Source organism: Littorina saxatilis, linkage group LG1 (genome assembly GCF_037325665.1).
Source record: "Littorina saxatilis isolate snail1 linkage group LG1, US_GU_Lsax_2.0, whole genome shotgun sequence".
Lineage (NCBI taxonomy): Eukaryota > Metazoa > Mollusca > Gastropoda > Littorinimorpha > Littorinidae > Littorina > Littorina saxatilis.
Window position 1 is genome coordinate 48,081,085 of NC_090245.1, and position 111,684 is coordinate 48,192,768.

At 42.8% G+C, this 111,684-nt stretch overlaps 5 protein-coding genes and 2 long non-coding RNA genes across 19 annotated transcripts; 5 read left to right on the plus strand and 2 right to left on the minus strand.

Annotated features, from left to right (window-relative positions):
* Window positions 1-632: 632 nt before the first annotated feature.
* Window positions 633-9,689, plus strand: LOC138972019 (uncharacterized). 2 transcript variants are annotated; one of them, XR_011457433.1, is made up of 7 exons: window positions 633-1,105; window positions 1,787-1,852; window positions 2,324-2,404; window positions 3,395-3,486; window positions 4,146-4,231; window positions 4,819-4,949; window positions 8,278-9,689. It is a non-coding gene; the product is annotated as an uncharacterized lncRNA (long non-coding RNA). The 2 variants fall into 2 exon arrangements; XR_011457434.1 differs by lacking the exon at window positions 633-1,105 and adding an exon at window positions 1,292-1,346.
* A 6,933-nt stretch (window positions 9,690-16,622) lies between these two features.
* LOC138972050 (uncharacterized) lies at window positions 16,623-50,776 on the plus strand. Of its 4 annotated transcripts, none has more exons than XM_070344898.1 (3): window positions 16,623-17,054; window positions 48,584-49,288; window positions 49,870-50,776. In XM_070344898.1, the coding sequence occupies exons 1-3, from the start codon at window positions 16,995-16,997 to the stop codon at window positions 50,272-50,274; spliced, it is 1,170 nt and encodes a 389-aa protein (XP_070200999.1). In that variant the 5' UTR covers window positions 16,623-16,994; the 3' UTR covers window positions 50,275-50,776. The 4 variants fall into 4 exon arrangements, with proteins under 4 accessions (XP_070200999.1, XP_070201007.1, XP_070201004.1 ...); XM_070344906.1 differs by having other exon boundaries at window positions 16,623-17,040; XM_070344903.1 differs by lacking the exon at window positions 16,623-17,054 and adding an exon at window positions 18,446-18,522.
* LOC138972029 (uncharacterized) lies at window positions 28,501-43,667 on the minus strand. 7 transcript variants are annotated; one of them, XR_011457439.1, is made up of 9 exons: window positions 43,110-43,667; window positions 42,052-42,203; window positions 41,652-41,722; window positions 40,243-40,319; window positions 37,768-37,870; window positions 33,296-33,419; window positions 32,369-32,480; window positions 31,146-31,259; window positions 28,501-30,616 (listed from the first exon to the last, which is right to left on the minus strand). It is a non-coding gene; the product is annotated as an uncharacterized lncRNA (long non-coding RNA). The 7 variants fall into 7 exon arrangements; XR_011457436.1 differs by having other exon boundaries at window positions 40,215-40,319; XR_011457438.1 differs by lacking the exon at window positions 41,652-41,722 and having other exon boundaries at window positions 40,190-40,319; window positions 43,110-43,664.
* A 3,712-nt stretch (window positions 50,777-54,488) lies between the features above and the next one.
* On the minus strand, window positions 54,489-55,010 carry LOC138976926 (uncharacterized). Its single transcript, XM_070349856.1, has one exon. The coding sequence runs from the start codon at window positions 55,008-55,010 to the stop codon at window positions 54,489-54,491; it is 522 nt and encodes a 173-aa protein (XP_070205957.1).
* Window positions 55,011-64,381: 9,371 nt separating this feature from the next.
* Window positions 64,382-86,722, plus strand: LOC138972159 (uncharacterized). The gene is made up of 9 exons (XM_070344919.1): window positions 64,382-64,447; window positions 65,288-65,421; window positions 65,762-65,835; window positions 66,737-67,329; window positions 71,249-71,360; window positions 71,734-71,805; window positions 72,138-72,192; window positions 73,786-73,937; window positions 82,627-86,722. The coding sequence occupies exons 1-9, from the start codon at window positions 64,386-64,388 to the stop codon at window positions 83,518-83,520; spliced, it is 2,148 nt and encodes a 715-aa protein (XP_070201020.1). The 5' UTR covers window positions 64,382-64,385; the 3' UTR covers window positions 83,521-86,722.
* Window positions 84,889-86,558, plus strand: LOC138977026 (uncharacterized). The gene is made up of 2 exons (XM_070349956.1): window positions 84,889-84,893; window positions 85,181-86,558. Exons 1-2 carry the CDS (start codon window positions 84,889-84,891, stop codon window positions 86,556-86,558), a joined length of 1,383 nt encoding a protein of 460 aa, XP_070206057.1.
* A 1,939-nt stretch (window positions 86,723-88,661) lies between the features above and the next one.
* LOC138972082 (uncharacterized) lies at window positions 88,662-107,738 on the plus strand. 3 transcript variants are annotated; one of them, XM_070344908.1, is made up of 6 exons: window positions 88,662-88,958; window positions 98,430-98,583; window positions 102,340-102,483; window positions 103,390-103,588; window positions 104,647-104,901; window positions 106,154-107,738. In XM_070344908.1, the coding sequence occupies exons 2-6, from the start codon at window positions 98,437-98,439 to the stop codon at window positions 106,267-106,269; spliced, it is 861 nt and encodes a 286-aa protein (XP_070201009.1). In that variant the 5' UTR covers window positions 88,662-88,958; window positions 98,430-98,436; the 3' UTR covers window positions 106,270-107,738. The 3 variants fall into 3 exon arrangements, with proteins under 3 accessions (XP_070201009.1, XP_070201008.1, XP_070201010.1); XM_070344907.1 differs by lacking the exons at window positions 88,662-88,958; window positions 98,430-98,583 and adding an exon at window positions 99,228-99,473; XM_070344909.1 differs by lacking the exons at window positions 88,662-88,958; window positions 98,430-98,583 and adding an exon at window positions 99,975-100,234.
* The last annotated feature ends 3,946 nt before the right edge of the window (window positions 107,739-111,684 follow it).

A 111,684-nucleotide genomic window follows, 5' to 3' on the forward strand; every position in this document is an offset into this window, starting at 1 on the left:
CACGATGAAGACCGAGAAGTTATTAATGTTATTGTAATTCAATCTGACGACGATCTCTTTCCTGCTTTCATGCGATGGTAAACAGACAGAATTGGTTCTGTTCTGTTCACACACTACTTTCAGTCCACCTACCTGCAAGGGTCAAGTCCCAAGAAATATGTATCTGTATTCCTATCGTATCACTCTCCTCCTGTTTTGTTTTCTTTCACATACATTTTCCCTCCTTTTTTGACGGGTTTCTGGACAGCAAACTCAAAACAATTTATTTTCATCACAAAAGCGATCTTTGGAATTGACGTAGTCCGAAAGAATTCATGCATCAACTTACGTCACGTATCCGACGTCATCACTTCCGCATACCTTATGGTCTCGGTATTTCGTTGGTACTTCATATTTCCTACTTGTAAAATGACCCTCAAAGCTAACCGAGACTAGTTGAGGCTGTATCAATGCGCCTCTGCCAGCAGGTTGTTTTAATGGAATTTTTAGCGAGTGACTATCGACAATTAGTGACCTGTAATTTTTAATGAGTTGGGGCATTCTGACCAATCACAGGATCTGTTTCATTAAAGCGCAAACTCGATTGAATTACAATCTTAAAGATACTGGACTTGTCAAATCCAGGTGCACTGAGCCCCTGGGGCTTTTAGTCATACCTCAGGCATCTATTCCTTTGAATAAATACCAAGTTTCATTGACTTCCATCCAAGGAGTCAAGAACTTCAATTTTTTTACGAATTAATTTTTAACTCGGACCCGCCGGTCCTTGGCCTATTTCTTAATTATTTTTAGATCTGCATCATCTTGAGGATCACATAGAATGACACGTCACAAGCAAACTAGGTCACACATAATTGATGAGCTTGTAGGAAAAAATGGAGGCTCATTCAGTCGTATCGAACCAGGGTGATAAGAAAAGAACAAAACGCAAGGGTCCCCGGCCGACTGTACCGGATTCAACCAAGAAGAAACGAAAACGCACTCGTGCACGTAACTATGACACGTCGCGCGTGTATATCGGTGAGGAGCTTGCGCGTTGGAACGAAGTGAAGAATTAATTTGGATTCATCACCAATCCGCAGTTTGCTCGTCACCTGCTGAACAAGTGGGTATTTTTTCATGCATTTCATGAGATGTTTAGGATGCTATTTATGTTATGTGATGGAAGTGTATATTGGACTTGTTTGTGAAAAGTAAATTGACCAAAGAATTACTGAATTAGGGTGGGAGGGATTTGTTGTGGAGCAGAAATGTATCACCGTGAGTCAGTAAAAGTAAGTGCCCGTTGCCCTGACAAACTGTCGATACTTTGCGTTCGGCGTTTGCTTTGATTACTGGGAACTTGCGTAAGCTGCTGTCTTGTTTAGTGTCGTTTAGTCATCATTGCTTGTGGTGTTGGGATTCCCAATTTATAACCTGTAAAAAGGAAAATGTATGCACGAGGTGTTTGACGATTTATTTCGGATAAGCGAACCGTTTCTTTCTGCGGCTATTTGCGTCTGTTATGATACTATTTATAGAACTATGCAAATGAAATATTACAAAACATAGATCGGCGCATTGTGCGATTTCTGCTCTACACTGTGTAATTTGTGTGTGTGTGTGTGTGTGCCCCTGTGTTCTATGTGCCCTCGTGTGTGTGTGTGTGTGCCCCTGTGTGAATGTGTGTGTGTGTGTATGTGGCCATGTCTGTGTATCCCTGTGGTTGTGGCTTGTGTTTTTCATGAGTCTTGAACATTATTTATTTATAGGACATTTACTTAATTTTTCTTATTTTGTGAATCAGCATTGAGGCTACAGCAACAATGCCAAGCAGAACACAGGCAGGCGGTACTTCTTTTGATCTCAGCAGGTAGTTGTATGTTTTAAATTATCAATAAAATAAATAGTAAAAGCCAAACAGTTAGTTGATACTAAATAACAGTGATTTGTAAACGATAACAATTAAGCTCAGGCTGCTGGGCCATACAATATCATGCCTCACGCCTAACATATATCACGTATACATCATGTCTTTTTTTGGTAGGACGTTGTGGCAGTTGTAGATTAACAAGCATTGAAATGATGATGGTGACCAGGATGTTCTGAGAAGAGGGTGAGCTTGCTTGTTACATAATTCATATTTTGTATTTTTCCATGTTTGAAAATATGTGTCACTATCTGTGTCTAGATCATCAGAAAGTAATGAAGAAAGCTGCGTGAAATAACAAATATTCTGAGAAATGGTTTCACTTAGACTAGAGTTAAAGTATAGCCTAGTGGTATTGTAGTTGAATTTGCAGGAGAGAACTGTTGATTAGTTAACATTATATGCTGCTTTCAGCGACAAGAAGTTTCATGGATCAAGAGCTGGCAGGACTGTGAAGCAGAAAGAGCTATCTCAGTCTTTCATTGACCCACTAGAGTGAGTTGTTTTTCTTTGATAAATATTGTGTGGGTGTGTTCAAAACACATGCTGTTTGTTGTATACGTATTAAAACAATATTTATAAAATAAAGTTGATTAATGTGAATACTGCAAATTTCTGTGTATGATAAAATCCTTTTATGGTTACAAATGGGTATTGGGATTTGTTTCATTTATGATTGATCAGAACAAATATATTCCTTTTCTATTTTCTTGAACTCTGTGTGTCGATACTGCTTGGCCAAAACTATCTCATTCTCATTGAGTGAATGATAAATTCTTCAAATAAGTTTTTCTGTCAGGAACTGGTTAATTCTGCAGATTCCAATAAGCAATAAATTGTGCATTGTGTAATTATCTTTCAGGTCATTATTGGAATGTTCAGAAACTGCTTTGACTATTGTAGGTATAGGGGCTCTTTGTGACACATGTACGTACCCATTCATTAATCTTACTTAATTATCTTAGTTTTCCCTCAATCATTAGCTTTCAGCATTTAATTGTTATGGGTAGCAGCTCAAGACAGCTACACTAATGGTAGTACTAATTGAAAAGTGTAGTGGATCTAAGACTAAGAGTTGATAACATATGTTTCCCATGGCTTTACACAATTTGTACTACCTAAAGCAAGTGAGTGCATGTTAGTTTTAAAACACATAGAGAATACCACATGGTTTGCTGTGCTGTACCAGATTGACAGGAGCTGGTTTTTTTTCACATATTGAACTGCGAGCGAAAGTGAGGTGTACAGGTGCTATGGTCGCATGCTTTGCGGAGACTGCAGGCTTGACCCATCTCAGTCTTTGGGGATGGTTACCCGAGACTATTTAAATGTAGTCTCAGCAATGACTCATGGTTTGTCATGTTGATCTTTTAGTTTGGTAACGACTGACTAAATGTTTTATATTGCTTCACGCACCTTATTTTTTTGTTTTTAGAGCCCTAATAGCTTGTGTAATTTTAACTGATATTGTTTTTCTTTGGTTAGCCTCACAATTGAAGTTACAGTTGAGTCTGGAGAGGATCAGGAGGACTAGATGATCCTGATTATGATCCCAACATCACATTGACAGCGATTCTGTAAGAGATTTGTTATTCTGGTGTTACCTGTGATGGTTGGCCCCTGCGATGAGAGGACACCTCCCTTCAAAGGACACCTAATATTGTCCTTTTTCTATTATCTCTACCAGATTATACCTGTTATGACAGGCCCCCTGCATTGCAGGTACATTTTTGTCCTTTCACCGCAGGTATCACTGTACTTTTTTTCTACTCCCTTTGGAATATTATGGTGTTAAAATACACAGTCTATAACAGTGTATTATCACAGAAGGGATGTCGTTTGGGTCGGCCCATCTGCCAATCGCCGATTTATTTTTACTTTATTCGAAACTTTCATGTCCCTATCGGCCAAATGTCCAAAGAGTATTCGCCTAAATCGGCCAAAGTTTGTCAATTTTTTTGTATTGGTCAGGCTTAATGCCCCTCGGACCATGCACCCATACATACATGCGTGTGTACCTGTGTGTGCATGTGTACACTGTACATGTGTGTGTGTGTGTGCCCTTGGTGTTTGTGGCTCTGTCTGTTAGGCCCTGTGGGTGTTGGTTGTGTTTTCATGAGGTTTTTAAATGATTATTTTATTGGACATAATAATAATATATGCATTGTGTTTTTGAAAGTATTGTACATTTTTTTTAATTGCTCATTTTATTTATGTTTTACATTTTGTGAATCAGCATTGAGGCTACGTTCATACTGCAACTGTGCCAAGCAGAACACAGGCAGGTGGTGCTTCTTCTCTTGATCTAACTTCTATAAGCAGGTAGTTGTATGTGTATATCCAGCAGTTAATAGTACACACAGAATAAAAATCCCCATGCATGGTCTCACATCCACACACAAAATCAGGAATGCATGCAATTTGTTATACATGAAGTGTATTTATTATTTATGAAAAAGCCAAACAAAGTAATAGGTCAGTCAGTTGATAGTTTATATGATCTGTAAACGATGAAAAAAAGACAGTTGCAATCCATCTTATTGTGCAATTGAAGATTGATCGATTCCAAAACAGGTTTATGGGGAAAACGTTGATTGTGAAGTTTCTTTGTTTTCTCGATACAATCTGTATGCTGTTTGTTACTTTATGAATATAATCTTGCCTTAAACACAATAATACTTGTTGCCTGTATACTTGTTTCATAACTATGATAAGTTAGTACAGGTGGAGCAAATTAATGCTGAATTAATTTCATTATCAGACTCAGTGATATTCTCAATGACATTGTACGACTTCTTTCCTAATTTGTATGTACCTTGGATCTATTATGTACATGTACTGTCTGTCAGTGTTATTTTAGGTTCAGTGTACTTAACGATCTAAAAATGATTGACCTGAATAATTTTTAGCCACGGTGGTCAGCCTATATACCTGGGACTTCTGGTATGACAACATCAACACCTGGTGCATTTGCTTATGGACTAAAGGTGCATCCATCTACTCCTGGAGTATGAGACATATCAGCCGCAGAGCCTGAGAGGTACTTGGTTTAAAGATTTTGCCTTTTTAAAGTTCTCAGAATTCACTTGTGTAGAACTTTATCCCATGGTCAAAAGATGTTATGACAAAATTGCTGTCTCAGTGTGACTGAAACTAAAGAATGCACTTCACTTAATTGAATGCAATATGCAATTATGATAAGAATAAAGAAAGAAATATAAAATATAAAATATCTGTTGCAAAAAAATCACACCTACAGATTTGCCACTTTGTGGACAGGCCTTGCATAAGCTGAAATTGATGTAAACCAAATATGAAGTAATTCGGCGGAAGGCTGTATCAGTAATTAGCATTTTTGTGGGTTGCATTTTGCGGTGTCAACCTGTGCAATACATGCTTTCTTATTTCATATCAGATAAGAACCCCACATTTCTACTTTTCTGTTTTTGAAACGTATACACTACTCGTCATAAGAAAAACTACACAGATGCGTTTGAGGTCAGATCTTTCTGATCTTTCTTTCTTTCTTTATTTGGTGTTTAACGTCGTTTTCAACCACGAAGGTTATATCGCGACGAGATCTTTCTGATGAGGCTGTTGATTGTAAAACCAAATATATCACTGAAAAGTTAATTAATTCCCATACCTTGTTCACAAAACAGATTGAGTTTACATGAGGTAGTGTCAATACAGTGGAACCTACAACACAGACACATCCCAAAATCGAATTCGCAAAATCAAGGTTCCCGCGATCAAAAAATCTAAAAAATCAGAACTAAATCGAAACATGTTTAGCATGTCCTTAGACAGTACAATCAAATCTGCATCCAAATCAGTCAGTGTTGTTCACATATCTTGTCTAACAAGGACGCTATGGCATGCTGAGCGGTGTAGGCGTCAATCCTCTCGGCAGGCATAAAAGGCAGTTTTTGAAGCCGTTTTAGCGGGTAATGAGACAAAAAAATGGTACATTTGAGTAACTCGCAAAGCATTGCCTTCAAACTTACGAATACGGGGATTTGTGCAAACACATGTCGTAAACTACACACGAAATACCAAGTCATTAGAGATATTAGTTCTGCTGTTAGGGGCGGGGATATAGCTCAGTTGGTAGCGCGCTGGATTTGTATTCAGTTGGCCGCTGTCAGCGCGAGTTCGATCCCAGGTTCGGCGGAAATTTATTTCACAGAGTCAACTTTGTGTGCAGACTCTCTTCGGTGTCCGAACCACCCCCTGTGTATACTACATTGGGTGTGCACGTTAAAGATCCCACGATTGACAAAAGGGTCTTTCCTGGCAAAATTGCTTAGGCACAGTTAATAATTGTCTACCATACCCGTGTGACTTGGAATAAGGCCGTGAAAGGTAAATATGCGCCGACATTGCTGCAATCTACTGGCCGTATAAAATTTCATCTCACACGGCATCACTGCAGAGCGCCTAGAACTGTACCCACGGAATATGCGCGATATAAGCCTCATTGATTGATTGATTGATGTTATGCGACATACCAGAAAGAATTTTGATAATAAAGAGGTACCCAGTCCGATTGAACAGAAACAAATTAAAATTAGCATGCATTTAGAAAAATGAAACCTTCAATTTACCTTTAAATTGAAAACAGTTTTAACATTGGCTGTTTACAGCGCACTTGTTTAAACGCACACACAAATTCTTGAAAAATGCTTTTTCAAGAGCCATTGATCAGTTAAGTGTGTCGGCAGTGAGCTTTGCTAGGCGTAGGCCGACATTTGCGCTCAGCGCTCGGAATGAGTCAACTTCTTAAAAAGTACTTTCGCGTTGAAATCCTCATACCACCCATGTCTGATAAAATATGTACGTGAAATGTGAGTATGTGGCGCATCTGTCATTGTTTTTGAAGATTTCAACAAATCATTTTTTTCGATGAGTCAGCAAAAACCTACCGTCAATTTAATTTGTTTCTGACATGACAAATAACAGCAGACCTATTAAATGTCTCAAAAAAACTTGAAACTCAGTATGCACTTTACGACATGTGTTAGCACAAACATCCGAAAGTTTGAAGGCAATGCCAGGGGTGGGATTTCTTCCCTCGGAGACGGATTCCCAGGAAGAATTTGGCAACTTTTTTTTTATACCTTTTTTTTGTTAATCTCTGGCAGCTGTTGTTTACACTGGGTTCATGTGAGATGTAGTTGTGCCAGGTCAGCCACCTTTCACCATGTCAGAGTGACTAACAGGGGGCAGCAATGTCATGTCATGTCATCCAGGGGAATGTGGCATCATAGTTGCTATTTGTAAACTCGGCTCACCCACATCTTTATATTCTCCTATTGCAGGGATTCACAAACCTTCAGTGCTGTGGAACAGAAAACTTGCATTCCTGATCTATAAACCAGCGGTATTTAGCTTCTGATGCATTGAGCCCTTTAGAAAGTTAGCAAGTGAAACAGACTTAAAATTAAATAAAACATATTTCTCTTTTAATTGAAGCTATGATTCAATAATCATTTTTAAATATAACTCCTGAAATGAATTGAAAAGCAGCATCAGAAGACTGTGTATGGCATTAGCAAGGGATATAACTCTGGTGGTTTCTGTTTTTGTCCAAACCTTCTTCTTTTTTAACCTGAGCAGTTAGCCCTTTTAAGGTGTTCAATTGAAGCAGACTGACTTTAAACTTGTTTCTCATTTGGTTCAAGCTATGGTTAAACAATTATTTGAGAATATACCACCTGTAATGATAAAATCATAAGCTACATGTAAAAATTTGAAATACAAGGGAGGTGACTGTTATTTTCTGTGTTTGTCTAATTTCCAAATGGGTCGTCTTCAAAACCCCACCGTCAATTAAAGCTTTGTGCCAAGGATAGAACTGTTTTCACGAGAAGGAATGTGCCTTTAATCTCTTTTGCAGCACAGAGCTAATATTCCTCAGCACACAGCCTCTTGGTTTTCCAACCTTTTCTTTGTATTTGTGTCCTTTGTTGCCACACACGTTTTGGGTCTTGAACCTTCTCTGAAGATGTGTTGACATCAGCAGCCGATGGCCCAAATTCGGGTGATCCGCCTAGTATAGGGTCGTCATCCAAAACTGGTTCTTGGTTAAGGTTGTTCAGGGTCGTGTTGGGAAGGGCCCAGAGGCTCCGTGCCCCCCCCCCCCCCCCCCCCCCCCCCCCCCCGCCCCCCTTTTTTGTTTTCATGGTCGTTGTGCAGGTAATCCAGATCAACCTTGAGAACTTATCTTTTTTGTTGTCAAATGTGTCATCCTGAAACATACATAGAGGAACATGTTTAAACGATTTCAAAAACAATGTAAACATGCAAATAAACTTGTCTGTGTGTGTGTGTGTGTGTGTGTGTGTGTGTGTGTGTGTGTTTTGCAGGTGCTTCACACACACAGGCCGAAGTGGAAGTCATTACAGAAGACTTGTGGCTGTTTCCTAACTGCGTGTGTGTCATAGACGAGACGACCCGTGACACTTTGAGCTTCAAGAACAGTTGATCAAATTTGTGTTTGTTTTGTTTTTTTAACATGTTTTTACTTCTGTTACTTTCATATATATATATATAGTATTACAATAACATCAAACACAAAAGACTGTGTTGAATGTATCTTTAAAAAAAAAATAGAATAAAGAAAAAAAAGAAAGCACAGTAAACAGTCACACAGCCCATTTCAAATTTAGGCCTAAAAAAAAAAAATAGGTGTGGTTACGGTAGCCCGACCTACCCTAATTTTAGGGGCCGATCCTATAACCTTTTATTACATTTGTCAAAAAAACAAAAAAACAAAAAAACAAAAACGAGTGCAAAAAACGCAGTGAAAGCGAAAGCGCCCGAGTCGCACACTTATTTCCCTGTCAAGTAGGTTTAATTTGTACACATTAGAAAAAAAAGTTAAAAAAAAAAAAAGTGATTGCCTACCTACCTACCCTATTTTTTTGGGTTATGTTACCGTAACCACACCTATTTTTTTTTGGCCTTATATAAAAAGAATACTATACATCTCTTTTCTTATTAATTATGTAATATTATATTTCTAAAGTCTATTTGCTTTTTTATTCCGCTATTTTTCTTGCCATCATTGACGCTCATTATCTTTGTGTGATGTTTGACATGGATGTGAATTTAAGGAACAGTGATACAAACGTTCAACATTCACACCTAATAAATCAAAATACACTGAACATTCCCCCTGCCAGATATCTTCCAGACTTGCACAATGCAACTGTTCATGTGGTTGTTGGTAATGAGTTTTTTCCCCACAACCAAGTGATCGAGTGAGTGTGATTGCATTATGCCTAATGGGTGGCGATGCCCACCTGGTCACAATGGTACAAACGGAACACATGGTTCAAACCACAGCTCCAGACGGAATGATGATGGACTGAAAAGGTTTTACACATACCTTGTTTACATGGTGTACAGTAAGCTCACTTGATTTTAAATGTCTGGTATATGTATCATACCTCCCCCCCCCCCCCCCAACACACACACCCAAGGCCAAAGCATACATCAATCTCCACTCCCACCAATATTGATCTATTTTTATTGTTAGATCTGTAAATTGAACAGGTTTTTGAAGCAACAGCATACAGGCTGGTGTCAAGCTTACCCGATTTGTGGCTGAAGGTTGTTTCTTGATGACACTGACAGGCAGAAGAATTAAATGCTCTTGCAAGTACTTTCACTTTGGAGTGTAGATGTCATCTGTCCCTGTCAAGTCCCTTATTACGAAGGATTGTTGTTTGTCTTGATGGCATTAACTGGAGGAAATAAAAGCAGCAAAGCAAAATTAGTATTTCATTTGTCATCTCTCTCCCTCTTTCTCTGTGCATGCGTATGGCTGTGTGTGTGTGTGTGTGTGTGTGACGGTATGTGCGTGTGTGTGTCTCACAGTATGCATGTGCGGGTCACAGTGTGTGTGCGTGTGCGGTTTTTTTGGTTGGCAATGAGTGCGTGTGTGTGTTATTGTTTGGTAATTTCAAGGCAAGAGAGCCTTCTTATGCGAATACCCCAGTGACTGAGTCAGCCACTATTTGCTTTGTGTTCGTGACTAAGCTAAATTTGATTTAAACCAAGAGCATAAAGATGACTGAATGCTACAGTCATGAAAAATGATCGTTGCTGCTGCGTTTTGTTTTTCTCTATCATTTCTAATCAACACATCACTAGACTCTGAAACTGACAGCATTTTCCCAAACAGATGACACATTGATTACAGTATGATAGAAGTTGTCAGATAATTTTACACTGTAAAACTAAAAGAGGCAATGTGCCAAGAGGTAGATACATGTTTTGAACGTAGAACTAGAGTTCGGCTAAGGCAGATTTGAGACAGGAACAGGAGAGAAATGTAGATCTACATACTTGCCTTCAAGACAAAAGCGTACAGCAAGGAAAGCATAGAGACAGAGACAGACAAACCATCTTTGATACAGACCTTACAATACATGAATGCAAACAAATCTAGATCCAGACGCTTACCTTTCATTTCACCCCACGTCTGCTGCATGGACAGTAGGAACAGGTCCCGATGTTGCTGGTTTGTGTAGTTTTTACTTCCATGGTTCCATAGATTCCAACTCCTCGCCAAGATTCAGGTTGATGAAATATTTCGGTTCCGAATCGGCAAGTTTTGATGCTGAACTGACCGCCATTTGATGATTTGTAAAGTGGGTGTCGACTGAAGTGCGCTCAGGGGCTGGAACTGGAAGTTCCTTGCGATCCGTTCGGAATAGATCCTGCTGTATTTCAAACGGATGGGCCGAGACGGGTGCTATCAAGCTTGTGAGACGTACGGTTCGCATGCTACACGGTCGGTTTGTGGTCAGTTTCGGGCGGTCCGTCTCAAACGTACTGGCGAATCTGATCGTGTATCTTGGCATCAATGATCAAAGCAGACGACGCTTACGTCACGAATCTGTGCGTACACCACGTAATAACTAGGTTAATTTATGCACTCGCGTGAACAAGAAACTGTCGAGCTTCACAGATGTCGTCGTTGGGTAGTTTTGGGTTTGTTTTACTACCATAGGTGGATTTTTGAACTGTAAATGCACTCAGCTGCAACGAAAACGCAAAACGAAGGCTGTGAGCTGCACTGTGCCTTTAATTAGCAGTGTATAATTTCAGCTGTTTGATTTTTAAAATAACAAGACGGGGGAATTACAGGGTCATCTCGAAGCAAAAACCATTGAAAATTCCCATTAGAACTTGTTTGTTTTATATTGCCAGGAAGTTCATTCCACATTAAAGAGTTGAGGAAGGAAAAATGTGTTAAAACTTGACTAAATGTAAAAATGATTGCTTATATAGGCTAACTCAGTTCTCCAACGAGAAGTTTGCCTATTAAATGGTTTGTTTCGGTGATAAGGATTTACGCACTGATCATATCGTCTGGCAATATATCTATAACAACAACAACAACAACAACAACAACAACAACAACAACAACAACAACAGAATGGTTGATCGGGAAACTGCAAAGAAAAACAAAACAAGTCAGAAAACAATTTTAAATAAACGGTACAATGCGTTCGTTAAGATATGCAGCGGAGGGAAAACTGTGCTTTTACAGTTTGACATTTTGGTTTCAAACTAGAGATAAGCAAAACCAAGAGTGGCCTTATCAATCAATCAATCAATCAATATGAAGCTTATATAGCGCGTATTCCGTGGGTACAGTTCTAAGCGCTTGTCGAAGAGTTGTCAACACGGCAGAACTAACAAAGAAACTAACATCTACAGACGGACACGAACCCTATCACACACTAGCAAACCCTGATAAACATACAACAAACAACTGTTTAACAACAATGTACACATCAATAGCTAGGTCCAAACACAATAATATTAAACACAAAGAAAACACCTCTCACAGAGCACAGCACAGGAATGTCTTTTGGGGCACAACACATCACGTCGAACATGAAAGTCGCAGCCAGCTACGGGAAGAACTGAGTCTTCAACCTACTCTTGAACGCGTCAAGAGAGGGGCTCTGGCGAAGCTCAAGCGGTAGGGAGTTCCAGACGAAGGGGCCCGCAGAGGGGAATGCACGCTGACCAGCAGATGCGAGTTTTCGAGCGAGGGATGTGAAGGCGGAGTGGGTCAGCAGCAGAACGAAGGGGACGGTCGGAGGGCTGGGAAACAATAGGATTCCTGAGTTGTGACATTGCTGAATAATAGTAATTGAGCGGCACATACTGCATATGTTAAAGTAGTTTGTCTAAAAGGTCAGCCTAAGCTAATTTGATAGCAGTTTTCTTCATCGTTTAGGGTGGGAATGAAACAGCAAACTCATCAAGCAAACCGCTTAATTTCGTCCCGACATTAGCCGGAACTTTTATCCCCTACGCTAATACTAGGGTCCAGCAGACTTTAATTGTCTGTGTGTGTCTCGACTTAACAGCTTATTGCTGGGAAACTACTGGGCGCAGCTCGTTCAAAAGTTGATACACTAACTTGATAATAGGTCCGATTGATCGTATTAAAACTTCATAATGTTACCTGGGACCTAAATGCGAAATAAACCACAAAAAAACGACTTGGCGGTGGGAGGAATTCGCGGTGCAACAGCCAGCCAGGCAGTCTGATGGAACGGTGCAAGGTCTCGGCCAACCAAGACTATGGCATACTCGTAGCAAAGCCGCCGAATGGTACCGTAAACCAAGAATAGTGACGTAATTACGTCACGGTCGAAAGTCTTTGACGTCAATGCCTCCCTGTAGTCTTTTTCTCTCGCGCGGTGTGTGTGTGTGTGTGTGTTCATTTTGTGCACATGTGTTAGTGTTACTATTTGTGTGTGTGTGTGTGTGTGTGTGTTTCGTTGTGTGTGTGTGTGTGTGCGTGCACGAGTCTGTACTCGTGTGTGTGTGTGTGTGTGTGTGTGTGTGTGTGTGTGTGTAAGAAAGAAAGAAAGAGAGAGACTGAGGGAGGGAGTGAGGGAGAGAGAGTGTGTGTGTGTGTGTGTGTGTGTGTGTGTGTGTGTGTGTGTGTGTGTGAATGTCTGAAGAGTACTCGGGTCCAGCGCGAGCGTTTTTTATTCAAGTACCTGCTTTACCTTTCCGCTTCAGTTTATCGAACACTTGACACACTGACACCGCTTCACAGCTGGCAAACGGGAGAGCATGATAAACTCAAGCTCCAAAGTTAAGCAACCTTTTATTTAAAACAAAACATTGTGTATCTTTGTTCAGTAAATGAGCTTTATCAATGGTATCCAAAGCATGTATATCTGGCTTTCCTTGAGTGCATATTCACGATCTTCACGTGTTAAACGTGACGTGTGTACAGCGCAGTTTTCCGAAGATGGTCACTGTTGCAAAGTGCACGCTTTGGTCAGTAACTTTTGTCACTTGCTAAACAAGTCAGAAATGGCCAAAACTGATTCACTGAGGTGGCAGATGGTTGGAACTGTACTCGATCTGCTTAGGACTTTGTACTTGAGGCGATGACGTAAAGAATGGTCACACAGGAATCGTTTTGTGCAATAACGGCTAGACAAACAGTCTCGTCATGGACGAGTGAGCAGACCGATATCTAAATCTGGTTGTTATCAAACACCGTGCACCGGGATGATTCCTGAGTACCTACGGTGTGTGACAACTAGTTCCAAACAGACCAGTCACGCTCTCTATGGCTGTTCCAGATTTAAGAATAGGACCGGTTTTTAGAGAAAAAGCTCGAACGGCTAGAGTGCAGCCTTCGAAATCAATAAAGTGATAGTGTTCCAGTCGGGGGAAATAACAACTCACTGCTGACAGTAAGCAAAGCACTTGGGGAGACACACTGTACATACAAATGAAAGAGAGATGACAATTTGTCATGCTTACCAAAAAGTTATTGGTAGTGCCTTGCCGTTTGGGGAGGGTATCATCACGATCACGGGAAGGGAAATTTTAGCTTTCACGATCACAGTTACCTTGATTTTTGTTTTCACGATCACAAACACCTTGACGAATAGAGGATCATAGAGTGATACAGCTGTGAAAAATGTACGTTGAAAATAAAATGCTTTGCAATAATGCCCATCACGATCACGAAAACAAATGAAGATCACGATCACGAGACTTGATTTTTTTTTGTCATCACGGATCACGGGCAAAGTCCTATCACGATCACAGAGATGGACATTTCGCCAATCACGGTCACAGAAAGGTAAAAAAACGCCAATCACGATCACGATTTTAAACCCTTTGGGGCCCTCTTTGGGCTTTGTGTCCCTTTTATTACACCCCCGGTATAGGGGTGTGTATAGGTTTCGCTCGATGTGTTTGTTTGTTTGTTTGTTTGTGTTCGCATATAGATCTCAAGAATGAACGGACCGATCGTCACCAAACTTGGTGAACAGGTTCTATACATTCCTGAGACGGTCCTTACAAAAAATTGGGACCAGTCAAACACACGGTTAGGGAGTTATTGGTGGATTAAGATTCTACAAGGACTTATAGAGGGACATATTAATGGTCAAAGGGAAATAACCACACTTGTTAGCAGTGCCTGCTCAGTTGGTGGCAGTGACAATGCTAAGGACGGGGGTGTTTTTCCTACCTCGGAGGAATTTCTTGTTTTCAACGTTTTTTCTCAAACCTGAATGTCTTCATTTTCTTAAGTGTAAATAAACACTTCGTTGTAAGAAGTCCTCAAACAAAGTTGGGTGAGTAACATGCATACATGCATATATAAGCAAAATTGATTCAGGATATAGCGATAAATAGTATACATAAACACAATATTTATCTCCTGAAAATGGTTGGCAGTAAGAGACATGGTAAGATGGAGGTGTTGCCCTACAGGACGCTGATTTATCGATACAATACAACTAAATTCAATTCAATTCAATACAATACGATACAATACAATACAATACTACTTTATTTCAAAATGAGAAATTACATTGTGGTTGGCCGTGAACACACAACAACATCAAAATACATCAATATAAGCAACACACACACACACACACTCACACGCCCGCACGCACACACACACACACACACACACACAAACACACACACACAGATATTGCAATACAATACAATACAATACAATACAATACAATACAATACTACTTTATTTTAAAATGAGAAATTACATTGTGGTTGGCCGTGAACACACAACAACATCAATATAAGCAACTATAACACACACACACACACACACTCACACGCCCGCACGCACGCACGTAAGCACGAATATACGCACACATTCTTACTCTTCACGTTCAGACCTTCATAACAGCAAACAAGTCGCGTAAGGCGAAATTACTACATTTAGTCAAGCTGTCGAACTCACGGAATGAAACTGAACGCACTGTATTTTTTCACCAAGACAGTACAGCTTCGTCAATCCCCGCGAGAAGGAAATCGCTCACCTCCCACGTGCAAAACGAAGTGAAATTAACACGCCAGAATAGCGCGGTAGCGTATTGTGCTAAGCAGGAAAGCGCGCTTTTCTGTATTCTTGTTAACTTTCTGAGCTTGTTTTGAATACAACCTATCATATCTATATGTTTTTGGAATCAGGAAATGATAAAGAATAAGATGAAATCATTTTTGGATCGATTTCTTAAATTTTAATCGTAAGACTAATTAATCGATTTTCGTTAATTGTGATCACATTTTAAGAGTAAACATGACATATGTATATATTTTTAGATTCAGAATGTGATGAAGAATACGATGCAATCAATTTTAAATCTGTTTGCAAAAAATCGATTTTAATGACAACTTTAATGAGCAAACTCATTAATTAATTTTTAAGCCTCCAAGCTGAAATGCAATATAAAAAGTCCGGGCTTTGTCAAAGATTACTTGACCAAAATTTCAACCAATTTGGTTGAAAAATGAGAGCGTGACAGTACCGCCTCAACTTTCACAAAAAGCCGGATATGACGTCATCAAAGACATTTATCCAAAAAATTTAAAAAAAAGTCTGGAGATACCATACTCAGGATCTCTCATGTCAAGTTTCATGAAGATCGGTCCAGTAGTTTTCTCTGAATCGCTCTACACACACACACACACACACACACACACACACACACACACACACACACACACACACACATACACCACGACCCTCGTCTCGATTACCCCCTCTACGTTAAAACATGTAGTCAAAACTTGACTAAATGTAATAAAAGAGGTTAAAACTGATTGTAACGTCGATAAAACATTTGTAAACTATTTGGCTTTGTGTTGACATTCAAACACTTTAATTTTTGCATACAGTTACTCTGCATTAACACTTCTTGTTAATAACTCCTGTGTCATGATTTTCAAATGTCGGTTTATTATCAAGCACGGTTCCAAGATACTTACAATCACTCGCCCGTTCCACTCTAATACCACCCCAAAAATAATTTTGGTATAAGACTAGGTTTTCTCCTAAAATCAATTACTTTTTTTGGCATATTTGTCATATTTAGATCAAGATAATTTTCTCTACACCATAAATGAAACTGTTCAACTTCTTTCAAATAAGTAACATCACACTTTGAAAGATCTTGTATAGAAGTGCATTCATTGGTGTAAAAAAGGTAAGGAGAAATATTTCATCCAACACGTGTGTCACGAAGCCAAGTTTAATGCCTTTAACGGCATAGAAGGTTGACACGGGCATAATTTGTCCCTTGGGGGTGCGAAAAATATCGCAAAGATTATTTTGCCCAGTTTGGATGGCATACATCAGAATGCAGCCACACTCACAACATGCAGTGCGACGACAAAGGACGGTTTGTTTCGCTTCAGTCGTGCGTTCAAAACGCGGAGATGAAATCGGTCAGAACGGGATAAGTGTCTCGATCATGTCAGTAGACTTGCCCATTCCATGAAAGAGTTGGTTCGAACTTGCTACCGCCGGCACAATTAAAGCGTGATGTAAATGCGCCTTTTGCGGTGCAACAACATTCAACTGTGCATCCTGTAAACATATTTAGTGCACGACCCGCCGAAATTCGTGGGTGGATTTTTTGTGTGTGAAAAAAAAAAGAATTGTAGAGGATAAAAGAAGACTGGTGCGATCTGTTTTCATGTCTGTGAGATATTTGAGCCTAGACAAAGTATTGGATGTAACTGAAATGTTCGGGTGGTCTACATGCGTGTCACATTGACGTTTACGAATGTTGTCACAGCGATCGAAGGTGAGTGCTATTTGGTGAGTTGTATCGCTTTCTGTTTCACATATGTTTTACTAGATGAATACCCGGCTTCGCCGGGAAGAAGTAGAGCCGACTTGGCCGGGTGAGTGGTACGCGATTGACGCCACACGAAGGAAGGGAGATAAACGCGCAAAACACTGGAGAAGATAAGGAAGAGTTACTGGGAATGGATGTACAGAAAAACCATAAAAACCAAAATCGGTTCAGCGCTGCGCGCTGAGAGCACGTATTGAAAATTTTCATCGACCAGATTGTGTCCGGGGTCTACCTGAATATGCCCACCAAATGTGAAGCAGATCCATCGAGAACTTTGGCCGTGCATCGCGAAGTGACAGACAGACACACACAAGCCGTATATAGATATAGATTCGTGTCGACACCACAATCATGTTATCGACGGATTTTGCAGGTGAATTGTAGCGTAACATGTTGAACGTATTACTGGAACAGTGTCAACGCGTGTGAACAAGGGACATATTGGATTGTTTTGTAAAAAAAAGAAAAGAAAAAAAAAGAAGTGTTTAAGCTACTTAACTAGAACAAATGATGCTTAGTAATATGCACCCCCCCCCCACACACACACACACAACCATTCTATCTTTCATATGGCTTCAGAAATTTCACGCTTCTGCACGCACAAGGGCCCAGCACCCGGTTTGCTGAGAATTCCACCCAGACTGAAGGTCCGGGATTTACAGAAATTACGCATAGGGGCACAGAGAAAAGCAAATAATCTGTTCAGTGTTTTGTTATTTCACAAGACCCTTTAGTACAACGATTCGACAAGCAGTGTCCTACCCCCCCCCCCCCCAAAAAAAAAAAAAAAACCCATCTACGTGTGTGTGTGTGTGTATGTGCGTGTGTGCGTGCGTGTGTATGTGATCAAACGAATGTGTACGAACGGATACGCTTTTGGTACGAACGGAAACGTGATTTTGTACGAACTGAATCATGGCGTATAAACGGAATCAGCATGTTTTCAAAAGACAAGTGATTGTACAAAAGCCACGAGTTTCTATAAACTTCTCTTCAAGCGAAATGTCGTAACAGGCAATGGTTTTGGTTATCATGTGCAAATCAGGGGACAGATTTGATAACAGAGCGAGAAAAACAAGAAATGTTTTACTTGCACCTTGGTACTTATCGCCCAACCAATTAGCTACCTAATTTGTGCAATATCACAAAAGTGCGCAGCCAACACGACTTACTGCCACGTTTTTCCCCCAAGCAAGTGCCGGAAATGAGGCTGTATGAACAGAAACATCCTGCGTACGAACTGAAACATCCGGTGTATGAACGGAATCAGTTGACACACGTGTCATAGCAAACCCTGAAAAATTGCATCGCCTGCTGAGGAAAAGTTCCTTACCGTGATTTTCATTTGAATAAACAAGCGTGTTGCAATAGTTTCCGCGGTGATCCAGTCAGGAGATGTATTCACGGAGGATAACCGGCTATAAACTGGTAAGCTGGTGAACAGTGGTAAACACTCGATTCCGCCTTCATTTTCCCGTTTTAACGCAAAGTTGTTGATTTCTGTCAGGATTAAAGGTGAGCTACTGCTTCTGCGATGACTAACTTTGTTTCAAAATATGTTGAAGAAGGATTTGCGTTTTCCCGTATTTAAATGTTAAAGCCAGAAATCGTGACGACGGAGCCCCGGAAATGGCTGCTCGGTGGGTTTTGAAGGTAGAAATGTGCTTGTTTTCAGCTTAGGTACGGCAGTCTTAGTGACAAAGGAGTCATACCTGATGCAAAGGAGTGCTATTGTGGGGTTGGAATAATTTATTATAGCGTGCAGGCGAGAGGCGGTCGAATATATGCAAGATGATCGTACACCGGGTTGTCTACCGTCGCGAATGGGGCAGCAGAAGCATAATCCGGTTTGATGCATACTTTTTTGTTACACTAGACATTCGAACACTCTCTCTCTCTCTCTCCCTTCCTCTTTCTTTTTCTCTCTGTCTGTCTGTCTCTCGCTCGCTCTCTCTCTCTGAGACTCTGTCTCTCTCTCAGCAGTCTCTCTCTGTTCCGTCACTGAATAGTTGATCGTTGCTTAAAGCACCCCCCGACTAACCTTCAATATAATGTTGAATTGGAGTGGCTGTCATCCGTTAGCCAGCCACTGAGCATAGAACAATACTTTGAGGTGGAAAGAAGGCACACGGTTAGAAGATAGTCGCTGTTGACGGATGCCGTCAGTTTGATGTCTGCTGTCCTTGGTGCCACGGCCGCGGCCGGGGGTTGGGAAGCGGGCGAAGGGCCCGGCAGGGGGCAGAAGCAAAGAAAAATTGCATAATATAACGGGCCCGTGCCACTGAAATGTATCCACCGAAAGCCAAAACACCGGCAGGCTCAACTGAAGAGGAGAGTCTCACCGCAGCATTGTTCTTGTGATTTTTGTATGTCATTGTTGTCATTAAGTCGGCCTTTAATGGATTGTCCGAGCGAGCTGTTAAATATATACTACTTCACTGTGTGTGTGTGTCACGGTGGGTGTGTGTGTCACGGTGTGTGTGTGTGTGTGTGTGTGTGTGTGTGTGCGTGTGTGTGTGAGTGTGTGTGTGTTGGCCCGGGGGGGGGGGGGGGGGGTAGACTTGTGTTGGGGATGTGGATTTAACATGTTGTTAAAACATGAGTAAAATGATGTAATGGAAGTACCCGGTATGGGTTATTTGGACAGTCGTGTATCGCTCAACTAGATTGACAGACCAAAAAGGAAGTGCAAGTGCCTTTTCCAGTGTAAATGAGACCACTCGGCTTTTCTTTTGGAAAATGTCTATATATTCAGGCAGTGGGATACCCAGGTGGCGCAAGAAGCTAACAGGTTTGGTCTTGTGTGAGAACCCTTTCTGTTAAGCCTGAGTTAAACATTTCTCTCAATGGACAAACAAATAACATGGCTTATCCCATTACCTGCCTCTTTGTCTCTGTTAGCTGAGGAGGTGATTATTCTGGACTTATCCATCACAACCGAGTCTCGATCTCACCTGTCATTGGTCATTGTCTTTGATCTCAGAGTAGGGGTCCTGATTTGGCCTATATGGTCCGCTGGACCCAAAAAGCAACAGCTATCAAATAAAATCTCAGAGTACAATTGAATAATTTATAGAGGTCATCGGCATATTTATCGTTAACTCGGACACTACTTTCTTTAGCAAAACGATTGAAATATTCTGCGGTATAAAAGTCTAACTCACGTTTAGCTAACGATCTACATACATTTTAACATTGAAGAAATAAAGAAAACAACAAAGAATACACATCATCTGCTGGGGTGAAAAGTGCTGAGTGAAGATTATGAGTTGGCCGAAGCGGTGAGAACTCGAACTCGAACTCGAACTCGAACTCGAAAACTTTATTACCGAGGGATGATAGCATTAGGTCCATATGGTCCTTTCTTACAGCTAGTCCCTACTATAATACACACAAGAAACAAAGAACAAATATGAAGAATTTATAAAAAAAAAACAATAATAAAATAAAAAAACAATGGGGAAAGGTATAACAAAATAAAAATTAAAAATTCAAAAGTGTGCTTGTTAATGGAAGCATACTATACACTTTCTCTTTTACACATCCTCACACACATTCGCACAAAGTGTACACCGACTTAGTCGTTAGAGAGGTGCTTTCGGAGCTGTCTTTTAAAAGAAGATAATGACAGACATGACTTGATATTTACAGGTAGTGAATTCCAAAGGAACGCACCAGAATAAGAAAAACTAGTTTTAAACAGAGAGAGAGAGAGAGAGAGCGATAAAGACAGACAGTGATTCAAGGCGCACAACTCTAGTACTCTTCATCGGCAACCGCTTAGATCAATCCCGACAACAAAATCCTGATTCAAAATCCTGAGCGACGAAATAAGAATTAAACTAAAACAGTATGCTTACAGTTTTGTTCATTTGCTATCGCTTTTAGGGCATTGATTGCTAAATCTGTTTCAACAAAACAAGGCTGTCCCATCTGTCGTCTGCTGCAGATCTGTCTACAGAAATACAGGCTAAGCTTACTGATCAAGTTGACCAGCAACATGGAAATTGCCACTTACAAAGTTGGAGATACGGTTAAAATAAAAGGTGGCGAAGAAGGTCGGACCTTGCGTGTGTTATTTTTCAATTTTAAAGTAAACAACGGTGTGTAGGTTCAGGTCATGCAGGCAGATAGATTTACAAGTTTTGACCTACATTGAATAGACCAGCAGAACAAAACTAAGCTTACCGCAGTACAGTACAGACAAGGAACTTAGTCGATAAATATCGACAGGGGGCCGACAAATGGTTTAAATGTGAAATGTGTGTATATGGGTGTGGGTCTGAAACAAACAAACAAACAAACAAACCATGTGAACCCCCCCGGGCCGCTGGCCTTCGATGTAGTGATTGAAATGGTTCAATTCTCATTTGGTCTGATTCTCAAATGGTACCGGTATACTTCGCCCCCCCTGGCCGCAGGCCTAGGATAAAAAAAAAATTAAAAAAAAAAATTATTTATCTATTTTAAACATTAAAAAAATTAGTTAGAGTAAAACAAAACATTAAAACGTTCATAATAAATAATAATAATAAACAAGAATTTAACACACACACACACAAAAATAGATAATCCGCCCAAGCTGGGAATCGAACCCGGACCACTTTCGCCGTAGCCGGACGTCTTACCGGACGTCTTACCACCCAGCCACAAACTCTTCATTGTTTTTTTTGTTTTTTTTGTTTTTTTAACATAACAATGTTTAATGTCACTGTATGTTTGAAAGACCATGGTCACATTTGTAAAACAAATGTTAAATTAGAAAATAAATAACATTTTGGTTCATGATTTTTTCCAACACCTGTGCTGAAAATAAGAAATAAAAATGTCGGTATATAAGTCACTCAGATGCAGTTCAGTATGAGTGGTTTGAGTTTGTTGCGGTTGACCCTGCACAGTTCGACCTATGATGTTTTTGTTGAACAATTTTGCCTTCACCCCTCCCATAGGGTGACGTATTTCACAACTTCCTGTGTTACACAAACTCAGTGATGACCAATTTTGCCTTCACACCTCCCATAGGGTGACGGATTTCACAACTTTCTACTGATGAACAATGTTGCCTTTACCCCTCCCATAGGGTGACGGATGTCACAACTTCCTGTGTACACGAACTGATGACGTATTTCACAACAAAATGGCGCTGCCCATGGCCCCCATCAAAACTATCCGTATAAATGGGGGCCTCCTGGCTCGGTAATACCTGAAAATCGACCCTAGGGAAAATATGCACGATATTTAGAACTCGGAGTGTGTAACCTATATTTATCCTTACCACAAGCATCAGAGTGGCAGAAAGTTTATGAATTTTCAATTTTTCATCAGGTTACCATGTATCAGGACAATGTCTTGTACAGTGGAACCCCCCTTTTAAGACACGCCCCCCCCCCTATTTTTTGAGACTCGCTCCCTTTTAATTTTAAGGCCCTGTTTTTACAGATTTTTTGTTCATAACCTCTGAAAATGTACCCCCATTTTAAGACTCCCTCCCTTTTTAAGACCTGATTGTCTCAGATTTTTAAAAGATCTTGCAAGGGAGGTTCAACTGTTTGTTTGTTTTTTCTACCATAAAACCAACTGGTTGAAGTACTAATGATGATGATGATGATGATGATGATGATGATGATGTGAATGGTGGTGACAGAATATACACACCTTTGCACATGCATGTATGAATGTATGTATCTATTTTTAAGGGGATTACATACATCGCCTGTGTATGTTGGCACACCTGTGAGACGGAAATATTTTTAAAAACCATTTCCATATTTTGTTTTGTGACATTGCAGGAACCATAGGATTTTGCATATGTTTGTGTGGGCAAGTACCTTGAATGTTTATTTGCGTTACCTGTGTGTTTTGAGTGTGTAAGTTATTACTTGATTCAAAGGGGAAACATGATGTGCGTGAGTTGTTCACTATTACAATTGAAAATGATGCATTGAAACAATTGTCTGCACAGTTGTACGCTTTTCTGGCGTTTCGGGCTTTTCGAACACTATGATGAGACTGCTGCCCTATTCGCGACGGTCGGAAACGATCATCTTGCATGTTTGACCATCTCTCGCCTGCACGTTCTAACAAATAATTCTGACCCCGCAATGAGCTCTGATGCGATGACGTCACACAGTCGTGTGCAGAGTTGTCCGGCCTTGCCTCAGGCACTTCCGGCGGAACTCGCGAGAAGCGGCAACACGCGAAATCTGCAAAAAGTCAAATTTAAGGGGCTTACTGTCCGTCAGGTCTAAGTGTCTATGTTGGACATGAGCTTGTTTATACGATTTGTTTGTTTGTTTGCTTAACGCCCAGCCGACCACGAAGGGCCATATCAGGGCGGTGCTGCTTTGACATATAACGTGCGCCACACACAAGACAGAAGTCGCAGCACAGGCTTCATGTCTCACCACAGGCAAAGGTATCGTTCACTGGACCACTACTTTCATAGAAAGACTACAAGGTTTGTCACTCAGCTTCGAGTCGTGCTCCACTAACTTGAGAAAAAAAATTATGCAAACAATAATTGCCAATGTCAAGAATCTTTGTAACTTTACAAATGCCGTGATAAATGAATGTTCTAACTATCTGTACCTTTTATATTTAGCTGCCTGTCCGCTGCATGTTTTTAAACCGTATTTTGTGCGACCAAACGTGTCTGTCAACGGCATACCACTTAGATCCTGTGCGAATGATTATCGTCGTATGTCCGAGGAGATAGTAGTCCGATGCGATCATTGGTTATATAATAACCGGATATTCGATGATTATTTTCATTGGTCGACTGAAATCGTCTGCATCGCTTCCGTTCACGGTTACTGTTATTCCGTTGTTATGCCAAAAACCTAAACTGAAACTCCCGTGGGTAGCTTCCCTTTGCTGCAATATTTACATATGTTTTAGACCAGTGAGCACAGGTATGCATATTCGGTGCGGGATGCATGATTTCTTACCAACTACAGGATAGCGGTTCGCAAACGAACATTCGTCCAAATGATGGTTAAAAGCAACCTGCAGCGGACGGCAGCTGAAAATTAAAGGTACATACAGTTAAAACAATCATTCAACTGTATTTATTTGACCTCACACAGACTGTATAAAGAGGCAAACCGTCTTGAACAAAAAAATTGTCCGCAGGAAGCGACTCCAAGAACACAGACGACTCGGAAGCTGAGTGACAAACCTTGTAGTCTTTCTATGAAAGTAGTGGTCCAGTGAACGATACCTTCCGCCTGTGGTCTCACCCAGTCACATTATTCTGACACCGGACCAACCAGTCCTAGCACTAACCCCATAATGCCAGACGCCAGGCGGAGCAGCCACTAGATTGCCAATTTTAAAGTCTTAGGTATGACCCGGCCGGGGTTCGAACCCACGACCTCCCGATCACGGGGCGGACGCCTTACCACTATCAATCAATCAATCAATCAATATGAAGCTTATATAGCGCGTATTCCGTGGGTACAGTTCTAAGCGCTTGTCAAAGAGTTGTCAACACAGGACTAACAAAGAAACTAACATCTACAGACGGACACGAACCCTATCACACACTAGCAAACCCTGATAACCATACAACAAACAACTGTTTAACAACAATGTACACATCAATAGCTAGGTCCAAACAAAATAATATTAAACACAAAGAAAACACCTCTCACAGAGCACAGCACAAGAATGTCTTTTGGGGCACAACACATCACGTCGAGCATGAAAGTCGCAGCCAGCTACGGGAAGAACTGAGTCTTCAACCTACTCTTGAACGCGTCAAGAGAGGGGCTCTGGCGAAGCTTAAGCGGCAGGGAGTTTCAGACGGAGGGGCCCGCGGAGGGAAATGCACGCTGACCAGCAGATGCGAGTTTCGAGCGAGGGATGTGAAGGCGGAGTGGGTCAGCAGCAGAACGAAGGGGATGGTCGGAGGGCAGGGTGTACAGGTCCAGGGAGGATTGGAGGTACTCGGGAGCAGAGTCGTTGAGACACTTGTAGACCAGAGTGGACAGTTTGTAGGAGATTCGGGTGTTGACAGGGAGCCAGTGCAAGGAGCGAAGTAGGGGGGTGATGTGGTCTCGCTTCGTCTTCCTCAACGTCAGCCTGGCAGCAGCGTTCTGGACTCGTTGTAGGCCATGAATGGATGAGGCGGGGAGGCCAGCCAGAAGGGAGTTGCAGTAGTCCAGACGACTGAAGATGAGGGAGACAACCAGCTTGACACAGGCGTCGTGGGTGAGGTAGCGACGGATGGAGGCGATGCGTCGTAGGTGGAAAAAGCAGGTCTTGATGATGAAGGAGATGTGTGTCTGCATGGAGAGAGTGGAGTCGAGAAAGACGCCAAGGCTCTTGACAGCAGGGGAGAATGGAACAGTCGCGTCATCCAGCTGGAGGTCGGTCACAGTGAGGGAAGCAATCTTCTGTCGTGTTCTCACTGTTCAGCTTCAACTTGTTCTCAGTCATCCAGTTCTTGATGTCAGTGAAACAACTGGAGATGGATCCCAGGAGATGGTCAACGTCCTCGGGCTTGGCGCTAGGCCAACCGTGCCGGTTCCAGTGTTGATGCTAGTGCACTCACCTGGTCAAACTACAAGCACACCAATACAATTAAATACCTAATATCAATTACACCTCAAGGCCATATTTCTAAAGCGTGGGGTGGGCGAACAAGTGACAAGCACATCACTGCAAATAGTGGGTATCTAGACAATATTGTACAAAATGATGTGATTTTGGCTGACAGGGGATTTGACATTAATGAACTAGTGGCTATGAGAGGTGCACAAGTGAAAATCCCTGCCTTTACAAGAGGGAAGAGTCGGCTTACAGCTTATGAGATAGAGTCAACACGCAAACTAACTAATCTGAGAATTCATGCTGAGCGAGTTATCGGTATTCTTTGTGGAAAGTACAAAATTCTGAACTCTGATATTCCGACTGATCTTTTGTTTGCAAAGGAAGGGGAAGAAGAGTTAACACTGGACAAAATAGTCACTGTATTATCTGGGCTTGTCAATGTTTGCACTGGTATCATGTGATTTTTGCTGTGACGCTGCATAAACACAGCATAGTGAACTGAAGGCATTGTTTAGAGAATATGTTAATTAAACTGTGGTGTATTGTATCTGATTCTGATTCAGGTGTCTCACATGAGCAGTAGCAACAGTTTTTCTTGAATTTGAATATGTGTATATGATCTGACCTGCTGCTATTTCCTTCCAATTCAAGAGCAGATTTTACTCTTTATATCTCACACACACACACACACACACACACACACACACACACACACACACACACACACACACACACACACACACACACACACCACACATTAACATACAGATTACACTTTGAAATCATTTTGCATAAATGTGACATGTATTGACACAACTGACAAATGTTGAATTATGCTGATTAACCTCAAAATAGCTCTACACAGGAAACAAGATAAGAAGCATTGCAAAATTAAATGGCATATACTTGAAATGCGAGCACACATTTAAACTACACCAATAACATGCAACTGCAAGCAACACTGAACATACCACTACCAGTATTGCAGGTATGAAGCCAAAGTGAAGAGAAGAACACTTTCACTAAATGTTCAAAATTGAAATAACATATACTGTGGGCATGTGCGTCATTAACTATTCATTATGATAAATAGACCTGTGCGCGTTTTTGCAGAAATAAGTGTTTCAATTTTGTTGTCATTAAAACAGAACTAGTTGATAAAAGAAACTAACTTTCAGTTCCACTGCCAATTGAAACACTGTATTACTTGACTGTACTGATGCTGAACTACGCTGGACCACACACTCTTATTTGTTCCCTAAATCAAGCAGTCAATCCGTGTCACTGGAAACATTGAACAAGGAGAATGAACCTGGCTGAATAAGTTGATAATCAAACTGCTCATGAATCTTTGTTATTCACAGAAGTGGATGTAAAACAACCACAAAATAAGGTCCTGTATGCATTATAATTTATACTTGTAGCACTTGATTTTGTATTGTGGTCGGTGATCTGAAAAAAATCAAAATATATGCCAACATCTGTGCATGATTACTTTAAGAATAAAACAAGAGGCGAAGCCTTCAAGGCTCCCGTAAGAAATCGACAAACAGTAACACAAACTCAATCACTCCGTCACACACACACACACACACACACACACACACACACACACACACACACACACACCCACCCACACACACACACACACACACACACACACACACACACACACAGAGTTAAACTGAACTAACGCATCATATCTACTCCATGTATAATTTTCAAAAGAAGGCAAACAGATAAAATGACTGTGAATTTGTTGTTGGTGTAGTTGTCCCTGAAGGAGATCTTGTGCAATCCTCACACACACACACACACACACACACACACACACACACACACACACACACACACACACGCACACTCGGACACACTATTAAACTGCATCAGCATAATTATCATGGCCAAGCTTATCTACAATCATTAACCTACCCTAGAGCTTGCGTATCAAGATAATATATTCTTGGAATTGTAATACGACTGAGAGTTAAAGATATGGGCGTCACGATGGTCACACTCAGACAGGTTCACATGAGGTTATTTTCCCTGGTCCTCGCACTCCGAAGTCTATGCCCAAGTAAAAAAGTACCACACTTTGTACTATAGTATACTATAGTAAAAGTACTATGAAATACTATAGTTTACTGCAGTAAAAGTACTATGGTACATTGAATTGTACTACAGTATACTATAGTTTACTATAGTACAAGTACTATGGTACATTGAATTGTACTATGGTAAACTACAGTTTACTATAGTACAAGTACTATAGTATACTATAGTACAAATAGTACTATAGTATAGTACATTACTGTGTACTATAGTACTTTGTGGTAAATGTACTATAGTATACTATAGTAAACTGTAGTACAATTAAATGTACTATAGGATTTTGCACGCTTTTGTACCACACTGTACTATAGTTTACTATAGTAAACTATAGTTTACTACAGTACATGTACCACAGTTTACTGCAGTTTACTATAGTAAACTGCAGTACAGCGTGGTATTTTCGTAGCAGTACAATTGTACTATAGTACTTTTACTATAGTTTACTACAGTACAGCGTGGTATTTTCGCCGCGGTACATTTGTACTATAGTACTTTTACTATAGTTTACTATAGTACAGCGTGGTATTTTCGTAGCTGTAAAATTTGTACTATAGTACTTTTACTATAGTTTACTATAGTATACTGCAGTACTTTCTTGTAAAAGTACCATAACCTTCCAAATTTAACGGGACGTACTTGTGACCCTAATTTTTGCTGAATCAATTGTTTTGTGTGAATTGAATGTGTGCGTGCATGATCAGGCCAGTGGCTGCAGTCACTCTGTCACATTTGGCAAGAAAGTAAAGGTTCATCACATGTTTATTTTAATTTTTCGGCCGAGCATTAATAATCAAAATTATGTAACAACATTTCTAAATATCCACTCACATGTAAAAGACACAATTTGTCAATTAAATAATAATTTTAAAAAAGGTGTCTATCTTGCACAGTGAGTTACCAAGCTGTTGATTTTTGGTAAATGTCCCAAAGCAGAGACAGTTTTAATTCAATTTTGTTATAACCCTGTTAACCAGAACAAGTAACAATAAAATGCACAAAAGAGATTTAATTATTATAGCACTCTTCTTTGTGGGAATTCATCTTTAGCACAACACATATTTTATCAAAATTATCTCCCCTTCAGCCAAGTTAATTTCTATGATTAGCTTTGAAAGTGACCATGCCTACATGATAACATCAGTACATGAAAAAAACCTGTAACCTGCATCTGGACGTGACAAGAACCTAACTCTGAACAATCAAGTGAGACAATAATTGTCACTATTATTGACCAGAACTCTACCCCAATCTGACCTTGAAATTGATTAATGCAATATATCAAGCTGACTTGATGTCATCCAACCCTGTATGTGTGTGACTTTACATAGAAAAAGTTATTTAGTTACAAAGATCTTGCTTCAAACACATTGAAAATAATACTATTTCTCTGTTATTATTTTTTTTTTTAAAGAACTCAACCCCTCTGTGAACTTAAAAGTTTATGAGGGTCAACTTGACATGGGTCACATCTAGAGGTCATCCAACTTCAATAGCCTGTGAAGTATCAAAGATCTAGCTTTAAAAACATTTCAGAAAAATATGAACACATGCTTTTGCAACACATCCTCGATATTTGTCAAAAATGTGGTTTTGAAAAAATGCCACATGTGGTCATGTTTGAAATTGATCAAACCATAGCAGTGTGTTAACTTTGTAAATTCTACCTTGAAAACCATCCAAGCAAACAACAATGTTCAATTCTGTCTACCCATTGTAAGTCAGCCTGATTAGTCACCAGGGCCGGAATGTATGTGTCCAGGTCTATCTTAACCCGGGATAAAAGCTTAGCTCGGTCTATCTATCCCCAGGATATCATCGATACTTTAGCGCAATGCATGAGTCGAGACTACAGAAAAGATAACTAACCCAAGCATTCCCCTCAATCTATTTTTGGCATGGGGATTTCCGAATCTCTGCGCATGATAGAATGTCAAGGTTGTTCTAAATTCAGGAATCCGCGTTCGAAAGGTGACGTCGCTCTGTTCTAAATGATCAATGTTGACGTCATGAAAAGCGTGACGAAATGTTTTTTTGAACTGGGTTCCGGTCTTGTTCTCGTGCCATTGTTTTCTTCGCGTTGTTGTTTTCTTGTGCAAATTCACATTAGGTAAGGCAAAATGCGGTCCAACAAGGACATTTGTTCTAGGATTCAAGTGAAGTAAGTTGGAGGGAAAGGGAGGGGCTGGGTGGATCGCCATTTCGACTTGAAGTTCAAATTCGTTTTTAACACCGGCAGTGGTCACACAAATCAGCGCGGCAAAACCGAAAAGTTTTTAACAGTTCATATACATCAAACAGGTTATTCCTGTGTGTGAAAACACGGTTTCTTTGCACTTGAAGTGCGACTGCCGCCATGTTGTTTTTGAACTAACCCCGGGATAAGAGACTTATCAGTTCTCTATCCTCGACACATACATTCTGGCCCAGGTGAGTCAAAACTCACTGAATGTTCAATGGAGAGTATTCAGCATGCAACCAGAAAGTATATAGTGTGGCTTATGTCCCTTTTTTCCAAACAGGGTTACAATCATATATGGCAATAATCAAATACAATGTTCTCTGTCCTCCACATCTGTTTGATTTGTGATTGGTGTCCAGATTATTTGCTACAGGCATCTGATTAAGTTTATAGTAGCTGATGTCCGGTTCCCTTAGCCAGTGACATATGCTTTCCTGTTCTGTAACTTGTATTCATGTTCGCCGATGGCACCCGCTGAACAGTTCTGGTTGTTCTCTAATGGTATCTGCTTTGACGTCTGTAAGTGGTATCAAGGTCCTTCACCATGCACATATCTGCCGGGAAGTCAACAGGAGGCTCTCTTGCATATGACACCCACACCAGAGCATGGAATGGAACCTGCAATGACAGCAGTATGACTATGAGAAAGCATGCTAACTGAAGCAAATAGGGCGATACTTTAACACTTTCTACCCCACCTATGTTGACCAAGTTATCTTTAGCCGAGACCAGCTGTGCTGCAGCAGGTCACTCAGAATTGTGGTAACTGTGTAGGAACTGTGCTGGAATGCAGGCGTTAGATCGACATTACAGGCAGTGACTGTGTGTACAAATATATCTGTACCAGGTCAGATTGAGCCATATGAGTGGGTACGGATATATCCGTACCTGGGAGACAATGAGTTAAGAGAATGATAATGAAAGCTAACTTAAAAGTGCTGTGGCTTTCAGTGCATATCTAACTTATAAAACTAAGGGCTCCGAAACAGCTGCACCGACTGAGACGGTGGTGGTGGTGGGCGTTTGAAACGTGCTGGTGCGTGTGTTTGTGCTTGCATGTGTGCAGGCGTGAATGTGTTTATCAGTATATCTGTGTGTGTGTGTGACAATTTATTAATACAATAAATGTATATACATCTATACACACCCAAGAAGATAAGGTGCTCAGCAGGTCTGCACTCATGTACGTTGATCCATTATGTCGGAAACAGGCAGAACTGGATCCTCCACCCGACAGTCACTGCTGCAGTGCTGCTCTCAGCTATAAGCAAGAGAAAGCAGCTTGAGTGTTTCATCGCATATAATTCAAGTGTTTGCATACTCCATAGCACCCCCCGCGGGTTAGGGGGAGTCCCATATTGGTTGGGACGAGAAACAATTTACCCGATGCTTGCCAGCATGTTGTAAGAGGCGACTAACGGTTCTGTTTCTCCTTTTACCCTTGTTAAGTGTTTCTTGTAAAGAATATAGTCCATGTTTGTAAAGATTTTAGTCAAGCAGTTTTTAAGAAATGTTAAGTCCTTTGTACTGGAAACTTGCAATCTCCCAGTAAGGTCATAATATTGTACTACGTTGCAAGCCGGCCCCTGGAGCAATTTTTTGATTAGTGCTTTTGTGAACAAGAAACAATTAACAAGTGGCTCTATCCCATCTCCCCCCTTTCCCCTATCCCATCTCCCCCCTTTCCCCGTCGCGATATAACCTTGAATGGTTGAAAACGACGTTAAACACCAAATAAAGAAAGAAAGAATACTCCATAGCGATTAGCTGAAACTAAGTTTTCTATTTAGCTAAAACTATTAGAGGAATACCAAAGGGGTGGCATATATGTCATCCAAAATGTAAGGCAATTTAAAGTGTGATTGACGGACAGAAGCGTTTCAATGATACAAATAGAGAACACTACATGGCCTACTGTGTGTTACCAGGTTTACAAAAGTAAAAGTGAATATTTCAACATTTGAAAAGCAATAAGTGTAAATCTGGTGCCACACAGCAAGCCATGTAGTATTCTGTTTTCATCCTATGTACCGGAGAGATAACCCATGTAATAACCAAACCATACACCCACATGTGGGAATATCATTGAGGTCATGTCAAGCTAGTCTGGCAGGGACCTCATATTCCACTGCTCATGATTACAAAGTCACAGATGCTAAGTCATTCTTGCAACACTTTTGGGCTTGCCATGAGAATGAAGTTTGTCTCGGAGATTTTGCATAAGCAGTGGAAAATGACATCCCTGTCAGGCATGTTGTTTAAACCAACCTCATTTACATGATAGACACGCCTGTGAAGAGATGGTTCATTTATCACATGGGTGGTATCTCTCAGGTAGGCAGAACAATATATCTAATTGCACCAATTTACCTCAAGTACTCAGCAGGTCTGCACACATGTTGATCCATTAGGTCAAAAAACCACCAGAACTCGATATGTTGCCCAAAAGTCACAGATACCGTGGAACCCCCAACTAAGGATCCTGAAAAAATAATTAAAAATGAAGAGCCAACACTTGTACAAATGATCTGTCTTTGTACATACAAGCACATGCACAAATAAATCTGCTTGCACTATGCTGGCTTATAATAGGCATGTGTAATAAAAATGATTTTGGGGGAGCTTCTCGATTCAACGGGAACTTTTGTTGTTGTCAAAAGCAATTTATGCCTCACACATTCTCTCACTCTAAGACTGAACTATGCATTCAAAATAACAAAGGCTAGTTTGTGAAAAGACACTGATTTAAAACGAAAATTTAAAATCAATTATTATATAATCTGTTCTGGGGCTTTTTTCCAGGTCTTTTAATTAAAAAAAAAAATTTCACAAACGATAACGGACACATTTTTCAATCCAATGAATCTTTGCAGCACTGTTGGCCGGACAGAAATGACAGTATGTTGACAAAGCCGTGATAAAAACATAGCCAGTCCTACCTTGGCGCAAAGAAGTATGAATGGTCTCTGTGTACTCTACAGTCTCTGAATGTGGCCCTATGTAAAGCACTTGCATGCTTTTCGCTAAGGCGATTCTTGACAGATTCTTCTGGATTTTAGCTTACTGATTTGCCGTAAATGTGTCTAAATTTATGCCAAAATGCAAACAAATCAGCAAAGAGGCATAAGCGAAAGAAAGCAGTTTGAGCTTCATGGCTTAAACTTAAACTTAAACCAGAGTTAGTATTGCGTTCTAGTTTAAACAATCCTTGGAGGGTATAGGAACTGCATGTGTCATACAAACTTTCAGGCGATCAAAGTGGGCCTTTTAATAATATAGATACAAATATGTACACACCCAGGAAGCTCAGGCGATCAGCAGAATCTGCATACATGTTGATCATCCATGAGGTCAGAAAATGAGCTGAAGTTGATCCTTCACCCAACAGTCACTGCTACAGTGTAGCCAACCATTTAGAACTCTGAAAAATATTTAAAGTAAATCTATTAAAAAGAAGAGCAAATATTTGTACAAAATATCTGCTATTGCATAATAATGAGGTTGTTCTTTGCTACTGGTGACAAGTGGGGGTCATGCTGCTCACACAAACATGCACATATTTCAATACAGTCCAGGGGAGAAACTGGTCACAAAGCACCCAGTACATAAAAGAGAGATAGTAAAATCACCACAATCAAAGAAAATACTACGATCATTCAATACATGCGAGTTGTTCTTCAGTACTACTGACAGAAAGGGGGAAAAGTGGTCAAAATTCAAATCTTTAGTTTTGTTTTTGAAATATAGCTTTTCAGAAAGCAGAAATACTGCAGAAGCAGAAGTATCTGATGTACATAAGAAAAAATCACTGGTTCACATGGTTCTTAAATAATCTAACTTTTAAAGCTGGTTCTTGTGTGTCTGTGTGTATGTTTGTATGATGACGATAGGACCCGAAACGGCTGCACGGACTGAGACAGGAATTGCAGAGAATGTTCTTTGCCACTCGAGTCGTGTCATAAGGTAGATCTACTTTTGGAATAGTAAATTTGAAAGGATTCTTTAAAAAAACAGCGGAAAACATTATATACCCTGTGAGCTATCGAGGATCCTCCCCGTCTGGGCTGTCGAAACATGGTCTTGTTAAAAGACGTTTTCAAATGGTTAACGGGGAGATACACTCGAAGCACATGTAGCGAAGTTATGTTGCCAAATCATGACAGATCAACATTTCACTACACGGATCGATGCACACAGTCGAAATAGATGTGACTTTCAGACGACCGAAGACTACTTACTAGCAGACGACAAGATCTAAATATTTAGATCAGTGAGAGCAATCCGTTGAAGAACAGTTACTCCGCTTATTCGTCTTCAGTTAAGCTTATTTCCCCTGCCATAAGTTTCCTTGCAGATCTGCAGTCGCGTAGTGAAATGAACTAGTGTCATCGGAAGATTCTTCTCAGTCAATGATCAAAGCACAGTAAGTTCTATGCTGACAAAAGTCACTTTTGAAAAACACGACCATTGACTTCATTTATGAGCCCAAAGGTAACAATATCGACAAGAATGTACGCATTTGACATTAAATGAAACATTCATAGACAGTTTCCAACTCACCAGATATGCCAAAGAGCCTTCATTCGTGAAAAACAATGATTTTAATCCGACAGGTACATGTATCGGAAACAATCTCTTGGTAACCAGCTGCGTTTCTCCTTCGGAAGCGACGTGACGGCGCCACATTTGTTTGTTTATGGCTGTTTATCGTGAAACAACACAGTTGAAAATTGTGTGTAAAATATCATAAATGTGTGGCGTGTAATCTCCGAATCAGTTCATTATCCGCGTTTCGATGGTAATTCAGTTAGCGTGGAGTTACTTTGAATCGAAGGCGAAGGTAACCTGCATTGCATGTGGGACCGCGTGAGCAAATTTAATTGCAATATTTTATACAGGAAGTAAATTTCAATGATTCTGGTTCAGTCTTGTAGATCTGTTATGCAGTGTTTTGGAAGTGTATCTGCTTTTCTACTATGAAGCACATTTGGAGTGAAACGCTGATCGAAGTGGGGTACCCTATGTGGGACATCAGCCGTATGCAGATTACGCCTCAGAACACTCTCGCATTTCACAAAGACAACAATAATTTGCAACATTTCTAGGACTGCATCCGTTTTATAAGATACTATTTAAACAAAAACAGCACAAACACGACTATTATCAACAACACAGAACGGGAGGTAAGTCTTCAAAGACGCACCAAGTGTGCGTTCCCGTTTTTGGACGCCATTTTTGCTAGCATTTTCACAGTAAATCTTAATATTTCCATATTTATTGAATGAATTTGGTATTTTCTTGATTGTGCCGATTCTCCTATCTCTCTGTCATGTACTGGGTGCTTTGTGACCAGTTTCTCCCCTAGAATGTATTGAAAAATGTGTCCGTGTGAGCTGACCCCCACTTGTGACCAGTAGCAAAGAACAACTCATATGGTAATATTAAAATTTATTGTGAAAATGGTAGCAAATGTGGCGACCCAAAATGGAAAAGAACACTAGGAGTGTCTTTGCCGACTTACCTCACGTTTTATGTTGTTAATAACAATCGTATCTATGTTCTTATTGTTTAAATATTATCTAATAAAACAGAAATGTTGCCATTTATTAGTGTCTTTGTGAAATGCGAGTGTGTTTCAAGGCATAACCTGCATAGGACTGATGTCACACTTTGAGTACCTAACTTTGATCAGCGTAACGCTCCAAATGAGCTTCAAAGTAGAAAAGCATATACACGACCAAAACACTGCATTCAAAATCTATAAGACTGAGCCAGAATCAATTAAATTTACTTCCCGTATAAAATATTGCTATCAAATTTGTTCATGCCGTCACACATGATGCGCAGGCTACCTCCACTCACACTGAATTACCCTGGGAACGCACTGATTCGGAGATTACACGCCACACATTGATGATATTTTATACACAAAGTTGAACTGTGTTGTTACGCGATAAACAAACAAATGCGCGCTGTCACGTCGCCATGGAGGGAGATGTGCAGGTTACCAAGAGATTGTTTCTGATACCCGTCTGATTACAATCATCATTTTGCACAAGTGAAGGCTCTTTGGCAGCTCTGGTGAGTTGGAAACTGTCTATAAATGTTTCATTTAATGTCAAAAGCATTCATTCTTGTCGATATCTTTGCCTTTTGGCACATAAATGAAGTCAATCATCATGTTGTCCCAAAAAGACTTCTGTCGGCATAAAATGTATGGTGCTTCATTGGCTGAAAAGACTGGACAAATCTTCCACTGCAGGGATGTCGTTAGGCGTCGGACATCGGACATAGACCGATTTAGAGGCTCAAATGTCTGATTCACATAGCCGCATGGCGGTCAGATGTCCTACGGTTTTGAACTAAGCGCTGGCATTGTCCGATAAGAAATCAATTCCTTCGGACAGCGCGATATTCGTTAATGTTCCTTTCAAGATACACATTTTCAAAAAGCGACCAAAGCGACCAAGCACTCTCGCATACAGGTGCACTGAAGTTGTGCAGTGCGGATCTTGCGTTTGGGTGACACCCGTCTGCAGCACATTAAAGTTAGGAGTATGGGAGACAACTCCAACTGACTAAGTCTTGCTTCTGCTTTTGCTTTCAGTTCGAGACATTTTGACGAAGCGCACTGAGTTATGCCACCAACAAAAATCTAAAGCCTGCCAAAGTTCAACAAAAGCTGAACACATTTGACTATTCAACGGCATCCTGTGCTACATTAGGGTCAAAAACAGGGGGAAACACGGCGAGTGTCATTCTTGAAAATGAAAAAATCCTGACGTCCTATTGAAATTTCTGAAAGCGGTCAAATGTCCTATTGATGCTGAATATATATCTAGGACATTTGTCCTTTTGGTATGAATTTGTAGCAACATCCCTGCACTGACACTAGTTGATTTCACTACATGAATTACAAACCACAGATCTGCAAGAAAACTTAAGTTGGTGTCACACGGGCGATTCAATCGTGAGATTTATTCCCGCGATCCAATCAGGAGCTGATCGCAGATCAAATCGTAGGCCAAATGTAGTTCAAACTTGTTGAAGATCGACTGTCCTTCCCTTTCTTTAAACACTCTCGTAAATCACAAAACATCTGCTGAACCTGTTACATGATAATTGTTATACTGACGGGCGCTGTGGCGTGGTGGTAAGATGTCGGCCTCTTAATCGGAAGGTCGAGGGTTCGAATCCCGGTCGCGGCCGCCTGGTGGGTTAAGTGTGGAGATTTTTCCGATCTCCCAGGTAAACTTATGTGCAGACCTGCTAGTGGCTTATCCCCCTTCGTGTGTACACGCAAGCACAAGACCAAGTGCGCACGGAAAAGATCCTGTAATCCATGTCAGAGTTCGGTGGGTTATAGAAACACGAAAATATCCAGCATGCTTCCTCCGAAAGCGGCGTATGACTGCCTTAATGGCGGGGTAAAAACGGTCATACACGTAAAATTCCACTCGTGCAAAAAACACGAGTGTACATGGGAGTTTCAGCCCACGAACGCAGAAGAAGAAGTTATACTGCATCCTACAATTGTACGTATGTGCTGCTGTAATTGAACCAGGCTCCTTTCTGTGCACAATTGGTTTTTGTTACACCTGTGTCAGAATGCAAAATTATCTCATATTTTTTTTAAACATTTTACACATAGAAAGAGCAGCCAGGTCGTTGAGGTTGGTATATTTCCTGGAAGGATTATCCTTTCCCGTGTAAAATATTATATTGGTCTCTCAAGTGATTTACAAGAGAGTGAAAACTGAAATACTCACACATGTTCACTGTCAAACAGAAGAGTGCAAATTGTTCCATGACATTTGCTTTACACCCTTGGAAGTCTCCCAATCATTCCTACTTGTTTTGCAGTTTCACAACCTGCAAAATAACAATCAAACTAAGGTAATGATCTTCTTCCTCCTCCTCAGTCTCTTTCTACAATAGAATAAAGATTAAAAATCTAAACTAAAAGAGTGTTTTAAAGTAGTAATTATATCAAATATAACTGTTAATCAAAACTGCACACAGTTAGAAATCTGTACGTATACAACAAACTTAACAAAAACGAATTCCTAAAGAAAAACTGCCAAAACACCTTTGAGAAAAAACAGTTCCAACAGCCAGGCTGCATATCTGCATACACAGCAGCAACAACAAACAACAACAGCTGCGAACGGTTACGTTGTCGAAGCAATGCTAATGCAGCAGAACAAATCAAATCAAAGAGTAAATCATACAACTGAACTTCGCTTGGACCAACGTACAGGGAGGGGGGGTTTGCGGTGTGTTTAGCGGGCTGCGCATGCAAACTGACACAAGATCAAGATGATCATGTGCCTGTGGAAAACACAAACGCAGACCAGCAACAACTAAATAAAGCGTACTGCACAAAAGACATCAACTTGATCAAGATATATATACATACTGCAATGACTCGGTGCTCTCTTGTAACCAGTAAAGCCATTATTATGAAAGAAGAAAAACTGCTCAATAGGAACAGGAACTTCGCTCGAATGTCGCCATTACGAATCGCAACGAACGCTTCTTTTCTTGACAGACTGCTAAGTCACATGACACATTTTCGATCACATGTCTTCTGCTATGATTACATTAGGGTCGCTTGGTTCAGCTTGATGCAAAAAAATGAAACAAGTCGCGTAAGGCGAAAATACAATATTTAGTCAAGTAGCTGTCGAACTCACAGAATGAAACTGAACGCAATGCAACGCAGCAAGACCGTATACTCGTAGTCCACCGCTCACGGCATAGGCAGTGAAATTGACAAGAAGAGCGGGGTAGTAGTTGCGCTAAGAAGGATAGCACGCTGTTCTGTACCTCTCTTTGTTTTAACTTTCTGAGCGTGTTTTTAATCCAAACATATCATATCTATATGTTTTTGGAATCAGGAACCGACAAGGAATAAGATGAAAGTGTTTTTAAATTGATTTGGACAATTTAATTTTGATAATAATTTTTATATATTTAATTTTCAGAGCTTGTTTTTAATCCGAATATAACATATTTATATGTTTTTGGAATCAGCAAATGATGGAGAATAAGATAAACGTAAATTTGGATCGTTTTATAAATTTTTATTTTTTTTTTACAATTTTCAGATTTTTAATGACCAAAGTCATTAATTCATTTTTAAGCCACCAAGCTGAAATGCAATACCGAAGTCCGGGCTTCGTCGAAGATTACTTGACCAAAATTTCAACCAATTTGGTTGAAAAATGAGGGCGTGACAGTGCCGCCTCAACTTTCACGAAAAGCCGGATATGACGTCATCAAAGACATTTATCAAAAAAATGAAAAAAACGTTCGGGGATTTCATACCCAGGAACTCTCATGTCAAATTTCATAAAGATCGGTCCAGTAGTTTAGTCTGAATCGCTCTACACACACACACACGCACACACGCACACACACACGCACATACACCACGACCCTCGTTTCGATTCCCCCTCGATGTTAAAATATTTAGTCAAAACTTGACTAAATATAACAACTTTTATTGGTACACGGCGAGTAGGTGGTGTGCTTTCTGCCAGCTACTGAAGCCGCGCGCGAGGCAATGGGGCGTTGCTCTACTCTGACCTTTTATCGGCCACGCACGGTCCGATCAGTACATCCTCACTGTTATCCCCCACCCCCCCCCCCCCCCCCCCTCCCCTTCATTTTTCTCCCTATGAATTTTGTGTGTGTGAAAACATGTAACAGACAGTCCCAGGATTCGTATGTTTAAAGTGAGATGATATGGCTATTGGTAAGCAAGTAAAACTGACCATGCATACAGCCTTTATTAAATTATTTTGTTACCTTTTTTCCCCCTCCAAACTATACTTTTATTTCAAATATAAAATTTTCGTTCTTTTTAGATCGGGCCAGGAACTCCACACGCAAATTTCGTATACTTTCGCCGGATCAGTTTTGAAAGTTCCCAAATGTAAAATATGCAACTATGATGCTAGTGACATACGATATGAAAGACAAAACAAATCCTTAGCAGAAAAAAACAATGCTTCAGCGGATGATGACATTATTCAAAGTTGCTGCAGAAAAACAATTTTCTTCTGCAGCGGCATTTGTTTTTCTGCAGAATAACCGAATAAAGTCATAATCCGCTAAGGATACAAAACGATAGGGAGAGAAACACAAAGAAAAAGAAGAAAAAAGGGGGAGTGTATCAATTGAAACCTTTCTGAGAAAACAACCACCCAACCATTATTGAACTATGATGTTCTTCGTACGTGCAGCAGGACATAAAGCCATCACAAGTCCATCGTCAGTCCTCATCGAGGTGCCGGCTGTGGGGTGTGTGTAGAATCTGCGCAGAAATTAAACAGGCAACCTGAACAGCTGTCAAGCCATTATATTGTGATACACACACACACACACACACATACACACACACACACACACACACACAGTAACTGTACACAGCATTGTGAAATGATTTAGAAGAGAGAGAGAGAGAGAGAGAGAGAGAGAGAGAGAGAGAGAGAGAGAGAGAGAGAGAGAGAGAGCACGCCAATGCAATCGTATGTAAGCATCATTTGGTGGTCGAAGCAATGTCGCGGTACACTGTGAACCTGTCGGTTACAGGATTTGAACCCCCCATGAACCCATGCACCAAAAGATAACACAAAAGGAATTATGACCGTTTTCTTTCTTTTTCTCCTTGTTAATTTCTTAGTGACACTGTTTTATGTATTAGGAAAAGCAACTGAGTACGGGGCACCATGTGTTTATTAATTCTATATTGTGCATTCTATGCATGTAATGTGTTCTATGCATAGAGAATGCATTCTATACGCATAAAATAGCTTTCTTTGTGCATAGATCTAGAATGCATTATCTGCCCACAGAAAGCATTCTTTGCATAGAATGCTTTCTATGTGCATAGAATGTATTCTTTAGTATTATGCATTTTGTATGTGAACCAACAATTCATTTGTATAACATAAATGTTTATTCTCTACGTCGAATTGAATTATATAACAGGGAATGACATTCTTTACATTGAAAGAATTCTATGTTATAGAACAAAATTCCCTGTTATAAAATTCATTTCTATGTTACAGAATTGATTAGTTTGTGATAATACTGATATATCAGTTATCACAGAATTTGATTCTTTGTGTACACAATAATATGAAATGTTCACAATGTATTCCATGTGTACATTATTCTTTGTGCAAAATGCTTTCTATGTGCCGCGCCGCAATTCATTCTGTGATCACCATAGAATGCATTTCACAGATATAATTTAATTCTATTGCAATAGAATTAAATTCAACTACTTTTTTTTTTAAACAAAGAATCAAATTCAAATATATGAAATCTTACTCTGTAACAAAGATTCAAATCCTGTAAGTATAGAATTGAATCCAATGTATAGAACTACATTCTATAGCATTTATAGAATAATATTTCATGTTATACAAATAAATTCTTTGTTCAGATACAAATTTACGATTGACACAGAATGCATTCTATGCACACAATGCATTCTATGCGCATATAATGTTTCTAAGAACATAGAATGCCTTCTATGCGCATAGAATGCATTCTATGCATATAATGCTCAATATGCAATTAATGGACATATGGCGCCCCCATTTCACAAAGAAACGGAAAAAATGATTTTTATAGCTACTGTAGTTGATATCCATGAACTTGACGTAGTAGCTTTCACTCCAACGTGCTCTGTGGTATTCTGTTGGGAAGCTGCAAAGACCAAATGCAATCAGAAATCGTCTACTGATAGCGCAGCAGTAGAATCTACTGAAAGTGTAGCAGTAGAAGATGAAACTGTGAAGAGAAAATGATGTCGGTAGATCTATACACAATGACTCCCATCGTCCGTTTCCCCGTTCATCAACTCTCTCAGGGACATAGACAGGCACAAACACATAGTACACTAGGGACACACACACACGCCGCACACACACACACGCACGCGCGCATACTTCATACATTATCATTGAGTGGAGACCCCGAAGTAGTTAACATACATGTGTACAATCTATGATCACATAAACTTACATAGAACTTACCAGCTAGGGGTGAGAAATTATTCTGCCAACTTCAATTGAATGGTTCTGCGTCCACTGTGATTCACTTCTTATCTGTTGACTGGACGTAGATCTAACTCTGGGCGAGAACCGGGTGGCTGAACAGAGGTGAACACGGAGTAAACAGGGAGTGACTGCAAGCGAGATAATAAACTAAGAGTAATACCTAATATACTGGACTCGCAACGAAATATATAAACAAATGACAATGGACAACGTTTCGACCTAAAGGTCTTCAACAGGTAAAAAAAATGAAAACAACAATACATTTATAACAAAACGACTTATCAGAGAAGATGGCGATGCTTCACAGCGCATCGCCATCTTCTCTGATAAGTCGTTTTGTTATTTGTATTGTTGTTTTCATTTTTTTTACCTGTTGAAGACCTTTAGGTCGAAACGTTGTCCATTGTCATTTGTTTATATATTTCGTCGTACGAAGAAGAAGAAGAAGTTTATATATTTCGTTGCGAGTCCAGTATATTAGGTATTACTCTTAGAGGTGAACACTTCAAAGTAAAACCAAAGCTGTAAATCAGTCAACAGTGTGTTCAAACAAAAACAAACTGCACATCTTGCTTACCACACTGGGAAGATCGAGATTCGACCACATGATACATGTACACTTTGTGATTTCCTGATTTACTCCTCAACCGTTTGTTGTGACCTCCCGTTTGTTCATAGATCTAAATGCAAGGAATGGCATTTTCGGCTAGAGAAAAATAAAGATGTTGATACAATCTAATCAACCCGTACTCCTCTGACTGTGTTTTAAATACAACTCTTCAATCATAATTTTGCTATCCATTTTGTCGGACTTTCTAGCAGCAATTCAAACAGAAAATAATGAATGCATGTTGCATTAACTAAAAATATCACAAGAAAAAATGGAGTAGATCTAACGTAACTATGAACAAAAATGACAAGACGTTTCTCTACAACATGCCCACAAATGTTTGATCCCAGGTAGCACTCACATTAGGAAATGGGCTTTTGTTATAACATGGACACAAAAATTATATATATACTGTCTCACTTACCTTGCAAGTGTGAACAAACAAACATGAGTTGAACAGCGCGCTCTCAGACTTTAAAAAACAAAATGGCTGACAGTAACTCACAGTTGTCTGTTTACCGCATTTTACTGTGTGAGCAGAGATGAAGTGCTTGACATTCATTCTTGGAAAAGTTTCCAAAAGGACTAAAAAATGAAATTGAATAAATCATAAATAGAAAAACAGTATTATTCTGCAGATGTATTCATGTTACATGCACGTTTGCAAAATGAATAGTGCATGTCCTTCGCGCAATGATACGTAGTACTTTTTGAATAAAGTACGGGCAGTCTCCTGAAAGTACTACAGTAAGCGTAGTACTTTTACTTCAGCTGTGGTACTTGTACTTCACCAGGGTACTCTCGGTACTATAGTACAAAGTACAAAGTACTCTAGTGTACCACACAGTACTATAGTACATGGTACATTTACTTCACAGTACTATAGTACAAAGTACTTTGTACTATAGTACAATATGGTACATACTATAGTACATGGTACATTTACTGCAGTTTACTATAGTACAGGGTACATTTACTATAGTTTACTATAGTATACTATAGTACATCGTGTGGTACTTTTTCAGCTGGGTGATATTGTCCAGTGACACGTTGTCCTGCTGGCAACCAGCTCCGCGTGCTTGGGCATGAACGGCCACAAAGAAGACCATTATCTCTCATATACTGGCTGTGTGAAAGCTATTAAGGTAAATAAAAGAAAAACCGTGTACTCCCATTCAATTATCGGGATGTTCCCGTGGTAGCACAACCTCTTGTTTAGAGTACACTATGCACTATGTCTTTGTATCACTATCAGAGAGATGTAATGTTAATTTGTAAGGACGTCCTTTCCTGAAACAAATGAAAAGTTGGATTACAACGCTGCAGTGTTCTCTGCCCTGGATTGTAGCTTGCCCGTCGTAAATCAGCAGTAGATATTGAGGGTACTGTGTTCACCATCACCTTATCTGTCTTTTGCACTGCAGACACTAAGCAATAGGTACCTGCCATGTGGCCACTTTTTCCACTGCTGTCCTCAGTCTTATACTTTTCATCAAGACTTGTCACCATGCCGAGTGGATTTAAATTCGGAAGTCGCCATGTGGCTAAGGCATATCTGACATACTCTCAGGGTCGATCTTGTTGTAGCTTATCCTCCTTTCTGAAACAAAAGGCAAAATGCGATTAGTTGTGATGACAACAACCTACACAAATATAAACAGTGTTTTGATACTGAATGTTCGGGTTATACAAGCCACTTTACAGTCCATTTGTTTGGACGACTGTCGTTGTCTCAAAACTCGCATTCTACCTGCTGTTCAAAAGAAGCTAATCTTACGTTGTGCTGCCTTGAAAGAAAATGCCAACAAAGACAAGGAAGCTGTTGCAAGTTTACCAAACGTTAGCGAATCATGATAGTGCGTAAACAGCAAACAGTACAATCAAAGAATGAAACGCGATACAGATCTATAGATCTAGCATTCAAAAACTGTCTTTCAAATTTAAGGAAGTTGTTGCAAGGTACCACATTTTACAGACAGATAACCTTGACAGAGCATGTTTTGAAACTGAGGCAAAATCGTAATAATTTTGACTTTGAGAACAGATTCATTCCGTTTCCTTATATCTGCATGTTCAAATAAATGGTGGACAGTTTTAAACGGGCAGAGTAAACTTGAGACTCAACTGCAAGTTTTGAAATTCACATAAATCGAACCAAGAACAAAGACATCCAAACATTACAGGCACTTCAGATCAACTCATTTCATTAGAGGTGACTGCCTAGCACTGTGTTTAATATCCGTGTCTGCTGAAATAAAAAGAAATTAAACAAAACGGATTATCAGTAAGCTTAGGTGACACGTTGTAAGAGTGGGAGACACTAGATGAGGGCCCCAAAGGGGGGGTATCATCACGATCACGGGAAGGGAAATTTTAGCTTTCACGATCACAGTTACCTTGATTTTTGTTTTCACGATCACAAACACCTTGACGAATAGAGGATCATAGAGTGATACAGCTGTGAAAAATGTACGTTGAAAATAAAATGCTTTGCAATAATGCCCATCACGATCACGAAAACAAATGACGATCACGATCACGAGACTTGATTTGTTTGTCATCACGGATCACGGGCAAAGTCCTATCACGATCACAGAAATGGAAATTTCGGCAATCACGGTCACAGAAAGGTCAAAAAACGCCAATCACGATCACGATTTTAAACCCTTTGGGGCCCTCCTAGATCTATCTGTACGGTACTTACCGGGGACACGACTGCCAGATCGACACTGCGCTTTCGACAGCTCTTCCTCGCGCAGACACTGGAAACACGCTGTGCAGATCAAACTGTAGGAAATCTCCTTTGGTATCTTCTTTATCTATTTTTCTGGAGCTAAGAAACCGAACAATGTGAAATCGTCTTCCCCGAATCGGCGAATGCAGAGGTGAGAACTGAAAAGTGAATCTATACCACAATCCTTCACGCGACCTGACATGATCTTGACCCCTGACCTGGTCTACATACCACACACGACACAAACCGGTCGCCTGCTTTTACCCCCCCCCCCCCCCAAACCCCCCCCCCACCACCCGTTTTCTTTGGATATACATTTTAACCACACACATGCCGACGAAATGTTGATCATTGCTTCAATACTCTGCAGATGTTGCTTGGATAATAATCAGGTGAAATTAGTATTTCGGTGTTCAGTCAAATGTTAAAGTTTCTATCACATACACACGCACGCACGCACGCACAGACAGACAAAGTTTAGCATCGCATAGGCTACACTTACGTGAGCCAATGAAACAAGAATGGAACAATTAATGATTTCTCTGTGAGTGTGAACTGTGATTTAAAACATTACATGCTCTCTTTTCTCTCCCTCTCTACAACTTTACTACTGCCACTTTCTGTGTGTACAATCATATATGTTTGTTTTCCCTCACACATGAGCAAGCGAGTCTGGCATTGTCACTGTTTCTTGCTGCGTTTCACGGCTGGTGTTTGCAGCTGCTCCTGGTTCACATCCACTGCTTGTAGAGGCTCAGCTTCTCTGTCCAGCCAGTTTCCAACTAGCTCTGGAAGAACTGTGAGTCTGAACACTTTCAAAGCTTTCTCCACACACATTGCCCAAAAATCACAGTCAGGCAATACTCGGACAATAACTTTATCCACAGTAGTCCACACCATGAAATCGCAGTAGGAGGAACTGGTCATAAAAATCTGGCACTGTACTTGACTAAAGTATGGGTGGTCTTTGCGCAGACAAAGCACCCCCTCACTGTTGTTAGATTCCAAACAGAAATGGCGGTCTGACACAGCACACTCAACAGCTGACTCCTTGAAGGTGAAGGGACATTTCACCTCCACACAGGCTAACCCATGACAGTCACAGCTGACCATGGCATCTGGAGATGCTCCCATAAAAGCATGGTCTGTGTGTACAATTAATCCTGAACGCTTCATAGAGAAGCTGGTGTGAACTGTTTTTGTTTCTCAAAGTAATGCTGCAGAGCGGTGCCCTCGTTTTGTTTCCCCCAGTTGGTTGCAGCAGAAGTAAAAACATGTTGCTCTGGGTAGCAGATCTTTCTAATGAGGCTCTGAGACGGTTTTGTTGGGTTTGTATGGCAAACTGCGTGCAGGTTGGACGCAGTGATCCGGCCTGCTCTTGCAGAAAACCATGCCGAACTTTTGTCTTGCAGCCTAGTTGCTTGTTCCAGGGCTGCACTTTCACTGTCCCTGATGGCTATCGGAATCGACTGACAATGCTGCTGCAACTCCTCCATACTCAAGTTCTTGCATACTTGATCACGTAGTGTCCGAAGGCTTGTGGGGGCACCGATGGAAGGATCGGCAGGCAAACATGCTGCAAATTTGTCACAATAATCTGGCAGAACTGTTAGAACATTGGCAGTGCCCTGTACTGTGTATTTAATGTGGCAAATAACGCTCTTACTTCATGCACAGTAGGTGCCTCCACTTGGTGCAGTGACTTCTGGTGATGGCTTTTTGGCGCAACTGCATTCTCGTCATGAACTAGTTTGGAAAGGCTTGTTCATTACGCCCCCCCCCCCCCCCCAAAAAAAAAAAAAACAAAAAAAAAAACCACCCAACCCTGACGAGATCCTTTCCTATATTATTCACCTTTCCATAACGACCACCTTTCTATAATGGCCAATTTTGATAGGTCCTTTGGTTGGTCGTTATAGACATGTTCGACTATAGTTTGAAACAATGTGAAGATCCAGGAAGTTGTGTACATTAAATCAGTGCCCATCCATTTCGTATTTGAAAAGGTACTCGAGATTTTAATCAGGGGCAAGCCACCGTTTAAAGAGAATGAATTGCTCAGATAACTACTAGAGCCTAGAAGCTTCATGTCCGAAAAACATTCAGCGCCAATGTCCTACATGTTGAGGAAAATTTTTGACGACGGTGGCACAACAGGAATTATAGCTTGAGGGAGAGTAACTTGTTGTGTAACCGCACCCAACAGGCACAAAAAAGGCTGTTATTTCTAGAAGGCACCCCTGACTGACTGACTGACTATTAGGGTTTAACGTCCTCTTAGACCAACTGGTCTATATTGGGACAGGTATTGGTAATACGTTGAAGATATGGTGTGATACTTTGATTCGAACAAGCCCGCTGTGGCTGTCTTCTTCGACACACCAGCATTGGGTTTGTCTCGTCAAAGTATCGAAATACGATCATGATAATCGGAGACGAGAGATGATGCATGCGTGTCTTCGTGTTTTCCAAGCCCTGAGACTTTCGCTGTGAACGTAGGATCTTTTTCGTGCGCATGTGTGCACACGGGGGTGTTCGGACACCGAAGAGAGTCTGCACAAAGTTGACTCCGAGAAATAAATCTCTCGCCGAACGTGGGGATCGAACCCACGCTGATAGCGACCAACTGGCTACAAAGCCAGCGCGCTACCAACTGAGCTACGTCCCCACCCCTGTGTACACACTTGGAATCATCATCTCAGATGAAGTCCAGGCTTTATATTTAATTTAGTTGTGAGCACAGTTTGAGAGTTAACATGATATATATTTTTTTGATTTTTGGTTTCAGGAATTGATACAGTGCAATTTTAATGACAACTTTAATGAACAAACTAATAAATTAATTGTTAAGCATGCGAGCTGAAATGCAATCCCATAGTCCGGACTGAGTCAAAGATTGTTTGACCAAAATTTCAATCAATTTGGTAGAAAAGTGAGGTCGTCACAATGCCGCCTCAACTTTCACCAAAAGCCGGATATGACGTACGTCATCAAGACGTTTATCGAAAAAAGGAAAAAAGTATGGGGACAATTTTTCCGGACTACATCGAGATTGTTGTTTTACAATGTGGATGTGACCAAGTGCTGACCGCATTGACTGTAAACTTGTAACAAACAAACAAACAAACATTTCCTACGTGAACATTGACGTCGTTCTGTTTCAGGCCAGCATGTTCCTGTCCAGAAACTCCAGATCCAGGCTTATCTTTCGCTACGTGGCGGGTGTACTGTTGCTGCTAGTTGTCGTCGTGATGGTACGTCCCCTGCGTAACTCTCTCATCCCCGTCTGGCCGCGTATCTGGCGTGACGTCAGCACCCTTGACATCGTGAGGATGTACAACGTCATACATGCGTCAACGCCGCTATACTTCCTACCTCAACCGTGCTCGACGAGCGCGCAGAACCCTTCTGGCTGGGACGGTGAGCTGACGGCTTACCTCATCGCAGTGAGCAGGGACACAGCCACGCGACGTCACAGTCAGCAGGGCCTCCAAGACGCTCTGCAGGCCGACCGAGACTTCTTCCTGGAACCACGGCACGTACAGTCTGAGGTAGCTTCGCTGAGAAACGTGTCCGCTGCTGTCTTGCTCCGTGCCTCACACACACAGCGGCGTGCTGACCACTGGCTGAGCCAGTCTGGCGAGAGGGTGGCGAAGTACGGGCGATTCCGACCTCTCCTGACCCCCGCTGACACACAGTCCGCCGTGACGCTACTGATGACGTTTGACCTGGCGTGTCGCGCGGCCGGCGTGACGTATTTCCTGACGGCGGGGTCCCTGCTGGGCTGGTACCGGCACGGCGGCTTGATTCCCTGGGACGATGACCTTGACGTGGCCTTGAACGTCCAGCACGCACACAGGGCCTGGAAGGTCAGTCTTCCTCCTCCCCCTGTGTGTGTGTGTGTGTGTGTGTGTGTGTGTGTGTGTGTGTGTGTGTGTGTGTGTGTGTTCAAGAAACCTGCGTCATGACGAGCCACTTGGCTGAGATTCGCTTTAACATGACTGGAAGGCTAAGCTTCCCACATTTGAGTAATTCCCATCAAGGTTGCGTAAAAAAACCAAATAATAAAAAAAAACACCAATGGAATGCATAGTATAGGAGACGTTTCACCAGAGAAGCTAGCCGTATGCACTCGTAGCTGAATTGTCCCGAGATTTGGCTTGATTGATTGATTCAGCAACGCCGTCATCCACCTTTCATAATAATATAAAGTGTTCAATGATTTCGTGAGAAACCAGCTGTTTTGGCAGTCCGAGGGGAGCACATTGTCTTCTGTTTTATCTTTATCGACCGAGGCCGGAGGTCGAGGTTGATGAAGATGAAACAAAAGGCTATAATATTATGCTCACTGAGGAATGACAAAAAAGTTGGTATGTCAAGAGCCAATCAGACGTCGTTTTTGTCATCAAACATTGGATTCGATAAGGATTAATGATGGTTTGTGTTTCAGATCCTATCGTGTCTGCCTGGCCTGGGGTTACGGGTGGTGGGAGGGGCGGGGGCACAGTGGAAGCTCTTCTACCTCACCCCGGGCAAGGCCAAGGGGTTCCCCAGCGTGGACATTATGCTCGTCACCTCAGATCAGCGCTTCGTCTGGTCGCTCGTGCCCTTCGCCTTCCCCAAAGACATGACGTTTCACTACCAGAACGTCGTACCGCTGAGGTCAGAGACGTTCGAGGGAGTGCGTGTGCTGGTTCCTCGTCTGGCGCGGGCAGAGCTGGCCAGGCTGTACGACGCGGAGCAGTGTGTGTCGCCTGAATACGACCACAGGAGGGACGTGGGGCTGAAGGCAGCTAACGTGACGCACGTGCCTTGTGCGGAGCTGACGGGCATGTACACCTTGCGCAATGTGTAGAACTCACAGGCATGTACACATTTCGCAATGTGTAGAACTCAGAGACATGTACACATTTCCCAATGTGTAGAACTCACAGACATGTACACATTTCGCAATGTGTAGAACTGACAGTCATGTAAAATAAACCATTCGTAAACCATGGCTAAAATAAATCAAACAGCCACAACAAGCACCTTTTAGAGAACGGAAACTTCCATTAAAATATTACAGGAATTGATTTTGAAACTGATGCGCAATAAGTGGTGCATTCTTTTTTTTCGAGTTTACAAGTTAAAATCAATAGTCACAATAAAAAATTCAATTTATTTTTAGCGTTTTCAAGTTGACAGATAGGCTACCACCTGGGTTTATACCAAAAAAACCACTGTTGTCAGTTACTTTATAATACTCTTTTTTTTTTATAAACATCTTCGTTTTAACATGGTTCAAATACTTAAATGTAGATTTTGTGATTATACATCGCTTTGAACGATGATTCCAATAAATGTAACAGATAAAATGATACCTTTCTGCATGACTATCTATACAAGTAGAACGAAATGGTCACATACAGTGAAACGACACCCGTTGAACATACATTGCTCAGACTAAACAACGAAATAGTGCCATAGAGAGAATTGGCACTCATTGAACATACGTACGTCGGATATCTACATAACGAAATAGTGCCATAAAGTGTTTTTTATACTCATGGAACATACGTCTGGTTGATCTAGGGGAAGGGCTCCTAATATGGACCGCTTTTTGTTTTATGCTGATAACTAACTTGTTTTCTTGCGAAGAAGTTTCATTTTGTGTTTGGTAGTCCTTCTCTCTAAGGTTAACTGTTAGGCTTAATTAGAGTAAAATAGCTCAGATAGACATTCAGCAAAAATTAAATACAGAAAAAAATCACAAATGGTCCTTATTAGGAGCCTGGGCGCCTAATATGGACCAGTGGAGAGGCCTTCACGAATCACTGTAAAAAGCCCCCTATACTTCAAAATAACATGATACAACTTAGTGTGCAAGTCAGACTAATTAAAATATGCTTTAGATTTATCTGTTTTGGGTTGATGAGAGCATTATTTGAAGCACACCAGGAAACTAAAGAAGCTTATCAAAAACATAGCGAAAATAAGTGAAATTATCAACTTCCACGAAAAGAAGACTATTTGTTATATTTTTTGAAATCTCGAGGGCTAGTTATAGGTTATTTTCAGAAAGCTTCTTAATTCTTTTCTTTCTTTCTTTATTTGGTGTTTAACGTCGTTTTCAACCATTCAAGGTTATATCGCGACGGGGCTTCTTAATGAATTAATGAAAATAGCCTTTAGCTTTTATTTTCTTCGATTTGTTGAAGGTGGAGCTTCTTAATGAATTAATGAAAATAGCCTTTAGCTTTTATTTTCTTCGATTTGTTGAAGGTGGTCCATATTAGGGGACTCACACATACTTTGAGATTTTGCTATTATTTTTTGTTTGCAGTGGAAACTCGATCGGGGTCAACACTGCTAAAATGTAACAAATACGGTCTTAGCTGTCATATACAGCAAGTTTTGTGTGATAAAAGCTTTGGCTGTGGACAGAAACGAGTCCGTTTTAGGCGGCAAATTTAGAGTGAACGCTGCCAAAAGTGTAAAAAAGAGAAAAAGACTAACGGTTTTGAGGTTTGTGTTTCTGCAACTGTTTTGACATGTGCAGGTTATCCAGAGGGGGTGAATACAGCGAATGAAATTGTTTTGAGCGCTCTAGCGCCGTTAGTTTGTCAGAACTGGAGGTGGTCCATATTAGGAGCCGGTCCATATTAGGAGCCTTTCCCCTACATAACGAAATAGTGTCATAAAGAGAAATGACACTTATTGAACATACGTCGGTGACACTGCTACATAACGAAATAGTGCCATAAAGTGTAATTATACTCATGGAACATACGTCGGTGATCTACATAACGAAATAGTGCCATAAAGTGTAATTATACTCATGGAACATACGTCGGTGATCTACATAACGAAATAGTGCCATAATGTGTAATTATACTCATGGAACATACGTCGGTGATCTACATAACGAAATAGTGCCATAAAGTGTAATTATACTCATGGAACATACGTCGGTGATCTACATAACAAAAAAGTGCCATAAAGTGTAATTATAGGGGAAGGGCTCCTAATATGGACCACCTTTTTATTATAGCTAATAACTAGCTTGTTTTATCACCAACAAGTATAATATTTTGCATGGTGGTTGTTCTTTGTCTAGGGTACCCTCAAGTTGAATTCCACCTAGCAAGCTGTGCTAGAAACTCAGCAAAAATTAAACAAAGAAAAAGTTGCTAGTGGTCCATATTAGGAGCATGGGCTCCTAATATGGACCTGTGAGGCTCCTAATATGGACCACTTTTAAATACTCCACAAACATTCAAAATAACACGCTACAACCAAGTATGTCACTTTAAAGTTTATTCAAACGTAAACCTGAACAATTTCATTCAGTTCAACAAGAAGAAGAATCAAAATACAACATAACAGTCACGAAGAACAGAAACGAAGCGGACTCATCAAAATTGACAGGTAGAGATCGCCTCATAGTGCAGTGAAATTCAACTTTATTTTACGACAAAAGAATCAATAGTTCGTATGTGTGAAGTAGAAACAACAACAACTTTAAACCTCATCTCTAATGTCAAAATTGTGTATGCTGATAAATGAGCAAATGCCCTTGCGAAAAAATCATCAAACTGTAAAACTATTTTATCGACACATAAATACATCGTCAACAGGAACAAAACAGATACATATCGTGAAACAAATGAAAAAAGTCAACATGGACAATTTATGTTCATTACTTTCGAAGTTAAATTCGGCAAAAAGTGTTAAAGAAATGACGGGTGGGCGGAGGGGGGGGGGGGGGTAACGGGGGGCCAGGAGGAAGATATTAATGGTACCGTGCCTTGATGATTTAATGTGAATCAAAAAATTGTCAGATTGTCATTGCTAATTATTAAAGAAACAAGAAATTCCTCCGAGGTAGGAAAAACACCCCCGTTGGTCAAAGGGAAATAACCATTCTCACTGCCACCAACTGAGAAGGTTATTTCCCTTTGACCATGAATATGTCCCTCTATAAGTCCTTGTAGAATCTTAATCCACCAATAACTCCCTAACCGTGAGTTTGACTGGTCCCAATTTTTGTAAGGACCGTCTCAGGAATGTATAGAACCTGTTCACCAAGTTTGGTGACGATCGGTCCGTTCATTCTTGAGATCTATATGCGAACACAAACAAACAAACAAACACATGGAGCGAATCCTATACACACCCCTATACCGGGGGTGTAAAAATAATATGGGGGGGTGGGAGGTGGTGAGGTTAACACAACCTGGGAATCGTCTGTCGAGTTTGCACGATGAGTTGCGTTGTAATCCCGAACGCATAATGCAAAGCTGCTCTGAGTGATTATCAACGCCGATGTTTATTTCAAATGTTGAAGGAAAGGGTACACCTGATGAAGCATCCGTCCCTGATGGTCGTGATGGTCCGTCAGTAGTTGCCCGAGGTGACCATGGTTGTTGTTCTGAAGCCGATGGTGATGAGGTTGCAACATCTGGTCGTGGTGATACCAAGGGCTGCGTTGATTCTGAAAACATGTATTCAGAAACAGGTGATCTGGATAGCTGCGATTGTGATTGCTCCGCATCCGCTGCTGATGGTTGCAATAATGTGGTTCTTGCAGTGGCGACGGCAGCGATGTTGAGTACAGCAGTACCTGCAATGTGTGGACCCTCCCGTGAGAGGACACCTCCCTTAAAAGGACATCTTCTCTTGTCCCTTTTTATATCATTTCTCCCAAAGTATACCTGTCATGAAAGGCCACCTGCAATGTAGGGACACTTTTTGCTGGTCCCAAGAGTGTCCTTTCATCGCAGGTACCACTGTATTCAGAAACTGATTGTGGTGGAGACACCTCTGATTCTGTAGCCAGTGATTGAAGTGGCGGCGATCTAGCAGCCTGTACTTAGAGGCGGTGGTGGGTGAGACGGGTTTGAAGAGTGAGCGGTCCATGGGCTGCATTTTGTGTGTTGTGTGTGGTGGTAACGACAACAGGATCACGCCGTTTTCCTTGGCTTGATTGATTGCTCTGATGTTACAGGTGTGGCTCTTGTGGCCATCAAGAATGAGTAGAACTTTCTCATCCACTGTCGGCTTTACATGTCGGATGAAATGTTCAAGTCAGTCGCAAAAGGTGTCAGTGTCCATCCACCCACTCTCATTGCTTGTGACAATGGAACCAAGTGGCGCTCCATCCGCTAGTTCTGGGGGCATACGCTTCCGTTTGAATATCCCCATAGGTGGTACGTAGTTGCCATTGGCCGACACACAGCATACAACCGTTGTGTTTGTGCCACGTTCCCCGCTCGAAAGAGAGCCTATTTGATGTGTTCCCTTCTGGCCAAGCACCTTCTGGCACTTCTTCTGGACAGTGCTGACGCCAGTTTCATCCATATTGTAGATGTGTGAACCTACCAGTCCGTTTTCATCGATGATCTTCTCAAGCAGGTCAAAGTAGCGATAAACAGCTTCTTTGTTGAATGCTTGGGCTCGAGCCAATAACGTTGGCTCCGGCTGCCTCAAACTGATCTCAGGGTGCCTTCGCATGAACGTCTGATACCATTTCTTTCCAGCCATATTTTTCTCTTTGTTAAATGTGTGCGACATGCCGTTCATATCCGCGATCTCAAACGCGAGAGCCATCAGTGCCCGCCTAGTACATGTAATCCCGAAAAAAGAATTACACAGAGAGAGAATGTGCTTCACCAGCTGAGCCTCAATTTCTTCTGGCAACAGCTGGTGTCTGCCGAGAAGTTTTGTCTTTCCATTTGCCTACTAATTGTTCTTGTTCGTTATATGACGCTTCAAGGTTGCTTTCGGAATGTTATATTCCCTTGAACACACGTTCAACCCAAGGCCATAGTAGTAGGCGTCCAATGCCGTGCTTAGCACTTCGTGAGTCCATTGGCCACTGAAAAAATAGAGACACGGGATAGGTATAGCACACACACACACCTAAACACACACACACACACACACACACACACACACACACACACAACCCATAAATAAAGATGTTTATCCTACATACGTGAGAGAGACACCCGTGGGATAATAATCGTTCAAATCACACGTGTGTATATCATGTAAATGAGGTCATGTCAGGCAAGTCTGGCAGGGACCTGTTTTTCCACTGCTTATGATGCCAAAGTTACCGAGACAAACGTCATTATAGAAACACAAATTGCGCTCGCTAATTACCCTCGATGAATCTTTAGAACTAACACGTCACGCCACACTTTCAGAGTGACGTTTCTTTGCTTTGACGTAATAGATTGCACGAGGCTTTAGAAGAGATCGAGGTTCTAAAACAAGCGTCTTCAATTTAGCTGCCTCGAATGCAGGACATTTTCAGTAAAATACACGTAAGTACAGTATGTAGGATAAACAGAATACTACATGGCTTGCTGTTCAGTACCAGATTTACACTCGTTGCTTTTTCAAATAGTGAACAGCTCGCTTTCGCTCGCAGTTCAATATTTAAAAAAACAACTCGTGTAAATCTGGTACGACACAGCAAGCCATGTAGTATTCTCTATTGGTAAGTTTCTTCTTGGTAAGATTTTAAACTTCAATGTTCGCCATGACTAAAAAATAAAGTTTAGGTGTCCGAGACCTCCAAGCAGCATGACTTCATGTGGTCAGGAACTTAATGACGTCATGCCAAGCTGTTTGGAATTGTTCTATTCTTTTGTGATGTCTTGATTCATCTGCAATCACTTTGTAAAGTTTACGGCGCCTAATATGGACCTTTGGTCCCCTAATATGGACCGGTCCATATTACGCGCCCACAGGCGGTCCATAATAGGCGCCCATGCATCCTTCAGTATTTGGTTTTACTCTTCGTTCTCCAGGATTACAGAAAGCCAACACTCGCAACATACAATACAGACACCCTGAGGTGTCCGATAGAAGGTGTGGTTTATCTTGTAAGCTATTTATGTGCAAAAACACTGATGAGTTTCGAGGGTCAGATTTAGAGTGTAAGCTATCAAAAGGGAAAAGGACTCACCGTTTGGGCTTCCGTGCTTTCCCGGACATATTTAACCTCTGCAAGTCAGCAAGGGAGAGTAACTCTATCGCTTGCAATCATTTATGAGTGCTCTTGCCTTGTTATTTCCATGGAAAGGGGGTGGTCCATATTAGGAGCCGGTCCATATTAGGAGCCCTTCCCCTACTTGCATGAAACATTCATCGACGATCTACTTAACGACAAAGTGCCACAATGTGTAATTATACTCTGCTCTGCATCTGCATGGGTAACGCCGGCAGAATCCAAAACTTTGGCTTAGTACCGGCAGAGAACTCATTGAACATACGTCGGTGATCCACATATCGTTATCCTTACAGTGGAATGACACAGACTGAGCGACATTGGTCACTCTATATAGGACGAAATCAGTAGTGCCACACAGAAAAACAATATTCCGTTAACATAGGGGAAGGGAGGGCAAGTCGACCCCTCTAACAAATGCAGCTTATACCTCTCGTCTTTTTAAAAAAAAGATTGTTTTTGTTGTAAAACCTGGTGTGTTCTCTTTCGTGTAAGCGTTGTGTGGAATATGAACGATCCAACTGGCACGGTTTTTCAATAAAATATAAAAGAAAAAAATCCTGAAGCATGAACGACTTGCCCTCCATGGAGGGCAACTCGTCCATGGGGGGCGGGTAATTCGTCCAGGTGGAAAAGGTTGTTCATATTACCCAATAGCATCACCTCGACATATGAAATTGACTGAAGTAACTTTTCTGTGTCAGTTTTGTTAATCGGAAGTGAGAATGACGTCATAATGAGTCGGCCTACGTCAGAAGTCGATCGACGTCTTGGCTATGCAGGGAGGGTGAGTATTTGAAGGGATAGATGTTCAAACATCTATACTTATTAGTTGCTCTGGTTCAAAGCGAAGCAAATGGGAAAATATATTTACAAATTGGACTTGTAATTGATTTGTGTCGCCCATTTCAGGTTGCGTGAACGTGAAATAGTTTAATAGGCCTACTAGTATACGCGCACTTCCAATGACGGGAAAGCGCACCCCCCCCCCCCCCCCTCTCTCTCTCTCTGTCTCTCTCTGTCTCTCTCTGTCTCTCTCTGTCTCTATCTATCTCTCTCTCTCTCTCTCTCTCTCTCTCTCTCTCTCTCTCTCTCTCTCTCTCTCTCTCTCTCTCTGTCTTAATTAATTAATCAACACACAACTTCGAATATTATTTTTTTAAGGCTACGTTCACTTTTATTTCAAATACATACAAAGAACTTTTACGGGTTCTTCATCTGACACTATTTCTTGGAGATTAAAGAGTCTACACAGACGAGAGAGTGATATGGACCCATAGTCGGGTATTGTGACCCGGGTCGAGTTACACGACAAAGGGGGGGACGAATTACCCGATCATGGTACTCGCTGAACATTGCTATTTACCATTGTTCCTGGGATAGCCTGAGATCAAAACTTTCGACTAGTTGTTATGAAAGCCAAAGCTTTTTTGCAGATCTGGTGCATTTTACGAATCAGCGGCTCCCATGCACTGACTGTTGTTTTTTTCGTGCAACAATTTTAGAGTGGAAACCATCAAAATTGACAAAGACTTACCGCTTTGCTGGGCCCGTTTATTTCGACGGTTTTTTTTCTTCAACTGATTCAGGTTGGGTAACTCTGGCTTATGAAATCGATGATAATCACCCCTGCAGTGTCATGTTCTCAAAATCGAGGGGGGACGACATACCCGAGGGGGTCGACTTGCCCTCCCTTCCCCTACATTTGTGACTGTTCACCCAAAAAATATGCCATACAATGAAATGTCGCTCAGTTAATGAGCATTGATGACTCTACGTGGCAAAATTGTGCCATAGTGTGAAATGACACTTATTGAACGTACGGTACTGAGTGACTCTACGCGGCAGATTTGTGACATATAGTGAAATGATGATCGTTATTTGTGTTGTGGTGTATAAAGTAAAATTGTATTAAGTATAAATATCTCTCTTCCTGCTCAGCTGCGTTTGAACGGTGTTAGAAGCGTGTGTTTTTTCTTATTTGAAAATAAATAACAGGTTTTTTCTTTTTCTTGTTCTTTGTCTAATTTGTTAACGCCTCCAAAATCTGGATTCATGCCAGGTATTCTACTGTGTATCAATTGATATGTTCATACGATTATATTTGCAAATATCTTGGTTAGCGGTCAAGCAGTACGACTGAGCTACAGGGTGACCCAAAAAAATGCAACCCTAAACAATGCTAATAACTTCTACATCTGTTGACAGAATGACTTTATAGTTGGGGGACATAAACTTCAGCCTATGCACGACCCTTCTAAAACGTGGCAATTTTGTAGATCAAAGGGTCTGACTTTTGTGCAATTTAAAAAAAAAATCAAAATTCGGCGATCGACTCAAAAGAACGAAGTTTGACATTGAGCGGTAGCAATACCTATACCTAATCTAAACCCTCCAGACTTTTACCTTTTGGATTATCTGAATGGCTGAGTATACACAAACACCTCCTCCGCCCCCTAGATCATCGGTGACCTGAAAAAAGCAGTTACAGCTCGGTTCAGGGCAATTCCTAGACAGAAAAATTGTGTCATTGACAATTTCGGAGGTGTAATTTGGAACACATTGTGGAGAAAACGTAAATGTCGGACCCTTTTACCTACGGATTCGAAACTTTGTAGAATGTTCGTGGACAAACTGAAGTTCATGCACAAAAACTATGAACATATTTGCTAAACTCAACTGACTGGAAAAAGGAACCCCTTCGTTGTAAAGTTACACTTGCACAATGTCGCGCAACTGAAATTCACCAATGACATGAACGCATCCATCCAAGGGAAATGCACTGATCCTGACTGTAATTGCTGTATTCAAGTCACTGATTGTCTAATGTTGATTAAGGTATACTCTGTCATTCGAATTACCCAAAAGGTAACAATCAGGAGGGCTTAAATCGGGTTAGTTTGGGTACCGCTCAATTTCAAACCTCGTACTGTGGAGTCGATCCGCGAATTTGGCAACATGTTTGAAATTGCACAAAAGTCAGACCATTTGATCTATACACTTGTCACTTCGTGGAAGAGTCATGCATAGGCTGAAGTTTATGTCCCCTAAATATGAAGTGATTCGGTCAACAGATGTAGAAGTTATTAACAATTTTTAGGGTTGCATTTTTTGGGGTCACCCTGTATGTTTTTCGATATTTTCAAAGCTAACATCGTCAAAAACCAAATCTTTCTCTTTCACTCGCTCTCTTTTTCTTTATCACACACGCACGCACGCTGCGCTAGGCTGACACACACACTGGCACACACACAGATACACACGCACGCACGCACGCACTCTCGAGTCACACACAGACACACACACACTGACACACAGACACACACAGACACACACTCACTCACACACACACACACCGCACACACACACACACACACACACACACACACACACACACACACACACACACGCACACACACACACATCAGTGTTCACTGACTTGCTGTGTTAGGCCCACCTGAGCAGTATGCCGTTTGTTTGATACATTTTTATTTGGCCTTCTTTTTGTGTGTCAGAAACTGAAAAATTGGGTAAATTTTTGACTCACTGACTGACGTGAGTAATCAGGAGAGACTGACTTAGCCGTAATGTTGGGAGTGTTACTGCCGTCCAGACCTCGTGTACAAACCGCAGACAAAAGATTGTAACAAGTACTACCAAAGGTCCATTTGAATATGTCGTTCACTGGTGTACCGGCATTTGCTGGTCATGTGAAAACGATGGACATGTTTCGGATGATGCCCAGTCATGCGTGGCCGCCCGGCAGCGTGTTTTGAGAGGTAACGTTCCATTTTTTCCAGTCTTGGAGCACACAAACTCGCAGAGACTGTGACTAAAACCGCTGTTCACACTAATGTCTATGCACATCCGAGAAGTTTTTGTTTGTACTAACTTCCTTGTTCAGTTGTTAACAGTGGGAATAATCTACCGTCTAACATTGTCACATCAAGCATATGAACACTCAATACATTCAAAAATTCAAAAAATAAACATTAGAATCAATTCATCTTTGAGGTTGACTTTAAAGCGATAAAAAAAAACATTTAGTCAATCTGTCGGCCATCCTGAACTCAGGTCAAAATGAGTTCGGCTCATTCTCTCCCTGACAGGATGCCTTGAGTTTCCTTGTCTGGCAATTCCAAGGAAACCGATTTGTTTACACATTTAGAGCTTTTTGTAATGTATTATTGATATAAGCAGATTCGCGATCGTCGATAATGATTTTTCATGGTGTTTTGTAATTTTTAAATTACAAAGGAATTGATATGTAAGACAGTTTCAAGCGAGCTATTTTTCGCGGCTGTATTTACTGTGCAAACAACTCTAAATATGGCAAAAGTGTCACGTGATAATGAATCAACCGTTTGGTTTCGGCACTCACTGGAGCAGACGATTTTTTTCTGTAACCAGTTGACAGTGATGAAACTATATATTACGGTCTCCTTCCGGCAGCAGTCCCAAAATTTCGACTTGTTTTGACCTTCAAGTAGAACGATGTCTTTATCATAACTGTGAAGAAAAGAACGGAGATCACTGTCGAAGTCCGCCAATCTGCAATCATTTTCGTCCCGCGAACACTGATCTCAAATTTAGATCATGCTCGCGAAAACCATATGGGAGATAACTCTGTATTTTTGTTTTGATAGATTCGCGTAGGACTGTAGCGTCCGGTCAGAGAGAGAATGACCCGAACTCATTATTTTGACCTGAGTTCAGGATGTCTGTCGGCATCAAACAACAAGTCGCGTAAGGCGAAATTACTACATTTAGTCAAGCTGTGGAACTCACAGAATGAAACTGAACGTAGTCCGCCGCTAGTGCAAAAGGCAGTGAAAGTGACGAGCCTGTTTGGCGCGGCAGCGGTTGCGCTGTGCTTCATAGCACGCTTTACTGTACCTCTCTTCGTTTTAACTTTCTGAGCGTGTTTTTAATCCAAACATACCATATCTATATGTTTTTGGAATCAGGAACCGACAAGGAATAAGATGAAATAGTTTTTGAAACGATTTCGGAAATTTAATTTTAATCCTAATTTTTATATTTTTAATTTTCAGAGCTTGTTTTTAATCCAAATATAACATATTTATATGTTTTTGGAATCAGAAAATAATGAAGAATAAGATGAACGTAAATTTGGATCGTTTTATAAAAAAAATTGTTTTTTACAATTTTCAGATTTTTAATGACCAAATTCATTAATTAATTTTTAAGCCACCAAACTGAAATGCCATACCGAAGTCCGGCCTTCGTCGAAGATTGCTTGGCCAAAATTTCAATCAATTTGATTGAAAAATGAGGGTGTGACAGTACCGCCTCAACTTTTACAAAAAGCCGGATATGACGTCATCAAAGACATTTATCGAAAAAAAGAAAACAACATCCGGGGATATCATTCCCAGGAACTCTCATGTCAAATTTCATAAAGATCGGTGCAGTAGGTTAGTCTGAATCGCTCTACACACACACACAGACACACGCACACACACACACACACACACACACACACACACACACACACACACACATACACACACACACACACATACACCACGACCTCCGTCTCGATTCCTCCTCTATGTTAAAACATTTAGTCAAAACTTGACTAAATGTAAAAACACCCAAACAGTCATCGCCGAGACTTTATTGATTTAGAAAGTCTCGTCTAACCACACCCGAAGACCGAGACGGGTCACGCTCGTCACAGTCAGTCAGTCTCCGCGAAGCGCCGCCGTGCGAACGTAGTATACTGTAAGTTACTCCATAAACAGGCTATATTATGTTCAGTAATTCTGAGCACATTTTTAGAGTAAACATGACATAGGCCTATCTATATATTTTTGAATTCAGGAGAAGATGGGGAATATTGAGGACGCAATCATTTTTAAATCTGTTAGTGAAAATTCGATTCTTATGACAATTTTAATGAGCAAACTAACCTGGCCAACTCTAGTAGTTGTAAAGCTGACAAGCTGATATTCAATCCCATAGTCTGGACTTCGTCGAAGATTGCTTGACCAAAATTTCTATCAATTTGATCGAAAAATGAGGGCTTGACAGTGACGCCGCCTCAGCTTTCACAAAAAGCCGGATATGACGTCATCAAAGTCATTCAGTTATCGAACCGGCAAACTGATCAGTGGAGAGAAAAAAGTCTGGGGATATCATACCCAGGAACTATCATGTGAAGTTTCATGAAGATCATCGGTCCAGTAGTTTTCTCTGAAACGCTCTACACACACACACACACACACACACACACACACACACACACACACACACACACACACACACACACACACACACACACACACACACACACACACATATAATATACTAGATGAATACCCGCTTCGCCGGGTACCCGGCTTTGCCGAGAAGAAGTAGAGCCGAATACCGCGATTGACGCCACACGAAGGAAGGGAGATAAACGCGCAAAACACTGGAGAAGATAAGGAAGAGTTACTGGGAATGGTATGGATGTACAGAAAAACCAAAATCGGTCAGTTCAGCGCTGCGCGCTGAGAGCACGTGTTGAAAATTTTCATCGACCAGATTGTGTTTTGGGTCTACCTGAATATGCCCACCAAATTTGAAGCAGATCCATCGAGAACTTTGGCCGTGCATCGCGAAGTGACCGACAGACAGACAGACAGACAGACAGACACAAGCCGTATATAGATAATTATAGATAGATAGAGAATACTACATGGCTTGCTGTGTCCAGGGACCTATGCTGTGTCGTACCAGATTTACACGAGTTTTTTTTTTTAAATATTGAACTGCCGCGAGCGAAAGCGAGCTGTTCACTATTTGAAAAAGCAACGAGTGTAAATCTGGTACGACACAGCAAGCCATGCAGTATTCTGTTTATCCTACATACTGTACTTACGTGTATTTTACTGAAAATGTCCTGCAGTCAAGGCAGCCGCTAAATTGAAGACGCTTGTTTTGGAACCTCGATCTCTTCTAAAGCCGCGTGCAATCTATTACGTCAAAGCAAAGAAACGTCACTCTGAAAGTGTGGCGTGACGTGTTAGTTCTAAAGATTCATCGAGGGTAATTAGCGAGCGCAATTTTTGTTTCTATTTATAATGACGTTTGTCTCGGTGACTTTGGCATCATAAGCAGTAGAAAAACAGGTCCCTGCCAGACTTGCTTGACATGACCTCATTTACATGATATACACACGTGTGATTTGAACGATTGGCGCCCACCTCACCACCCGGCTCGTCTCGATTCCCCGTCTATCACTGTATCAGTGTTAAGAACATCATGTTTAGTCAAAACTTGACTAAATTTAAAAAAAATCAACTACAAATGTTATGACACAGCAGGCAAAAGGCTTATCTAGCATTCATGCCAAATACATGATTTAGGTACCTAAATATGATTACTCCGCCTTCTGCAATACTTTCTCGCGTTTGTATGCAGCCACACGTGGTATCAGGCCACAGGCGGAAGGTATCGTCCACTGGACTGCTACTATCACAGAAAGACTACAAGGTACGTCACTCACCTTCGAGTCTTCTGTGTTCTTGGAGTCGCTTCCTGGGGAAAAATATTGTTCAAGACGGTTTGCCTCTTCCTACAGTCTGTGTAAGGTCAAATAAATACAGTTGAATGATTGTTTGAACTATATGCACCTTTAGTTTTCAGCTTCCGTTCGCTGCACGTTGTTTTTAACCATCATTTGGACGAATCTTCGTTTGCGAGCCGCTAATATTCACTTGGCGTCTAATTATGCATCCGCACCGAATATGCATACCAGCGCTCATTGGTCTAAAGCATATGTAAATATTGTGCAGCAAAGGGAAGCTACCCACGGGAAAATAATCATCGAATATCCTGTTATTAACCAATGAGCGCTGGTATGCATATTCGGTGCGGATGCATAAGTAGACGCCAAGTGAATATTAGCGGCTCGAAGATGCCGGTGACAGTTCTCTCCCTTCGGAAGAACTCTCATGATACAGAGGAAAGTTCTGATAGTTTGCAGACTTGTCCGACTTGCAGAACGAACTTTGAGGTGAAATACGTGTTTTTGTTTTTTGCACTTGCAGTTGCTTTGTGAGCATGCAAAGGCACGATACTTGATTGTCTTGTTGCGTATGTAATGGGCATGAATTATAGTTTGATTTTGGGAGTATACGGTATGAAACAAGCATGCCTTTCGCGCCATTAAATGGCGACAACGGATGGTAGTTGGGTACTGCGATTTTTTCTCTGGATCTGGATCTGGCTTCCACACTTGATGGTGTTCATGGGGAGTACGTCACCGGAGCCGACTTCGGCTATTTCGTGACGTGTGGTGTGCGCATCGCATACTAAGTCAATAGGCCTACATAATTTATATGGCCTGTTTTTGACACTGTTTTTTTAAAGTGCGAAGTGCCGAGAAGAAAATGTTATAATATAATCCCCTTGGAAATTTGGTGTCACATTAAATCAGTAAATGGGCCACAAACTCAGCGTGCAAATTCTGAAATTTGGAAATGTGCGTCACTCTAGCTCTGTAACAACAAAGACTCAAAGAGAAACGGTAATACTTTTCACCGAAAACCCCCCAAGACCTCCGAAAATCCCCGAAGAGTTACCGAGTTACCTCCCTTGCATTGAAACCGATGCATTGACTGTCAAAAATCCGGCTCTAAACACAAAAATAAGGGCGCAACGGCATGAATCAGGCATGACTTCAGTAACAGTAACAGGCATGTCAAAAACTTTAATTTGAAAATAGATTTATTTATTTTAGATGGGTTTTTTGGAGTAAAGTAGTATCAAAGAGAAGTAGTGGAGTGGATTCCTGTCAGATGTTGACATGAATTCTGGATGAATTGTAATGCTGTTGTTATCACTGGTGTTTTAGTGACCCAGAGAGAGCAAAGATGGACACAAAGAGCGAAGGGAAGGTGCTGTCACTGCGAGGACCAATGCGTGTCGGGGACATGAGTCGACCTCGTCTCCCCCAGCGACGTCCTGTATTTGCCAAGTGCAGCCAGGGTAAGCTGCATCCTGGTCATGTCCCCAATTACCCCCACCACAAATGGGAACTTCTTCTTCTTTGTTCATGGGCTCAAATTCCCACGTTCATTCGTGTTTTTGCACGAGTGGATTTTTACGTGTAGGACCTTTTTTACCCCGCCATTTGATTTAGGCAGCATACGTCGATTTCGGGGGAAGCATGCTGGGTATTTTCGTGTTTCTATAAATAACCCACTGAAATCTTATGTTGTTTGTTTCACTTTTTTTGGTCATCAGTCATCAATTATTTTTAAGTGATAATAAATGTCTGATAATAAATGTATCGTCAATATATTGAGATGTGTTTATCACCTGGCAGGGGAAGCAGTGCTGCCTGATGAAGGAGGTGACCATAAAGCGAGTGGTCAGAAGGGGCCAATCTTCAGTAAACAGGTAAAACCTTTAGTTGGTCAAGCAGGCATTCCACTATGCGTAAATAGCGTGAAGGGAAGACTAGAAAGAAGAATGATGTGTGGCATAGTACATGTATTCATAACAGGCTTTGCAGTTTATCATTGCACTGTATGTAGGAACATTGTATCGTGAAAATACAGTCCAACCTGTCTACAACGACCCTCCAAGGGACCAACCAAAACTGGTTGTTAGGGATAGGTTGTCACAAGGGTAGGTTAAACTTCACTGCCTAAGCGACAGTAAGCCCCAATAAAGAGCATTATAGAAAGAGGGGCAATTCTTAAGGGTGGTAATCTTATGCAGCCTGTAAAACATTCTCATTCTGCATTCATGGGCAGCAACTCTCGGTTTTGTTTTGTTCTTGCATCAGTTGGGCTTTTACGTGTATGGCTCAGTGGCTGCCACCCTTGTCACAAGGCTATTGCACCCTTCTGATGACACTGACAACTGGGCTGTAGTGTCACTCTGAAGGAGATGTCAGTACTAGTACTATTACTATGTCTTAGATCAGTGTGAGTCCCAGTCCAGTGTGGCATGAAACAATATACAAATAGTAACTATCTCAGGGATGGCCAAATCTCAAAATTTGAACTCGCCAGGCGGGCGAGTAACTTCGAGAAAGTCACTAGCCCGCCAGATATTTAGCTGGCCCGGTACATACCATTAGATTACCACAGTTGCTGCATCTGCATTGTTTATAACGCTTTGAAACTAGATAGTACAACCGGAAGTGTTGCATTTGACCAGAATTTTCACAGGCCAGCTGGGCGAGTTGCCAGGCGTTTGCTACTAGTCCGGCGAAATTTTTACTCGCCCCTGGCTATCGGGCGGACGATTTGGCCATCCCTGAATGTACAGCAAGGATATATTGGTATTTCAGGTCCAGTCTGACCGAGAGCGGTACTGGCGCCAGGCAGCATCCCAGCAGAAGGAAGGCGTTGAAGAGACCAGGACACTGAGCAGTACTTCACTCCCCAGAGCTGTGTCCGCTGCAAGCCTCATGCCTGACACCACTGTCCCAGCCAGTGTCAACTCTCACACCGAAGGCTGTGAGTCGTCCAGCGCTGTGAGACCCCTACGCCAGCCCTACCAGATCTCCCCCATCAGGTCACCACCGCCTACCGCTTTGCACCATCTTCCACCCTTACCCGACACGTCCTCGGACGAGGGGGACTCGGACAGCTGTCAGGGGGAACAACCCTCCCATCCCGCACCCCCCAGGGAGAGCACTGGGCAAGCTGTGACCTCGGCCAGCAGAGAGTACAGGAAAGGGATGGTGTCAAGAGGCAGGGGGGGAGTGGAGGAGAGGGACAGGTGTGGCGTCAGCGCTGTTTCTGAGGTCAGAGGGAGGAGAGAAACGGCGCCAGCACTGCAGGGTTCGGACAGCGAGTCAGGCTCTGCTGCTTCCCACAGTCACAGCTACACACAGTCCTCCCTGTCTTCTTCAAACACCTCCCTGGACCACACCAGCAGGTCAGTTGCACTATAAGCATTACAGTGGTACCAGTGAAGTGAGGATCCGCCGATGAATTGACACCTCCCATAAAGACACCTTCTGTTGTAGTAATGTAGCAGCCCTGAAAGTTAAAAAATGGTGTACAGTGATGCCTCTCTATAACTACTTTGAAAATGTAACCGAAATTCGGTTGTTTTATGGAGGGGTCGTAACATGGAGGATTGGTTTATGTCCGGGTCCGTCAATGATCAGGAATGACATGGGCGTTTTGATTGATGCCACCCACAAAGTAATGTTATTCTTTCCTTAAAACGGTTATGGTAAACAGTTTTCTATTCAATTATTTACCCACACATAGTTGTCTTGCTTGTTTAATGAAGCCCCGTAACTACTCGTGGGTTAAGGGTTTGCAAATTAAAACACGCTGAGGTCGAACGAAAGTACAGGGGTGTTGCCAGACATTTTCATGTTGGGACATTTGGCCGAAACTGTCAAAAAGCTTTAGGACATCTTGGAAAATGTTCGGCTATTATTTTGGCTCATACAAAGTCACCGCAATTAACATTGTCATTGAAGCACAAGACTCAAGCTAGAGGGGAACACCAATACATACAATCATTGTCTTAGGAACACAGATTACCAGGGCGGAGTAGTTAAGCCAGGAGGGGGGGGGGGTACAACCTGGGGTCCAACCTGAAGAATGTTAGCTATTTTATAAACAATTTGTGGCTTATCCTTGATTTTAAACATGATCAACTGGTGTCAGCAGCCACTCATTATTTCTTTTAACGTTAGTATTAAATAATGGCAATTTATCTTCACTGATATCCGCTCTCGACATCATATAGTATGGTTAGAAGGAAGACGTGTCGCATACTGTGACAACTAAACAATTAACTCTTCCCCCGGCTTTACAGACAGAAAAAGAAAAAAATATGCAGACAGAATTTTTTTTATGGGGGAGGGGGGGAACCCCTGTAACACCCCCTGGATTATATGTTGCTGATTTAATTACATCAGACACCTGAAACTTTTTCAAACCTTTAACTTTAATTTCTTGAAAGTAAACCTCTTCCAATCTTGTGCAAATCTTGACAAACCTTGGGGAAACATGCAATAAAAGACCGTGTAGGGTGAGCCATTTTGCTTGAAAACCACGATTTGGAGGACGCTTTTCATTCTCTGGCTCAGCAGATTTTGATTCGCGGTGACTATCGTCTGCTATGTCGTCTGCTACACTACTACCACTCACACTGACACTGTCCACATTCGCGGTGTTCCTGTCATTTTGTCCGGAATCACTTACCTTGGCGAAGGGTAGCAAACCTTGGCCAATTTAGTTTTTTTCTTTTTTGGTTGCGACATGATGTTCAAATCCAAATCGAAAGCACTGACTGACTGATAAACTATCGCGAACCGGCGAACGCAAACGCTGAGAGTGTAGTTTCCCTTGTCCAAGGGAAACCACTCTGGCATCTATATTTTTTTGCAATGGTTTCCGTTCAAAACATTGATATTTCGTTTTTGGTATTCGCGAAGGAAATAAACGCCAGTCAGTTGACTAAGTACATCGGCAGCAGTTTTAGCAATCAAAGCCTGACCAATACAAAAAACTGGACAAACTTTGGCCGATTTAGGCGAATACTCTTCGGACATTTGGCCGATAGGGACATGAAAGTTTCGGCCAAAGTAAAAAAAAATCGGCGAAGGGCCGACCCAAACGACACCCCTGAAGTATGCAGTCCCAAAGCATGCACATCGATCTCGATACCAGATTCTAATCATAGTCATGCAGAGATTTGGTTAAAAACGAAGAAGTGTCCCAAACGCTTGTTTCAAAAACTTGTAAGGCTTTGCAGACGTTAAGAACCGCGGCAGTGTGTTGAAACTGATGTAAAATTGTAGCGAAAAGTGTCAGTTTTCACGATAAAACTTTGACTCGCTCATTCACGGGACATAACTGTACTCCGGACTGTCCACAGTGTTGAGCAATTTAGGAGACTACACTACTGACACCTTCAAACTTCACTGCCTGAGGAGAGTTTATTGATTCAAACGAACGCGTGGTTCTATATCGCGTCACTCGGTCACGGATCAGGGAAAACAAAAAAACAGTTCCAGATTTCGAAACGATGTTCGTCAGCCATTGTTTTTAGCAAGACAGACCACATGTGCACGAGCTTCGCTGACGTACATCGCAAAATGTCATGACGTCACCACAACTTTCGGTTTTGGTTCGATCTGCGGATTACTTTCATGACGTATCTGTAACTTTGCCTGTTTATAAGGTAGGAATTCCTGCACAGTTCTTTGCAAAATGAAGCAGATATCTGGCAACTGACCTTTATCTTGTCAAAATAAAGTAATGACCTGGATTAGAAATGAAAAACCATGGCTTCAGCCGTTTGCGTGCCGAAGTATTGTTGTACATGTACAGGATTTCAACACGTGTTTGTGTCCGTATTGCGAACTGACTCGACTGGAGATACAAGTTAGAGTTAACCAAACCCGTGATAATTTTGGGAAAAGTCGTTATAAGTCCACGTATGGACGGTCGTATGTCGTATTAGAGGGGTGGACGTAATATGGAGGTGAGCAATACTAAGAGTAAGACAAAGAAGGAGAAAAAATCCGTCAGAGAAAAGTCGGTCGTAATATTGAGGGACCCGTAAAAGAGAGGGGTCGTAAAGAGAGGTACCACTGTACTAGTATTTGGCAAGTGATTCTGAACATTTACTGGCCAGAGAGCAAACTTTACTAGCCGAACCAACAATTTGTTTAAGCAACTTTACTCACATTTGGCGAGTAGATTTCTCCTCGCTAGTTACATGTTTCTATTCGCCATGGCAAATACAATACTTGCCACTTTTTGGCCTACCGGCACGGTTGGCCTAGTGGTAAGGCGTCCGCCCCGTGATCGGGAGGTCGAGGGTTCGAACCCCGGCCGGGTCATACCTAAGACTTTATAATTGGCAATCTAGTGGCTGCTCCGCCTGGCGTCTGGCATTATGGGGTTAGTGCTAGGACTGGTTGGTCCGGTGTCAGAATAATGTGACTGAGTGAGACATGAAGCAGTGATGTACATTTTAGTCGGTCTCCGGTCTCTGACCGATCCAATTTCCCCAGGACCTATAGCTTTAACCCCAGCAGGACACAGGTCCGATTAACCTACAGAAGAAGTGGTCAAGGGTCCGATCGTTTTTGACAATGAAGCGGACATGCGGACTGTTCAATTTTCAAGAGGAAAGCTTGTTTCGGTTTTGCCAAGCGAAAGTAAACACTGCGTGAGGAAAGCTGGTTTCGGTTTTGCCAAGCAAAAGTATGCACTGCGTGTGATCAGTTTGTTGAGTGAACGAGGCAACATATGGGATCTGATTCTTTGAATTAATTTATCCTCAAGTTAGATCATGAAGAAAAAAAAGAAAACCGAACCCATATGGTGCCTCGAGCGCATTCATTGGCTCAGCAATAAATCGTTTAAACCAATGGGAACCACCCGTGCATGTTCGCACATGCGCAAGGCATTACTTTTCGTCATAATATCCGGAAAAACCGTTGTGCGTTCGAACGAAAATAAAACGAAAGAGAAACGACATGGGTCCGAAAAAAAAGCAGCGGAAGGTGGAAGAATTTAAACTGAAAAATCTTTTTAAATGCGGTTTTACGAGTCGTGTTTTTGTCCTATTGAAATTGCAATCTCAGGACACTGTGTCCTATTGATTTTCAGTCTTCAGGACAATTGTCCTAAAGGCTGCTAGAAAAATGTACATCACTGCATGAAGCCTGTGCTGCGACTTCTGTCTTGTGTGTGGCGCACGTTATATGTCAAAGCAGCACCGCCCTGATATGGCTCTTCGTGGTCGGCTGGGCGTTAAACAAACAAACAAACAAACTTTTTGGCCTGTGTAGTAATATGAAATGGTTGTGATGTTTCAGCACGAGGCAGCATGCCAAAGCATTGAATTACATGAAGTTGTTGCTGCCGGGGGAGAATGGAGGGCAGGACTACACACTGACACTGGTGTCTTCCCAGATGATTAACTTGGTGGTGAGTGCATCAACGTCTTCATGCTTTGTCTCTTCTTAGTAGTGCCTGTGTCACTATTGCATTCAGTTACACATTGTAATACCCAGTATTTAGTGGTGCATTTTAAATTTTGTAACACCGGATAAACATTTTCTTGTTTGCATATTTCTTCAGGGTGTGTGTGTAGCTTTCCATCTGATGTTAAGAAGTAAAGAATCGTTCAGCTCGAGTCACTCCTAACACTAACAGAACCTTTGCTGATACCAAGTTTCAAAATGATGTTGAGCTAGTCCAAGAGCTTGATATGGAATTTAAAGATTGCTGTGTAAGTGACTGGATTTTGGATTTGGTGTGTTTGTATTGTGCAGTAAATTCTTGTGTTTGTATTATGCAGGACATTTTTTCACTGTTGAGCATATCAAAGAGCGCCAAGATTGTGCATTCAGGCACCAGCCCTGAGGCCTTGGTGAGTCACTGATCACTTACTTCTGATCTTTTTAGTGTTTGTTTTCTTTTCAAACATGTTGTAGTTCATTTGTTTTGTTTTTTTAAGAAATAATTTTGTATCAGGCTTTCAGAAAATATTTCTTAAAAAAATTCCTACTCTCCACAGCAAGCAGTCAGGGTGTTGAGTTTTGGTATATGACCAAATGAAGGCATTGTCTTATCCTATGTAATAGCCTGACTAGATCTGAGACATTTTCACCAGGCGGGGTGGGCCTTTAAGAATTGAAATGTGTGTTTGTTGTGGGGTGCACTGAGTGACCATGTTATGTAGTGAGTGTGATGTACTGACAGGTGGAGGAGTTGGGGACACAGCTGGGGGTACCGGTCACCATGGACAAGTTGCACAGTGAGTACACACACTGCTCTCCACTGGCTACAGTAGCTAGCCTTTCATACTGCTCACCTTTAGGCTTTTGTAAACAAGCTTTGCTTACTTAGCAAGATTTATCAGAGGCAAAGAAGTTTAGAGAAAGCCGCACAAGCCAAAAAGACTACTGGGTTAGGTCCATTTCATGTTTCCTGTGTCTTTGCTGCTGGGTACGTTGGTGTTTTTCTGAGAATAGCGAGCATAGACATAGATGCTGCTTTTGGTGTTGGATGAGCTTAAAGTTGGCGTGTGTGTTGCTTGTTTCTGCTGTCTACAGTGCATCCATGTTGGCGTGTTAGAATTGTGACCCTCCACCACGAAATGAGTCGCATGTCACCTTGCGCGGTTCTACGCTAGGCTTAATATAAGTCCGGGGAGTGTCTGGTAACAGTGTGAGGGTCACCTTAGTCACAGGCTTATAACTCAAACAGTTGTCGCTCTTTTCTAAAACGGGTTTCACCACTGGATAGAGCATAAAAAACTCTTCAGGAAAATGTACAAATATGAAAATCATGCAAAGGTGACATGCGACTCATTTCGTGGTGGAGGGTCACAATTAGGCTTTGCTTTGTGCCCTTGTCCGTTATAAGGCCCAAAAAATAATATTTTTGTTTCTGATGACAAGACGAAAACAAAAGGGCCAGTAGGTGGATTCCTTTCTTTTTCTTTATTTTGTTGATTAAGGTAATTTTTTATTTACACAGGGGTATATGGCTTTAATTGGCCGCTCGAACTGTGTTCCCTGGATGTTGGAGAAGAGTAACTTACCTTGCAAAGACTGCAAAATGAAATTGTATCCTATTTAAGAAAACTATTTTTTGAAGGGTCAAAAAAAAGTTTGTGGCCAGAAGAAAAGATGGGGAAATCAGAAACAAAGAGCTTGTTGTTTTTGTCCTAGGCTAAGCATGTTATTGCTGTTAGTGTGGTGGTCTTGTTAGCATCTGTGTTGTAAATGTAATGCAGTTTTGTTGATGCAGTTGTTTACTTTGCCATGGTGTGCTTGTAGTACTAGTACAGGGAAACCTCTTGTGAGACCTTCATTTTCCAGGCTTCATCTCTCAAGACCTTCGTTTATAAACTAAAACATTTTGTCTTTATATCAACATTTGTTTCCTATATTCCTTCTGTGAAAAAGGGAATTCTTTCATGTTTTGAAGGTCTAAGAAGATGGGAATCACTGTAGGCTGTATGTTGTCTGTGTTGTTGACATAGTGGTGGAGGTTGTTGTTGACGTACAGTGGAACCCCTCTTTTTCAAGACCTCCAACAATCTGAAAAAATCAAGTCTTAAAAAGGAGGGAATCTTGAAATGGGGGTAAGTTCACAGGAGTTATGAAATTTTTTTGTTGAGAAAACAGGGTCTTCAAAGGGAGGGAGTCTCAAAATAAATTGGGGAGGCTGCAATGGAGGTTCAACTATAGTCTTTAAGGATGAACTGTAAATTTGGGGGTCTTAAAGTTAAAAGGGTGGTTCTTCTGTAGTAGGGAAGGTTGTTGATGTTGAAGTGGTTTGGGGGGGGGGGGGGGGTTGGTGTAGTGGTGGAGGTTGACGCAGTACATGCCATGTTCACCAGCCCTGCCCCTGTGCGGGCGCTATTCCGCACAGCAGTTGCTGCAGCTGTCCACACAACCCTTGTCGCGTCGGACACCCCCCGGCTGGCCAGACATTGTTAGCAGGTGCCAGCAGCCCAGGGCTCGCATCGACTTCATTTTGATCAAGGAGGAGGTAAGCACATAGCAGCCCAGGGCTCACATTAACCTCATTTTGATCAAATAGGAGGTAAATAAATAAATGATAAATAGATAAATAAATAAATATTTAATATATAAATAATATGACCATAAATAAATAAATGATCAATAAATAAGTAAAGGGAGAGGTAAGCACATAGCAGCCAAGGGCTCGCATTGACTTCATTTCAATCAAGGGAGAGGTAAGCACATAGCAGCCCAGGGCTCGCATTGACTTCATTTTAATCAAGGTAGAGGTAAGCACATAGCAGCCCAGGGCTCGCATTGACTTCATTTCGATCAAGGGAGAGGTAAGCACATAGCAGCCCAGGGCTCGCATCGACTTCATTTCAGGGATCGCGTTAACGCATGTTTTTTGCGTATTTGACGCGTTTTAAAATTCGCCCACGCATTTTCCCGGCGCTTATGCGTAACGCGTACGCAAAACAACTTCTATTCAAAACGGCATGCTCAGCAGCACATCCCAATACTGAATCAGACTATAGCACACGCGCGCGAGTTTAGAATCTCTAGTCTGTTCTGGATCAAACATAGCACAAGCGCGCGAGTTCAAATCTAAAGTCTGTTTTGGATCAAACAACATGAGGTGACGTGCTCTCGGCGATGCGCGATTTGACACTCTGATGCGTATCGCCATGGAGGGGCCGGCCGTGGGCCAAAGTGCGGACGTTGTAGACAGGGCTTGCCTCGAATTCCAGAGCCGATGTGAGTGCCGGAAATAGGTGAGAGAAATGCGTGCTTTTGACATGATTTAACTGTGTTATAGTGTGACGCAAAATCGGTTCTGCTTTACGCGGTTTTTGGCCGACATTGCGTAAGCCGTACGCAATTTGAAAAATCCTAGCGCGATCCCTGCATTTTGATCAAATAGGAGGTGAGCACATAGCAGCCCAGGGCTCGCATTGACTTCATTTTGATCAAATAGGAGGTAAGCAAATAGCAGCCCAGGGCTTGCATTGACTTCATTTTGATCAAATAGGAGGTAAGCACATAGCCAAGGGCTCGCATTGACTTCATTTTGATCAAGGAAGAGGTAAGTACATAGCAACCCAGGGCACGCATCGACTTCACTTTGATCAAGGAGGTAAGCACATAGCCAAGGGCTCGCATTGACTTCATTTTGATCAAGGAAGAGGTAAGTACATAGCAACCCAGGGCACGCATCGACTTCACTTTGATCAAATAGGAGGAAAGCACATAGCAGCCCAGGGCTCGCATTGACTTCATTTTGATCAAATAGGAGGTAAGCACATAGCAGCCCAGGGCTCGCATCGACTTCATTTCAGACCTGCCTACCCTTACGATTTGGGCGTAATTTAGTACGATTTTTATTCCAAACTACGCCACTACGCTTTCCGCAATGGAAATACGATTTTTGAGTCACTTGAGAAAAAGTGACTCTATGTAATCGGTCAGTGTTAGTCTGTCCGGCCGGCCAGCCGGCCGGCCATCCGGCCGGCCGTCCGTAGACACCACCTTAACGTTGGACTTTTCTCGGAAACTATCAAAGCGATCGGGCTCATATTTTGTTTAGTCGTGACCTCCAATGACCTCTACACTTTAACGATGGTTTCGTTGACCTTTGACCTTTTTCAAGGTCACAGGTCAGCGTCAAAGGAAAAATTAGACATTTTATATCTTTGACAAAGTTCATCGGATGTGATTGAAACTTTGTAGGATTATTCTTTACATCAAAGTATTTACATCTGTAGCCTTTTACGAACGTTATCAGAAAAACAAGGGAGATAACTAGCCTTTTCTGTTCGGCAACACACAACTTAACGTTGGGCTTTTCTCGGAAACTATAAAAGTGACCGGGCTCAAATTTTATGTGAACGTGACTCATTGTGTTGTGAATAGCAATTTCTTCCTGTCCATCTGATGCCTTATATAATATTCAGAACTGCGAAAGTGACTCGATCGAGCGTTTGCTCTTCTTGTTAAGAAACCGAAAGTACGATTTTTCGCATTTCGTCCCGATATAAATCCGATCCGTATTTCTGCTCTCGTTGAGCTTTGCGAGCTTTGTCGGATCACAGGCGGAAGGTATCGTTCACTGGACCACAACTATCATAGTAAGACTATCACTTAGATCCTGAATATGGCTGAACGGTTGTAAGTCCGAGGAGATAGTAGTCCGATGCGCTCATTGGTTAATAACCGGATATTCGATGATTATTTCTATCAATAAAAAAGTGAAAGTCCTGTGGGTACCTTTCCTTTGCTGCGCAATATTTACATATGTTTTAGACCAATGAGCCCTGGTATGCATATTCGGAGCGGCATACATTATTTTTCCAATGATTCGTGGTAGCGGTTCGCAAACGAAGATTCGTCCAAATGATGGTTAAAAACAACCTGCGGCGGACGGCAGCTGAAAATTAAAGGTACTGTAGCTGCGGCTCTTTCGTTCTTTCGGATTCCAAGGGACAACGCGGAACACAGATGATGTTTTCAGTACTGTCTTGTTTTATTTCGTTCTTTCGTTTTGTTCGTTACGGTCAATCTGCGTCCGGTGAAAACTGCACAAGTGCAACAGAACCGATACCAGACTATAAACGTCGTCACGACAAATGCAAAATTCAAACGCGTGCGAAAGCCGAACGCGTCAAGGCCACGGTCACACTAAGAAAACGGAAACTTCACTATGAATCTCAACCTTGAAAAAAACGCAACTTTAGCATACCGAACAGAAACGAAGATTTAGACTCAATAAACACAGTTACACTTTAAAAGGTAACGAAACTCGAGAAAAGCACAGCCCCAACGCGAAAGACGACCGCACGCCGAAAGAAGATTACTTATAAGTATGTCAATCCTCAGATTATATTCTTCAAATATAAACGATAAGCTGAGTACGACTTCAATCAATGGAAAAAGTAGAAAACGTTACGTATCAAAACATTCCGATTACATTTACCAAATGGCAATATCAACGGAGTTACAGCACTCAATCACTGCAAGAAAAAGGGAACGTAAACAGAGAGCAAACAAGAAAACAAACGAGAACAATGGAGCAAGAAGGAGAGAAAACTAGAAAGGGAAGCAGAAATGAGAAAGACAGAATTACTGAACAGAGAAAGAAGGAGACAGAATGAGAGAAGAACAGACAGTGAACACCAAAAGATACAGAGACAAAACAGGTGTTCAGGAAAGATAAAGAGCAAAGGTACATACAAATCTTTACAAAGGAAAAGACAAGAAATCAACATTAAAGTAAACACGTACATACCCTATATGGCGTCGAAAAACCACAAAAAACCCGCAGTAACCTTCCTTCACAAAGTCACCACAACAAGGGAACACATTTGGTCAACTGTGGTCAAACCTTCTCAAAATGCACAAAGAACTAACTGGAACTACATTAACTGAGAGCCGGCGTGCTCAGATAGTTCACAAAATGCACAAAGAACTAACTGGAACTACATTAACTGAGAGCCGGCGTGCTCAGAACGTTTACAAACAAGAAGGGCAAAGCCCATACGACTCACATGCTTGACCTTGACCTTTACATGACCTTGACCTTCAGGGTCAAGGTCAAATAACTAAACCTAGCAATGACATCATACACTAAGAACTGCTTTACACATTTTTCCTACCAAAATAATGTGACCTTGACCCAAGGTCAAGGTCATGCAACACAAAGCTGTTAATTCAAGACATAGGAAGTACAATGGTGCTTATTGGCTCTTTCTACCATGAGATATGGTCACTTTTAGTGGTTCACTACCTTATTTTGGTCACATTTCATAAGGGTCAAAGTGACCTTGACCTTGATTATATGTGACCAAATGTGTCTCATGATGAAAGCATAACATGTGCCCCACATAATTTTTAAGTTTGAAACAGTTATCTTCCATAGTTCAGGGTCAAGGTCACTTCAAAATATGTATACAATCCAACTTTAAAGGACCCTTGCGACCTTGACCTTGAAGCAAGGTCAACCAAACTGGTGTCCAAAGATAGGGCTTACATTGCCCTGTATAGCATACATAGCTAAGGTTGCCATTCTCGATAACTTCAGAAAAAAATGCGAAAATGTGAAAAATGGTCGTTTTTAAGACAACAATTATGGCCCCTGTGACCTTGAACTTGAAGTGAGGTCAAGTTGCCGCACATGTTTTTTTGAGATCTTGTAACCATACACCATCAGGCCACATCAGGTGTTGATAGACTTAATAGTGTCCAAGAAAATCCAACGTTAAAGTTTTTCGGACGGATGGACGGACGCCGGAACGGACGGACGGACGACTCGGGTGAGTACATAGACTCACTTTTGCTTCGCATGTGAGTCAAAAATGGCGGAAGGCAGACAACAAGCCGTTTTCTACCACGTGATCAAACACACGGGTCAAGAAAGACAACCTACGGGATTAGAAAAAGTAATTTTACAGCGGTTCTTTCCCTTAGACCAAAAGAGGTCTCGTCACGGTCACACACTCTAAATATCAAAACCTACAACTTAACAAAGGAAGCAAGCTGAAGGCTTACTTAGCAAAGGCCAAACGTTTCACAATAGCCTTGAAAGGGAAGAATTCAAATCAAAAACACGAAACAACAAACACACTGACAAAGGCAACAAGAGGCAAAGCCATCAAGGCTCACGTAAGAAATCGACAAACAGTAACACACACACACACACACACACACACACACACACACACACACACTCCACACACACACTCCACACACACACTCCACACACACACACACACACACACACACACACACACACACACACACACACACACACACACACACACACACACACAGAGAGAAAGAGCATAGGTGAAACTGTGCAAGAAAGCGAGACACTAGATCTAGATCTGTCTGTCTGCATGTAGCCTACTTACAGGGACACGACTGCCAACTAGTCTCGGCCCGCTCAAAATAATAATGACAGAGACTTTCAGTACTTCCTTCGCGTGACGTCTAACCCTCTTACGTCATAATGTGACGTCAATGTAATGTGACGTCTTCAAATGTTAGAGTTTCTACTACAGACATACACACGCACGCACGCACGCACAGACAGACAAAGTTACGATTGCATAGGCTAGACTTACGTGAGCCAAAAAGGGAAAAAGATTAAATATATGCCAAACGATTAATAAGAACAAACAAGGGTGGAAACTATAAGGGCTCACAAGTTAAAAGATGTGTGACCACATGACATATTTTGCTTTCGTCATCCTAGATCGTTTCAATCAGTGTAGTTTCCCAGTGCTGTGTTCTAGGGTCGTTTTGATTGACTTCACAATTTGAGAAAATCAATGACTTTTTTTTTTTTTGCGAAGCAACTGAATATGAACAGACAGTGTGCAGAAGAATGTTTCTGTCCTGCAAGACTTTATGAACAACTATTTCTCCGTTGGGAGAAAAATGAGGATGTCTACAGGCATGGTAGTGTCATATTCTTTATATATGTGGGTTCTCCTTTTAGTCACACCCACCGATGGCCGTTACTTTTGGCAACGAAAAACTACTCTTTCTACCACCAGATTACTCTTTTTGGCTGGGCTCATTACTCCTTATAATTTTGGGGGTAGGCAGGTCTGTCATTTCGATCAAGGGTGAGGCAAGCATATAGCAGCCCGGGGCTTGCATCAACTTCATTTGGATCAAATAGGAGGTAAGCGACATAGCAGCCAAGGGCTCGCATCGACTTCATTTTGATCAAGGAGGTAAGCACATAGCAGCCAAGGGCTCGCATCGACTTCATTTTGATCAAGGGGGAGGTAAGCACATAGCAGCCAAGGGCTCGCATCGACTTCATTTTGATCAAGGGGGAGGTAAGCACATAGCAGCCAAGGGCTCGCATCGACTTCATTTTGATCAAGGGGGAGGTAAGCACATAGCAGCCAAGGGCTCGCATCGACTTCATTTTGATCAAGGGGGAGGTAAGCACATAGCAGCCAAGGGCTCGCATCGACTTCATTTTGATCAAGGGGGAGGTAAGCACATAGCAGCCAAGGGCTCGCATCGACTTCATTTTGATCAAGGGGGAGGTAAGCACATAGCAGCCAAGGGCTCGCATCGACTTCATTTTGATCAAGGGGGAGGTAAGCACATAGCAGCCAAGGGCTCGCATCGACTTCATTTTGATCAAGGGAGAGGTAAGCATATTGCAGCCCAGCGCTCGCAATCGACTTCAATTTGGTCAAGGGAGAGGTAAGCACATAGCAGCCCAGGGCTCGCATCGACTCCATTTTTGACTCACATGCGAAGCAAAAGTGAGTCTATGTACTCACCCGAGTCGTCCGTCCGTCCGTCCGTCCGTCCGGACGTCCGGACGTCCGTCCGTCCGTCCGTCCGGAAAACTTTAACGTTGGATATTTCTTGGACACTATTCAGTCTATCAGTACCAAATTTGGCAAGATGGTGTATGATGACAAGGCCCCAAAAAACATACATAGCATCTTGACCTTGCTTCAAGGTCAAGGTCGCAGGGGCCATAAATGTTGCCTAAAAAACAGCTATTTTTCACATTTTTCACATTTTCTCTGAAGTTTTTGAGATTGAATACCTCACCTGTATATGATATATAGGGCAAAGTAAGCCCCATCTTTTGATACCAGTTTGGTTTACCTTGCTTCAAGGTCAAGGTCACAGGAGCTCTTCAAAGTTGGATTGTATACATATTTTGAAGTGACCTCGACCCTGAACTATGGAAGATAACTGTTTCAAACTTAAAAATTATGTGGGGCACATGTTATGCTTTCATCATGAGACACATTTGGTCACATATGATCAAGGTCAAGGTCACTTTGACCCTTATGAAATGTGACCAAAATAAGGTAGTGAACCACTAAAAGTGACCATATCTCATGGTAGAAAGAGCCAATGAGCACCATTGTACTTCCTATGTCTTGAATTAACAGCTTTGTGTTGCATGACCTTGGATGACCTTGACCTTGGGTCAAGGTCACATGTATTTTGGTAGGAAAATGTGTAAAGCAGTTCTTAGTGTATGATGTCATTGCTGTAAAGGTCAAGGTCAAGCATGTGAGTCGTATGGGCTTTGCCCTTCTTGTTATCAATGGAGAGGTAAGCACATAGCAACCAAGGGCTCGCATCGACTTCATTTTGATCAAGGAGGAGGTAAGCACATAGCAGCCCAATGCTCGCATCGACTTCATTTTGGTTAAGGAAGAGTTATGCACATAGCAACCCAGGGCTCGCATTGACTTCATTTTGGACAAGGGAGAGTTAGGCACATTGCAGCCCGCACAAAAAAGTGGGTACCCACTGTTTATGTAGTGAAGTTTCATTGGGTACTGGTCAGAGATATCAATGAGGTGAGATGAGAGAACCGGGTCTATAGTGACTTTATACAGTGCAAGACTCATCTCCCCATGCTACACACCAAGGAGGGCTTGTGTTTCACAAGTAGTCTGCATGTCTGACAGCTAATGAGCCGTTCTTGTGTGTGAGGATTTGATGGACTTGTGATGTGCTCAGTGTGTGACTGTTGTTCTGTGTGCTTGCTGTGGACGTGTACTCTGCATCATGCTTTGCTTGTGCTTTTTGTGATACTAACGGTGGCGGGCCCTGTTTTCTGTACGTGAATGTTGCCTTTATTTATTATAAAACATTCCACAATACAATTTACACAACTGTGGATGTATGCAAAGCAAACATGGAATTTACAAAGAAACTACACTTCAGTAAGGATGTTTTTGATTAGGCCACAAAAATAAATGTTGGTTTATGGTAACGTGGCCCCCAAATTTAGGGTCGTTAGGAAGCCTTTCTTTTTTTTTTATTATTATTTTTTTTTTAATTTCTTTTAATTAACCTCATAATAATATCAAAACATCACAAACACCATTTTGTCTCAAGCTCTTGGATTGTATTTGAATGTTTATATTAGTTGTTACAAAGTTTAATAGTAAGAGTGTCAATGTTTCCCGCAGACTAAGCTTCAACAAAAGGGGGAAAAATAAATGACCTTTTAGAGGGGCGAGGTTTTTTTTTAGAAATGAAAAAAGTTTTAGGGTCGGCGGGAAAAAAAATAGGCCTGTCAGGTTACCCTAACCAACTTTTGTCGTTGTTGTGCCTTACACTATCACAAGTTAATTATCTTACAAGTATTCATCAACCATTGCTTCAGTTGAAGTGAGGTAATACATGTGCCCTTTGACCTTTACCTCAATTGCTTGCAGCTGTTCTAAGATCGACATGGGTGCATTCCAGCACGTATAGTTTACAGAATAATGAATTGACACAAAACACAAGTCGATCAACAACATGAATTGCATTGACATAAATTCACATGGGATTGGGTGCAACATTGTACCTCGAGGATAAAATTGTTCTTTAAGTTTTAGAGATGTGAGTTGCACTTGCAATTCGTTTTCAGTGACATGCCAAATTGCTGCATGAGCGCAGTGCACTGGAAGTGTATTTAGGAGTGAACTGCTGAATTTGCTGCAGACAGCGCATCTGTGACATAACTGCACTACGGTTCACTGTGTATATCAAAAGCAGGCTTTAGGGAGAACTTTTTTCTCAATGCATTGGCAACTGTGCAGTTTAAAACAGTGTACAGGAAATGCTCATTTGAGAGATATTTTTGGCAATCTCAGGAGTCCCTGTGTGTATGTGTGTGTGTGTAACAGATAGCAACAGTGATCTTACCACTTGACATGTATGTGTTGCAGCATGTGAAGTACTTTGATCCCTGTGACCACCAGACGTCTCTAGCGGAGAGAGAACAGACTTTCATGCGCAGGACCAGGGAACACAGACTGTCTTCAGAGGAGGATGACACCACAAACACCAGCTGCAGTAGCTTGGAACTATCACTAAATTCACCGCACAACACTTCTGCCCAGTACAAAGAGCGTCTGCCAAGGGAGGGAAGCGTGTACAGGCGTTTGCCAAGGGAGGGAAGCATGGATAGGCGTCTGCCAAGGGAGGGAAGCATGGACAGGCGTCAGGCAAGGGAGGAAAGCATGGACAGGCGTTTGCCAAGGGAGGGAAGCATAGACGGGCATCTGTCAAGGGAGGGAAGCGTGGACTGGCGTTTGCCAAGGGAGGGAAGCATGGACAGGCGTCTGCCAAGGGAGGGAAGCATGGACTGGCAGGGAAGCATGGACAGGCGTCTGCCAAGGGAGGGAAGCATGGACTGGCGTCTGCCAAGGGAGGGAAGCATGAACTGGCGTCTGCCAAGGGAGGGAAGCATGGACAGGCGTCAGCCAAGGGAGAGAATGCTGTCAGGAGATGGGGAAGAAAGGGCTGGCAGACTGCCACAGAGGCACAGAGGGTTTGGTCGATGGGAAGACAGGAAAGAGAGGTGGAGCAAGGACAGCTTACTGCCAAGGGAGGGAAGTGTGGATAGACATCTGCCAAGGGAGGGAAGTGTTGACAGGCATATCCCAAGGGAGAGAATGCTGTCAGGAGATGGGAAAGAAAGGGTCGGCACTCTGCACAGAGGGTTTGAGCGATGGGATGACAGGAGAGAGCGATGGAGCAATGACAGCTACTCCAGCTTACTGGCATCGCAGGGAAATGTGGGAGGAGAACGGTTGAAAACGACGTTAAACACCAAATAAAGAAAGAAAGAAAGTGGGAGGAGAACTAAGGGGAGACAAGGAGAGTGGCATGGACACACTGGTGGAAGGGTTTGGCTGCCCGGTGTAACACGAGAAAATTACTCCCACGAGATTTTTACTCCGGAGTAAACATTTCGTACGAAAAAGTTACTCCCTTTACGAAAAAAGCATTCCCCCATTGCACGAGAAAATTACTCCCCAAGACAGGTGAGTTCCGAGTAAACATTTCGTTCAAAAATGTTACTCCCCAGACGAATAAATAACTAATAAATTACTTCACCCCAACACGAGCAATTTAACTTCCCATGCCAGGTGTACGAAATTTTTACTCCCTTGTCCCCTGTTAGTCTTTGTGGTGGAAGGAGGGTAGCGCGACATTCGTGTGCGCGAGATCACTTATTGGCATTATCCCTTCGCCCGCATTCCATTTTTGCGTACGAGATTTTTACTGGAAGTAAAAAAAATGGAGAGTAAAAATTTCGTGGAGGGAGTAATTTTTTCGTGCCTTGGGGAGTTCTTTTCTCGTACGAAAAGTGTACTCGGAGTAAGAATTTCGTACGAAATATTTACTCCGGAGTAAATTTTTCATGGAGTAAAAATTTCATGTTACATCGGCCTCTGGAGATGCCTTCTGGCAAAATGGGGGTCAGATGAAAGTGGCTGGCCCTAGGGACCTTGTGCGCCTTGTTTTTTATAGCTAGGACATCTAAAGGCAGTGCTTGCAGCTTGTGCTGTGTGTGCCCTTGTTGTTGGTGCAGGTGTGCCATTGACTGGTTACCTGTTAGTTCAGGTGTGCCGTTGACTGTTTACCTGTTGGTTCAGGTGTGCCGTTGACTGTTTACCTGTTGGTTCAGGTGTGCCATTGACTGTTTACCTGTTAGTTCAGGTGTGCCGTTGACTGTTTACCTGTTGGTTCAGGTGTGCCATTGACTAGTTCAGGTGTGCCATTGACTGTTTACCTGTTAGTTCAGGTGTGCCATTGACGGTTTACCTGTTGGTTCAGCTGTGCCATTGACTGTTTACCTGTTAGTTCAGGTGTGCCATTGACGGTTTACCTGTTGGTTCAGGTGTGCCATTGACTAGTTCAGGTGTGTCATTGACTAGTTCAGGTGTGCCACTGACACCTTAACTGCCGAGAATCAAGCGAAGTGAGTGAATGTTTGTGCTGTAAGTAAAGCGTTGAATGTTTATAGGACTGAAAGAAGTGGTTTGGGCCTGCAGCGTGTACGATGTAGCACTAAGGGCCAGAGTTGTCCACTAAGTGCAGAGTTACATGTTGTAGTCCAGGCCAGGTGTAGGAAGGATGCAGCGGAGTCTGTATTTGCCGCTCAGGGACAGATGGAGCTGGACATCAAATGTCTCTAAGTCATGGGGTACAAACCATTTGTTTCATTTCTTTTTATTCTATTGGTTGCTGGTTTTGGATATTTCATGCTACGGGAATGCAAAAGTGCAGTACTTTACACTGGTTGACTCTAGTCATTGTTATGACCATACCTTGCGCTAGTCAGTACTGACATTGTGTCTAGATGATCCACATCCCCCTATAGGTGTGTCTAAGATGATGCCAGAAACCTTTGTTTTGTGATGCTGGTTTGTTAACTTTCCTGAAACAACCAGAACTGCTGTGTCTGACGCTAACGAAGTGTGTGGTTGGCAGCCTAATTGGAGAGTGGATTGCATGTTTACCTCCATTACCCACCCCCATCGCCTTCTCAACACCTCCCTCTCACACCTCACATCTTCCACACCCTTCACACACCTCCAAAATTCACACCCTTCTCAATCTTCCACCCCCCTCTACCACCTCCATCTTCCACCCCCCTCTACCACCTCCATCTTCCATCCCCATCGACCACCTCCATCTTCCATCCTCCTTTACCACCTCCATCTTCTATCCCCCTCTATCACCTCCATCTTCCACCCCCCTCTACCACCTCCATCTTCCATCCCCCAATCCCATTACCACCTCCATCTTCCATCCCCCTCTACCAGCTCCATCTTCCATCCCCTCTACCCCCTCCATCTTCCACACCCCTCTACCACCTCCTTCTTCCATCCCCCTCTACCACCTCTATCTTCCATCCCCCTCTACCACCTCCATCTTCCACACCCCATTACCACCTCCATCTTCCATCCCCCTCTACCACCTCCATCTTCCTTCCCCCTCTACCACCTCCATCTTCCACACCCCATTACCACCTCCATCTTCCATCCCCCTCTACCACCTCCATCTTCCACCCCCCTCTACAACCTCTACCTTCCATCCCCCACTACCACCTCCTTCTTCCATCCCCCTCTACCACCTCCATCTTCCATCCCCCTCTACCACCTCCATCTTCCATCCCCCTCTACCACCTCCATCTTCCATCCCCCTCTACCACCTCCATCTTCCACACCCCATTACCACCTCCATCTTCCATCCCCCTCTACCACCTCCATCTTCCACCCCCCTCTACAACCTCTACCTTCCACCCCCCTCTACCACCTCCTTCTTCCATCCCCCTCTACCACCTCCATCTTCCATCCCCCTCTACCACCTCCATCTTCCACACCCCATTACCACCTCCATCTTCCATCCCCCTCTACCACCTCCATCTTCCACCCCCCTCTACAACCTCCACCTTCCATCCTCCTCTACCACCTCCATCTTCCACCCCCCACTACCACCTCCATCTTCCATCCCCCCTACCACCTCCATCTTCCATCCCCCTCTACCACCTCCATCTTCCACACCCCTCTACCACCTCCATCTTCCATCCCCCTCTACCACCTCCATCTTCCACCTCCTCTACCACCTCCATCTTCCATCCTCCTCTACCACCTCCATCTTCCACCCCCTCTACCACCTCCATCTTCCATCCTCCTCTACCACCTCCATCGTCCACACCCCATTACCACCTCCATCTTCCATCCCCCTCTACCACCTCCATCTTCCATCCCCCTCTACCACCACTACCCCTTTTGCCCGTCAAATGAAGACTGGACAGACCAGGACTTTTTCAGTGGTGGGAGGGGCTTATGAAGTTATGCGTTAATGCCCCGCCCAACCCTTCTTCCCTTTATCCACCCCCTTCCTTTTGAACCAGTCTCCCGAATGGTTGTGTAAATCCTGTCAGTGTTATACAGGCTTTTTATGTGCCTCGATCTTGCCAAACAGGTCTTTCTGTTTTTCAAAGAAATAAAGATTTTTCTTAGACTGCGTGAGTGTGTGTGTGTGTGTGTGTGTATGCAGGTGCAAAGCACTGTGTCAGTAGATAGATGCACACAGTAACAGAAGTAGAGGAAGAGGTTGTTGAAGTAGCATCAGAACCCTTGTCATTTTAGTCTTACACTGTTGACCGGTAGCCCGTCAGGACCATGCAGTGCCACACCTTTGATTTGCAGTCATCATCACCAGTTGCCATCTATTAACACTAACACACACACACACACACAACGGCGAGTGGTCAGTTTGTTTGGCCAAGACTTCATATCGTTTCTGGTGGCCAGAGAAAGTTTTCCGACCGACACCAAAAAAAGCATGTTTCTTTGTGGGCCATTAGCAATATTTCCACTGCGCAATCGTTCCTAACTCCCCATAAATACAGTTTACATTTACGTCAGTAGTCAAGCCATTGTAAAATATGGCAACCACTCTCTTATTGTTAAAACATGTTGCAACGAGGGTGGGTCGTTTGATCAAACATTTTTGTTGCCCCACACCTTGAAATCTATTTCAAGTCCTTTTCAACAGTTGAACTTTTACAACAGCAGTTCAAACATACGTTCACTCAAAACGGCCAACCGCCACAATGTTTTAGAATAATGAGTTAAAGGCACAGTTTTTTGTATATTACACTATTTTTTTCCGATCAAATTAATTATTACAAAAATTGTCTAAAGTGACAAACTATGAAAATCATGCATTTAAAAAAAACCCAAAGCTTTTAGAGCTTTCTGATGTCGCTGTAACACTTAAAGCTGCCAGCAAGCAGATTTCTACACCTTCTCGTATGATGGCCTATCCAATTCCTTATATCTCAAAGTGTCTTCCACTTTATTTTCAGCCCCGTAGAGCAAGTCGTTTGGCTGCAATCAAAGCAAACAATAAAAGCAACGAAAAAGTGTTTATTTTACAACGTTTTTGTCAAACATGCAGCCAATAAACAAATATTCAATTGCAAAATTATACAACAAACTGTATCAATACCTGTTTTTGCCAGTGGTGGTCCAGGGGGATGTTCCCCCTGGCGGGGTCAAGGGGCAGAGCTGATGGGTAGGTCATATTCTGAGATAGGAAAATGGTCGCTCCTAGCATGAAACGGCATAAAATAAGCAATAATAAAAAATGTTTTAAATAAGTGAGGTACATGTTTAGGCTAGGGGGGGGGGGGGGGGGGGCAACCCCCATAACCCCCAATCATAGAAATCGATGCAGAGTAACCTCTCAAGTCGCAACACTATTCTCGAGTATAATAAATCCGTTCATTCCTCCGCAGGCCAGCAAACCCTTACACCCATGTGCTTGATTTTGCTGTTTTAACAGGCAAGGCGATTATAGTGCAAGCTGGATTATACCTGGCCTTGTAAGAACCCTCTGACAAATCACGCATATTGTTTGGTCACGGTGCTTTCTACCGGTCATGCTTCATTGTGTTACATCTGGTACCGTCAGCACACGTAATTTAATCGGCTGGTCGGATATTTTGACTGGTGTGTGTTTATTAGCAATAAGAGAAAATTGTCATCAGACTCACTCGCCCTAAACCAAAAACTTGGGAGGATAGAAAGAGAGGTAGTTTTGAGACAAGATTGCTGTCTGTCTGTCTGTCTGTCTGTCTCTCTCCCCCCCCCCCCCGCCCCCCTCCTTCCCCCTACCCCTGTGTGTGTGTGTGTATATGTGTGCGTGCGTGTGTGTGTGCGTGCGCGTGTGTGTGTGCGTGCGTGCGTGCGTGCGTATGTGTGCATGCTAGTCATTCACGCAGTAAAAGTCAGCAAGCACCAGTTGCATGTGGTCACACCTCAGTTGTTTACCTCCAGCCGTGAAGCGTAACGCGCGAAGGAACCGCTATGCAACAGCTGTGTAGTGAGGAATGCAGCGTATTGATACAGATAGCTCACACCGGCACTGTGTGACTGTTATCGTGCGATACGGATTCCATTCTGTGTGACAGTACCCTCCCGCCTGTAACGAGGGACGCCGGCGTAAACGCCAGCCTGACAACCACAGTGGTATCACACACTCGCTCCACCCTGCTGTCTGCTCCACAGAGCTTTAAACCACTGGCCCTCTACTACTCCTACCCCCTCTCGCTGACACCTTTGATTTTTGTGCGCAGCAGAAATCAACAAACGGCACAGAGCTAATCAATTCCTGCTGTGTTGAGCGAATCACGGTCGACTTCAAGCAGGGCAGTTGGTGATTTGTTGTGGCTGACCCGCATACGTACGTACAGGTAAGTGACTTTTGTCTCAGGTATAAATGTCGATTAGATAGCTTTGTGGCGTGGAGACAGGGGAGAGGTTGGCAGGTAGCCGGGTACAGGGGGGGACGTGTTAGGTGTGTGTGTGAGTGTCTACTCCCATTCCGCGTTCCTAGCAACCAGCCTGCCGCTCACGCCGTGAAAGCAATGTCAATTACACTTTCACTAAATGGCCGTGTGCGGCTGTTAAAACGGGTGTGAGAAATTAACGTTTAGCGGCGAGTCAATAACGAGCTCGCCATAGTTAAATATACGTGTGTTGACACGACCATTTGCAGGTCCATAAATCTGAGAGGGTTGCTTTTCCCTCGTCACCGTAAGCTTAGGACACAAGATTTCGCGATAGGGAGGGTTTGTTTTGGGTACTCGCGGCTGCTATGCTGGGAGGGTTCATTATTGCGAGTGGTTCATGTGTTTGGTTTCACAAGTAAACACTGGCAAGGCAGTCTTGCTTAGTCAGGAGAGAGAGAGAGACTGAGAGAGATCGTCGTTCTTGTCAGAGCAGATAAACACGAACATACAGACAAAATCTCTCTCTCTCTCTCTCTCTCTCTCTCTCTCTCTCTCCCTCTCTCCCACGCAAACGCTCACTCTCACCCATTTAAACCTTCGATCCTTCCCACCCCTGCGCCACTCTACTCGATAGGAGTGAGGTAAAATGGGTCATGGCCGCGCTCGGATCTCCACTAAGCTGTGATTTTGCTCTGATAATCTGATACAAGGAAGAAAGTGACTGCCTGAATCTGATCTTGGGGGAAACGCTGTCCAACTGAACCTTTCATAGACATTGTGGTCTGTCGTTCTTTTGTCCAGATGCATTAAAAGCACACACACACACACGTACGTTCACGTACATATGTGTAGCTGCTATCCCCTGCCATGCCAGCCACTTGGACCAGTTTCTGAGCTATAAGTCTATATGTTCTGTATCATGAGTCAGTGTTTATTAGTCACGGCTTGTCTTCTCAAAATATCGACATACAATCATGATGATGAGAGACGAGAGATGATGCATGCGTCTTTTCCAAGCCCTGAGTTAGTTAAAATTAATATTAAAAGTCCTACGGTTTTGAGCCATTAAGGACTTGAGTGTTTGTCCGCTTTCAAAAAGAGGAAAGAAAGAAACAAAAAATAAGGAGAGGAGGGCAGGGGGTGGGGTTGAGTTGATAATGCTCTGTGGAATTTGTTAAAATGAAAAGTAGTTAAGATGTTTCTTGGTAAGAATTATAAGTCTGTATTCTATATCTTGAATAACGGGCTTGTAATATTATTTTTTTTTATTTCAAATCGAGTTAAAAAGTGGAACCTTTCAGGATCACCAATAAAACCAAATAGATGAGCAAGTAAGAGGAACACGAACAATAAATCTCAAAACTTTTTACAAATAAAAGGATTAAGATGTAAGCCACGAAGGCCGTGGTAATAAAAACAATATGTACAGTTTGGCGACTAGTGGGCCTTGGGTGAGGATATGTTGTCTAGAAGGTAGTCGCTGGAATCAGGAGGGATGGCGGGAGCCACTCGACCTCAAACTGAAACACGCTGATGTGATAATCTGGGCTTAGTTATACCCACAGCCCCATGTCCGAGTCCCTGACCAGTCGGCACAGCAGCAAGCTGTGTGACCAGCCTAGAGAACTGCTACTGCGCAGATAATCCTGGGGACTCAGACCATGGAGCTGCATATGGTCATATAAGGTTTTAAAGGTAATTCTATTTGTAGCGCATGGAGCGAAAATGTGTTGAAATGAATAGGGTTCTCCACAATGGCAGGACTTGTTAAAGATATGGAAGCGGCAGCCGCCGGCACGGAGGCGTCTGAAGATAGTGAGGAGGTTTGTTGGGAGATCGGGGTGTAGATCGTTCATATCAATGGGTTGATAGGACAGAGATGTTACGTACTGACTTCGAATGAGTTTACGGATTTTACTGTAGAACTCGGTTACTGAGTAGCCGATGTTAGTGTTAGCTGGGCTAGATTCTGCCGCTTCTTTGGCAGCGACATCCGCCAGTTCATTTCCCCGGACCCCTACGTGAGAGGGGACCCAGAGAAATGATACGGATGTGCCGGATGAGATTAACTGGTGACATATAAAGAGGATTTCTCTTTGTAGCTCTGCCCGATTTGATGTGTTTCGATGCAGAGCTTGTAATGAAGAGCGCGAGTCAGAGCAGAAAACTACCGCACGCGGTGTGACTGGGAGGTCATTTATAAAAGTGCATGCCATGAGCAAGGCAAATAGCTCGGCTGAGAATATGGAGATGTCTTTATTAAGAGTATATTTCCTTGAGATTTTGAGATCTGGGATCACAAAGGCGCAGCCAACGCTGCCGTCTGCAAATTTGGATCCGTCAGTAAAGACTTTTAAATGCTCCGAGAATTTGTAGTTTAGGGTTTCTTTTGTAACAGTAGCTAGGTAGACGGGGTTATCTTTTTTGGTAGTATTCTCTTCACTGTCGTATATGATAGTAGGGGTTTCCTCAAGCCAAGGCGGGTAGGAGGGCGGGGGGACCCTGGCCAGCTCACTGACCTTCACCCCGCTATCGGCTAGAATGCGGTTTACTGTGTCGGATAAGGGTAGCGTTTTGGCCAAGAGTTGAGTGCTATGTTTGGTGTTGGCCTCATAATTTTGGTGCTGAGGAAAAAAGTCAGTCAGGACCTCGCAGGCAGAGTTCTCTACCGCGTGGGCTCTGACAGCATACTGAGCTGAACGGAGTTTTATCTCATCCACAAGGGGCAGCCACCCACACTCGCTGTAGACTCGACTCTTACTCGCTTGTTGGGAGAGTCCCAGAGCTATTTTGAGCGCCCTGCACTCTATAATAGCCAGTTTTTTCAAGAGCGCCGGGCGCGTCGCGAAATAAGCTTCGCACCCGTAAAGGAGGCGGGAGCGAATTAATGCCCGCACTACCTCTGTGACACACTTACGCCCTCTGGCCCAGGATTGGGACGCCAGGTAGCGTATGATATAAAGATCCTTGTTGGCCTTATTGATCAGATGTTCGATATGACTGGTCCAGTTAAGTCGGGTATCGATGATAACGCCGAGGAACTTAACTTCTGAGCTCGGTTTGATAATATCACAACCTATCTTTATACTGCAGTTCCTGTACAGTTGTCTACGGGAGACAACAAGAAAGACTGTTTTATTTGAGGCTAGTTGGAAGCCGTTGGTGTACATATATTGACAGAGGTTGTCGATTTTAGTTTGGTAAGAAGATAAGTCAACAGTGTTGGTAACTCTGTTATGGCGTGGTCTATTAGTGTCTATTAAGGCGAGGTCGTCCGCATACAGAAGTACACTGGCACCGTCAACCTTAACAGAAGTAATGTCATAGAGCATGATGCTGAATAAGTTTGGCGCGATGATACTGCCCTGGGGAACCCCCATGTCCAGCGCATGGGTTTCGGACACCGAAGAGCCCACCCGGACAGACATCTTGCGATTGCTGATGAAGTTTTTGATGAATTGGTACATGTGGCCAGAGACACCGATTCTGCCGAGTTTTAGGAGTAGACGAGCATGCCAGACGCTGTCGTACGCAGATTTAATATCAAAGAAGGTTCCAAGAAGAGAATTATTACTATGTGCCAAGGTCTTTTTGATTTTTTCAGTGACGTGCACAATGTGGTCCGCACACGAACGACCTTGCCTAAAACCTGCCTGGCATGTAGGAATGATATTGTGTTTATTGAGGTGGAACTCCAGCCTCTGGTTCACCACACGCTCAAAGATCTTGCTGAGGTGGGGGGTTAGTGATATGGGGCGGTAACTGCCAGGTAGATTGCCTGGTTTTCCGCTCTTCAATACTGCTACAACTTGTGAGTCTGACCACGCTGCGGGGATAGTATCCTTTAACCAGCATAGATTGAAAAACTGAGTGAGCAACTTAACAAAGTTAGGTGGTAGATGTTTTATCATGTGATATGATATTGGGTCTAAACCTGTGGATTTTTTTGGGTCTTTCACAGAAGAGATGGCGTTTTGGACTTCTTTTGCCTTAAACATGCAGTTTATAGGCAACTGGTTGTCATCTGGGGGGTATGTGAAACCCTTCTCCTGATCTAACCTATAATTGAGTCGTTCAGTATCTAGGGATTTTGATTGACTATTTTTGGCAAAGGTATCTGCTAATAGGTTTGCCTTTTCAGAGTCAGTTGTGGTCATTTTATCACCCGATAGTAGTGGCTTTTCTTTAGTTCTGTATCTACATTTAAATCTGCGGATTTTCTTCCAGATTTTGCCACAGTCTTTGTAATCTTTAGTTTCTTTGTGGACAAAGTTTTCCCAGTTTTGAAGTTTAGCCTCAGCGGTGATCTGGTTAAATTGTATTTCAGCTGACTTCATATTCGTGAAGTTAGCGTCTGAGCAGTGCCTGAGATATGTCCTAATGTGATATCGCTTGTTTGCCAAGGCTTCATCACAGTCTGCATTCCACCACTCATTCCTTTTGGCCTTACAGTTAGGATTTACTGATTTAAGCGGAATGTGATTATTGGCAGCAGTGAGTATACATTGACGTATGTTATTGTAAGAGGCTTCGATGTCATCCGTAAGGAGAGTTTCCTCCCTGACACCCTCGAGCTCCGCACGGAAGCTGTCCCAATTTGCCTGTTTGTAATTGTACTTTTTTCTGACCTCCGAGTTATTGCGATTAGGGGCGAAGTGGCGGAAGGTAAGAACAATGGGTAAGTGATCGGAGCCGAGGGCATCCGGGAAAACGTTCCAGTCGATGTCAGTGACTATGGCATTTGAGCAAAGGGAGAGATCGATTGCTGATGGGGAATGGTCAGCTCTGTCTGGAAGTCTGGTTGCCGAGCCATCGTTTAGTATACAAAAGTCAGTTTCCAAAATGACGTCAGCAAGGTTGCTATTGGCATGTTTGTATCTAGGGTTAGCAGAGTCCCACAGAGGGTGGTGATTATTAAAATCACCCATCACGCACCAGTGTGCCCTGCTATGATCCAAGGATTTTAGCCAGTCGGTAGTTCCTTTTTTATTACACCCGTGGGGGTAATATATGTTAACTATGTTGAGGTTTTTGGATCCTTTTATTTCGATTTCAACAGCACATGTACTGAGATTTTCTGAACTAGGGATGAGAGGTGCAAAGGGTTTGTAATTTAAGGAAGACTTTAGATAAATAGCTGTTTGAATGAGTTGCCCTGAGCCCTTTTGCTCTACTATGGGAGGGAAGTCAAAACCATCTATAGAAGGCAGTAGGGAGCGTTTTCTCTTGACTGACTGGATAACTAAGATGTCAGCAGAGTGATTTGATATATAATTATATAGCTGAGAGAAGTTAGAGTTGATAGAGCGACAGTTCCACTGTAATATGATAAATCCGTGACCGCTTTCACCTTGTTCAGCCATTTTAACACGCACAAAGAAGGTAAGTTAAAGGGCAGATTTAAAATAGGTTAAAAAGTGGTTTTAACAGCTTTCATATCCGTCACGGACAACTGCTTGGCACCAGCAAGGGCGCCCAGCGCCAGAGTGGCGCCGCCCGGAATGAAGCGTTCAACCTTGGTGTTGGAGAGTTGTGTGTATGTAGCTGAGAGGGAGTCGATCAGGTCGAGAGGACTCTGCATCTGTCTGGCCTTAACCATGAAGCCGAGGCACTGCTCGATGAAACCTTGAAGGCCTCTTTGTTGTTCATTTAAATTTGCATATTGCTCTCCTGTTTTTAGCTTATCTAGTGCAGCGTCGGCTAGCTCATGCTCTGCCTTCTCCTGCTCCTCCCTCATCTGCTGCTTTATTTCCTGTTCAGTTTTAAGTTTGTATTCTCTGAATCTCTGGGCCAATCCCTCCTCCATTCTCCCCATCAACCTCTCGAAGAGCTGCTCTTCTTTCGAGTCCTCCTTCCTGTTCTGGGCTTTGCGTAGGAGGGAGGCCTTTAACCCGGGGGTCCCATGAAGCGGCGCCTCTGCCCGAGCCGTCTGAGACTTACAGGGCGCCTGGGGGCCAGGATTTGGATTTTGCGAAGGTGTTTGGTGCTTCGCGGTTGCAGCAGAACTGTCCGCATGAACTGGAAGGAGTGTATTGTCATGTTCGGTCATTTTGTTTTTGATTTCTTGTATTTTATTTACTTGCCCACCCAGGGGGGGTCTCTGGACAGCCAAAGAGTACCCGGACCGGGGGGTTGAGGTCCGCCGGATCGGTTGCGGAGGGGGACGCCAGAAGGAGTCCCTCATTTCCGCTGGGGCAGTCGCTGTTTTATTTTGTTGTTTGGCGAGCTCGCGCCGCGCCCGATCCAGGGCCTCAGAATATGGTATGTATGCTGCCGACCTGATCTTATTGGCCTGCAGCCTCAGTCTCATTTCCGGGCATCCAAGATAAGCGGCGGAATGCTCGCCCTTGCAGTTTACGCAATGTTTGGCCTTGGTGCACGTCGCTCCGTCGTGGCCCTTGGAGCCACATCGGGGGCAGATCTGCACTTTTGATTTGCATTGTTGTTTTAGGTGCGATAGTCTCTGGCACTTCGTACAGCGCCGCACTGGAGGAGTGTAGGGTTCGACGCCGTACACCTCACTCTCCAGAACGACACTGTCTGGAAGAATTGCCGTTGTAAACGTGACACGGACCGCCTGAGACGGTTTCCCATCCCTAAGGAGAAGACGGCGAAAAGATCGAACCGAGGAGGGGCCCTTTTCTACAAGACTCCCATCCTCCATCCGGACGCGCACGCCCACTGCCATCTCAGACAGGTCTGTTCCTGAATGTATTGTGGGTATGCGTTTAATGACACCTTCGGTTGTTACCTCCGGACGGTGGCATTTCACTTTGATGCCGCCGATCGAGTCAAGCCTCAATAGCTTGTTTTGTTGTGATGCTGAGGAGCACCCTACCAGGACGCTCCCAGCTGCCAGCATGCGTATTTCTTTGACCTCGCCGATGGCAAGGTCAAAAGTTTTTTTCCTCCTGAGGCCGAGTCCCTGCAATGTTGCAGGGCCCTCCTTCAGGTCCTGCACCACCACGGGGAACTCTAAGAAGGAGGGAGGAGGTTGCTTGGGTTGGTAAAGAAGTTTTCTTCGGGGTCTTTGTTGTGTGTGTGTGTGTGTATTGGCAGGTGGTAGTGGCTGTTGAGTTGTCTGGTTTTCTTGTGATTCAGTTAGGGGTTGGGAGGTGTCGACCCCCCGGGCAGATGTTGCATGGGAAATACCTGTGTTTCCCTGAAGAGGGGGACCCTCGCAGAGGACCTTTTGCTTCTTTTTCTTTTTGGGCTTCTTACGATTGACTTCGGTGAAGTCTTCCTCAAAATGATCAGTAATCTGAGAGCGTGGGGGGCTATCCCGGAAGAGAAGAGATTCCGGAGAGCTCTGCCCCCCCTCAGGGTCGTCCTCCCGCAATCTCTTTTTCTTGAGAGGAGAAGATATGCTGGTTTTCTCATTGGTGATTGCTTTATTAAGCTGTTTGGATTTTGGGGAATGACCAGTCCGGCTGGCCCGGTCAGTCTCATTCAGTGATTCCATGGGAATATCTGGGGCGCGGTCAGAACCGCTTGCTGTTTGGTCCATATTAAGGGACCAATCTTGCTCCCTCAGAGCAGTGGTATCCGTTGGAAGGTAGTTATCTACCCAGATGAACGTTTCCCGCCTATCAGCAAAGGTGGTGTTTGGCAGTTTGTGTTTAGCAACTTGGCTCATCACTTACTAGGTACGGTACGGTCACCAAGAAAAAACAAGCCAAACAGCTCAGGGTTAAAAAGGCAGGATAAAAGCAGGGTAACAAAAGCGTCCCTAGACAAAGAGTGAGCTGAAGCTCACCCCTCTAGCGACTTTCACTTCTCTCCCGAGAATCACGAGGACTCCTGCAGGGCGAGTGGGAACGCCACCAAGGGCAGCTAGCCCCCTTTCTGGACCCACGCCAAGAGCAGAGGGAGCTGTGTCGTGTGTTTAAGACACAACGAAAATGTGATTGTCCCCCTTTACCCTCAGGAATTCGGGAGAAAATCGCTATTTGAGCACTGACTTGGCTATGTAAGCTCGAGATGCGTTAAAGCAGTCGCTATGTAATCAGCATGTTTGCTTGTGAAAGAACGCACTCTACGGGCCAGCAACTGCAGTGAATTACTCGTGCTGAGTGTGACATGACATGCACGTGACAGAACACGACAATGACATGACATGCCAAGCCCTGAGACTGTCAATGTGAACCTATATAGCTATTCTGATGAACACGTGGGGGGAATTCGGGGGCTGTGATTGGATGGTCTCTTCCGATCATCAAAGCATAATGCGGCGGAAGTCGGCCATTTTACTCAATATCCAAAAGCATATTGAGAAAAATGGCCGACGCATGATTCCGGTTTACCCGTCTGTACCACGGCGATGTTTCTATCGACAACAGCATACACTGACAACTTAAAAAGCTGTTTCAACAACTGTGTTGTGAAGTCGAATGCACTTGGAGTCAGTTTTTCTTCCAAAGTCAGAAAGCGTGTAGCGGTGTGCATGTCTGCGCGAACATGATGCGCGAAAGAAGTTTGTCTGCTATCAAAACCTGAGATCAACGCATCGACGCAAAAACTGTCATTTTGTAAGTTTGGAACAACAAATCAAGGTCATAACAGCTATATAATCGCTATTGTGTTTTTAGCGTAGCAATAGGGTCCGATATTTAGACTCGAACAAGTATAATGCGACTCGTCTTCGACTCGTCGGCATTATACTTGTCTCGTCTAAATATCGGACCCTATTGCTACGCTGAAAACACAATTGCTGTTAATACTGGGCCGAGTAACCGTGATTGCAACGTGTTGTTTTGTCATGAATTAAACGTTCCTTCTTCTTCTTCTTCAGCGTTCCAGAATTTTTCTGGTGACGTGTGAGCTCGTTTTCCCATTTGGGTTCCCCACACTACTCTGAGAGCATAGTCAGCTTCACTCCGCTTTCGTTGAGTAGGCATGCTGGGTATTTCCGTGTTTCCATAACCCACCGAACTCTGACATGGATTACAGGATCTTTTCCGTGCGCACTTGGTCTTGTGCTTGTGTGTACACACGAAGGGGGTTAAGACACTAGCAGGTCTGCACATAAGTTGACCTGGGAGATCGGAAAAATCTCCACTCTTAACCCACCAGGCGGCAGCGACCGGGATTCGAACTCATTAGGAGGCCGACGTCTTACCACCACGCCACTGCGCCCGTCATTAACCGATTCCAAGCCCACAGCAAAATTCTCAGGGCTTGAAAAACATGCATGCATCATCTCTCGTCTCTCATTATCATGATTGTACTCGTCATGCATCTCTATATTTTGAACAGACAAGCCTTAATGCAGGCGTGTCGAAGCAGACAGCCACAGCTAGTGGGTTAGTTCGAGTCAAAGTATCACAGCGTGCCATATCCTCAGCGTATTAGAATAACCGTCCCAGTGTAAGGCAACTGGTCGAAGAAGACGTTACACTCGAATAGTCAGTCAGTCTGATGCCATGTTTGCAGACTCACCATGCCCACCACTCGAAGCCGCCGAGGCCTTGCCGCCAAGAGCACGCAGACACCGCGCCGTGACGGTACCTGCGCGCCACCGGGGATGCAGAGGACTGGCGGTCCACAAGGCAAGAAGAGCATGACCATGGCCAACAAGACATTTGAAGTGAGTGCACACACACACACACACACACACAAACATCCACAAACGCACACCATACCCGCGCAAGCACACACACGCACACACTGACACACACACACATCCACGCACGCACGCACATCCACATACACACGCCCACACACGCGCTCGCACGCGCACCCACACCCGCACCCACACCCGCACACTAACACAAACTCTCTCTCTCTCTCTCTCTCTCTCTCTCTCTCTCTCTCTCTCTCTCTCTCTCTCTCTCCCCCCCCCATACCCTGCCACTTCTCAAAGAAGGAAAGTTGGTTTGGTTATTGTGTTTCCTACATTTCGAGAACGTGTTGGGGTTCTTGCGAAAATGTCCGAACAATACCGAACACTATCGAAAGGTGACGAACCAGCCGAGCTCGTCACTCAAGGGCGGATCTGGGGGGGGGGGGGGTTACACGGGTTACGTAACCCCCCCACCCCCCCAAAAAAAAGAGGTAATTTATTGGCTCAGGATGCACCAGATAACTCTATTTTGCTTCTTTGGATAAAAAACATTTCCGGGGGAGCATGCCCCCGGACCCCCCTAGAGGCTTTGGCGCCTTCGGCGCCGTCAACTTGTATCTTCGCAGTCATTTTGTAACCCCCCCCTCCAAAGTGAATTGATCCGCCCTTGGTCACTGGTCGGCAAGATGGCGTCGAAATTAGATCAGGGGCAAGGGAATGATTACAGTCATTACGAATTTCCCGATGACAATGACGATTCCTGGATCACCCAAGGGCCGAAATGTCCGAACATTACCCACCATCGAAAGGTGACGAACCAGCCGGGCCCGTCACTGGTCGGCAAGATGCAGTCGAATTCAGACCAGGGTCACGAAATGACAATAACGATCCCTGTGTCACGCCCTAAACGTACGGTGGGTACTGAGCACGCGCAAGATGATACGACTCACCAGGAAACACAGATCAATCACAAAAGAAAACAGCGAAATGTATACAATCTGTTAATTTCCTGTTGTCTATATTTTGATAGAAGCACCATGCATGGTGACTTCGCCGGCGTAAAGAGCGATAAATGTTTTATCAGCAAAATAATTCATGTTTTATTCTTTGAAATGTATCATTGGAAGGCACAACAGAACAAGATACATGTACACTGTACTCATAATGGAAGGGCGCTGGTTCTGAGCGACGCTTAGTTCTTATCAGCAAAAGTGATCTAAAACGAACAGAAGGTCCAAAGAGAAAAGAACGACGAGCCGAATTTTGGTAGCGTTCGAAATTTTGACATGGAAAAGTTCATGACACAAATCAGCTTCTGTGTTGTCATCCATGACGTCATTGTCTGACTGTGGTCTTTCTTTAGTTCTATGCAATTTGCCCTGCATGTTCTTAGAGTCGTTTGGACAGCATAACGTTGGACCGTGAATTGTAAAGGCCTGGATCACACGGGCTTGACTTTCAGACGATGGCCGACGTTAAAACTGTGCATCTGACACGGATTTTCAATAGTGGGGCTGTTTCAACATCCAGGGCTGAACTGTAAATCGTTGCGTGCTTCCATTTCATATTCCACATTTTTCTCAGTCCGTGCGTAGTCGTCGTCGAGGCCCTCAATTCCAGTGATACTTAGCCACTTTGTCAGAGAGGCGTGTTTGTCAACATGGGATCAAGGACGGTAAGTACTTTCACACCGTAAACAGAAACGGTCACAGGCATCATCCCATGGTAGGCTATTCATGGCTCAGAACACTTTTACAGGCGGAGACGAGTCTTCCTGCCCCCATACATGCACTGTATTGCCGACAGTTGAAACAGAAAGTTCTGCGAGTAGCTGACACATGTTCGAGTGTGTAGAACGCGTTGTGGTGTTGTGGTCTTGACGTACCTACCGGACCCTTGCTGATAAGTGACAGTAAACAGTTGAAAGTCAGGAAAAGTAGATATATTTGTGATGTCAGTTTCAGTATATGATCATATTTAGCGCACGCTGCGTTGCAGACACATCATAGTTAGTTGTTAGATCTAGTCCCGATCGCAGGATAAAGCCAATCGGAAGCGTGGAACATGCTCCGGATGTTGTGAAAAGCTTGGCTGCGGTAAGACCGCCGACAATCCTGACCGAGTTATTTCCGGAAAACGTCTGTTCTGATGTATGTGAGTTGTTCTTCAGTACTGGTGACAGAAAGGGGGAAAAGTGGTCAAAATTCAAATCTCTAGTTTTGTTTTTGAAATATTGCTTTTCATAAAGCAGAAATACTGTAGTATCTGTTGTACATAAGAAAAAATCACTGGTTCACATGGTTCCTACATAATCTAACTTTTAAAGCTGGTTCTTGTGTGTCTGTGTGTATGTTTGTATGATGACGATAGGACCCGAAACGGCTGCACGGACTGAGACAGGAATTGCAGAGATTGTTCTTTGCCACTCGAGTCGTGTCATATGGTACTTTTGGAATAGCAAATTTGAAAGGATTCTTCAAAAAACGGCGGAAAACATTATATACCCTGTGAGCTATCGAGGATCCTCCCCGTCTGGGCTGTCGAAACATGGTCAACGGGGAGATACACTCGAAGCACATTTAGCGAAGTTATGTTGCCAAATCATCAAAGATCAACATTTCACTACACGGATCGATGCACACAGTCGAAATAGATGTGACTTTCACACGACCGAAGACTAGCCTATACTTACTAGCAGACGACAAGATCTAAATATTTAGATCAGTGAGAGCAATCCGTTGAAGAACAGTTACTCCGCTTATTCGTCTTCAGTTAAGCTTATTTCCCCTGCCATAAGTTTCCTTGCAGATCTGCAGTCGCGTAGTGAAATGAACTTGACGTCATTCGTGAAAAAACGATGATTTTAATCAGACAGGTATCGGAAACAAGCCTTGGTCACCTGCGTTATTCCTTCCAAGGCAACGTGACGGCGCCACATTTGTTTGTTTATGGCTGTTTATCGCGAAACAACACAGTTGAAATTTGTGTGTAAAATACCACAAATTTGTGGTGAATCAGATCGTCATCTGCGTTTCGATTGTAATTAAGTCAGATTGGAGTTACTTTGAATCGAAGGCGAGGGTAACCTGCGTTATTTGTGGGACATCGTGAACAAATTTGATTGCAATATTTTATACAGAAAGTAAATTTCAATGATTCTGGCTCAGACTTGTAGATCTGTTATGCAGTGTGTTGGTAGTGTATCTGCTTTTCTGCTATGAAGCTCATTTGGAGTGATACGCTGATCGAAGTGGGGTACCCTATGTGGGACATCAGCCGTATGCAGATTACGCCTCAGAACACTCTCGCATTTCACAAAGACAACAATAATTTGCAACATTTCAAGAACTGCATCAGTTTTATTAGATACTATTTCAACAACAACAGCACAAACACGACTATTATCAACAACACAGAACGGGAGGTAAGTCTTCAAAGACGCACCAAGTGTGCGTTCCCGTTTTTGGACGCCATTTTTGCTGGTATTTTCACAGTAAATCTTAATATTTCCATATCTATTGAATGATTTTGGTATTTTCTTTGATTGTGCCGATTCTCCTATCTCTCTGGCATGTACTGGGTGCTTTGTGACCAGTTTCTCCCCTAGACTGTATTGAAAAAATACATCCGTGTGAGCTGACCCCCACTTGTGACCAGTAGCAAAGAACAACTCATGTACCAAGTGGTTGTGTTGAGAGACGTGAGATGAATCATCGTATGTAGTTATACCATGTTGTATTGCACGAAGTGTGACATGTTATGTGCCTTGTTGTGTTTCAGTACCCACCGGCCAACGGGGAGGTGCTGGTCTTCATGCGCTACAGGAAGGAGATGGATCGGCGGATGAGGAACTGCATCATCCGCATGAAGGGTCGCATCAGGCAGCCCGGCACTGAGGGGCACTGTCTGGGGGTCGCTGACAGGGTGAGGGAGAGGGGGGGAGTGAATGGGAGAGGGGGTGGGAGTTAGTGGGGAGGGGGTGTGAGTGAGTGGGGAGGGGGATGCACCATCCGCATGAAGGGTCGCATCAGGCAGCCCGGCACTGAGGGGCGCTGTCTGGGGGTCGCTGACAGGGTGAGGGAGGGGGGGGGGGGGGGTGAGTGGGGGAGGCGGAGGGGATGAGAGTGAGTGGGGAGGGGTGTGAGGGAGTGGGGAGGGGGGGACTTAGTGACAGGGTTGGCACACTGCAGTCTACTGAACGAGATGTTGCGAAATGCTTCAGTCTGCTTTTATTGTGCGAAATGAGCAAAACGGACCCATTTACTGACTTTCTGAGGGGAAGTAGCAGACTCGTGCTTGTTGTAATGTAGGCTTAGTAGGCGCTATTCCCTCAGCTTGATGTGGTCAATGTCTAACCACTGTGATCAGTTTAAAGGCCCTCTCCGGCTCGTGAAAACATTGCCTCACCGTCTCAGATCTGTCCAGACTTTTAAATAGGATAAGACCATCGCTCCACATGGTCACATACCAAAGATCAACACTCTGGATGCTTTCTTTGAACGGTGGTATTTTCTAAGAAATAATTTAGTAAATGTCAGAAATTAATTCCTCATAAAATTCCAACTCACCACAGCAAGCAGTCAGGGGCCGGTTTCATAAGTCGCTCTTTGGCGTCCCTTAGGGGTCAAGATGGGGTTAAAAGCAAAAGCTAAGATCAGGGTGTTGATTTTCGGGAAGTGGAAGGATAGTCTTATCCCCTGTATAAGCCTTACTAGATCTGAGACAGTGAAGCGGACTGTTAACGAGGCGGAGTGGGCCTTTATACAGTAACTGTTTCTTTGGTCGTGGAGTCGCGTGTGTTGTTCTAACTGTCCCTTCCCCTCAACCCAGGTGCACGTGTTGGAGTGCGCGGCGAACAGTGACTGGGGCACACGCAGCGACTGGTGTCTCGCCCTCTTCATGTTCCCCTCGGAGGAGAAGGCGCGCCGCTGGTACTTCAGTGAGCCCGAGCTTCGACAGCCCGACTTCCTGCCCCCCTCTGACAGCGTACAGCTCTTCGCCATGAGTCTCAGATACCTGCCCCAGCCAGGTAAATACTCCTCTTCCTCCTCCTTCTCCTCTTCCCCCTCCTCCCTTTTCTCTTCCTCCTCCTCCTCCTCCTACCCCTCCTTCTCCTCCTCCTCCTCCTCCTCCTCCCCCTCCTCCTCCTCCTCCTCCTCCTCCTCCTCCTCGACATCATCATCATCACCTTCATCATCATCATCATCATCATCATCATCATCATCATCATCATCATCATCATCATCGCTAGCTCGACTTTCTCCTGCCTGTCATCAAGTGCTTGTACATCTTGGAGTTAGCATGAGGTGGTTGGTTGACTGAGTGGGTATAATTATGTTACTTTGAAAAGTATGCTGGGCCCTGATGTGTCAACTGCTTCGGGCAAGATGACGTTGTGAAGACGTTTCAGGCAAGATGACGTTGTGTAGACGTTTCATACAAGATGACGTTGTGTAGACGTTTCAGACAAGATGACGTTGAGTTGACGTTTCAAGCAAGATGACGTTATGTAGACGTTGCGAGCAAGATGACGTTGTGTTGACGTTTTAAGCATGATGACGTTGTACTGACGTTTCAGACAAGATGACGTTGTGCAGACGTTTCAAGCAAGATGACGTTATGTGGACGTTTCAAGCAAGATGACGTTGTGTTGACGTTTCAAGCAAGATGACGTTGTATTGACGTTTCAGGCAAGATGACGTTGTGTTGAAGTTTCAGGCAAGATGACATTGTGTTGACGTTTCAAGCAAGATGACGTTGGTTGTGTTGACGTTTAAAGTAAGATGACGTTGTGTAGAAGTTTCAAGCGAGATGACGTTGTGTTGACGTTTCAGGCAAGATGAAGTTGTGGAGACGTTTCAGGCAAGTTTACGTTGTGTCGACGTTTCAGGCAAGATGACGTTGTGTTGACGTTTCAGGCTAGGCAAGATGACGTTGTGTTGACGTTTGAAGGAAGATGACGTTGTGTTGACGTTTCAAGGAAGATGACATTGTGTTGACGTTTCAGGCAGGATGTCATTGTGTTGACGTTTCAGGCAAGATGACTGTTGGCGTTTCAAGCAAGATGACGTTTTATTGACGTTTCAGGCAAGATGACGTTCAACTGGATGGAGCTTCACAATGTCCGGAGCAGGGCTTTCCTGCAGCAGGAGTACGTTGACAAGGCGGCCGAGGCGCTGGACGACGACCAGGTCAACCACGGGGTCATCTTCGTGCAAGACCCGGGCTCCCCCTCCCAGCTGTACCGTCTGAAGGAGGCCTGGATCCCTCACAACGCGGACGCTTACTGCGTCGTCAACGTCTACGACAGCGAAGATCAATTCCGCATCGTCTACGAGAAAAGTGAGTGTGGTGCTGAGGGGAGGGGTAGTTGGTAGGGTTTCTTCGGAAACTGATGGGTTTCAACTGTAGGTATACTGAAATGATGTGATTATTTTCTGTAAACCAAAAAAAAAATCAGTAATAAGAAAGCGGCTCATATTGATGTTATCCATTTTTGTTTGTTTGTTTGCTTAACGCCCAGCCGACCACGAAGGGCCATATCAGGGCGGTGCTGCTTTGACATATAACGTGCGCCACACACAAGACAGAAGTCGCAGCACAGACTTCATGTCTCACCCAGTCACATTATTCTGACACCGGACCAACCAGTCTGTTTTCCATTTCCTCGATATGTTTGGTATACTTTCCTGACAGTCAGTGATATAACTCATATTCTCAATCTCTCACGATTTATGTGCGAGATATCGTAACACTGCTGATCGTAATGTCTATGTGTGAGTTATCGTCACACTGCTGAGCGTTATGTCAATGTGTGAGTTATCGTCACACTGCTGAACGTGATGTCTATGTGTGAGTTATCGTCACACTGCTGAGGGTAATGTCTATGTGTGAGTTATCGTCACACTGCTGAGCGTAATGTCTATGTGTGAGTTATCGTCACACTGCTGAGGGTAATGTCTATGTGTGAGTTATCGTCACACTGCTGAGCGTAATGTCTATGTGTGAGTTATCGTCACACTGCTGAGCGTGATGTCTATGTGCGAGTTATCGTCACACTGCTGAGCGTAATGTCTATGTGTGAATTATCGTCACACTGCTGAGCGTAATGTCTATGTGTGAGTTATCCTCACACTGCTGAGGGTAATGTCTATGTGTGAGTTATCGTCACACTGCTGAGCGTAATGTGAATGTGTGAGTTATCGTCACACTGCTGAGGGTAATGTCTATGTGTGAGTTATCGTCACACTGCTGAGCGTAATGTCTATGTGTGAGTTATCCTCACACTGCTGAGGGTAATGTCTATGTGTGAGTTATCGTCACACTGCTGAGCGTAATGTCAATGTGTGAGTTATCGTCACACTGCTGAGCGTAATGTCTATGTGTGAGTTATCGTAACACTGCTGAGCGTAATGTCTTTGTGAGAGTTATCGTCACACTGCTGAGCGTAATGTCTATGTGTGAGTTATCGTCACACTACTGAGCGTAATGTCTATGTGTGAGTTATCGTCACACTGCTGAGCGGCGTGATGTCTATGTATGTGTTATCGTCACACTGTTGAGCTTAATATCTATGTGTGTGTCTTTGTCACAGAGAACTACTCAGAGCTGCAGGCCAAACGGAGCGAGGTGTGTGACACGGTGTCCCTGCTCTTCACCGTCGACCCTGACGTCACGGGGCCCCCATGCCACACCTCGCCCAGGGCCTAGACTCGCATCACCGTCACTGCCAAACACACCTCTAGGCCATCCTATCTCTGTCTGTCTCTCTTCTTGTTGTTTTGTCTTAAAACCATTTCACCTCCACCCTAACCCCCAACCCCCTCCCCCCGCTCCCCTTCTGCACACAAGAGGCTTCAGTCAGCGCTGCACTGACAATCATGGGCCTGCGTCACTTCCTGTCACGTGGCCGGATGTTGGTTGTGTGGAACTTGCGCCTGCGCAAAGAACAGTTAGAGCGTTGTTTGAACTCTGGTGTGCAGACCCCACCTTGACCACAATGGGGTGTTGTCAGCCACTGTATACATACTGCACTTGCCCTTTATATGATCAGCTATTCCGTCCGCCATCTTGCTGACCAGTCCATCTGTTTGTCTGTCCGTCGGTCTGTCTGTCAATCTGTCGGTCTGTCTTTTAAAGTCTCTTTGTGACGTTTTTTCTTTGTGTCGTGCAATGACGTCAGATTGGTTCCTGTCTCCTAGTGTCTGGTGTCAATACGGAATGTAGCAATCGTGCCATGGTAAGCACTCAGCGTGCTTTGTCTTGTCTCTCCATATGTCTATATAATAGAGAAAACGGTTCTTTTCTGCAGTCTCATACAATGAATATTAGTGAACACTTACCCGCTTTGACCTTCTGTGCTGACTGTAGTGCAATGTTGTTTAGTGCCAGCTGCAGCCTGTGAATAGTGTCATATTATACTATGATGCAGGTCCTGTATATATACATGTCAGTGCAAAACCCTTAGTGTCCTTTTACGGACACTGATGTCCTTTTTTTTCTCAGCGCTTTACGAAAGATTTATAACTAACATAATTATACATGAAATACAATTTACGAAATGTGTAATTTGCATCTGTCTTTTATCAGTTGGGTTATGGCTATAATATGTCACAGCCTTAATTTTTTTTATACAGAATAAACTTCCTCGGAACGTTACGATAAAAAATCTTGTTGCAAGCAAGTACCTGGGTTTTTTTTAAATTTATAATTGATCAGCAATGCTGCCTTGTACATTAGCTCACAACTGTGATATGTCATTGCTATAAATGCGTTTTGCAATATGGATGTTGTTGCTGTCATTTTTGACACATGTCCTTCCTCGTTTTCGGCAGTCTGCGGTCACTTTCAAATTTCATTCCTCGCTTTTTGCAGCCATAGTTGCGACTAACTTTGCGTTAAGCCAAAACACGTCCATTGCAACGGAAAGGTTTCAGTTCTCCTGTGAACTTACTTTACATTCAGGTCGTAACCAAAAATCGTCGGAAGTGCCAAAATGTCTAAAGAGAGAGTCTGTGTTGTTACGGTAAACAGGCAATACAGTGTAGAATATGCTCGTCGATCGGATCCTCTTTTTGACCCTTTTGACTTCATTTAATATTCTATTATTTCTACTCATTTATCCTTTTATATATTGTATGTAAATTTTTGTAAAATAAATATACGTATATATATATATATTATCATGCGCTGGTGTATTTGTCGTGTAAATCTGTTTTGCTTGTGTGCATGTGTGTGTGTGTGTGTGTGTGTGTGTGTGTGTGTGTGTGTGTGTACATGCTTATCGCTTTTAGATGGTTGTTGTGAAACCCCGTCCTATGTAGGGGAAGGGCTCCTAATATGGACCGGCTCCTAATATGGACCACCTCCTGTTCTGACAAACTAACGGCGCTAGACCGCTCAAAAAAGTTTTATTCGCTGTATTCACCCTCTCTGGATAACTTGCAAATGTCAAAACAGTTGCAGAAACACAAATCTCAAAACCGTTAGGCTTTTTGACTCACATGCGAAGCAAAAGTGAGTCTATGTACTCACCCGAGTCGTCCGTCCGTCCGTCCGGAAAACTTTAACGTTGGATATTTCTTGGACACTGTTCAGTCTATCAGTACCAAATTTGGCAAGATGGTGTATGATGACAAGGCCCCAAAAAACATACATAGCATCTTGACCTTGCTTCAAGGTCAAGGTCGCAGGGGCCATAAATGTTGCCTAAAAAACAGCTATTTTTCACATTTTCCCCATTTTCTCTGAAGTTTTTGAGATTGAATACCTCACCTGTATATGATATATAGGGCAAAGTAAGCCCCATCTTTTGATACCAGTTTGGTTTACCTTGCTTCAAGGTCAAGGTCACAGGAGCTCTTCAAAGTTGGATTGTATACATATTTTGAAGTGACCTTGACCCTGAACTATGGAAGATAACTGTTTCAAACTTAAAAATTTTGTGGGGCACATGTTATGCTTTCATCATGAGACACATTTGGTCACATATGATCAAGGTCAAGGTCACTTTGACCCTTATGAAATGTGACCAAAATAAGGTAGTGAACCACTAAAAGTGACCATATCTCATGGTAGAAAGAGCCCATAAGCACCAATGTATCGATTGGAGATTGGATTTCCCTTCTTTGAGTCATGTGACGTCAGAGGCCGACAAAACTTTATAATTTGGCTTTTCAGGTTGACCGAAACTTCAAAGGAACTAAAAAAAAACGTCATGTGTTTGATTGCATGTGTGTGTGCTGTTCAATGTCAAAACAACAACAAAGTGAGTACATGACGTGTGTTTTGTAGTTCCTTTGAAGTTTCGGTCAACCTGAAACGCCCAAATATGAAGCTTATGTGTTTGATTGCATACATAGATTGCATGCATGTGTGTGTGTGCTCGTTCAATCGTCAGAACAACAACAAAGTCATAAGTACCTGAAAGGAATTCGATCGATACATAAATGTTATTTGCGTGTTTGACCAAAATATGACATTTTACACAGATCTCGACAGTCATTGTTCACCTCGACCGCTAGCGCGGTCTCGGAGAACAATGACTGTCTCGATCTGTGTAAAATGTCATATTTTGGTCAAACACGCAAATAACGTATAATTATTGTACTTCCTATGTCTTGAATTAACAGCTTTGTGTTGCATGGATGACCTTGACCTTGGGTCAAGGTCACATGTATTTTGGTAGGAAAAATGTGTAAAGCAGTTTTTGAGTCACTTGAGAAAAAGTGACTCTATGTAATCGGTCAGTGTTAGTCTGTCCGGCCGGCCGTCCGTAGACACCACCTTAACGTTGGACTTTTCTCGGAAACTATCAAAGCGATCGGGCTCATATTTTGTTTAGTCGTGACCTCCAATGACCTCTACACTTTAACGATGGTTTCGTTGACCTTTGACCTTTTTCAAGGTCACAGGTCAGCGTCAAAGGAAAAATTAGACATTTTATATCTTTGACAAAGTTCATCGGATGTGATTGAAACTTTGTAGGATTATTCTTTACATCAAAGTATTTACATCTGTAGCCTTTTACGAACGTTATCAGAAAAACAAGGGAGATAACTAGCCTTTTCTGTTCGGCAACACACAACTTAACGTTGGGCTTTTCTCGGAAACTATAAAAGTGACCGGGCTCAAATTTTATGTGAACGTGACTCATTGTGTTGTGAATAGCAATTTCTTCCTGTCCATCTGATGCCTCATATAATATTCAGAACTGCAAAAGTGACTCGATCGAGCGTTTGCTCTTCTTGTTAGTGTATGATGTCATTGCTAGGTTTAGTTATTTGACCTTGACCCTGAAGGTCAAGGTCATGTAAAGGTCAAGGTCAAGCATGTGAGTCGTATGGGCTTTGCCCTTCTTGTTTTTTTTGTGTGTTTTTTTTGGCAGCGTTCACTCTAAATTTGCCGCCTAAAACGGACTCGTTTCTGTCCACAGCCAAAGCTTTTATCACACAAAAATGGCTATATATGACAGCTAAGACCGCATTTGTTACTTTTTAGCAGTGTTGACCCCGAGTTTCTACTGCAAACAAAAAATAATAGCAAAATCTCAAAGTATGTGCGAGTCCCCTAATATGGACCACCTTCAACAAATCGAAGAAAATAAAAGCTAAAGGCTATTTTTATTAATTCATTAAGAAGCTTGGTGGAAATAACCTATAACTAGCCCTCGAGATTTAAAAAAAAAAAAAGTCTTCTTTTCGTGGAAGTTGATAATTTCACTCATTTTCACTCTGTTTTTGATAAGCTTCTTTAGTTTCCTGGTGTGCTTCAAATAATGTTCTCATCAACCCGAAACAGATAAATCTAAAGCATATTTGAATTAGTCTGACTTGTACACTAAGTTGTATCATGTTATTTTGAAGTATAGGGGGCTTTTGACAATGATTCGTGAAGGCCGCTTCACTGGTCCATATTGGGCGCCCAGGCTCCTAATATGGACCGTTTGTGATTTTTTCTGTATTTAATTTTTGCTGAATGTCTATCAAGGCTATTTCACTCCGATTAGGCCTAATGTTTAACCTAAGAGAGAAGGACTACCAAACACAAAATGAAACTTCTTCGCAAGAAAACAAGCTAGTTATCAGCATAAAACAAAAAGTGGTCCATATTAGTCCCCTAGTTTCGATCAGAGCACTGTTGAAGCAACGATATGTCTTTTTGTCGCAGATAAGGATATAAACAGATACCTTTAGTGTTGCCAGCCAAAGGAAACTTTATTCGGTTTGTCAGTTTGCATCTCCCGCAAAAATATAACTAAAATTTCCCGTGATCACGTTCTGGGGCTAAAGGCTGTATGCGGCATGCCGACATGGAACCACAAACAATGTTTTACAATTTTCTTACGCAATCAAAGAAATTCCTTGACGTAAACTACCCAAGATAGAAAGAACTCTCTCTTTCGTCGAGTCTAATAGACTTCCATGCAGGCTTTTGACGTAATTAGTTCACGTGCGGTGGCTGATCGAGTCTTATGTTGTCCTGTCTGGACATTGAAAAAGTATTATTTCGTTAAAAAAAATCGCAGTTTTCGACTCCTTGAAATGAAACTTGGTATTATATCAAATGAACAGATGCCTGAAGCATGACTGAAAACCGTACGGGTTCCGTGCACCTGGAAGTGAGAAGTCCAGTAACTTTAAACCGAACAGAAAGACCACTGTGCGTGTCGTGTCGTTGGCCAACATCGTAGCATAGAAAATATAGGCCTTATATGGAGTGCGAGTCGGAGGAAGACTTTACGGTGGCCGTAGAGACAGGGCAGAGAGTATACTATCCTTAGCGGATTATGACTTTATTCAGTTATTCTGCAGAAAAACAGAAATGCTGGAGAAAAACTGTTTGTTTCTGCAGCATTTCTGCATAATGTCATCTTTCGCGAGAGCAACGTTTTTTTCTGCAGTAAAACAGTTTTACTGCAGTAAAATTGAAATCAAGAATGCTGCAGCAAAACGGTGATGTTGTTTTACTGGAGAAAAACAGTTTACACTTTTTCTTCAGCATTTTGGCATTATTCAGTTATTCTGCAGAAAAACAGAAATGCTGGAGAAAAACTGTCTTTTCTGCAGCATTTCTGCATAATGTCATCTTTCGCCGAAGCAACGGGTTTTTCTGGAGCAAAACATT

Excerpts from the sequence above, each read along its gene's own strand:
- LOC138972050 (XM_070344891.1), top strand. The coding sequence starts at position 45,994 with ATGCTCTCTTTTCTCTCCCTCTCTACAACTTTACTACTGCCACTTTCT. Across the intron at positions 46,219-48,583 it reads CAACTAGCTCTGGAAGAACT|GCCAGCATGTTCCTGTCCAG; the intron begins GTGAGTCTGAAC and ends GTTCTGTTTCAG. Across the intron at positions 49,289-49,869 it reads ACGCACACAGGGCCTGGAAG|ATCCTATCGTGTCTGCCTGG; the intron begins GTCAGTCTTCCT and ends TTTGTGTTTCAG.
- LOC138976926 (XM_070349856.1), bottom strand. The coding sequence starts at position 55,010 with ATGGCTCTCGCGTTTGAGATCGCGGATATGAACGGCATGTCGCACACA.
- LOC138972159 (XM_070344919.1), top strand. The coding sequence starts at position 64,386 with ATGATACAGAGGAAAGTTCTGATAGTTTGCAGACTTGTCCGACTTGCA. Across the intron at positions 64,448-65,287 it reads CTTGCAGAACGAACTTTGAG|TGACCCAGAGAGAGCAAAGA; the intron begins GTGAAATACGTG and ends CTGGTGTTTTAG. Across the intron at positions 67,330-71,248 it reads TCCCTGGACCACACCAGCAG|CACGAGGCAGCATGCCAAAG; the intron begins GTCAGTTGCACT and ends GTGATGTTTCAG.
- LOC138972082 (XM_070344907.1), top strand. The coding sequence starts at position 99,246 with ATGGCGTCGAAATTAGATCAGGGGCAAGGGAATGATTACAGTCATTAC. Across the intron at positions 99,474-102,339 it reads TGTCACGCCCTAAACGTACG|TACCCACCGGCCAACGGGGA; the intron begins GTGGGTACTGAG and ends GTTGTGTTTCAG. Across the intron at positions 103,589-104,646 it reads CAGATACCTGCCCCAGCCAG|GCAAGATGACGTTCAACTGG; the intron begins GTAAATACTCCT and ends TTGACGTTTCAG.